This window comes from Kogia breviceps, chromosome 12, assembly GCF_026419965.1.
Source record: "Kogia breviceps isolate mKogBre1 chromosome 12, mKogBre1 haplotype 1, whole genome shotgun sequence".
Lineage (NCBI taxonomy): Eukaryota > Metazoa > Chordata > Mammalia > Artiodactyla > Physeteridae > Kogia > Kogia breviceps.
Genome location: NC_081321.1, coordinates 38,750,342 through 38,879,055, shown reverse-complemented (window position 1 = coordinate 38,879,055; position 128,714 = coordinate 38,750,342). Strand labels below are relative to the sequence as shown.

General features: G+C 52.0%; 7 protein-coding genes and 1 long non-coding RNA gene across 22 annotated transcripts; 6 read left to right on the top strand and 2 right to left on the bottom strand.

Annotated features, from left to right (window-relative positions):
* Positions 1-9,629: 9,629 nt before the first annotated feature.
* On the top strand, positions 9,630-12,689 carry RHEBL1 (RHEB like 1). Of its 2 annotated transcripts, XM_059080653.2 has the most exons (8): positions 9,630-9,853; positions 10,467-10,538; positions 10,870-10,937; positions 11,214-11,296; positions 11,386-11,442; positions 11,644-11,691; positions 11,953-12,034; positions 12,192-12,689. In XM_059080653.2, exons 1-8 carry the CDS (start codon positions 9,802-9,804, stop codon positions 12,279-12,281), a joined length of 552 nt encoding a protein of 183 aa, XP_058936636.1. In that variant the 5' UTR covers positions 9,630-9,801; the 3' UTR covers positions 12,282-12,689. The 2 variants fall into 2 exon arrangements, with proteins under 2 accessions (XP_058936636.1, XP_066866748.1); XM_067010647.1 differs by lacking the exon at positions 11,386-11,442.
* A 1,769-nt stretch (positions 12,690-14,458) lies between these two features.
* Positions 14,459-55,009, top strand: KMT2D (lysine methyltransferase 2D). 10 transcript variants are annotated; one of them, XM_067009215.1, is made up of 55 exons: positions 14,459-16,898; positions 21,142-21,227; positions 21,487-21,613; positions 21,795-22,018; positions 22,133-22,242; positions 22,418-22,580; positions 22,920-23,085; positions 23,185-23,299; positions 23,446-23,603; positions 23,811-23,956; positions 24,095-25,417; positions 25,512-26,620; positions 27,095-27,205; positions 27,559-27,669; positions 28,204-28,308; positions 29,053-29,234; positions 29,384-29,548; positions 29,644-29,753; positions 29,853-29,900; positions 30,568-30,789; positions 31,019-31,138; positions 31,227-31,340; positions 31,559-31,689; positions 31,774-31,921; positions 32,121-32,186; positions 32,313-32,423; positions 32,625-32,762; positions 32,867-32,951; positions 33,182-33,423; positions 33,521-33,594; positions 33,804-33,854; positions 33,981-35,792; positions 35,899-36,078; positions 36,156-36,292; positions 36,525-38,398; positions 39,931-40,054; positions 40,201-40,285; positions 40,380-40,461; positions 40,562-40,794; positions 40,895-43,678; positions 43,812-43,952; positions 44,076-44,243; positions 44,402-44,561; positions 45,183-45,258; positions 45,431-45,606; positions 45,715-45,845; positions 46,534-46,666; positions 46,744-46,871; positions 47,018-48,158; positions 49,042-49,178; positions 49,279-49,409; positions 51,086-51,371; positions 51,612-51,685; positions 51,813-51,921; positions 52,061-55,009. In XM_067009215.1, the coding sequence occupies exons 2-55, from the start codon at positions 21,179-21,181 to the stop codon at positions 52,151-52,153; spliced, it is 16,419 nt and encodes a 5,472-aa protein (XP_066865316.1). In that variant the 5' UTR covers positions 14,459-16,898; positions 21,142-21,178; the 3' UTR covers positions 52,154-55,009. The 10 variants fall into 10 exon arrangements, with proteins under 10 accessions (XP_066865316.1, XP_058936566.1, XP_066865317.1 ...); XM_059080583.2 differs by having other exon boundaries at positions 27,095-27,208; positions 31,227-31,331; positions 40,395-40,461; XM_067009216.1 differs by having other exon boundaries at positions 27,095-27,208; positions 31,227-31,331.
* A 145-nt stretch (positions 55,010-55,154) lies between these two features.
* PRKAG1 (protein kinase AMP-activated non-catalytic subunit gamma 1) lies at positions 55,155-68,791 on the top strand. 2 transcript variants are annotated; one of them, XM_067009227.1, is made up of 13 exons: positions 55,164-55,268; positions 59,224-59,272; positions 64,070-64,252; positions 65,781-65,890; positions 66,089-66,170; positions 66,269-66,327; positions 66,476-66,521; positions 66,624-66,678; positions 66,945-67,071; positions 67,180-67,345; positions 67,504-67,541; positions 67,810-67,956; positions 68,091-68,791. In XM_067009227.1, the coding sequence occupies exons 4-13, from the start codon at positions 65,819-65,821 to the stop codon at positions 68,193-68,195; spliced, it is 897 nt and encodes a 298-aa protein (XP_066865328.1). In that variant the 5' UTR covers positions 55,164-55,268; positions 59,224-59,272; positions 64,070-64,252; positions 65,781-65,818; the 3' UTR covers positions 68,196-68,791. The 2 variants fall into 2 exon arrangements, with proteins under 2 accessions (XP_058936625.1, XP_066865328.1); XM_059080642.2 differs by lacking the exon at positions 64,070-64,252 and having other exon boundaries at positions 55,155-55,268.
* On the bottom strand, positions 55,584-73,684 carry LOC136792267 (uncharacterized). The gene is made up of 3 exons (XR_010835804.1): positions 72,347-73,684; positions 66,935-67,144; positions 55,584-59,683 (listed from the first exon to the last, which is right to left on the bottom strand). It is a non-coding gene; the product is annotated as an uncharacterized lncRNA (long non-coding RNA).
* On the top strand, positions 71,738-75,789 carry DDN (dendrin). Its single transcript, XM_059080607.2, has 2 exons — positions 71,738-71,963; positions 72,371-75,789. The coding sequence occupies exons 1-2, from the start codon at positions 71,755-71,757 to the stop codon at positions 74,196-74,198; spliced, it is 2,037 nt and encodes a 678-aa protein (XP_058936590.1). The 5' UTR covers positions 71,738-71,754; the 3' UTR covers positions 74,199-75,789.
* A 9,559-nt stretch (positions 75,790-85,348) lies between these two features.
* WNT1 (Wnt family member 1) lies at positions 85,349-89,546 on the bottom strand. 2 transcript variants are annotated; one of them, XR_010835803.1, is made up of 5 exons: positions 89,237-89,546; positions 88,254-88,507; positions 87,302-87,567; positions 86,042-86,816; positions 85,403-85,921 (listed from the first exon to the last, which is right to left on the bottom strand). XR_010835803.1 is itself a non-coding variant. In XM_059080640.2 (4 exons), the coding sequence occupies exons 1-4, from the start codon at positions 89,338-89,340 to the stop codon at positions 86,328-86,330; spliced, it is 1,113 nt and encodes a 370-aa protein (XP_058936623.1). In that variant the 5' UTR covers positions 89,341-89,546; the 3' UTR covers positions 85,349-86,327. The 2 variants fall into 2 exon arrangements, 1 of the variants encoding a protein (XP_058936623.1); XM_059080640.2 differs by having other exon boundaries at positions 85,349-86,816.
* On the top strand, positions 86,078-101,773 carry WNT10B (Wnt family member 10B). 3 transcript variants are annotated; one of them, XM_067009207.1, is made up of 7 exons: positions 86,078-86,097; positions 96,534-96,663; positions 96,987-97,130; positions 98,047-98,167; positions 98,290-98,552; positions 100,320-100,693; positions 101,315-101,773. In XM_067009207.1, the coding sequence occupies exons 4-7, from the start codon at positions 98,094-98,096 to the stop codon at positions 101,771-101,773; spliced, it is 1,170 nt and encodes a 389-aa protein (XP_066865308.1). In that variant the 5' UTR covers positions 86,078-86,097; positions 96,534-96,663; positions 96,987-97,130; positions 98,047-98,093. The 3 variants fall into 3 exon arrangements, with proteins under 3 accessions (XP_066865308.1, XP_066865309.1, XP_066865307.1); XM_067009208.1 differs by having other exon boundaries at positions 86,084-86,097; positions 97,073-97,130; XM_067009206.1 differs by lacking the exon at positions 86,078-86,097 and having other exon boundaries at positions 94,565-96,663.
* A 6,774-nt stretch (positions 101,774-108,547) lies between these two features.
* On the top strand, positions 108,548-128,203 carry ARF3 (ADP ribosylation factor 3). The gene is made up of 5 exons (XM_059080655.2): positions 108,548-108,865; positions 122,862-123,101; positions 124,254-124,364; positions 124,601-124,725; positions 125,292-128,203. The coding sequence occupies exons 2-5, from the start codon at positions 122,954-122,956 to the stop codon at positions 125,451-125,453; spliced, it is 546 nt and encodes a 181-aa protein (XP_058936638.1). The 5' UTR covers positions 108,548-108,865; positions 122,862-122,953; the 3' UTR covers positions 125,454-128,203.
* Positions 128,204-128,714: the final 511 nt, after the last annotated feature.

Here is a 128,714-nt window from a genome sequence, read left to right as displayed (position 1 = left end):
ATGGGAAGACAGCCTATGGCTGGTTATGGGGGATTTTGTGGCCAATTATCACATTCAAACCTTCCTCTCCCTGTTATTGTCTCTACATGTGACTTGGTTAATGATGAACATCTCCCATGGGTATCTTTAATAAGGGTTTACTGAGTGCCTACTATGTGTCAAATATTGTGTTGTGCATTGGGCATAGGACAATAAAGTCAGGCATTGCTCTTACAGGTCATCTGGTGAGACAGGCATAAGTGGTTAGAAGGTTGTTGAGTGTGGTAAAGAGATGAGAAGTGGCATTTAAGCTGAGACCTGTAAGATAGGGAAGAGTTGCTCAAGCCGAGGGAACAGCATGTGCAAAGGCCTGGAGTTGGGGGGCAACAATAAGATGAATCTGGGGAGCATCGACCAGTTCAGTACAGTGAGAGGGAGATGGGGTCGACTTTAAGGGTTTTCAATCCTGTCTGGAAGTTGGAAAGCAATTGCAGGATTTGAAGCAGGTGAGGGGAAAAGTCAAACTTGCATTTTATTTTTAATTTTTATTTTTATTTTGTTTTTTTGTGGTACGCGGGCCTCTCACTGTTGTGGCCTCTCCCGTTGCGGAGCACAGGCTCCGGACGCGCAGGCTCAGCGGCCATGGCTCACGGGCCCAGCCGCTCCGCGGCACGTGGGATCTTCCTGGACCAGGGCACGAACCCGTGTCCCCTGCATCGGCAGGCGAACTCTCAACCACTGCGCCACCAGGGAAGCCCCAAACTTGCATTTTAAAAACAGGAAATCGCCAGGACTTCCCTGGTGGCCCAGTGGTTAGGACTCTGGGCTTCCACAGCACAGGGCAAGGGTTCCATCCCTGGTCGGGGAACTAAGATCCCACATGCCATAAATAAATACAAAAGGAAATTGCCAATTGGATGGTCTTTTTGGGTCATCTTTATCCCTAAGTAGGTTGGTTCTCATCTGAGCATATGAGTATCGCTAATTCTGACCACAAGTAGGAAATGCCCCCGTCCCTACACAGAGCGTGTTATGGGAACAGATGGAGGTGGGGGCAGCATAGGGAAACTGGAGCAGGACAGGATAAGATAGGAACAGAACTGAAGGTGGTACCTCCAGCCCTGGCTTTGCTTCTCTCTGAAACCTGAACCCCAACTGTCTCTCAACTTCCCTCCTTGACACCACATAACCTAAGAACACAGTAGTCTGCTTTCAAACCACATGGTGTCCAAACAGGATTTATTGGAACTAGGGACTCTTTTTCTGCTATTCTCTTTTGCTTTCCAGCGATTCTTTCCACGGAGCCTTGACTTTGCTTGGAGCTGATGGCCCTAAGCTGAGACAGAGCTGCCACCCTGAGAGCCAGGTCTGGGCTGAACATTGCAGCTGCCCAGGGAACAGCTGGTTAAGCCCTCAGCAGCTGCAGCAGCTGGGATTCCACCCAACATGTGAGCTGGGATTAATACCATTTCCTCCACACACATCCTTTCCTTGTTCTAGTCCCTGACTAGTCTATAGTAGCTCGTAGAATCTTTGAGGCTAGATATCATGAATCTCTCCCTGAACTAAGCAGGAGTCAAAGTCACCCACCTTCCTCTTCTCTTGGAGGCAGCTGGCCCAAAGCACCTTAGCACCACCACACGAGGGAGGATATGGGTCTCTCTCTCACACACAACCTCCTTTCCCCATTATCGCTATCCTTTGATAAACTGGCTAGGATGGATTATTCTTTGAAAAGTCTCATTTTCAATAACTTGTAGAATTGTCTAAAGATGAAGGGGCTTCTTTGGTGGGGTAAGAAGGTGGATTTCCTTTATCTTTGAAAGACTCTATACCGAGGCCTGGAAACTTGGTGGGAGTGTTGCAGGAGGATCAAGCATCCTACTGGCGGTTGTCACTTTTCAACTGTGATTGCTTCTCACATAATGGAGGCTCCACAGTGAAGAATAATAGGGCTGTATATTCTATTTGGTGCCTATGCACCAGCTGTGTGACCTTGAGGAAAATCACTTTGTAAGAGATGCCAGAGGCTACTACAATGAGGTGTTTCCAAGAGGTTGGTAACAAGGAGGTGCTCTGAGATTTAAACAAGTCAAATTAACACACAAAGGGACAAGGCAGTTCCTCTCAGGTCCAGAGACTTAACTCCCTCCCTTCAACAAATATTTATTAAAGCCCCTGTAAATACTATTAGGCATTGTACTATGCTGGGGATTTTTGACAGTTTTCTAGAGAAACAGGCAGTCATTTTAATGGATTAACTTAATTAGGTTTTAGTTTAGAGGAGTGGCCTGATCAAATTTGGGTTTTAAAAAGATCACTCTAGCTCCTAAGTGGAGAATGGAGTTAGAAGGGAGTTGGTCCAGGGAGGAGAGCAAGCAAAAAGGATAATGAGATAATGAGAGATGACGTTGCTTGAGATAAAGAGGTGGCAATGGAGATGGAAAGGACAGTTTCAGGAAATATTTGTATTTGTGGGATTGATAGGACTTGGTGGTTGATTGGACAACCTATGCGGTGAGAGGCCCGCGTACCACATACACACACAAAAAAAAACAAAAACAAAAAACAAAAATAAGTGCATTAATTCAATACTCTACCCATGACCCCACTAAGCAATTCCTGTTCTTGCCCTGTCCTCTAAATCTGTAAATGGAATTTTGTCCCTATTAATCATAGAGATCATCAACTTCAGCGGCCATGGCTCACGGGCCCAGCCGCTCCGCGGCATGTGGGATCTTCCCGGACCGGGGCACGAACCCGTGTCCCCTGCATTGGCAGGCGGACTCTCAACCACTGCGCCACCAGGGAAGCCCAGGTCATCAACTTTTTAACTTGAATCTGGAGTGCACTTTGTGTGAGTCCTCACCATCCTCTCTGTTGCTACTGTGGTCCAGGCCCTCATCTTTCTCCTCCTGGGTATCAGCTTCCTAACAGTGCTCCTGCCTGCAGCCTCAGTCTCTCTAGGTACATCCTCCTCCACAGGGGCGCCAGCATGATCCTTACAAAGCACAGCTGTCTTCATGGTACTGCCCTCCCCATAACACTCCCACCAAGGAAACATCAAAGGTCCCTTTGCTTATTGCAGTGCTTCCCAAACCTTGTACTATTTTCATGACTATGTCCATAGACCCATTCCACCCATATAATTGTTTAAGATTTTTCTCTAAATTCACTGGCTTCTCTTTCTACCAATTTCAACCTCTTCTAAGCAACAATATTTGTGAAGTCAGAGTTTTGGCATTATAGCTCTTGTTTTTCCTACCACACATTAAAAATTACATAGCAAAAAAAATTTCTTTTGTGTATTACCTAAGTCATCTTACATAGCACTAGTTGTATATTTTGAAAACCCTGGGGTACAGAATAAAGACCAAATTCTTTTTTTAAAATTATTTTTGGCTTTGTTGGGTCTTCATTGCTGCACGCGGGCTTTCCTCTAGTCGCGGCGAGTGGGGGCTAGTCTTCGTTGCAGTGCATGGGCTTCTCATTGTGGTGGCTTCTCTTGTTGCAGAGCACGGGCTCTAGGCACGTGGGTTTCAGTAGTTGTGGCACGCGGGCTCAGTAGTTGTGGTTTGTGGGCTCTAGAGCACACAGGCTCAGTAGTTGTGGTGCACGGGCTTAGCTGCTCCGCGGCATGTGGGATCTTCCTGGACCAGGGCTCGAACCTGTGTTCCCTGCACTGGCAGGCGGATTCTTAACCACTTCGCCACCAGGGAAGTCCCAAGACCAAATTCTTAAAGCTGGCATTCATAGCTCTCCCTGATCTGATTCCAGTCAAATTTCCAGCCTTAATTTCCACACATAGCCTGCCCCTCCAGAATGCTCCAGGTACAGGGTCCACTCTGTATTTCCAGACACACTGCTTTCACTCTTCTCTGAGCATTTTGCCTTAAAAATTTTTTTTAAATTGATGTATAGTTGATTTACAATGTTGTGTTAGTTTCAGGAAATCACAGCAAAGTGATTCAGTTGTGTGTGTATATACATACATACATACATATATATATATATATATATATATATATATATATATATATACTGATTCACTTTTTCAGATTCTTTTCCATTATAGGTTACTACAAGATATTGAGTATAGGGACTTCCCTGGTGGCGCAGTGGTCTTTGAAGATCCCACATGCTGCAGAGCAACTAAGCCCGTGCACCACAACTACTGAGCCTGCACCCTAAAGCCCACGAGCCACAACTACTGAAACCCACGCGCCTAGAGCCCGTGCTCTGCCACAAGAGAAGCCATCGCAATGAGAAGCCCGCACACCACAAGGAAGAGTAGCCCCCGCTTGCCGCAAATAGAGAAAGCTCACAGGCAGCAATGAAGACCCAATACAGCCAAAAAATAAACAAATAAATTTATAAAAATAAATACACAAGTTATTGAGTATAGTTCCCTGTGCTATACTGTAGGTCCTTGTTTGTTATCTATTTTATATATAGTAGTGTGTATAAGTTAATCCCAAACTCTTAATTTATTCCTCACCATCTCAGCATTTTGCTTTTTTGCTTAGGGCCTTCTTGAGCTTTAAGGCCCAGCTCAGTTATCATGTGGAATCTCTGATCCTTCCAGACAGAATCAATCAACTTTTCTTTTCTTTCTTCCTTCCTTCCTTTCTTCCTTCCTCTCTCTCTCTCTCTTCTTTTTTGAAGAAAAATTTCTTCCATGCTTCTAGCTACTTATACTGTAATGTGAGATGATATAATTTTGCCTTCTAACCTTTTGCCTGATAATTTTCCCTACTATAACATTCAGAGGTATATCATTAAGAATCCTTGGAGGAAACAGATTGCATACTCAAATGGGAAACTAAAGATAATATAATGAAAGGGATATTCATAAAGGTGTGGACAGAGTAATGAAGTATCTACAAGCGTGGTGAAGCATTCAGTCTCGCATCAGTGGAGAGTCATCAGAGGTGCTAACCCCTAGGCCTGAAGGGGCAAGGGAAGGAAGGATTACAAGAATTCAAGAGAGCTGCAACTGTATCTAGTTGAAAGAGAGGGCTACCCAACAGGGTCTGTAGCCTCTGGTAGCCCCATGAGTGAGTCCAGGAGAGATGAGAGAAGAACTGCCAATTTAATCCACAAAATCATGAGAAATAATACATTGTTATTGTTTTAAACCACCAAGTTTTGATATAGTTTGTTATGCAACAATCGATAACATACATCAGCAAGGAGGTGAAGCCTTTCTCTACCAAAAGTGTGGAAAACCAAGAATCTCTGAAGTCCTGTAAAATGGAACCCATCATTTCAATGGAAACATAGTAAAAATGTTTTCACTTTTCGTAGAGATACTTAAAACAGTTTTCTGGGAGCATTTCATCTTTATTTTATCTCAGTTGTTTGAGACAGAGCAATGTATGATGCTGTCACTAGACATTTTATTCTAAGCTTATTTACCTAACATTAGGATAGTTTGCTTCCTTTATTTTATCCTATATTGGTGATCTTTGCATATCTGTGATTTTTAAAAATTAATTTATTATTTATTTTTGGCTGCGTTGGGTCTTCGTTGCTGCATGCAGGCTTTCTCTAGTTGTGGCTAACGGGGGCTACTCTTCATTGTGGTGCGCGGGCTTCTCATTGTGGTGGCTTCTCTTGCTGTGGAGCATGGACTCTAGGCTCACAGGCTTCATTAGTTGTGGCACACGGGCTCAGTAGTTGTGGCTTGCAGGCTCTAGAACTCAGGCTCAGTAGTTGTGGTGCATGGGCTTAGTTGCTCTGTGGCATGTGGCATCTTCCCAGGCCAGGGTTCCAACCCGTGTCCCCTGCATTGGCAGGGGGATTCTTAACCACTGTGCCATCAGGGAAGTCCCTACCTCTGATCTTTACAAAGTAACCGTTTATGCCCTACCCTTTATGGTGACATATTTAACAAACAAATATCTTGGTCCCAAGATATGCAGGTCTTGTAGAATGGCTCACTAAACATTTGTTCCTATTCTCTTTTACCTTCCTATACTATAGAGGGTGGAAAAGAAAATGCTAAAATTTCCAGGCTCTTTTGCAGGTAGAGATGGCCATATGATACACTTCTGTTCAAGAAGACATAGGTGAAAATCTCTGTGAGATCATCTCATACAGAAAAAACTACAAGAGAAAGCCCTTTGCCTTTGTCCTTTTGCCTTCTTCTTGATTGAAAACAAGAGAGTTTGAGGATGATTTAATAAAGAGATTATTTACAAAGGTGTGGGCAAGGTGTAGGGAAGCAAAAGGGATAGAACAACACCTCTGGGTGAGTATCAGAGAGGCGGTTATTACTGTAGGCCTGAAGGGTAAGAGGAGGGAATTACTGGAAACAGAACACTGAGAGCTGTCTGTGTTAGGGTTGGGGGAGTGCTTTGAGAGATGCTGTGACCTTCAGTGTGGGAACAGACCTTCTCTTCCTTCCATATGATCTTCTGTGAGTACTGCTTTTTGGCTGAACCCCACTGGAATCCAAGGGGCAAGGTCTACCTCCTGGACACAGATCTGGGTGGAAAAGGGTAGAGAGTTAATGTGGAAAGACAAACAGCATAAAAGGCATCTATCAATATTATTTATCTTTATATCCCTAGTGTGCAAAACATGGTAAGACTGCCTGGTACAAAGTAGCAGATGAATAAACTTTTATTGAATTGAATCCAGTTCTTTGTTTTATCCTACAATGCTTAAAACTTAACCTGGAACTACCGCCAACCTCATTCAAGCCCAATAATCCAGCATAAAATTGCTGGTCTTCAAGGAACTTCCTTTACCCAGTAGAAAAGGTATTTGGGTTCCTTTCTAAGGCCAGATTAAGAAGTGGCTCTTTGGGGACTTCACTGGTGGCACAGTGGTTAAGAATCCACCTGCCAATGCAGGGGACATGGGTTTGAGCCCTGGTCTGGGAAGATCCCACATACCGGGGAACAAATAAGCCTTTGAGCCACAACTACTGAGCCTGTGCTCTAGAGCCCGCGTTCCACAACTACTGAGCCTGTGAGCCACAACTACCGAAGCCTGTGTGCCTAGAGCCTGGCTCCGCAGCAAGAGAAGCCTCCACAGTAAGAAGCCCACGCACCAAGGAAGAGTAGCTCCAGCTTGCCTCAGCTAGAGAAGGCCTGCGCGCAGCAACGAAGACCTAATGCAGCCAAAAATAAATAAATAAATAAAATTTTTTAAAAAGGTGCCTCTTTGAAACAACTTTTGTAGATCTGGACATTTTTAAAAAATTAATAATTAATTTTATTTTGGCTGCGTTGGGTCTTTGTTGCTGTGTGTGGGCTTTCTCTAGTTGCGACGAGCAGGGGCTACTCTTCGTTGTCGTGCGCAGGCTTCTCATTGCGGTGGCTTCTCTTGTTGCAGAGCATGGGCTCTAGGCGCGCGGGCTTCAGTAGTTGTGGCACGTGGGCTCAGTAGTTGTGGTTCATGGGCTCTAGAGCACAGGCTCAGTAATTGTGGTGCCCGGGCTTAGCTGCTCCACGGCATGTGGGATCTTCCTGGACCAGGGTTCCAACCTGTGTCCCCTGCATTGGCAGGCGGATTCTCAACCACTGCACCACCAGGGAAGCCCCAATCTGGACATTTTAAAGCATGAGATGGTTCTATAGTTTTATAAAGCCTGTCCTCTAATCCAGTCTAACTCCTACACACCCACCTCATCAGGGCCTTCCAAAAGAAACAACTTCTGTGTGCTGCCTGTATGACTCTCAGTTTCCACAACTGAAAGAGAACAGTGATAATAGCTACCCATTACTCAAGTCTAGGCACAAATGTTACCTCCTCAGCTTCCTAGGATATCATATAAAAAAAGAGTAACACCCCAGGTTACTCTCTAGCCCACTAATGTCTTATTTATTTTTTCTCATTGCAGTTATTACTTTTTTTCTTTCTTTCTCTCTCTCTTTCGCTGCGCCGGGTCTTAGTTGCAGCACGCAGGATCTTCATTGCGGCACACGGGGTCTTTTTTAGTTGTGGCATGCGGGATCTAGTTCCCTGACCAGGGATCAAACTGGGGCCCCCTGCATTGGGAGCATGGAGTCTTAACCACTGGACCACCAGGGAGGTCCCTGCAGTTATTACTTTTTAACTGTAACTCATTTATTGTTTGCTTGTAGATTGTTGGTCTTCTCCCCCAAAATACTTGCTCCTTGTAAGCGAAGACCTTGTCCCTGTTATTCATGGCTCTATTTTAAGCACCTGGAAGGGTGCCTGGGACATGGTGGTTGTGCAATAAATATTTGTTGATGAATGAATGAATAATGCCAATTAACAACCTCAGGCCGTGGAGAATATTAAATGACAATGAAATGCACCTGGCACAAAGTAGCACTCTAAATCTAGGTTTCTTTCCTCTTTATCCTCCCTCACCTCCTGTACCCAATCCTTCAGCAAGCGAGCCAGCTTTACCTCAGCCTCAAAACATACACTGAATTCTCAGCTTCATTCATCTCTACCCCTCTAGTCAAGCCACCCTCACCTCTCACCTGGACTACAAGTAACAGTCTCCTAGCTGATCTTCCTGCTTGCCACACTTGCTCCTGTTTCTCTCAAACCCCAATCCATTCTCTACAGCCAGGGAGATCTTTTAGGAACACAATTCAGATCATGTCATGACCCAACTTACTTAGTAACATAATCAACAGCTTTCTAGGTACTTAGAATTAGTCCAGGCTACTCTACATGGCCTGGCCCCTGCCATCCTCTTAGATTTCATCTGCTTTAGGCTAACTGGCTTTCTCTCTCTCTCTCTTTTCTGGATTTTAAAACATTTATTTCCACCCTAGCGCCATAGCACTGATGGATTCTTCTGTCTGAATCTTTTGCTAGCTGGCTCCTTACTGTCATTCAGACTTCAGCTTAAATGGGGCTTCTTTTGAAAGGAAGTGTCACTGATCTAAACTGGTTATTTCTTATCACACTGCTCTATATAGCACCTAATACCATGTAATACTTACTTGTTTAAGTTTGTTTCTTCCCAGCTAGGTTTTAAGCTTTGTGAGTTCAGAGACCTTATCTGTCATGTTCTTCGCTCTATCTTCAAAGATAGAGAAATGCCTAAAACATATAGTATACACTTAATAAGTATTTGTTGAATAAATAAAACACTGTGATAATGATGACAGCTAAACCTCAGAGGACTTGGCCACAAATTCTAACAATTATCCCAGGAATAAGATTTGCAGTTCCGAAGTTAAATCCTGGAAGACTGTGGAAACCCGACAATAAAGATCTGGGGCTGAAGTCTGGGGGAATCGGAGGGAATATATTGCAACTTTGGCCTTTTTTTCCCTACCCAAGGACGCCAGAGACCTTGCAAAAGGGACGCCTAGAATCTTTTGACCAGAAATTCCATCCCAGCCACAACGGATATTATCCATCCATGATTCTTTGCAGCCGCTTTTACTAGGTTGCAAAGACGCAAACACCTCTAGGACCCCGGGTTCCTTTCTGTTTCTTTATGAATGAACCGGGCCTAGTCTGCGCACGCGCAGCTCCTGGTTCTCCCGCTCCACGTGAGGCCCGCCCTTTGCTTCTGCCAACGGCCCCGCCCCTATCCTTTCTAGTGGACCAATGGCGAGCGGCCTGGGGGGCGGAGCCCTGAGCGGCGCGGCAGTGTAGTTCCCCGGTCGCCCGGCTCCCTCGCCTTAGTCTTGCTGTGTTGTGATCACGTGGCCAGCTCCGGGCGCGGCGCTTGTTTTGGTTTCCCTCTATCTTGCTCCTGGCAGCTTCAGGGTGAGCAGCTTTCCTGTGCGGGTTGCTACACTTGCCTGCACTCGACTTTCTCTTCTTGGGGCTCTCTCAGCCCCAAGTTCTGCAAGCCCCTCGGGGCCGGCTCCTGCCATGCCGTTAGTTCGCTACAGGAAGGTGGTCATCCTCGGATACCGCTCCGTAGGTGAGTATCGGTCTTGGGGAGAGCACGGATGCACCGCGGCTTTTTGGCCAGAGGAGGCGCACTGCCGCGGGTACGCGACCCAGGGAGGAATGGTGGCATCCTTAGAACCAGCTTGTAGAGCGAGGATTGAAAGGTTGGAGTTGGAAAGGCTGGGGTGGCGGTAGTGTGGAAGGCTGCAGGAAGCTGGAGCATGTAGGAGTTAACGTGGGCTTTACTGCTAGATCCCCGCGGTGGTCCTCAGTGTTACTTTGGGGGGTGGAGGTGGGGTCAGGATTTGATGGCGGGGGCGCGGTCTGGGTGGGGCAAGTCTCAGGTGTCCGGTGCAAGACTGACAGGGTCCTAAGGAATCCCGGATCTTCCCAGGGGTGGGGTGGGGTGGGGAAAGGCGGCGAGAAAGGCTTCCTGCGGCGCTACCGTATGCATCCGGTGGCCAAGGTGCAGAGACCCAGGGCGAAAAGAGGGTGAAGGTAGCCTCAGGGAAAGCATTGCCTGGGGCATTCCCAGGCTAGGATGCTAATTTGGGGTCCCCTTTAGTCCAGGCCCACAGCCCGAAAGAACAGAGGATGTGAATATGGATGGGTGATTTGGATAAAATTACCTCTGCTTCCCACAGGGAAGACATCTTTAGCACATCAGTTTGTGGAGGGCGAGTTCCTGGAAGGCTATGATCCTACTGTGGAGAATAGTGAGTAGACTTCTCCCCTAGGGATTGGGTAGGGAAGGCTTGGGTGCCCCATCCAAGTCCATAGTTTGGGATTATCCTGGTGCCAGAGGGATGATTTAATTAGATATTAAATCTAATCTCCTCTAGCAATCCTGTTCTGAATGGAGCTAGAGTGTGGATTTTCCAAGATACTGAGTCCAGGATGGTGTATATGTAGAAAATAAGAAGCCTAACGTTGTCTCTCCAGTTTCCTGGAGAGCTCTCTAGACCTGGCCCATCTATGTCAATATATAGGGGCACAGATTGCTAGTGCTACAAGGCACCTCACAGTCAAGTTTTCTTTTCTTTTCAGCTTACAGCAAGATAGTGACTCTTGGCAAAGATGAGTTTCACCTACACCTGGTGGACACAGCAGGGCAGGTACCAGTTTGGGGTAGGGTATCTAAATGTGGCAGTTCAGTCCTGGGAGATGAAGTCTGGTAGCCTCTGAGGCTCATCTGTAAAGTAGGATTAAAAGAAAAGCATTTTAGCAGCATTTCAGTGTGCAGCGCTGATTGGAGCTACTCTGTTAATACTTGTTGAACAGAAGTGACTGGAGTAGGGAGTGCCACAGGGAGGGTCCCCAGGATACAGCCCACCAACCTTGGCCATCTGATTGCTGTGGATCTAGGTATTGATGTTTCTATTTCTTGTCAGGATGAGTACAGCATTCTGCCCTATTCATTCATCATTGGGGTCCATGGTTATGTGCTTGTGTATTCTGTCACCTCTCTGCATAGGTAAGTGACCAAGGTTGTGAGTGGGGGACTTGGGAGGATCTGAGGGCTGTCCCAGAATAAAGTTATAGATTCATTTCTTGTGTTTAAAGTTTCCAAGTCATTGAGAGTCTGTACCAAAAGCTACATGAAGGCCACGGGAAAACCCGGTATGTGGCTCTGGGGGATAAAGACATAGTGTGGACCCGAGGGGAGAGGGAGGACAGAGGGGACTATTGATCCAAATTAAGGAGAAAGTCAGGACATAGATCCTGTCTGGTTTGATGGGGAGTTGTCCAGCTCTGATGTGAAGGAGGTTGGGGTCCATGGGGAACAGAGGGGATCCTGTAGTAACTGCTGTTTCCTCCCAGGCTGCCAGTGGTGCTGGTGGGGAACAAGGCAGATCTCTCTCCAGACAGGTATGGAAATCTCTGTAGCTTAAGGCGAAGGAAAGTGAGCTGGACTAGGAATGAGCCAGGCTCTTGTCGTGGCTCTGCCACTGATTTGAACCAGTCATTTTACCTCTTCATTTCTATTTTGAAGGGTAAGACAAAACAACCCTCTATTTCAAAAACTATCATTTCATATTTCAAGCCTCAGTCCTAGGCTCCTGTAAAGATTTTGCAGAGAACATGGGGCCATTGCTGTCCTTCATTTTCATGTCCCAAATTTGCTTCTAGGGAGGTCCAGGCTGTTGAGGGGAAGAAGCTGGCAGAGTCCTGGGGTGCAACATTTATGGAGTCTTCTGCTCGAGATAAGCAGGTGCTGGGCCTGAAGATTAGGAAGGTGGTGGCGGTAGCAGTGTTATGGCACTGCTTGGTGGTGGGGATGGTGGGGGAATGGGGTATTCACCTCAGAGTTGGGTGGTATTGGCAGTGAACTAAACAATTTTTTTGCCCTGAATCCTTATCCCTTGCAGCTGACTCAAGGCATCTTCACCAAAGTCATCCAGGAGATTGCTCGGGTGGAGAATTCATATGGGCAAGAGCGCCGCTGCCATCTCATGTGAGCCCTTGAGCACGGGGTAGCTGCCTTGATTCTGCCCCTGGCACTTGCCAGGCTCCAGTAGGGGCTTGGGGGGGGCAGGCCCTCAGGACTTCACGGGTTTGTTTGGTTGCCAGCTGTGTCCCTGGCCCTCTGGGCACACATTGTGGTACCCTCATGTTTGCACACTTACCTGGGCTCCAGTGGCCTGGTTGTCGATGTTTACAAAGAGGCAAGGATGTCTCATGGGCACTGTCCTCTAGCTCTGTTTTTGCTAAATAAATGAATTGTTATAACCTATGGAGTTGGGATATGAGTCCTGGGCATTGTTTATTCAGGACCTATGTAGGTTTTGGGTGTTGTCTGGGTGAGGGGAGCTGGCTCCCTGGAGTGACAATGTATATATGCAAATAAACTGATTAATCTTTTTGTAGTTGACTTCTCTGTATCTGGGGAGAGCTCAGGGCCAATATCTCCTTTTCTAAGGAGTGATGACTATGGCCTTCGGTAGAGAATCAGGGTTAACTCTTTCCTCCTACCTTGTTCCTGTTCCTTACTCCTCACTCATTCAGGACCATTACCCTAAGACTTACTACTTACCTTTCCCACCTTTCTTTTGGACTCTTCTACACAGGTAACCTATTGACTGCCACTCCCATCCAAATTTGTAGGCGCTCACAATCCCCTTAACTACAGAAACACCACCCTCTAGTGGCCAGCTGCCACATGCTGACATAGCTTCCCTTGCGGGGCCTTGGCATTTGCTGGAACCCAGAGAGGATAGGGTTTGGGTGGAGGAAGAAAGACCCTTGTTCTTAATGATGTAAGAATTGTGAAGTAGTGTGAAGGCAGGGACTAAAGTGTTACGACGATTTCAGCTTTTTAAGAGTTGAATAAAGTAAGAAATAATGCCCCTGATCAATCCCCACTCCCCGCTCTCCATCTCCCCAAGTGCCTTTCATTAAAATGGATGTTCTTTGCTCCTTTCATACCTTTCACACCTTTGGAGTTGTGCTACCTTTTTTAGGTGTCAAAGGCTATTGCTTCTGCTCTTTCTTATTGACCCGCCAGCTCGGTAGGAGGATGGGTTTGGCTAGGAAAATTTGGTCCTACCTGCCTCTACCCCCCACCCCTCCCCAGCAGCCCTAGGGTCTAACTGGCCTAATACCTCCTCCAAGGAGTTATAAGGGTTACCTGAATGGTACCTTTCACAGGAAGGGCATAAAGTTCTCCTGTCAGCTGGGGATGCACTCCTGCCAACTCTGTCAATGCACTTAGGTGGGGGAAAATGGACAAAATTTACGTGTGATTTTTAGCTGTGACCTTGTTATTGCCTGGCTCCAGGCTAGTTGGGCTTACAGTTGGGGATGACGGTTTGTCATGCTGGTTTTCAAAAGTCCTGCCAGTTGCTTTTGCATCTCTGATCTAGAATCTAAAAAGAAATAAGAGCTGCAGGAAGGAGTATATTCCAAAGAGCAATCTCTCGGCTTAGGAGTCTCTTTAGGGTTGTAAACACCCTCTCTCCCTACACTAAAATTAGGTCCTTTTGTACATCTGACTTGGAATTCTCATTAAGGGTACCTACACTCCTGCTGTTATTTCCATGAGGTCTGAGATAGAATAACAAATGTCTGAGGTTTTCTAGAAGTGTATCAAACAATCTCAAGGCCTGATAGTAGTAAAGAATAGTGGTTAATGGCTGGGTTAAAAGAGTTACTCTTCCACTTAGCTGTGTGACCTTGGGCAGACACTTAACCTCTCTGAGCCTCTGAACCTCTCTCAGTTTCTCCTTTATGAAGTGTAGTTAAACCTTCCTCATAGGACTGATGTGAGAATTAAACTGAAGTGATTTATGAAATACTTAGCATAGGTCCTCATACATAATAAACCCTTAAAAAATAGTGGCTATTGTGTTATTTGAGGTCTTTCTGGTGAGGGTATGCCTCTCTGCCTCTGGGTGCAGAGTAGGGAGAGGCCTTCCATTTTCCAACTTCTGACTCTTGGTGAACTTATTCCACTATAGCTGGGACAGGTGTGGGGTCACTGCTGGACTTTTTTGCTGAAATAGACCTGAATGGTCAGTGAAGAGCGTATGTCAGTGTGTGGCTAGCACAAGACATATCTGATCCCTCCTTCTATGACTCTGGCCAGTAGGGATTTAGGTCTCCTGCACTGTCCAATATGAAAGCCACAAGTCACATATTACTATTTAATTTAGTTTTAAAATTAACTAAAATTAAAAGTTCCTCAGTTGCACCACCTACATTTCAAAGTGCTCAATAGCTACATGTGGCTAAACCATATTAGATAGTGTATAGTGCATTTCTAACATTGCAGAAAGTTCTATTGGACAGCACTGTAAACCTTTTCCCACAAAACCAGCCCCGCACCTGATATGCCTGCCTCTTTCTCCACATCTTAAAAATAATAATAATAAAATAAATACATATATCTGAATACACACACATATCCCAGGAAAAACATGGCAATTGTTTTGCATCATGCATGGCTCAACTTCTCACTCATGTGGTTTGTTGAGCAATTTTACCTATTTCAGTCTCAATCTCTTCATCTGTAACATGGACATAATCACATGTAATTCATAAAAAGGGTGAGGAATAACTAAGAATATATAAAGTATCTAGCACATTTGTTAATTTGTCACCTCCTGTCCATCCCGTGGATAGAGTTAATGCAGAGAAGTCATTTCCAATCCCTTCTCATCCAGACTAATGGGGGGGGCGGTGCCTGTATGCTGGGATCTTGTCTAGAATAACAGTACTCCGGCCAGGTAGCAGCAAGGCTACAAGTTACATGCTCTCTAAAAAGGGGTTACATGTTTACTAAGAAGGGGGACACAGGCCCTGAAGATTAGGAAAGAAGGACTGGGGCTGGGGGTGGGAGCACCCGGCAAAGGAGGGGAAACTCTACATTTATGTTTTGACGGGGGGAGGTGATTGTGGGTGCACTAACAGTCCTCTTTCCTCTCGAGGGGATGTGAGAGTCAGAAGGAGCGACTAGGGACTCGTTCCGTTTTTCTTCAGGCCCCCGAACGTGGCAGGAACCCACCCTTTGCAGCGCCAGGCGCCGTGCCTCACTTTCTCCTTTTGCGGACTCCAGTTCCCAGGATGCAGAGCAGCGGCCAACCTCCTGGCTCTTCTTCCATCCCCCTCCCGGTAAAGATTGCTCCTGGTCAAGCAAGGGGCAGCTGGAGTTTCAGGGGCTGATAACTCCAGGGAAACGGAATTAGAAAGTGCCCGGAGTCCTAGTTTCACTAGCCGGGCGGTAAAGGAGGCAGTTCTAGGGCCGGGGCGAAGAGGAGGGGGGCTTCTTTCCCACGTGTCTGCACAGCGGCTGGCCCGGCGCAGTCGGGGTTAACCCGTGGCGGAGGGATCCCTCAGCGTGTGCGTAGAACTGCAAAGTCACAGCCTTTCCTCCGAGAGGGCCGGATCCCTCCGCCGCTCCGCTCCAACACAAAATAGGGCCGCGTCTTCTCCTTTCTCCCCCTTCTGGAGTGGGGTTCACCAGGCAAAAGGGCCACCCGGATCTCGCGCCGGAGGCTTCCTGAATCTCCACGACCATTGCCGAGACCTCGGGCCAGGAAATAGCCCCTTCGCAGGAACCACCCTACCGGCCGAACAGGAGGCGGAGGGGGGGGAGGCGGAGCGGCGCCGCGCTGCACTACTTTCCTCTCCGGTTGCAAATGGCTGCCTCGTTCCCCACTTTCCGCTCAGTTTCCTGACCCCCCGGCGCCGGGAGCCGGGGTTGGGCCATGCACCTCTAGGCCCCCCGCAATCGCAGCCAGCCGGGGGTCGAGGGGGTGCCGCCGATCAGAGCCGGCCAGGCCGGGGGCGGGGCAGCTCCTGAGGCCAGAGGGGAAGGGAGGCGAGCGCAGGGCCTGGAGCGGCCGGAGGGGAGCGGGCAGAGGGCTCGCACCGCCCGCCCCTTCCTCTTCCTCGCCCACCTACCCTCCTCCCTTCCCCGGGGGGAGCAGAAGGTGGGGGGCTCGAAGCCGCCGAGGGCGAGCGCTCGGGGTCGAGGAGCCCGGCGCTGGGGTGTGTGTCAGGTTCAGCTCCGCGGCCCCGCCGGCTCCGTGTCGCCGTAGCTCGCGCGGCCCCGGGGCGCCGGCCCGAGCGGGGAGAGGGGCTCGGCGCTCCTGCGAGGGTCTCACGTTCCATCCGGGCCCGGCGCGGGGCGGCGCGGCATTCCTTCCGGGCTGCTGGGGAGGCGCCTCGACGTTCCATCTGGAGAGCCTCGACGTTCCGCCCGAGCCCGGTGCGGGCGGCCGGGGCGCTGGCCCGGCCCTAGGACTGAGAGGCCGCCCGGCGACGCGGATGCGGATCCTGCTCGCCCAAGATCAAAGCCACCGGTGCTCTCTTTGTGTCCGCTCGGGATTCGCCGCCCAGGGGCTGTCCATGGAAACCTAAACTGCTGGAACCCGAGGCAGAGAACCCTTCTTTGGCTTCTTGCTTTTTTTGGGCGGGGGAGGGTGGCCACTCCGACCTGGATTTACCGTTCTTGGCCCCCCTAAGCCCCCCCGTGCGGGGGGCGGCTGTGATCGCTCTGGCGGTTGGAGGTCGGGGAGCGGCCCGGGCTCTGGCCATGTTCTCGGATGAGGATTTCTGGATCGCCCTGTGAAGAGGTGAGTGAAGTCCGCCCGGCCAGGGCCCAGAAAGGGTTGGACTGGGGGCATAGCCAGATGGACTATCTTGGCCAGAGCTGGCCTGTAGGTTGGAGAAGGGGGTGCCAGAGCTGAAGAGGGTTCCTTTGGCAGGGTCTGTCAAGGGAACCCGAGCCAGTCGCCAGAGCACAACCGAGGCCTGGTGTCCTGGGGTGTGCCTCTTTAAAGACTGGGGGGTTCAGGGAACCACGGGAGTTTGGGAACCTGGCCAGAAAGCCTCTCTGCCTGTTTATTTTTGTGTTGGGGGGAGCTCTACCAAACTAGGACCCAAGCCCTGATGCCAGCACCAATCCCAGTCAGCTGCTTCTCCTTCAGGGTTCCTTGTGGGCCTTGGGAATAGAACAACTTGGGAGCGGGGGTAGGGTGGCACTGCCAGGTCCGATTTACTGCCAGGTTGGACTTTAAGGTTGCTCTTGTCCATCCGGGCACCCAGAGCGGTCTTTGGGAGACTCAGGGAACCCTAGATCCTTCACTAGGCCTTATTTCACTGTGCAAAGGGGAGAGTGTGTGGAAACTGACCATTGTGATGAAGGGGTGGCCGGGGCAAGAAGGAGGCGGGGCTGGGGGCAGCTGTGGCCTTGCTGTTCAACTTTCAACTACCCCTGCCTGGCAGAGTGACCCCAGCGAGGCCTAGTGCTGTCTTAGCCTGCTTTGCCTCCCCTCCTCTCCGGATGGACATAATCTCTAGGGGATTATAGAGGAGGCCGTTGAGATTTGCTCCCTGCGAATGTGGGCTGCAAAAAAATGGCTTTTGTCTCCCGCTTTCTCTGGGCCTGGTGTGGAGAGCTGGTTGCCCATAAGTCCCTGGCCAATCTTGCAGGCCCCTCCCAGACCTCTTCAACCTTTTTCAATCAGGGAATGTTAACTGGTCCTCTGATCCTGTCCCAACTCTGCAGAATAGGGGGGCCTATATCTTTTTGGAGGAGAAGTGACCTGAGCAGAGCTGTGTTTGCTGAAGCCAGTGTTTTCAGCCCTGGCAGGATGTGTTGGGGAGAAGTGGTGTGTATGTGACTGCACGAAGGGTGCAGCATGAGCCTCAGGCCTCTGACCCTGGGCTGGGACAGCCCCTCTCACAGCTGTCATGCTGCCCAGCAGGGATTTGGCTGGTGTATTTTGCTCCCTCACTCTACTCCCTCCACCATACGTAGGCTAGACCTCTTTGAGCCTGGTCTTGGAAAGGAGAAAATAGGGGTTTGCCCTTGAAAGATTTCTGGGTGGTAATCCTGAGGTGAGAGGTGGCACAGGGGTGCCGGAATGAGGCTAGCTGTCGCCCATGCTGTCTGCCCTTGCCTCCTGTGGAGGGCCTCTCCTGTTCTCTGTCCTTGAAGAATTTCCTTAGGAGATAGCTCTCCTTGTTAGCTGTGGCTGACCCTAGGATGACCCAGGGGGTAGTCCGGAGGGTCTACAGGGCCACACTGTTGCCATTTGGATTCTTCCCTGGAGGGCCAACCCAAAATGGGGGTGGGGAGAGGTGTGGTTTGAGTCTCAGGCTGGGAACCAGGAAGTCCTGAGTCCTACAGAAGAGCTGTTCACTCAAGGGCCTGCTTCAGCCTTTCACCTCTCCAAGCCTCCATTTCCCCTTTGGCTGGGAAAATGGAGTTAAAGCTTTTGGTCTGGGATGGAGGCAGGGAGGAGGGTGGGTTGAGATGAAACTCTGCTTTTTTCCTTGCTGTTCTGGGCCTCTTCAGCCTAGGATTAAGGGGACCCACCACGGTTTTACTCCCTAGATCTGTATTTCTCTGGGATCCCTAGTTGCCCTGAGGAAGCCTGGCCAGGCATTACCCCAGTTTAGATCCAGGGAAAAAACCCTTGGTGTGTATGTGTGGTTTCTGGCTGTGAATGATGGGACAGGGGAACCTATGGTCTTTATTTGTTTAGATCAGTTTAAGGAGGGGGCCTGACAACTGGCACTCAGCATTGGGGTGCAGGTGCTAGACTGCAGGGTAGTGAAATGGGGCTTCTTGGAAGTGCCTCTAGATTCTTTTTCCTCAGCTTGGAGGACACTCAACCCTTTGCTTATCTCTCATCTTCCATGGTGCCATGAATGAGGCTGCAGCTTTGGAGGATGTTGGTACTGTTTCCCAAGGCTAGACGAAGGTGGTTTCTGTAGCTCCCCAAGCAGTGCCAGCATTACCAGCATGAGAGGGCTGCGCTTGGGGGAGGGCGGAGGAATTTGTCCCTCTGGCCTTGTGTGAGGCAGTCCTCCTCCCACCCACTGTACTATCACTGTTGCTTTTCATTTCTTGCTGTTTGTGACTCCTTTAGCCTTAACTTTGAGAGCACAACAGTTGGAAGATCTTAGCAGCATTTAGTGGTAAGGTACAGCAAAAGTTGCACGCATTTAGGAAACTTTGAAGCCTTCTGGGTGTGGTCAGGCCTTGAATGACTGAATAGGAAGAGGAGCCTGGCTGGTGCCCTGACCTCCAACCCCTAATTCACATAGGAGGCTTCTAGGCGGCCCCTTGAAGTTCCAGAGCAGCTTTTCTGTGGGCTGGCTAGATGACCACCCCGCTTTCCTTTCAGGTGTGATTGTGTGGGTGGCAGGTTTGGTAAAGAGGTGATCTGGGAATAGAGGTAACAGATATCAGGTGATATTTCACTTTCCCAATCTAGTAGAATCTAATAGTGTGAGGGGGAAAAAAGTAAAATAAAATTTCCCTTCCTGTGACATGTTACATGAGGCCCACTGCCAGTCTCTGGAAATGGAGTGTTAGCTCAGGGAAAGAGGACTGATAATTTGGTTCTTAGGTAATTGATTTATGGATCCTGGGCACCTTTGAGGGTTCCCCACTGTCTCATCTGCCCCAGTCACTCAACCCCAAGTGGCTGACTGGGGTATTTGGTTTGGGAAGAGAGGCTTGTCCTTACTAAGATTGGTATGGTCCCTCTGGTTAAACAAGAGGAGTGGAGAAGATGAGAGATACAGTTCTCAAACTTTTATTTAGAGTTTTGTTTTAGGGATTCCCCTCTACCTTCTGTAGGAAAACTATACTCTGTTTCTCTGCTTAAGCCCCTACCCTTCCCACTAAGAGCTGATTACACCTGTCCTTTTCTCCCTTCTTCTATAGGACCTCTTTCCTCTTCCTCAGCTCTGTAATTCTTATTCTTTACTTCTCTCTTTTTCGTACTGTGTTTAGTTTTATCTGAGGTTTAGGAGAATATACCCAAAGTTGTGGGTCTTGGCCTTCTTAGGTATAACTTTAATGTGTTTCATTTGGCTTTGGGATAGACAGGCATATCTTAGAAAAGGGGACCGTTACCCGCCACCCCCATAGTGTATGTGGAAACCCTGCTTGACGGAAGAGGAAGGAAGCTACTTTGCTCTGTCCTGCCCCGTTTAGAACAGCTCCAAGTGGTGGTGTGCTTCCTGAGACTACAACTCCCAGCATGCCTAGCCTCAGGCCTGGCTACACATGCTCAGTAACTCTTAAGGCCCACTTCTGTTAACTACTAGGGACATCTGAGGAGGAAGGGCTGTTGGTGTTGCTAAGGGCAACGACCTGAGGCCTTCAGGCTGGGTGAGGAGATCCTGAGCTCAGTCATGGCAAGGGCCAGGGGGTGGGTCTGAGCTGGATTTATTTGGGCAGTGGGTGGAAATTGGGGAGTTTCTTCTGTTGTGATTGGGATGTTCTGGTTGAAACCAGTGGAGATGGGGGAGATCCGTTCAGAGATGGGCTTTAGTTCCAGTAATGTGTTCTACATCCTGCAAGACCCCAAGGAGAGGGATATCAGCTGGATTCAGACTTCTTGTTATGACTGCCCCTGGGTTGGCACTGAAAGGCCTCTAGGATGGTAGCTGACTTAAGACCTGAGGAAAAAGTCCAAGGGATAGGGCCCACCAGAAGCCAAGAACTCAGTCATGAGGCAAAGAGTGATACTAGATGTAGATTGTATGTGCTTCTCATTGAATGCTATTGTCCTGGGAACTCTTCGACAGGAGGTGCGAGGTGGGAAAGGGGACTGGATCCTCTCAGAATTCAGAGTAGGAGAATATGGTCTGTGTTTATCTGGGGAGGAAGTAGGAAGTGGGACAACGGTTGGGGAGAAGGACTTTCCTTGTCATTAGTGCAGGAATTTGTAGGTATGGCTTTGCTCTGATTTCTGTAGGGTCTAGATAACATTAGATGCCTTCTTCCTAGGATTTGGGGGAAAGTGTTTAGTGGGAAGACTTACTAGACAAATAGATATCTCTTGGGTCTGACAGGTCTCCCCGAGAGGGCCCTGCCCAGTCGGAGAGAGGGATGGACAGCCCGAAGCCGCCTGGTGAGGATAAAGATTCAGAACCAGCAGGTGAGTAGGGCACATTCTGGGTTTGCTTGGCAGCTTTCTGTTCTACCAGACAATCTTAGATTTCTGGTCCTAGTACAAGGACAGGAGCTAAGTCCATCTAATAGACAGGTAATTGAAGGACTTTGTTCTTTGGGACAAAAGTTGAAATGCCATCACTGTTGTCCACCAAGGGTTTTGGATAATCTCATGGGTCTGATGAGTGGACTAGTATTAAATAGAGGATAATGGCTGATGCACACTTCTCTGTCTGTTCATTCAGCTGATGGACCTGCAGCCTCCGAGGAGTCAGGTGCCACTGAGCCAGACCTTCCCAAACCACATGTGGGGGAGGGCTCTGTGCCCAGTTCTGGGGGTCCCAGGCTTCAGGAGCCTCCCCAGGACTGCAGGTAACTAGTTTGGGGAAATGAGGATGTAAGGACATAACGAGGATTTGATTTGAGAGTCTGGGGCTTTCAAGGTGGAAAATTTAGGAAAATGAGTGGGAAGCATAGGTGTGCAAGTCATGGGGTTGTTTAGGGGTACCTGTGGGCAGGGGCCAGCGTGGTGCTGATGCTTGTGTGTTCACAGTGGGGGTCCAATGCGGCGTTGTGCTCTCTGTAACTGCGGGGAGCCCAGTCTACATGGGCAGCGGGAGCTACGGCGCTTTGAGTTGCCATTTGACTGGCCCCGGTGTCCAGTGGTGTCCCCTGGGGGGAACCCAGGGCCCAGTGAGGGAGCGCTGCCCAGTGAGGACCTATCACAGATTGGTTTCCCTGAGGGCCTGACTCCTGCCCACCTAGGAGAACCTGGAGGTAAGTGAAGGGAAGTGGGGTAGCTGACTTGGGCAGGAAACAGGGAAGGGGCTGAGTGGTCCTGAAGCAGTGATGACGTTCTTGTTAACACTTTCCCCCTTTCCCCCTGTGAAGGGTCCTGTTGGGCTCACCATTGGTGTGCTGCGTGGTCGGCAGGCGTGTGGGGGCAGGAGGGCCCAGAACTATGTGGTGTGGACAAGGCCATCTTCTCAGGGATCTCACAGGTGGGGCCGGGCCAGGGGATTGCATAGGCCCAGGGCAGGGTGGGCAGGGCTGGTGGGCTTCCGAGAGTCAGGGTGGAATGCGAAGGGCAGGGGGCATACTGGGACAGAGCCAGGGCCTGACGTGTTGCTCTGGAGAGAGCTGGCTAGCACTGAGGCTTTGTCTCCACCCTGGCAGCGCTGTTCCCACTGCACCAGACTCGGTGCCTCCATCCCTTGCCGCTCGCCTGGATGTCCACGTCTTTACCACTTCCCCTGTGCAACTGCCAGCGGTTCCTTTTTATCCATGAAAACACTGCAGCTGCTATGCCCGGAGCACAGTGAGGGGGCCACACATCTGGGTGAGAAGTCCTGCCCTTTGGACGTAGGGCAAATGAGGGTCCAAGGGTGCTGGGAGTTTTGCACTCTGTAGAGCACTCAGAAGTCTACCATTACATACTGTCAGTCTGCCCTACTAAAATACGTGTGGACTTTGTGAGTGCAGGGGCTTTGCCTGTCTTGTTTATAACGGTGTCGGCGGTGCCTAGAGCAGTGCCTGGCATATATTAGGCAGACGCTTAGTAACTATTTGTTATTCGTTCATTCTGTGTCTGTGGAATGCCTGTTACGTAGACAGCACTGTGCCAAGTCCTGTAAGGAATCCATAGCTGACCTGTGTCCTCTGTCCCTTCCCACTGCAGAGGAGGCTCGCTGTGCAGTATGTGAGGGGCCAGGGGAATTGTGTGACCTGTTCTTCTGTACCAGCTGTGGGCATCACTATCACGGGGCCTGCCTGGACACTGCTCTGACTGCCCGCAAGCGTGCTGGCTGGCAGTGCCCTGAATGCAAAGTGTGCCAAGCTTGCAGGTAAGAGTGGGAGGGCAGGAGAAAACCTTAGGCAAAGCACAGGTTAAGGTTGAAAATGAGGGCAAGGAGGACCCTGTTATGTGCCCTGTGCCCCTGCAGGAAACCTGGGAATGACTCTAAGATGTTGGTCTGTGAGACATGTGACAAAGGATACCATACCTTCTGCCTGAAACCACCTATGGAGGAACTGCCTGCTCACTCTTGGAAGTGCAAGGTGAGTGTCCCCTGATCCTCCTGCCTTACTCTCCCTAAGTCTGCCTCCTACAGCATCCCAAGTTCCTCTGTTGTGACGAGTCCTGTGTTCTCCTCCAGTCTCTGGCTGTCTGACAAGTGCCCGTTTTGCCCGTTCCCTTCCCCTAGGCATGCCGGGTATGCCGGGCCTGTGGGGCAGGCTCAGCAGAGCTGAACCCCAACTCTGAGTGGTTTGAGAACTACTCGCTCTGTCACCGCTGTCACAAAGCCCAGGGAGGACAGCCTGTCAGTTCTGTTGCTGAGCAGCACCCCCCGGTCTGTAGCAGGTAAGTGGTGTAGCCTGGCAGAGATCGGGCTGGGGGATCGGAAGTACTGAGATTGGCAGGGCTCGTGTTAAAGCAAGCTGACTTTGAGAGGAGGGCCCTCAGGTGGGCAGTACAATCCATAGCATTCGTGCCTCGCCCCAGTGTGCTCTCGTGAGGAGCTGATAGCTGATGAGAGCCATGGTGCCTGCTCCCCTGTACCCTCTGCAGATTCTCACCCCCAGAGCCTGGCGATACCCCCACTGATGAGCCCGATGCTCTGTACGTTGCATGCCAAGGGCAGCCAAAGGGTGGGCACGTGACCTCTATGCAACCCAAGGAACCGGGGCCCCTGCAATGTGAAGCCAAACCACTAGGTGAGTAGGGTTTGAGGGTCCCTGAAAGTAATCCCCTTCTATCGTGTGACAAGGGACAGTTTCTGCTTTGCCCCAGACCCTGTACTTTCTGTGGAGTGCAGCTGAACTAGGTAGGAGCATAGTGTGTTATGTCTGCAGGTAGAGAAGGGGCCCAACTTGAGCCCCAGTTGGAGGCCTCCCTAAATGAGGAGATGCCACTGCTGCCCCCACCTGAGGAGTCGCCCCTGTCCCCACCGCCTGAGGAATCACCCACATCCCCGCCGCCTGAGGCATCGCGCCTGTCCCCACCGCCTGAGGACTCACCCCTCTCTCCACCGCCTGAGGAGTCTCCTCTGTCTCCCCCACCTGAGGCATCACCTTTCTCTCCACTGGGGGAGTCACCCTTCTCTCCCCCAGAGGAGTCCCCCCCATCTCCCCCGCTTGAGACACCCTTATCCCCACCGCCTGAAGCGTCACCTCTGTCACCACCATTTGAGGAGTCTCCCCTGTCCCCGCCACCGGAGGAATTGCCTACCTCCCCACCGCCTGAAGCATCGCGCCTGTTCCCACCGCCTGAGGAGTCACCCATGTCCCCTCCGCCTGAGGAGTCACCCATGTCCCCTCCGCCTGAGGCATCTTGTCTGTTCCCACCATTTGAAGAATCTCCCCTGTCCCCTCCACCAGAGGAGTCTCCTCTCTCCCCGCCCCCTGAGGCCTCACGCCTGTCCCCACCACCTGAGGACTCACCCATGTCCCCGCCGCCTGAAGACTCGCCTATGTCCCCCCCGCCTGAGGTGTCACGCCTGTCCCCCCCGCCTGAGGAGTCTCCCCTGTCCCCGCCACCAGAGGAGTCTCCCACATCCCCGCCCCCTGAGGCTTCACGCCTGTCCCCACCGCCTGAGGACTCACCCACGTCCCCACCACCTCAAGACTCACCTGCTTCCCTGCCACCGGAGGACTTGCTAATGTCCCTACCCCTGGAGGAGTCACCCCTATCGCCACTGCCTGAGGAACAGCGACTCTGCCCCCGGCCCGAGGAGCCGCGCCTGTCCCCTGTGCTCCAGGAGCCGCACCTGCCCCCTGCGCCCGAGGAGCCTCGTTTGTCTCCTGCGCCCCAGGAGCCGCGCCCGTCCCCTGCGTCCGAGGAGCCGCACCCGTCCCCTGCACCTGAGGAGCTGCATCTGTCCTCCCAGCCTGAGGAAGCGCGCCTGTCCCACACGCCCGAGGAGCCGCAGTTGTCCCCGGTGCCCGAGGAGCCGCGCCTGTCCCCTCGCCCTGAAGGGCCCCCTGAGGAGCCAGGCCTGTGCCCTGCACCTGAGGAATCGCCCTCGTTCCTCCCACCTGGGGAGCCACCCTTATCCCCTTTGCTTGGAGAGCCGGCCCTGTCTGAGCCTGGGGAGCCACCTCTGTCCCCTCTGCCTGAGGAGCTGCCGTTGTCCCCATCTGGGGAGCCATCTTTGTCACCTCAGCTGATGCCACCAGGTACAGGGCTGTTAGTACCCTCTTACTCTGGGACAGTCTTAACTCTTTATGGCACATCTAATCTAAGAGCCTCTCTTTTTTTCTTTCTCTCCAGATCCTCTTCCTCCTCCGCTCTCACCCATTATCACAGCTGTGGCCCCGCCGGCCCTGTCTCCTTTGGGAGAGTTAGAGTACCCCTTTGGTGCCAAAGGGGACAGTGACCCTGAGTCGCCATTGGCTGCCCCCATCCTAGAGACACCTATCAGCCCTCCACCAGAAGCTATCTGCACTGACCCTGAGCCTGTACCCCCTATGATCCTTCCCCCATCTCCAGGCTCCCCGGTAGGACCGGCCTCTCCCATGCTGATGGAGCCCCTTCCCCCTCGTTGTTCCCCGCTCCTCCAGCATTCCCTGCCTCCCCCAAACTCCCCTCCTTCCCAGTGCTCTCCCCCTGCTCTGCCACTGTCTATTCCTTCCCCACTGAGTCCCATGCAGAAGGCAGTGCAGGTCTCAGATGAGGCTGAGCCACCTGAGATGGAGACTGAGAAAGCCCCAGAACCTGAGTGCCCAGCCTTGGAACCCAGCCCTACTAGTCCTCTCCCCTCTCCCATGGGGAACCTTTCCTGCCCTGCACCCAGCCCTGCCCCAGCCCTGGATGACTTCTCTGGCCTGGGGGAAGATACAGCCCCTCTGGATGGGACTGACACTCCTGGATCACAGCCAGAGGCCGGACAGACCCCTGGCAGTTTGGCTAGTGAACTTAAGGGTTCCCCTGTGCTCCTGGACCCCGAGGAGCTGGCCCCTGTGACCCCTATGGAGGTCTATGGCCCAGAATGCAAGCAGGCAGGGCAGGGCTCACCCTGTGAAGAGCAAGAGGAGCCACGTGCACCAGTGGCCCCTACCCCACCTACTCTCATCAAATCTGACATCGTTAATGAGATCTCCAATCTGAGCCAGGGCGATGCCAGTGCCAGTTTTCCTGGCTCAGAGCCCCTGCTGGGCTCTCCCGACCCCGAGGGGGGTGGCTCCTTGTCAATGGAGCTGGGGGTATCTACAGATGTTAGTCCAGCCCGAGATGAGGGCTCCCTGCGACTTTGTACGGATTCGCTGCCAGAGACTGATGACTCGCTGTTGTGTGATGCTGGGACAGCTGTTGGAGGAGGCAAAGCGGAGGGGGACAAGGGGAGGCGGCGCAGCTCTCCGGCTCGTTCCCGCATCAAACAGGTAAGGGGCTATCCAGCCGCTGGATGTGCTTGGTGTCATGCCACTGTCAGAGGTATAGTCCTGTGTCACTGATACCTTCCTACCTGGCTTACTGAATCCTGGACTGTCAGAGATCCTTGAGTGCATCTTCTTATTTTATCAAGGAGAATACTGATAAATAGGGGGACATGACTTGCCCAGGTTCATGGTAACTCAGCCATAGAATCGGGACTAGAAACTCAGGTCTCTCAAGCCAGTACTTTTTCTTGTTGTACCACGTTGACCACTCTTCTTGGAAGGTGGGGAGTGGTTTGGACCAGAGTTACCTACCTGTTGCTATCTGGGAGCTTGGCTTTTTCCCTGGCCCTGACTGAGACTTTTGGGCTTTGTTACCTGCCATAGTCTGTCCCTTCGTCTCTTCTCTTCCCTCCAAGCCTGTGGATCCAGCATATTAGCCCTGGACTTTTCCTGTAATTGTCCCCTTTCCCCACTTAGGGTCGCAGCAGTAGTTTCCCAGGAAGACGCCGGCCACGGGGAGGAGCACATGGAGGACGTGGGAGAGGACGGGCCCGGCTAAAATCAACTACTTCTTCCATTGAGACTCTGGTAGTAAGGAGAGGCCTCCCATCCCCCAAACATGCTTCAGCTGGCCCCTTCAAGATTAAACACCCTTTAAATCTTGCCAGTCCCCTGCACGCTCACCTGCCTGTCTGCTAGCCTAGGGCCTGTCCAGCTATGTCTGTGCTCCTTCTGTGCTCTTGGCCCCCAGGCTTCTCTGAAATCTGATGTTGGGCTGAGGCCCAGTGTGGGAGCTGGGGTGTTCTTCTGCTTCTTAGTCCTGGCTCCTGGCTTTCATCTTAGCCGGGGGTTTATGCCGCCTTCCCCCAACACCAAAGAGGAAAGCAGCTTAGTTGGGGCAGATTTAGCTGCCTCACTTTCCACAACTCTCTGCCTATAAGGTTGCTGATATCGATAGCTCTCCCAGCAAGGAGGAAGAAGATGATGATGATGACACCATGCAAAATACTGTGGTTCTCTTCTCCAACACAGACAAGTTTGTCCTAATGCAGGTACCATACTTGACTTTTGTAGTCCCATCTTCAGCAGTGAGACCTGGCAGACTGAACAGTTGGATATGTGTGTTCCGGTGGGAGGGTAAATGGGGAGAACCAGGGGCCTACTTCTGGCATTCCAGAGAATGAACTTGACACTGAGCTAACAGCTAGGGATGTAGCAGTGAAAAAGGCAGAAATGGTTTCTTCCCTATTGAAGCTTAGAGTCTAGGGAACACGAGTAATCTTGAAGCTGTAGAATTTTGTCGCATATATTACTGTCTCATCCTGACCAGTCTTTACCCATCTTATCTTTCACTTCTCATTACCATTACCCATGTCAGGCTGTATCATTTCAAATTATTTGATCAGCTGGGCAAGGCATGCTAGGAAGGAATGGGGTCCCGTGATGGCTCACCGTGTCCTAACGCTGGGGATAGGCTTCTGGTTCTTTGACTCCCTCCTCTTGGATTAGTGCTGTAGTCAGTTACTGGGACCGAGTGGTACTGAGGATGTGAGGTTGGACATTTGGGTTTCTGTGTGTTTCCCCAGGACATGTGTGTGGTATGTGGCAGCTTTGGCCGGGGGGCAGAGGGCCACCTCCTTGCCTGTTCCCAGTGCTCTCAGTGCTATCACCCTTACTGTGTCAACAGCAAGGTGAGTTCAGGGCCCAAGAGGTCTGGCCTGGGGGATGGGGTCGTTACTGCTTATCTTAGTTCCCTGTCCTGGCCACTCTACTTACAGTGGCCACTGGTCATGGAAGTTGTTCATCAGCTTCCAGTGGTTGTCAAACTCATCTTGGGAAAAAATACTTTGGAAACCATAGTGGTCTTTACGAGTTTCTTTGTGGTAGACCATGACTTGCTGGTATAATTCAGTCCATCATATAAACTGTGAGAACTTTACTAGTAGAAAACATGATATGGTCTGGATGTAAAATGTAAAATCAGAATCAAACACATGTCCACAAAGAGAAAGCAGTGTTTTTGACTCAAGTATGATCAGTCATTTGGGGGTTTTCATTGATGTTAATTTAGAACTTGTCCGCTGCTAACATGCACTAACTTGCAGCAGTAGCAGGTTCTACATGTTCAAGAAAAACTGGGGGAAATACAACCTATTCTATCCACAGTCTTTTTGGAGACTTCGCTAGTGAAAGATTGTAATGAGGCAGTGGCCGGGTGAGGCTGTTCTCTGTTCAGCAGAGACCCCTGGAAGCCTAAGTTTGAGATCCACTATTTTTGGGGTGAGGGTGCTCTGTGTAGCTTCCCTGTGTTCAAATGGAGGTCTGGCCTGGGTCCTGGGGTCCTCCAGCCTCACCTGTGTAAGTCCTCCCCTCCCCTGAGAGGTCTGCCCTGCCCTCCGCATCACCTCCTGAGGAACTGCCATCTTCTGCACCAGATCACCAAGGTGATGCTGCTGAAGGGCTGGCGTTGCGTGGAGTGCATCGTGTGTGAGGTATGCGGCCAGGCCTCAGACCCCTCCCGCCTGCTGCTCTGTGATGACTGTGACATTAGCTACCACACGTACTGCCTGGACCCCCCACTGCTCACTGTGCCCAAGGGTGGCTGGAAGTGCAAGTGGTAAGGAGACTGGGATCTTCAGAGGGTCCTGAAATGTTTGAGTGGGTGTGATGTTGAATACATGGCAGAGGCGGGGTTTAGAAGGCCGGGCGGCTTTGGGTGCTTTGGGTAGGTTCGGTGCTGAGGGTCTGTCTTCCTCCCGCCACCAGGTGTGTGTCCTGTATGCAGTGTGGGGCCGCCTCCCCTGGCTTCCACTGTGAATGGCAGAACAGTTACACGCACTGTGGGCCCTGCGCCAGCCTGGTGACCTGCCCGATCTGTCATGCCCCGTATGTGGAAGAGGACCTCCTGATCCAGTGCCGTCACTGTGAACGGTGAGGGTGCCCCTTTCCCCTCATATAAGTCCCCTCTTCCCTGTTCTCAGCCTTGCGTTGTCTCAGTTTATCCCCTCCTGTCTCCCTTCTCCCAGGTGGATGCATGCTGGTTGCGAGAGCCTCTTCACAGAGGATGACGTGGAGCAGGCGGCTGATGAGGGCTTTGACTGTGTCTCCTGCCAGCCTTACGTGGTAAAGCCTGCTGGTGAGTACCAGGAGCTGGGGAGAGGGGAGGAGGAGTCGGGGTAGGGGTGCCTTGCTTTGGGACAGGGCCTCTAGCTGCCTTGGTTTGTCCTTTCCACAGTGCCTGTTGCGCCTCCAGAGTTGGTGCCTATGAAGGTGAAAGAGCCGGGTGAGTCACAGAAATTCTGAATGCCGAAGCCAGAGGAGACCTTAGACGCTTAGTCCAGCTCCAACCCCCCAACTTTATCTCGTTATTTTCAGAGAAGGAGACTAAGACCCAGGGGGGTTGAGTGGCCTGCCCAAGGTCACCCCATAGGTCAGTGGTGAAGTTATGACGAGAACCAAGGCATCCAGTTTCCCAGGCAGAGTTCCTTCCACCAGGCAACGCGGCCTTTGTACGGCTAGAATCTCACCTCCAGAGAGCGCAGAACACAGCTCTTTCTTCTTAATGAAGGAGCTGGGGCTCTCCCACCTCCATTGTGGTGTGGGCACTGCTCCTGGCATCTGGGGCACTGTGAGCTGGCATTCAGCAAGGAGGGGCCCTCCTGGCCCCAGACAGCTAGAGAATATATTTGGTGAACTGAGGGTTAATCATGAGCAAAGTCCGGCTTCAGCAGGAGCGGTCTCTCTGATCCCCCTGGTTAACGGAGGGAGCACTCAGGCCTTAGCTGGCGCCCGTTGGTGGTCTCTCCTCTCCAGCCCTCAGACCCCAGTCTGGAGTTCAGTCTGTCTCTCTCTCACTGCTTTTGTCCCAGTTAGGGACTTAGGCCGAAACTTGGAGTTCTGTGCTCCTTGGGGCCTCCATCAGGGGTCACACGCCCTTCCCCCTTGTGCAGAGCCCCAGTACTTCCGCTTCGAGGGTGTGTGGCTGACAGAAACTGGCATGGCTGTGCTGCGTAACCTGACCATGTCGCCCTTGCACAAGCGGCGCCAGCGGCGAGGACGGCTTGGCCTCCCAGGCGAGGCAGGGCTGGAGGGTTCTGAGCCTTCAGATGCCCTTGGCCCTGATGACAAGAAGGATGGAGACCTGGACACTGATGAGCTGCTCAAGGGTGAAGGTCAGGCTGAGGAATCTCAGGGAGTGCCAAAGTAATGGGAGCATGCCTGTGAGAGTGGAATGTTGGGTAGGAGCTGCATTAGCACTCCCAGTCACCCTCAAGCCACTGTTGGTCTTGCCCAGATGGCTCTGTGGCAGGGCACTCAGCTCTGTTCTTAGGTGGCAGGATGACAGGGTTAAAAGGATCCATGCCTCTGACCTGCTTCCATCTCGTCTGTCCCCGTACACAGGTGGTGTGGAGCACATGGAATGCGAAATTAAACTAGAGGGCCCCGTCAGCCCCGATGGAGAGCCTGGCAAAGAGGAGACCGAGGAAAGCAAAAAACGCAAACGCAAACCCTATCGGCCTGGTGAGGCCCTGGGATGCAGAGGTGGGTGGTGAGGCGCAGCTCACCAGGTCCCCAGCGGCTTCTCAGCCTCAGTTCTGTCTCCTTACAGGCATCGGTGGTTTCATGGTGCGACAGCGGAAATCCCACACACGTGTGAAAAAGGGGCCTGCTGCACAGGCGGAGGTGTTGAGTGGGGATGGGCAGCCCGACGAGGGTGAGACGGGTGAGGGCTCCAGTGGGGCCTGGGAGAAGGTGGGGATCACAGGACCTGTGGGACACCGCCAGGGAGGCCTGGGGCAGGGGAGTTCACTCAGAGGGCCAAGAGAGTAGTGGGCCCAACTGGTGCTGGGGAGAGAGCAGGCAGAAAGCGTCCCCAGGCCAAGTTGGGAGCAGTATGCCTGCTGTCCCCAGAGAGGCAGACACCTCCTCTTCGGTCCCCAGTGTTGCCTGCCGACCTGCCTGCAGAGGGCTCTGTGGACCAGAGCTTAGCTGATGGGGATGAGAAGAAGAAGCAGCAGCGGCGAGGGCGCAAGAAGAGCAAACTAGAGGACATGTTCCCTGCTTATCTGCAGGTGGGTCTTAGGCTCCGAGGGGCAAGGGCAGTGTCGGTCCTGCAGGGCACGAAGAAGCCTGTTTCTCCCTGACTCCTCCCACAGGAAGCCTTCTTTGGGAAGGAGCTGCTGGACCTGAGCCGGAAGGCCCTTTTTGCAGTTGGGGTGGGCCGGCCAAGCTTTGGACTAGGAACCCCAAAAGCCAAGGGGGATGGAGGCTCAGATAGGAAGGAGCTCCCAACCTCACAGAAAGGTCAGTCGTGTGGGGGTAAGGTGATCTGAAGGGGTCCAACTTCACTCTGTGCTTAGAAGCTGGTAAGAGATTTTAGTGGGAAATGGGCTGGTCTCCAGGAGTTGAGGGTGGGCCAAGGGCCCCGGCCTTGGAGCTGGGGTCCTATTCAGGGCATCACATGTGGGGCATCTCTGATTGGAATGGCGACTGTTGCTTGTAGGAGATGATGGTCCGGATGTTGCAGATGAAGAATCCCGTGGTCCTGAGGGCAAGGCTGATACATCAGGTGAGGGTTGCTGGGGGGACTGTGTGCCATCTTGGTTTTGCTTCTGTCAACTGTTTTGCCCCTGAGCACTATCAGGGATTACCTCCGTACTGGCCTTGGCTGATGGGTTTCTCCTGGCAATTGCAGGACCTGAGGATGGCGGCGTAAAGGCATCCCCAGTGCCTAGTGACCCTGAGAAGCCAGGCACCCCGGGTGAAGGGATGCTTAGCTCTGACTTAGACAGGATTCCCACAGAAGGTGAGGCTGTGACCCACACTCCTTGTGTATAAGGGTCCTCTGTGGGAGAAGGAGAGCATCCTACCTGTGAGACTGTCATCTCTACAGCTTCTCTAGTGGGGAGTCGTGGGCACCTTCCCTGGCCGTGACCATTTGTAGCCCTGTGGTGTCCCTTCAACTCCTTAGTCTTCCTCAGCAGCATCCTTCATCGATCCCTCACAGAACTGCCCAAGATGGAATCCAAGGATCTGCAGCAGCTTTTCAAGGATGTTCTGGGTTCTGAACGAGAGCAACATCTGGGTTGTGGAACCCCTGGCCTCGACGGCAGCCGTACACCGCTACAGAGGCCCTTTCTTCAAGGTGATCCGGATAGGAGTGGTTTGAAAACTGGGTGGGCAGGTATGGCCAGGCCTGCCTCCAGGAAGGGCCACTTACTCCTTTCACTGATCCTGTGCCTCTTGTAGGTGGACTCCCTTTGGGCAATCTCCCCTCCAGCAGCCCAATGGACTCCTACCCGGGCCTTTGCCAGTCCCCATTCCTGGATTCTAGGTTGGTATTTATGCTTAACCCCCGTGGGCAGTCCCTTCCGTCCAACTGGGGCCATGCCAAGGGAGGGAACCTTGGACTTTTGGGTGCTGCTGTAGCAACACCTCCCTCTGCTCCTTTGTTAGTGACTGTCCTCTGTTGGGGCAGGGCAGTGGCCTGAGGGCTCTGGGCAGTTTGTCTGGGGTGGGGCTTGGCGTCCCTGCCCTCTGTGACTTTCCGCCCCTGCGCCCCAGGGAGCGCGGGGGCTTCTTTAGCCCGGAGCCCGGTGAGCCAGACAGCCCCTGGACAGGCTCGGGGGGCACCACGCCCTCCACCCCGACCACGCCCACCACAGAGGGTGAGGGCGACGGGCTCTCCTACAACCAGCGGAGTCTTCAGCGCTGGGAGAAGGACGAGGAGTTGGGTCAGCTCTCTACCATCTCACCTGTTCTCTATGCCAACATTAACTTTCCCAATCTCAAGCAAGATTACCCAGGTACCCGTGGGGTGAGGGCAAGGGAGACAGCCTGTAACATCGCATGTGCAGGGGTCACCTGCCAGGTCTCCTCTAACACATTCTCTCTGCCCTCCAGACTGGTCTAGCCGCTGCAAACAAATCATGAAGCTCTGGAGAAAAGTTCCAGCTGCTGATAAAGCCCCCTACCTGGTGAGACAGAGGGAGCCTGGGTCAGCGTGGGAACTGAGGGTGCGGGGTGACTTTGGGAAGCTCGCCTCAGTTCTTTCCATTCCCCACTCCCAAAGCAACTGGGCCAGTAGGGATCAGCTTCTGGGTAGGCAGTGTGAGTGACATTGAGAGGGCTGGGGGCTGAGGGAGAGATTGCATTCTAGCCTAAGTTTGTGTCCTCTATTCCTCAGCAAAAGGCCAAAGATAACCGGGCAGCTCACCGCATCAACAAGGTGCAAAAGGTGAGTCGGGGCCAGGCTGGGCTGTGCCATCCAAGGCCTGTAGTGGGGTGGGCTCTCTAAGGGTAGGGGGGACATAGGGCCTGCCCACAGCAGCCTGACTGCTCTGTGCCTGGTCTCCCCCTGTAGCAGGCTGAGAGCCAGATCAACAAGCAGACCAAGGTGGGCGACATGGCCCGTAAGACTGACCGACCGGCCCTACATCTCCGCATTCCCCCCCAGCCAGGGGCACTGGGCAGCCCGCCTCCTGCTGCTGCCCCCGCCATTTTCATTGGCAGCCCCACTCCCCCCGCCGGCTTGTCTACCTCTGCGGATGGGTTCCTGAAGCCGCCGGCGGGCACGGTGCCCGGCCCCGACTCGCCCGGTGAGCTCTTCCTCAAGCTCCCACCCCAGGTGCCCGCCCAAGTGCCTTCGCAGGACCCCTTTGGACTGGCCCCCGCCTACGCTCTGGAGCCCCGCTTCCCCACGGCACCACCCACCTATCCTCCCTATCCTAGTCCGACTGGGGCCCCCGCGCAGCCCGCGACGCTGGGCGCCTCATCTCGTCCTGGGACCGGCCAGCCAGGGGAGTTCCACACCACCCCACCTGGCACCCCCCGACACCAGCCCTCCACACCTGACCCCTTCCTCAAACCCCGCTGCCCCTCACTGGACAACCTGGCTGTGCCTGAGAGCCCAGGGGTAGGGGGAGGCAAGGCTTCTGAGCCTCTGCTGTCGCCCCTGCCTTTCGGGGAGTCTCGGAAGGCCCTAGAGGTGAAGAAGGAAGAGCTTGGGGCATCCTCTCCCAGCTATGGGCCCCCAAACCTGGGCTTTGTTGACTCACCCTCCTCAGGCCCCCATCTAGGTGGCCTGGAGTTAAAGGCACCCGATGTCTTCAAAGCCCCCCTGACCCCTCGGGCATCTCAGGTAGAGCCCCAGAGCCCAGGCTTGGGCCTAAGGCCCCAGGAGCCGCCCCCTGCCCAGGCTTTGGCCCCTTCTCCTCCCAGCCACCCGGACATCTTTCGCTCTGGCCCCTACCCTGACCCCTATGCCCAACCCCCATTGACCCCTCGGCCCCCACCCCCACCCCCTGAGAGCTGCTGTGCCCTGCCTCCTCGCTCACTGCCCTCTGACCCTTTCTCCCGAGTGCCCGCCAGTCCCCAGTCCCAGTCCAGCTCCCAGTCCCCGTTGACACCCCGTCCTCTGTCTGCTGAGGCTTTCTGCCCATCCCCTGTTACCCCTCGTTTCCAGTCCCCTGACCCTTATTCCCGCCCACCCTCACGCCCTCAGTCCCGGGACCCGTTTGCCCCACTGCATAAGCCACCCCGCCCCCAGCCCCCTGAAGTTGCCTTCAAGGCTGGGCCTCTAGCCCACACTCCGTTGGGGGCTGGGGGTTTCCCAGCAGCCCTGCCCTCAGGGCCGGCAGGTGAGCTCCATGCCAAGGTCCCAAGTGTGCAGCCCCCCAATTTTGCCCGCTCCCCTGGGACTGGTTCATTTGTAGGCACCCCTTCTCCCATGCGTTTCACTTTCCCTCAGGCAGTAGGGGAGCCTTCGCTAAAGCCCCCTGTCCCTCAGCCTGGTCTCCCTCCACCCCACGGGATCAACAGCCATTTTGGGCCCGGCCCTACCTTGGGCAAGCCTCAAAGCACAAACTACACAGTAGCCACAGGGAACTTCCACCCATCGGGCAGCCCTCTGGGACCCAGCAGTGGGTCCACAGGAGAGGGCTATGGGCTGTCCCCACTACGCCCCCCATCAGTCCTTCCACCACCTGCACCCGATGGATCCCTCCCCTACCTGTCCCATGGAGCCTCACAGCGGGCAGGCATCACCTCTCCAGTTGAGAAGCGAGAAGACCCAGGGGCTGGGATGGGCAGCTCTTTGGCGGCACCTGAACTTCCAGGTACCCAGGACCCAGGCATGTCCAGCCTCAGTCAGACAGAGCTGGAGAAGCAACGACAGGTGAGTCGACATCCTGGACCTGAGCCCCCCACGTCTCCTCTGTTTCTGTGCCAGCCCTTTGGTTTGAGTAGAATGGATTTACCCCTCTTCTCTGTTCTCTGCGCAGCGCCAGCGACTACGGGAGCTGCTGATTCGGCAGCAGATCCAGCGCAACACCCTTCGGCAGGAGAAGGAAACCGCGGCAGCCGCCGGAGCAGTGGGGCCCCCGGGCAGCTGGGGTGCTGAGCCTAGTAGCCCTGCCTTTGAGCAGCTGGGTCGAGGCCAGACCCCCTTTGTTGGCACCCAGGTAGGTAGAGTGGCAAGGGGTAGTGGATCCAAGGTATTGAAGGTGGCCCCACCTTCATCTACCCTCATCTCTCCTAGGACAAGAGCAGCCTTGTGGCGCTGCCCCCGAGCAAGCTGGGTGGCCCCATCCTGGGGCCAGGGGCTTTCCCCAGTGATGACCGACTCTCCCGGCCACCTCCACCAGCCACCCCTTCCTCTATGGATGTGAACAGCCGGTGAGGCTCCAGGGGGTGCCCTGGGGGAAAATCAAGGGAACATATTGTACCTCCATAGTGTGCTGCCTTTGATTTTCCTGTCTCTCTAATCCTTCTTCAGTATCACTTAACTTCTCTTCCCCATTCCTTCCCCCTCACCGCATTAACTCCATCCTTCCTTCCTTAGGGCAGCCCGTGTTCTAGCTCTTTTTCATCCTGCTTTCGTCTTACTGACTACTGCATATTCTTCCAGGCAATTGGTGGGAGGCTCCCAAGCCTTCTATCAGCGAGCACCGTATCCTGGGTCCCTGCCTTTGCAGCAGCAGCAGCAGCAGCAGCAGCAGCAGCTGTGGCAGCAGCAGCAACAACAGGCAACAGCAGCAACTTCCATGCGACTTGCCATGTCGACACGCTTTCCGTCAACTCCTGGGCCTGAACTTGGCCGCCAAGCCATAGGTTCCCCCTTGGTGGGAATTCCCACCCGCCTGCCTGGCCCTGGCGAGCCAGTGCCTGGTCCAGCTGGTCCTGCCCAGTTCATTGAGTTGCGGCACAATGTACAGAAAGGACTGGGACCGGGGGTGCCTCCGTTTCCTGGTCAGGGCCCCCCTCAGAGACCCCGTTTTTTCCCTGTAACTGAGGATTCTCACCGACTGGCCCCTGAAGGGCTTCGTGGCCTAGCAGTGTCAGGCCTTCCTCCTCAGAAACCCTCAGCCCCGCCGGCCCCTGAACTGAACAACGGCCTCCATCCAGCGCCCCATACCAAGGGTCCCAACGCGCCCGCTGGCTTGGAGCTAGTCAGCCGGCCCCCCTCAGGCACTGAGCTTGGCCGCCCTCCTCTGGCCCTGGAAGCTGGGAAGTTACCCTGTGAGGATCCTGAGTTGGACGATGACTTTGATGCCCACAAGGCCCTGGAGGATGACGAGGAGCTTGCTCACCTGGGCCTGGGTGTGGATGTGGCCAAGGGAGATGATGAGCTGGGCACCCTGGAAAACCTGGAGACCAATGATCCCCACCTGGACGACCTGCTCAACGGGGATGAGTTTGACCTGTTGGCTTATACTGACCCTGAGCTGGATACCGGGGACAAGAAGGACATCTTCAATGAGCATCTGAGGCTGGTGGAGTCGGCCAATGAAAAGGCTGAGCGGGAGGCTCTGCTGCGGGGGGTGGAGCCAGGACCCTTGGGCCCTGAGGAGCGCCCTCCCCCCGCTGCTGATGCCTCTGAGCCCCGTCTGACGTCAGTGCTCCCCGAGGTGAAGCCCAAGTTGGAGGAGGGTGGGCGCCACCCTTCCCCTTGCCAGTTTACCATTACCACCCCCAAGGTAGAGCCAGCTCCAGCCACTACTCCCCTAGGCCTGGGGCTGAAGCCAGGACAGAGTGTGGTGGGCAGCCGGGACACTCGAATGGGCACAGGACCTTTTTCCAGTAGTGGGCACCCAGCTGAGAAGGTCCCCTTTGGGACCACAGGAGGACCACCAGCTCACCTGCTGACCCCCAGCCCACTGAGTGGCCCAGGAGGGTCCTCCCTGCTGGAGAAGTTTGAGCTAGAGAGTGGGGCCCTGACCTTGCCCGGTGGACATGCATCTGGGGATGAGCTGGACAAGATGGAGAGCTCACTGGTAGCCAGTGAGTTGCCCCTGCTCATCGAGGACCTGTTGGAACATGAGAAGAAGGAGCTGCAGAAGAAGCAGCAGCTCTCAGCACAGCTGCAGCCTGCCCAGCAGCAGCAGCAGCAACAGCAGCATTCCCTACTGTCCACCCCAGGCCCTGCCCAGGCTGTGTCTTTGCCACATGAGGGCTCTTCTCCCAGTTTGGCTGGTGCCCAGCAGCAGCTTGCCCTGGGACTTGGAGGTTCCCGACAGCCAGGCTTGGCCCAGCCACTGATGCCCACCCAGCCACCAGCTCATGCCCTCCAGCAGCGCCTGGCCCCATCCATGACCATGGTGTCCAACCAGGGGCATATGCTAAGTGGGCAGCATGGGGGACAGGCAGGCTTGGTGCCCCAGCAGAGCCCACAGCCAGTGCTGGCACAGAAGCCCATGGGTACCATGCCACCTTCCATGTGCATGAAACCGCAGCAGCTGGCAATGCAGCAGCAGCTGGCTAACAGCTTCTTCCCGGATACAGGTAACCTCAGCTGGGGGCGCTGGCTTATCACTGTTACCACTGAATGCTCACTGAGGCTGCAGACCCAAGATCCTCCCTAGTTAAAGGGGATGGGACACAAAGAGCTTTGGCCAAATTCCATACGAGTGGTGTAAGCAGAAGCACTGTAGCTTTTAAGGGAGAATAGTGCCTGGCATACAGCAGGCATTCAGTTGTGGAATGAATGAGTGGAATAGACGCACGAAGTCTGATTAGCAAAGGCTTTGTAGCTGTGGTGAGACCCAAAGATTAGGACTTGGAGAGAAGTGGTGCAAGAAAAAGCAACCGGGTTGGTGAAAAGACGTAGTGAGACTTAGCAGCAGGAAAACCGATGGGGTATGTTTGGGCACAATGAGTGGAGACGATGGTTAGGCTGGAGCAGGCTTTGCGGAGGGAAGTGAGGGGGCGCTAACGTAGCTTTGGAGAGGTAAGAAGAGGGCCCAGACTGAAGAAGAGACCTCAAGTTATAGTAGCATCTATTGAATAATGGTGGTTTGCCATGCCAAACACTGTGCTGAGCGCTATACGTTCATTGTATGATTTAATCATCACAACAAACACATTAAATAGGTACTATTATTACCTTGGATTATAGAAAAGGAAACTGAGGCAGAGAGGTTAAGTTAACTTGCCCAAGATCACACAACTAACAGAGCTGGAATTTGAACCCTGGCCCTCATATCCTCTTAACTGTCTTACTGCCTCAAAATAACCAGGAGAGGGAGTTGGGTTAGTCCTCTTAAAAGTAGGGGGTCAGGGGACTTCCCTGGCAGTCCAATGGTTAAGACTGTGCTTCCAATGCAGGGCGCGAGGGTTCGATCCCTGACTGGGCAACTAAGATCCCACATGCCTCTTGGTGGGGCCAAAAAAAGGAAAAAAAGTAGGGAGTCAGTTAAGCTTTCTGAGCAGTGGAGAAATATACAATGTACAGGATTTTAGGAAGATTTAAGTTTTTGGTGGCTGCTGGTTTCTCTTTTCCTACCCAGCATGCTGGACAGGCAGAAGAGTGGTCTGTAGGTGATGCGTGTTGTGCCCAAAACAGCTGTGGCTTTGGGCTTTGGCACAGTGCTCACATCTTGGGTTCTTGGGCTGCGCTTAGTTGCCCTAAGAACACTACTTTTGAAGAATGCTTTCTAGGTCATAAAGTGTACTTGTATTCTGGTCACATTTGATCCTCTCAGTAGCTCCATGAGGTGAGCAGAATAAGGAATCATGATCTCTATCAAAGAGGAGAGTAAACTGAGGCCCATAGAGGTGAAATGACATTGATATATTGGCTCAACAGATCTTTACTGAGTACCTTTTCCTAGCACTGTGCAAGTAAAAACGGAGCCACGTGTCCTGTGAATAATAGAACTGAGTCACCGGTGCTGCCTGGCTCCTAGTCCAGTGGTCTTTCCACCATGCCATGCCATTGTTCTGCTTGGCTTAGTGGAGGTCAAGGTGTTGGAACAGCAGACATGGAATGGGGCATTGACCTCAATGCCCAGCTCACTTGGCTCCTCCCTCTCCAGACCTGGACAAATTTGCTGCAGAAGATATCATTGATCCTATTGCAAAGGCCAAGATGGTTGCTTTGAAAGGCATCAAGAAGGTGATGGCTCAGGGCAGCATTGGAGTGGCACCTGGTATGAACAGGTAAGACTTGCAGGGTGGGAGGGTTGGCCCTTTCTTTTTCCAGTCCTTCCCCTGTTCTTCCTGATCCTTCTTCCTTCTTGTCCCACCTCTTTGCCCTTCAACTTTCCCCATCACCGACACATCCTCTTTGCTTTGGCGGACTCCAGGCAGCAAGTGTCCCTGCTAGCCCAGAGACTCTCAGGGGGGCCCGGCAGTGATCTGCAGAACCACGTGGCAGCTGGGAGTGGCCAGGTAAATAAATGGTCAGGTGGGAGTGGGAGCTTGGGTCCTACGCCATCAGGCCACCCTTCTTAGGGCCTGGTATAGAACAGTGACCCTTTAGCAGTCTCTCTCGTCACAGGAGAGGAGTGCCGGTGACCCCACCCAGCCTCGTCCCAATCCACCCACTTTTGCCCAGGGAGTGATCAGTGAGTATGGGGATGGGGAGGAGTGTGCAAGGAGGTGGCTTGGGGTATGTGGGGAAAGAGGGATTTGGATCACCTGACACCTGCCCGCTTCCTTTCCCAGATGAGACTGACCAGCGGCAGTATGAGGAGTGGCTGTTCCATACCCAGCAGCTCCTACAGATGCAACTGAAGGTGCTAGAGGAGCAGATTGGGGTGCACCGCAAGTCCCGGAAAGCTCTGTGCGCCAAGCAGCGCACTGCCAAAAAGGCTGGCCGTGAGTTCCCAGAGGCTGATGCTGAGAAGCTCAAGCTGGTTACAGAACAACAGAGCAAGATCCAGAAACAGCTGGATCAGGTGGGGAAGGCAGACTTCAGCCTAGCAACCTGGAGCCTGGGAAGAGGGATGGCATGGGTGGGCAGGCTCCAGGCTGACCTTCCTGACCCTCCCATGTTAGGTCCGGAAGCAGCAGAAGGAGCACACTAATCTCATGGCAGAATATCGGAATAAGCAGCAGCAGCAGCAGCAGCAGCAGCAGCAGCAACAGCAGCAGCAGCAGCAGCAGCACTCAGCTGTATTGGCCCTTAGCCCTTCCCAGAGTCCCCGGCTACTCACCAAGCTTCCTGGCCAGCTGCTCCCTGGCCATGGGCTGCAGCCACCGCAGGGGCCCCCTGGTGGGCAAGCTGCAGGTCTCCGCCTGCCCCCCGGGGGCATGGCACTACCTGGACAGCCTGGTGGCCCCTTCCTCAACACCACCCTGGCCCAGCAGCAGCAACAGCAACATTCTGGTGGGGCTGGGGCCCTGGCTGGCCCCTCAGGGGGCTTTTTCCCTGGCAACCTTGCTCTTCGAGGCTTAGGACCTGACTCGAGGCTTTTACAGGAGAGGCAGCTGCAGCTACAGCAGCAACGCCTGCAGCTTGCCCAGAAACTGCAACAGCAGCAGCAGCACCTCCTAGGACAGGTGGCAATCCAGCAGCAACAGCAACAGGGCCCAGGGGTACCGGCAAACCAGGGTCTGGGTCCCAAGCCCCAAGGGCTTCTGCCTCCCAGCAGCCATCAGGGCCTCTTGGTCCAGCAACTGTCCCCCCAGCCACCCCAGGGGCCCCAGGGCATGCTGGGCCCTGCCCAGGTGGCAGTGTTGCAGCAGCAGCAGCAGCAACAGCACCCTGGAGCTCTGGGCCCCCAGGGCCCTCACAGACAGGTGATCCTGACCCAGCCCCGGGTGCTGAGTTCCCCCCAGCTGGCACAGCAGGGTCAGGGCCTTATGGGACACCGGCTGGTCACATCCCAGCAGCAGCAGCAGCAGCAACAGCACCAACAGCAGGGATCCATGGCAGGGCTTTCCCATCTTCAGCAGGGTCTGATGCCACACAGTGGGCAGCCCAAACTGAGTGCTCAGCCTATGGCCTCCTTGCAGCAGCAGCAGCTACAACAGCAGCAGCAGCAGCAGCTACAACAGCAGCAGCAGCAGCAGCTACAACAACAGCAGCAGCAGCAGCTACAACAACAGCAGCAGCAGCTACAACAGCAGCAGCAGCAGCTTCAACAACAGCAGCAGCAGATGGGCCTCTTGAGCCAGAGTCGAACTTTACTGTCTCCTCAACAGCAGCAGCAGCAGCAGCAGCAACAGCAGCAGCAGCAGCAACAGCAGCAGCAACAGCAGCAGCAGCAACAGCAGCAGCAGCAAGTGACACTCGGCCCTGGCATGCCGGCCAAGCCTCTGCAACACTTTTCTAGCCCCGGAGCCCTGGGCCCAACCCTCATCCTGACGGGCAAGGAACAAAACATTGTAGAGCCGGCTCTTCCTCCAGAGGCCACTGAGGGGCCCTCCACGCATCAGGGAGGGCCGTTAGCAGTAGGGACTGTACCAGAGTCAGTGGCCACTGAACCAGGGGAGGTAAAGCCCTCACTCTCTGGGGACTCACAACTCCTCCTTGTCCAACCCCAAGCCCAGCCTCAGCCCAACTCTGTGCAGCTGCAGCCACCTCTGAGGCTCCCAGGACAACAGCAACAGCAAGTTAACTTGCTCCACACAGCGGGTGTGGGAAGCCATGGGCAACCAGGCAGTGGATCATCTTCTGAGGCCTCATCTATGCCCCACGTGCTGGCCCAGTCCTCTGTTTCCTTAGGGGAACAGCCTGGACCCATGACCCAGAACCTTCTGAGCTCTCAACAGCCCCTTGGACTAGAGCGGCCCATGCAAAATAATGCAGGGCCACAGCCTGCCAAACCAGGATCTGTCCCCCAGTCTGGGCAGAGCCTGCCTGGGGCTGGGGTCATGCCTACAGTGGGTCAGCTTCGAGCACAGCTTCAAGGAGTCCTGGCCAAAAACCCACAGCTGCGGCACTTGAGTCCTCAGCAGCAGCAGCAGCTACAGGCACTCCTCATGCAGCGGCAGCTACAGCAGAGTCAGGCAGTACGCCAGGCCCAACCCTACCAGGAGCCTGGGACCCAGCCCTCTCCCCTCCAGGGCCTCCTGGGCCGCCAACCCCAACTTGGAGGCTTCCCTGGATCCCAGACAGGCCCTCTTCAGGAGCTGGGGGCAGGGCTTCGACCTCAGGGCCCACCCCGGCTCCCCGCCCCACAAGGAGCCTTATCCACAGGACCAATCCTTGGCCCTGTCCTTCCCACACCTCCACCATCCAGCCCCCAAGAGCCAAAGAGACCTTCCTCACAGTTACCTTCTCCCAGCTCCCAGCTTCCGTCTGAGGCCCAGCTCCCTACCACCCAACCAGGAACCCCAAAACCCCAGGGGCCACCCTTGGAGCTGCCTCCTGGGAGGGTCTCACCTGCTGCTGCCCAGCTTGCAGATACCTTCTTTGGCAAGGGGCTGGGACCTTGGGACCCCCCAGACAACCTAGCGGAAGCCCAGAAGCCGGACCAAAGCAGCCTGGTACCTGGGCATCTGGAGCAGGTGAATGGGCAGGTGGTACCCGAGCCACCCCATCTCAGCATCAAGCAGGAGCCTCGGGAAGAGCCGTGTGCCCTGGGAGCCCAGGCAGTGAAGAGGGAGGCCAACGGGGAGCCAATAGGGGCACCAGGTACCAGCAACCACCTCCTGCTGGCAGGCCCTCGCTCAGAGGCCGGGCATCTGCTCTTGCAGAAGCTTCTACGAGCAAAGAATGTGCAACTCAGCACTGGGCGGGGGCCCGAGGGGCTGCGAGCTGAGATCAACGGGCACATTGACAGCAAGCTGGCTGGGCTGGAGCAGAAACTACAGGGTACCCCCAGCAACAAGGAGGTGAGTACTCTAGCTGGAGTGGAGCAGACAGTGCGGGGCCTGGAGCCCAGGGGCAGAGTGAACAGGTCTGGGTGAAATGAGGTGAGGGCTCCGAGGGGGACAGCGGCCTTCACTATGGGTTTATCTGGCTTAGGATACAGCAGCAAGGAAGCCTTTGACACCGAAGCCCAAGAGGGTACAGAAGGCAAGCGACAGGTTGGTGAGCTCCCGAAAGAAGCTGCGGAAGGAGGACGGGGTCAGGGCCAGCGAGGCCTTGCTGAAACAGCTGAAACAGGTGACCCCCAGGAGCCAGTCCCCTGGTCCCATCCCAGGATAGGGGGCAGCCTGGCCCCCAACTGTGCAGTAGCAGAGATGTGCACGCTGCAGGTTTCCAACCTTGTCATCTTGCCCCTCCTAGGAGCTGTCCCTGCTGCCCCTCACGGAGCCTACCATCACCGCCAATTTTAGCCTCTTTGCTCCCTTTGGCAGCGGCTGCCCAGTCAATGGGCAGTGCCAGCTGAGGGGGGCCTTTGGAAGTGGGGTGCTGCCCACAGGCCCTGACTACTATTCCCAGCTGCTTACCAAGGTCAGAAAAATGGCAATACCTTTTGGGGACGATGAGGTTCCTGGGGAGGTAGAGATGGGGGTGGCAGACTTGTGGAAATCGCTGGTATAGTGTAGGGCCAGGAGATCATGTCAGTCTCCCTATGCCATCTTGCACACAACACCCCACCCCACCCCCAGAATAACCTGAGTAACCCGCCGACACCACCCTCGTCGCTGCCCCCCACCCCACCCCCATCGGTGCAGCAGAAGATGGTGAATGGCGTCACTCCATCTGAAGAGCTGGGGGAGCACCCCAAGGATGCCACCTCTGCCCGGGATACTGAAGGGACGCTGAGGGGTAAGTCAGGAACGGAGTGAGCTTCTCCTTCTCTGCTAGGTCTGGGTGGCTGGGGTCATGTGGTACAGTTTAAAATAGGAATGGATTGCGTGTTGCTCTGTGTGCATACAGTACAGGGTCCTTGAGATAAGAAGGGCCTCTTCAGGACTGATTTGTTGGAGGCAAGGGTTGGCTTCTGGAGTCTAGAGCAAAGGCAACAGGACAGGGAGAGTAGGAAGCTTTCACTTACAGGGCATAGCCCAGCTTCCTTACCCAGTGGGTACGAACTACAGTCAGATCTGGATTTGAATTCTGGCTCCTGCATTTATTTAGCTGTGTTACTGCAGCCAAATTGATTGACTTGTGTGAGCCTCAGTTTTCTCACTATGGAATAAAAATAGTGCTCGCCTAATGGAGTCGCTAAAAGACTATAAATAAAGAAGGTACTTACAGAGTACCTCTTTAGAAAGGCTCAATAAATATAGATTGTCTGCCCTAAACTGGTAGGTGGGTGGATGGGTAGACAGTGGTCATGATAGCTAAGCTAGGTCTTGTACCAGTTAGGCCTGAAACACGTGGGAGAAAGCACCATTGGCTCTGGCCACCCTCAGCCTGACTTTTCTTCTCCCACCTACCCCTCAGATGCTTCAGAGGTGAAGAGTCTAGACCTGCTGGCCGCCTTGCCTACGCCCCCTCACAATCAGACTGAGGATGTCAGGTGCGGGTGGGGCCAGAAATGGGGATGAGGAATTGGGGTGCGGGCAGGTCGCCTTATTTTTTCCCTTGGACAGTGGCAGATTTCAAGCAGGGCTGTGACATCTACTAATCTCTAGATTTGGGAGGTGGCATCTGTAGGGCCTTAGCAATGGATGTCTGCTTTTGGCCCACAGGATGGAGAGTGACGAGGACAGCGATTCTCCTGACAGCATTGTGCCAGCTTCGTCCCCCGAGAGCATCCTGGGGGAGGAAGCCCCTCGTTTCCCTCAGCTGGGCTCAGGCCGGTGGGAGCAGGACGACCGGGCTCTCTCCCCTGTCATCCCCATCATTCCTCGGGCTAGCATCCCAGGTAGAGTTTGCTCTGGGCATGGACCAGTCCTGGCCAGGCCGGGCTGCATTGTTGGGGGTTGGGGAGAGAGGCAGCTGGAGCTTACACGGGTCCCTCTTTCTCATTCAGTCTTCCCAGATAGCAAACCTTATGGAGCCCTGGATCTGGAGGCCCCTGGGAAGCTGCCTGCCACAACTTGGGAAAAGGGCAAAGGAAGCGAGGTGTCAGTCATGCTGACAGTTTCTGCCGCTGCTGCCAAGGTATGTTCCTGGGCGTGCCGCGGGGGCCAAGGGGATGCTGGTCAGTGGGCAGTCCCGGGAGCTTCTCTGGATAAATACAATCATTTAAAACTGTGTATTGAGGACCTACTGTGTATGAAAACCTGAGCTGGACTGTGGGATTAGGAAAGATGTAGCACCAAGGGGTCCCTGCCCTCAAGGGGCTCACAGTTCAGCGGTAGAGACACAAGTCAACAAATAAGAGAGTGTGTATAATGTGACGCGTCCTGCAAAACGGCATGTCCCCAGTCACACTGGGTGGAATTCTGATTTTTTGAAAATGTTATCAGGGTTTTGTGGTCAAAGGAAACTGGAAATCCCAGTTAAAATAGCAAAACAGGTTTCCTTATTACAAGCCTCTTCAGATCCTTCACTTTGCTAATGTGTATTGTGAATTTTCAAGTAGTGGATGTAGTGTGTGTCATTTCCCAGACCCAGCAGACACAGGTCTCTGTCTGTGGACCTCCCGTTAGCGCCCACAGTGGTTTGGGAGAGGCTGCCCATAAAGGAAATGCATGAGAAGAGCTGGATGGCACAGGGGCAAGACTGATGGCCATGGCCACCTGGGGAGCTGCCTTCTGAGTGTCCTTGTCCCTGCCAAGCTGCTGGTAGTTCTCACTCCACACACTCTGCTGACACAGCTGTCCCATCCCCTTTCCTGCCCTGGCAGAACCTGAATGGTGTGATGGTGGCAGTGGCAGAGCTACTAAGCATGAAGATCCCCAACTCCTATGAGGTGCTGTTCCCAGAGAGCCCTGCCCGGGCAGGCATTGAGCCTAAGAAGGGGGAAGCTGAGGGCCCTGGTGAGTTTGGCAGGAAAACTCCTTGGGACCTGCAGGGAATGATTCTGGTGGGAGGCTCTGACCCCTTCCTTCTGCAGGTGGGAAAGAAAAGGGTCTGGGAGGCAAGAGCCCAGAAGCTGGCCCTGATTGGCTGAAGCAGTTTGATGCTGTGTTGCCCGGCTATACCCTCAAGAGCCAGTTAGACATCTTGAGTCTCCTCAAACAGGTGGGTCTGTTGGCGGGAAAGGGGTGGGTATCTGGCTAGGGCTGAGAAGGCACAGGGCTTTTGGGTGAGTGGAATCTGGGTGGGAGGAGAGAGGTGACTGGTTCAGCGAGGAGCTGGCACTAATGGTACAGGGCGTCTTCCCATAGGAGAGCCCTGCCCCAGAGCCACCCACCCAGCACAGCTACACCTACAACGTCTCCAACCTGGACGTGCGGCAGCTCTCGGCCCCGCCTCCTGAAGCACCCTCCCCACCCCCTTCCCCTTTGGCACCCTCTCCTGCCAGCCCCCCTGCTGAACCCTTGGCTGAACTTCCAGCTGAACCCTCAGCTGAGCCACCAGTCCCCTCGCCTCTGCCACTTGCCTCGTCCCCTGAGTCAGCCCGGCCCAAGCCCCGAGCCCGGCCTTCTGAAGAAGGCGAAGATTCCCGGCCCCCTCGCCTCAAGAAGTGGAAGGGGGTGCGCTGGAAGCGTCTCCGGCTGCTGCTGACCATCCAGAAGGGTGGTGTGCGGCAGGAGGATGAGCGGGAAGTGGCAGAGTTCATGGAGCAGCTTGGCACAGCCCTGCGACCTGACAAGGTGCCTCGAGACATGCGGCGCTGCTGCTTCTGTCATGAGGAGGGGGATGGGGCCACGGATGGGCCCGCTCGCCTGCTGAACCTGGACCTGGACTTGTGGGTGCACCTCAACTGTGCCCTGTGGTCCACGGAGGTATATGAGACCCAGGGTGGGGCACTGATGAACGTGGAGGTTGCCCTGCACCGAGGACTGCTCACCAAGTGCTCCCTGTGCCAGCGCACTGGTGCCACCAGCAGCTGCAATCGCATGCGTTGCCCCAACGTCTACCATTTTGCCTGCGCCATCCGCGCCAAGTGCATGTTCTTCAAGGACAAGACCATGCTGTGTCCGATGCATAAGATCAAGGGGCCCTGTGAGCAGGAGCTGAGCTCTTTTGCTGTCTTCCGGCGGGTCTACATTGAGCGAGACGAGGTGAAGCAAATCGCCAGCATCATCCAGCGGGGGGAGCGGCTGCACATGTTCCGTGTGGGGGGCCTTGTGTTCCATGCCATCGGACAGCTGCTCCCCCACCAGATGGCCGACTTCCACAGTGCCACCGCCCTCTATCCCGTGGGCTATGAGGCCACGCGCATCTACTGGAGCCTCCGTACTAACAACCGCCGCTGCTGCTACCGCTGCTCCATTGGCGAGAACAACGGGCGGCCAGAGTTTGTGATCAAAGTCATGGAGCAGGGCCTGGAGGACCTGGTCTTCACTGACGCCTCTCCCCAGGGTGAGCACGGGGCCCTTGGAGCGGTAATACGGAATTGGGCAAGTGTCTCCCAGCGTCCCCTTTACGGTGTTGAGAAGAGACCTGCAGCAGGCTCCTCCTGAGTGATCTTTCTCCCCCTCTTAGGGCAGGCAGAGGTCTCTTGAAGATCTCCAGAGAAAGTGTTTTGACCGCCCAGTCACCTTGAATTCCTTGTGATTGAGGATATTTTGCTTGTCTGACTGCACATATGTCAGCTCCTTTTCCTAACTCAGTGGATCTAAAGGATACAGTTCTGAGACTCCGTCTTCCAGCTCACCCAATCTGATTCTAGCCTTGAGTTCCTTATGGTTGCTTTTCCCTGGATAAAATCTTGATCTTAGTTTCAGTGTTACTGATAAAATAACAGTAAGAGTTACATTGCAGTGAGCATGCGCTATGTGCCATGCTCATATAGGTTTTTTTTTATATAGGTTTTTTTGTTCACACAAAACCCTGCGAACTGAGTACTATTATTATGCCAAGTTTTACACATAGAGGAACTGAGTAGTGGAGAGATTTAAGTATTTGCCTTGAGGTCCTTATAATACTGGCCTGAAGGCCAGTATTAGAATTTGAACCCAAGTCTTCTCAACTCCAAAACATGCCTGTGCTGGGTATACTGGGCCCTGGGTTCATGTTTCTGTGTCACAAGGCTCTCTGATGCCCCTCCAGGGTGGGAAGCCTCCTGGCTTGTTGAGGGAGACTGAGATTGGGAGGCCAAGAGGGGCTCCTGAAGAACCACACACCCTCTTGACAGCAAGGTGGGCAGGCTACAGAAAACAAACGTAGCTTCAGGTGGAGGTTAGGGCTGAGGTCAGTGAGCAGAAGTTGCCTCTGAGGGCTGCTCTCTTTCCTTGCCTCTTAGCTGTGTGGAATCGCATCATTGAGCCTGTGGCTGCCATGAGAAAAGAGGCTGACATGCTGCGGCTCTTCCCTGAGTACCTGAAAGGCGAGGAGCTCTTTGGGCTGACAGTGCACGCCGTGCTACGCATAGCTGAATCAGTAAGGAAGGGACCAGGGGGGTGGGGCCAGGTGGGCACGGGGAAGGTTGGTTCTGCCCCAGAAGTGCTCAGGCTAAAGTGAGCATGACATGTGCCCACAGCTGCCTGGAGTGGAAAGCTGTCAAAATTATTTATTCCGCTATGGACGCCACCCACTGATGGAGCTGCCACTCATGATCAACCCCACTGGTTGTGCTCGATCAGAGCCTAAAATCCTCACACACTACAAACGGTGAGCTTGTGGGGGGTTGTTAGGGACCCTCTGGCCAATTACAAGTGTTTGGGATTACAGATCAGAGTTCCCTTGGAGAGACTGGGGGTTCACTCTAGGCCTCCTGATTAGAGGGTGTGCAGGTATCACTAGGGTATCCCTTTCCTCCCCTAGCCTGCTCAGGTATTCTGGGTTGACCTGCAGTCTAGAGATAGACTTATCTTGGGCACCCGGGGAATCGCCATTGGGGAGGTTCTGGGTAGACAGTGGTGAAATCATATGAAATGTATAAAGGACCCAGTCACCACCCACCTTTCCTGTTTTGCTTCAGGGGGCCTGTGATTCTCCCAAACCTCAGACAGACGCCCCTGAGTGCTAGGTTCTCCTTCCCTTCCCCAGGCTGAGTTGGTGTCAAAAATAAATAATTAGGAATATAATAGGAAAAATAATAAAACCTTACATTTGTATAGCACTTTATACTTTTTTTTTCAAAGCGTTTTCACATCCATTATCTCATTTGATCCTCACAACAACCTTATGAGGTAGGTAGGGCAGGTGGTATGATCCCCATTTTACAGCTGAGAAAACTGAGACCCAGAAAGATTAAGTGACTAGACAAAGGTCACAGTTGGGACCAAAGCCTTATCTCTTGACTTGTGGTCCACTGTTCTTGCTGTGTACCGCAGTAGGCTGACCTTGGTCCCTGGGTAGAGGGAGGCAAAATCCACGCTAGGAGGGCTTTCTTGAAGGCCTTCTTCGGTTGCTCCTCAGGCTGTCGTAGAGCGTCAAACTCTACCCCAGCCAGCCCTGGTCCTTGATGCTCTACAACAGTGGTTTTCAAACTGTGTGTGTTCCAGAAAGCCCTGGAACGCATAAACTGAGTAGGCAGAACTTGGCCCTCTCCATGCATAACTCCCCCTTCCCCAAATTGGATTCAACCAGAAGAGTTCTGTTTCCATCTAGTTTATGTATGGGAGTTCCGGTAATGTTTTGTTAAAGGAAAAAACAAAAAGATTTCTGCTGTATAAAAAAGAATCAGTTTGAAAACCACTGCTCTGGGATGGGCAAGAATTTGGCTGGTGCCCTAGGGTGGTGAAAAGGCATCCTCCTAGGCAGCAGTCATTCCCCTGCACTGAGCCATCTGCACAGAGCCCAATGTTACGTCAGAGAAGAGGACAGTCTAAAGAAAGGAAAGGATACTACCTTTTGGCTATGAATTCAGAGCCAATTTTAATTAAAATCCAGCCCAATGTGGTAGACATGGCCCCCATTTTCAGAGCTGCCAGTATGAGCAGGAAGTAGGACTCAGATTTGAACAAATCATGAGCTTAAATTCCAGGCCTGGGCTGCTTGAAGAACACCTCCCAGAGGTCTTGAGCATGGCCTTGAGTCTGGTTTGGCAGGAGGGTGGTAGAAGGTGGGGAGATGGGAGAGCGGGCTCAGTGTAGGGGAATCAGTGCCCCTTCCCTTCCTCCATGCCCCCCCCCCCATCCTGGGCTTTCTTTGCCACCCAGGCTGTTGGAAGGGTCCCCATAGCTAGTTGCTGCCTCACCAAAGCCAAGACTCAGATGCCTCTACTCCATTCCCAGGGCAGCACATGCCCCTAACTGGAGCGTTGCACATCCCAGGGAGGAAGCGGGTGGCGTGTGCCTGGTCTGGGGGAGAGCTGTCTTGTCACGGACTATATCACCTCCCAGGCCCCACACTCTGAACAGCACCAGCATGTCCAAGGCATATCAGAGCACCTTCACAGGCGAGACCAACACCCCGTACAGCAAGCAGTTTGTGCACTCGAAGTCATCTCAGTACCGGCGGCTCCGCACTGAGTGGAAGAACAATGTATATCTGGCTCGCTCCCGTATCCAGGGCCTGGGGCTCTATGCGGCCAAGGACCTAGAAAAGCACACAATGGTCATTGAGTACATTGGCACCATCATTCGCAATGAGGTGGCCAACCGGCGGGAGAAAATCTATGAGGAGCAGGTATGGGCTGGCAGAGGGGCCATCATGGTGCGTGGTCCACACTTAGCCAAGGGGCAAGGGGCAGGATTGGGGCCAGAGGAGCAGGTGGAAAGCTGTGGGAAGAGGAGGGGGAGAGGCAGGAGAACGGAAGAATAAGAAATGAAGATAAGCCCGCTGCCCAAGTCCACTCCTTGATCTCGCCACCACCGCTGCCATTCTCTGATATTCTTGCTCCTTCCTCTGCAACCTCTGCCTTTCTAGAATCGAGGCATATACATGTTTCGAATAAACAACGAACATGTCATTGATGCTACGTTGACCGGAGGCCCTGCCAGGTGAGAGAGGGATGAGTAAAAAGGGATTTAAGAGTCCCTGAGGGTGGCATTCTGGGGGTGGGCCAACAAGGAACCAGAATCCTCCAACCCAGTTGCTCGGCGTTTCTGACTTTGTCCCACTGCCTAGGTACATTAACCATTCCTGTGCCCCTAACTGTGTGGCGGAAGTTGTGACATTTGACAAGGAGGACAAAATCATCATCATCTCCAGCCGGCGAATCCCCAAAGGAGAGGAGGTAAGAGGAAGCATCCCTCAGTGAGTGACAAAGCAGCTCCCTCTTCTCTGCCATTTGCCAGAAGTCAAAATCCAAGGCCACTGCCCTCCCCCACTTCCTCTGGGGGACTGGCATTGATTCTGCCCTCTTCTCTTTCCAGCTGACATATGACTATCAGTTTGATTTTGAGGACGATCAGCACAAGATCCCCTGCCACTGTGGAGCCTGGAATTGTCGGAAATGGATGAACTAAGAAGCTTTGAGGCTACCAGGCAGGGGAGTCCCCCACCCCAACCTCTTCCCTGAAAGGGATGAGGGGGAAGAGAGGTAGCAGCCAGAGCCAGGACCCAGGGCTGGGGCTGCCGGCTGACCGGAGCCCCTGGAGCAGGAGGCTGGGGCAGAGGGCCCTAGGCCAAGCCCACCCTGGGCACCAGGGATGACCCTCTTCCCCGCCACTGGCCCCCAGGCTGGCATCTCTGCCCCCAGCTCCAGGAGGGGTCAGACAGAAGCAGCCATTGGGCATCTCAGGTTTGAGGGGGATATGGGCTGGGAACTACCCAGAAGCATCTGGGAGGCAGCAGGGAGGGGGGAGGAGGATGTGTGGCCGGGCCTCACAGCCCTGCTGCTCCCACCGACCTCTCTGGCCCAACTCGAGGCTGCAAAGAGACTTGACTAAGCTTGACAATCCCAAAGGCCGGGTCCCACACCTGGCCCTGCCTGCCGGGTCCTGCCCCCACCCTCACCCCCATTCCCTTCCCTCTCAATCTGTCTCTGTCTCCCTCTTCTCCTCTGTGTTTCTGTCTCTCTATGGGTTGTGTTTCCTTGTTTTCCACTCTGACAAATGCAACATGAACGGGAAAGAGGCGCCCCGCTGCCCAGGAGGGCAAGCCAGGCAAGCCGGGCAAGGAGACCCCGCACCCACACCTACCTCATTTAAGTGTTGGATTTTTTGCTGTTTTGAAATGTGAGACCCTCTCCAAGCCCCCTACTGCCCCAACCCTCTCCCCCACCTCACTGCCCTCTTCTGAGTGGGTGGAAGGGGGGTAGGAGGAAGAAGAAAAAACAACAACAAAAAATCCATCTTTGTTTTTAATTATGGGCATGGGATGGTGGTTGAGGCTAATGATGATGAAGATTGGGGATGACTGGCCCCTAGTTGCTCTAGGACTTCCTTCTCCATCTGGACATGGGGGCAGGAGGGGTGTGCTAAACTTAGGACCAGGATATCTCCCTCCGGTTTTCCCAACCCCATCATGAGCCCATTTGCCCTCCAGCCCCTGGATAGGGTGGGTGGGTGGTAGGGTGAGGGCTATCCCTGAGTGGCATGCCCATACCCAGTGAGGCAGGGTGTGGCCCGGAGCTCCCACTTTCCCTCCGTCACCAAACTGCTGCTGGTCTGGTGGGAAGGGGTGGTGATGTGGGGCTGGGGGAGCTTAGTGTCAGCGCGGGGAGGGTGGGGGGTATTTATCTATTTATACATGGGATTGTACATAGTCTTGTGGGGCATGGGGGAGCCGGCTGGAGGTGAGAACCCTCCCCTCTCCCCCCACCCCCGGGGAGAGCAAATGTAAAACTACTAATTTTTGTGCTTTATATATTCTATATAAATATATCTATTTTCTTTTTACAAAACCAGTTTATAAATGGTAGGGGGGCGTGGGGCGGACACATGGAGCTCCCCTTGTGGGGGAGCCCCCTCCATTACCCAACCTACCGCCCTTTTCCTCACCCCCTCCTCCCCACCCCCTGGCTGTGACTGCTGTAAGGGGGGGGTATAGAGGCTGGGCGATTCCCACCCCCTTTTGTATAGTTGGACTATGTTATAACGCACAAAAGTGAGCTGGCCCCAGGGGGAGCCAGAGGGTAATGGGTTCCCCTGCCTCCTCCCTTGTCCTTCCCCTTTCTGCCCAAGCTTGTGCTGCAGTTGAACCTCTTCCTGGGGGTAGGGTTAGGTCAGGGGGTGGGTGAGGCCCCAGACCCCTCTCTGGTAGGGAGCCATGGGGATGAAGATGAAGCTTATATGCAGTTCTTTCCTAGGGGCTGTGGGCAAAGGGCATTTTGTAATTAATATTTTCTTCAAGAATCAAATGTCTGGAGTGTAGGGGTGGGCTTGGTGGTGGTGTATGGGCGGGCCTGCTGGAGGGGGAGCACGGTTGCTGTTGTGATTTTAGGTTTGTTTTTGTTTGTTTTCGAATTTGGGGGGTTGCGGATTGATGGGGGTAGGGAGATTTTTTTTTTTTTAAGCTGCTTCCTCAACTGTTTCAAGCTGCAAATGTTTAACATCCCCTCACCCCCACAGAAACCACTGTAATTAAATCAGACAGTGGGGAGACTGGGCTGCTGCCCCCAAAGCCATTGGATGTTCCTTTTCCAAGAGCAAGAAAGGTCTAGGCTACAGGGAGGGGGAGATTGGCTCCTGTGAGTCAGGCTCTGGTTGGGGCTTGGGCCCTGGGATTGGGAAAAGGGGATGGGGCAGACTTTGTAAGCATATGCTAGGTATCTGATAGTCCTGTAGAATTTAGTGAAGAAACCTTATACAGTTTTTAATTTTTATATAAACTAACTCAGACCCAAGCTACAAGGTTGGAATTTTGGTTGTTGGTTTTTTTTTTTTCTTTTTTTTTTTTCCTTTTTTTTTTTTTTTTTTTTTTTTAAGTACCCCGCCTGTATAATTGCATCAGAATTCCCTCTCCCCCGCCCCGCCCTTCCCCGTGCCCCATGTTTGTATTTTGGGTTGGTTTACACTTGCACATATTCAATTTTCAGTTTTTCCCCTTTACGGTCTTCTCCCCTCACCTCCGGGACCCTCCCTCCCCCTTTTTAAAAAATAAATCTGACAAGTGTGAATCCCGTGAAGACTTTATTTTGTGTTGTGTGTATCCTGTACAGCAAGGTTGGTCCTTCGTAACAACGGATGAAATGATTCCCTTTTTTAAAGCGCCCTCTCTCCCTCCACCCCCAGCGCCCCTGTCCTTGGCATGTTTTGTATCAGCGATCATTCTGAACTGTACATAATTTATGTTGCAAGAGGCAAAGGGCAAGTTTTGGATTTTGCTTCTTCCAAGTTTGTTTTTAAACGACAAATAAAAAAAGAACATTTTAAATACAAGCGGCTCCGTCCCGTCACCCTCGCCGTCGGTGGGATCCGTTACGTGCGGGAGGACCGGAGGGGAGGGAGGGCGGTTTCGGAGGCCAGGCCATGCCGGAAGGGTCAGCTCCCCGCCTTCCGCCCTTGGCTTGCGTCAGTCCTGACGTAGGCGGAAGTGGCGTCGCGGTACCGGACGTGGGGCGGGACCTTCCCCGCCTCCCGCCCTGGGCAAGCTTCCTAAAGCGAGAGAACCTAGCCGGCGTCTGTCGCAATGGAGGCGGTGAGGAGCGCGGGAGGGCTGCGGGAGGGCGCTGTGGAGCTTGAGACCCCCGTCAGGGGAAGGGGAGGCCGGGGCCGGCGCTGGTGCCCAGTAAACCAGAAGCAGGGTGTCCTATCCCGTGACCGTGCCCCTCCGCTCCTTCGCTGAGTGCATCTCCTAGGACTGGGCCGCGCCCGTGCCTGCCTTCGGTCCGTGGTACTTTTAGCCCGAGCGGGCAGTGACTCCTAGCTCCCTCATTGGAACCTATGCACGCCTTGGCGATGTCGGGCCTCCTTTCCTTTTAGCGCCTCGAGCACTTCAGAGGTTTGCCTGAGAGAGAAGGGTTGTGAGCCAGCTTTCCTGGGTGAAGCAGGGGGTTCCGAGGGACCCCCGCTTGCAGGTAGCACCTGGTCCCCAGTTGTGTGAGTGTGATTCATGCAGTCCTTGGCAGGAGGGACGTCTGAAAGACTTTTATACTGCATTGAGGTGTCCAGCGAGGTAACATATCCTTAATGAGACTGAAAAGTGGGGTTTCCCCGAAGGAGGGACTCTTTCAGTGTTAGAGGCCACTGTGTCCCTGATCTAGTTTAGGTCACGCCCTGCTCTGCGATTCTAAGCAGGTGTGTTGGCATAGCTCCTTCTTGGCAGGCAGGCATTGACGGATTGTGGCAGGTTCCTGTCATCCAGAGTTGCTGCAGATTGCCTACTACCTGTTTGGACCCATCCTCTCTCTCAGGAGCCTTTGTCTAGTACTCTGGAACCCTTCCCATTCACTTCCCTCCATGTCTCCTTTGTCAGGCAGAGTAACTCTAACTACCTTGGTTTTTATCATCTGCTACTGTAGTTGTGTGAGGGCTGCAGGTTCACCTTTCTTTGGATCAGTTACATGCCCAGGGTCATTCCCTTACTGTACCCTTTGTTTGCCTGCAGAGAGGTTATGTCCCTAAGGTTATAAAGAAGAAACCAGACCAAAGTGGTAAAATGATTTGCAGCTGGTCACCCAGGCAAGGGAGTAAGTTCTTACAGATTAAGAGAATTTTGAGCAAGAATAAAAGGTCTGATTTCATTAAATTCAAAATAACATTTTTTTTACCTACTTATAAATGTATTATGGTTTACAAAGCATTTTAATATAGGTTTTCTAATTTAGCCCTCATACTTTATGTACTGGATTAGGTTTTTGGAATAGAAATAGTTTTGAAAAGAAAAAAAGGGGGAGTTCCCTGGCGGTCCAGTGGTTAGGACTCAGCCTTGTCACTGCCAGCCCTGGGTTTGATCCCTGGTGAGGGGACTAAGATACCGCAGGCCACGCGTCTTGGCCAATAAATAAATAAGTTAATTGAATAAAATAAAGAAAAAAGAAAACTCCTGCTTTGAAAATGCTTAGCCTAACTGGAGTGGGGGTGAGGGCAAGTCAGTGACAGCTGTTATTTAAGGTAGACTGTAATAAATGCTAGCATCAGGATGCAGATAAAGGACTGTGGCAGCATAGAGGAGGGAGAAATTGCTGTCAGCCCACGAGAGGGCATTGCAGGTTGAGAGAACAGTGTGAGCAAGGGCATAGAAACTGGGGCATGTAGAGATTAATTGGGGTGAGCCAGTGGCTTGATGTTGCTGGAGCTTTGGATTTTGGTCACAGTTGGAGAAATGACTGGAAAATGGAAAAGTAGGCTGGGGTCAGGTTGAAGATATTGCATACCACATTAAGTTTGAACTTTGTTTTGTAAGAAGAGGACCCAAGGAAGATTCATGAGCAAGGTAGTGAGTGTACTTTAGGAATATTCCTAACGGCTTTCTGTAAATGGATGAAGCTGCTTCAGAAAGTAGTGAGTTCTTGGTTGCTGGAGTTTAAAGTCCCTTCCAAACCTGAGATGCTTGGTGAGAGAACTTGGTGACAGCATGAAAGACAAATTGAAGAGGAAATAGACTTCCTCTTCTCTAAACTGGCAGGGAGACCAGCTTAGAGAATGCTATAGAAGTGGGATGTAAAAGGCTGAGTTAAAGCTGTGAAAGTGGAAAGGAGAGAGATGGCTTAGAGGCATTTCTAACATAGCAGCTTAGCTGATAGATGTTAAGGACAAGTTTAGGTCATGCCCTGCTCTGTCATTCTAAGCAGACATGTTGGCATAACTCGTTCTTGGAGGAATCAAGACCACAGTTCTAGGCATCAGGGAAGACAGCAATGCAAAAACAAAGGTGGGACCCACAGTAAGAATAATAGGATTGGCGGGACAGATGCTGTTCTGTTTTGTATTGAAGCATTTGAGGAGTCTCTGTGACATCTGTGGTGGTCCAGCAAACAACTGAAAATGTGGATCAGGAGTTTGGAAGAAATTGTGAGTCTATGTGTCAGATCTAGGGTGTGTCTCTGAAAATAGTATTTTGCACAAGTGCCCTATGTTATTAAATGTAGAGAGAGTGGACATAATTACCCCACTCCTGTGTGGAGAAACAGGCAGGAAGATAAAGTCATATTCAATTGTGTCTGACTCTCTTTATGTAGGCATCTGTGTCTCTGTTTAGCTGTATGTCTCTTTTCTCTCTCTGTAACTTAATCTTAGGTCTCTCTGTTCATATCAGTGTGTATCATTATCAGTTTGAGAGTTAAAAAACAAAACAGTTGAGAGTTATATGCAAACCCCCATGCTAGGTGGTATGAGGGAGTGATACAAAGAAGTATATGATAGTTCCAGGCTTCCAGGAATTTACAGTCTGTTTGGATAGATAACGAACAAAATAACTGTAGCACAGTGCAGTAAATAAGTATCATACGCTGGGTACAATAATTTCTACAGAAGTAGCTGTTTCTGTGTCTTTGTATAGATCTTTATAAGACTGCTTTACTGCTAAACAGACCTCTTTCCCACTTAGAAGTGATGAGGCTGTTGTTCCGATAGTTTTGCCAAAATGCCAGGCCATGCTGATAGCCTTATGCTGCCCAGACAGAAGAGAGGGAGATTATCCCCTGCCCACACCCTGGCCCATTAGAGGAGGGAAGTTTAGGGTTGTCCTGCCAACTTGACCCTGTTTACCAGCCAACCTCCCAGGTTCAAGCCAAGGCCTTTAACTCCATGTTACTACAGCAGCTGTGGAGGTGAAGTATGACTTTAAGTTAGTTTGGGGATATTACCCAGACAGAGCAAAATAGAGCCAAAACTGTTGATTCCAGCCGACAAAAATTATCATGATCTCTCCTGGGTTCCTAGATAACAATGAAATTTCCAAATGTTCCCACTTAAGGGAGCACAGAGGTGGTTCTGAAGGTTTCTCTATATTCAGAGCACTTTCTAATCTCAGACTGTCATGAACAAGGAGACTTGGAAAACCAGCACCCTCTGGGCTGTATCAGCCTTTGACTCACAAGGGTGCTGAGAGGACTCAGTTCCCTAGTTTCAGAACATTTATCCTTCTTATCTACCCCTCAGTCATTCAAACTTTGACTCTCCCTGGTAGTCAGCTGCTGGGATCCTCCCCAGATGTGGCCCCCTCTCATGGTAAGGGGTACGTCAGTGACTCAGGCACCCACAACTACGCTTAGTGACTGTTTTGGGGAAAGCAGTATTGTCTCTCTGGCTTCCATATTTTTATAAAATAGGTCTGTGAGAGCCTTGTGGGGCCAACCTTAAGCTCATATTTTCTAGTCTCAGCTTTTAAGACCTAATGTTTCATTAGGCAAGGTAGTATATAAGGGCATGAGCTTTGGAACAGCACAGATATGTATTCAAATCCCCATTCCACCCTTTGCCAGCCATGTGACATTGGGCAGGTTGCTTAATATTTTTTGAACCTAAGTTTCCTAATCTGTGAAAATGAGGCTAATAATAGTATTCACCTCAGGGTTATTATAAAGATTAAATGAGATAATATTTCTGAAGGACAAGGAAGTCATTAGTTAACCAGCCCTTTCCCTAATGTTGCTAGGTTCAAATGGATGGAGCCTAAGAGAGGCTGAATCTTTGTTCCTCTGTCTCTCCAGGTCACTTCTTCAGATAACTACTCAGCTCTGGAAAATGAACATCCTCAAGGTAAGTTTACTGAAGAAAGGAAACTGGTATGAAAACCAGTTTCATACCAGTAGCCCAATCCTAATTTGTCTTCAGCAGTGCTTTTGAATTTCTCCCAGAGTCCTCCCTGGGAAGATCAAAGCTGGGCCGGATAATGTGCCAAACCACATAAATCAGGCACAATGATTTGGCAAGATCACCTAGGAATAAATCTTGGGCGGGGTGAGGATGATTAATATCTTCAGTTGTCAAACCACTTGAGAGAAACTTTTGAGGTACAGGGAAAGCTTCCATAGGCAACTCTGGGCTGACTAACCATGGTTTAGATGTCTCTGGTAGGGACTTCCCTGGTGGTCCAGTGATTAAGACTCTGTGCTTCCAATGCAGAGGGTGCAGGTTCCATCCCTGGTTGGGGAACTAAGGTCCCACATGCTGTGCGGCCAAAAAAGAAAGAATAGTGAATGAATAAATGAGTTGATACTGCAAAAAAAAAAAAAAAAAAAAAAAAAAGTCCCTGGTATGTTCTGAGTAGCCCAGAAACAAAGCCACTAGGATTTTATCATACAGCAATCTCACTAAAACCACTGGGTATACACAAGAAATTATAGAAAGGACTTGAAACCCTTAGAACTAATCTAGAAATAGAGGCACTAAACACTAAAATTCAGGGCACTGGAGAAGGCAATTCCAGCCTGCCCAAATACTTGGTTAGAATGGAATGGTCCAACCCTAGGTCATCTAGAAAGAAGCAAAATTTATAGGCATCTCTGGTAAAGAATTTTGCCCAGGAACACTCCTAGTCTTCCTAGGCCATGTTTATGGCATTAGGAGTACACACTTTCTCAGAGGATTGAAATATGGGATGAGATCCTAGGACATATTATTAAAGGTCCGTGAGTTCTCCACAAGAATTTTTTTAAATGTTCTGTTTTCATGTTGTTGGTATCCAAAAAAGTTAATATAGTCATATTTTGAATTACCAAGATGATTCTTCATAATTGAGTACTGACCCATGATATCAGTGCTTGTTTTGTGTTTCTGAGTACATTCTCATTAGCACCAACTGAGGCAGGGGTAAGAAACTCAAATTGTCTCCACGGATCAAGCAGTGACGTGAGCTGCGTGTGACTACAATAACCTGTAGATCTCGTTGCATCTAAAAGGAGGCAGCAACTATCCAGGTCTGGTCAATTGTTACTATTCGGGAATTCACAACCTACTTTTGTCAGATCTTCTGATTATGAAAAGAAACTGAGAGTTTGGATTTTTATGTAAATCTCCAGATTTTTTTAATTGGGTAACTGATTTAAATTATTTTAAAAATCCTGGGAAAACCAAGTCAAATATGTTTGTAGGCCTGTAGCCTGGAATGATAGTATTTAACTATCACTGTAGCATGTCTTAAACTGGTGTCAAAAGACATGTTCTTGGGAGTCTGTGAGTTTTCAAATTTGAGGAACAATGGTGGCCTTCCAGATAAAGATGGTGGATTGAATACATGCATCTATTTTCACTCCTTCACAAAAAGCCACTAAAACCATGAAGGAATTTTTTTAAAAAGGTACATAACCACCAGAATAGGGAGAACAAGAGAGGAGATAATAACAATGAATTTTTGGAAGCTGGAAAGCAGACAGAAGTGTGGTAAGTGACTTAGCAGACCTGAGAAAACTGAATTATAAACTAGCAGTGAGGAAAGCCCAAAAGCATTGAAGGTCTAAGAAGCAGTCAGATCCCAAGACTCCCTACCCCACTGAGTGCAGCTGGGAAGCTCCCATCCCAACTTTGGCAAAGACTGGAGGTATGGAAAGGGGCACCGGCCCAGTTGAAGGCAGAGGTACTGTGCTGAAAACAGGAGCATGAAGTGAACTATACTGGATGCTGAGACCCCAGCCCTTTTCCCCCATTCGGTCTTCAGAGTGCTAATAGAAAAGACTTCATCTTCCAAGCACAAAATTGCATGAATAATCCTTCTCTTCAGAATCCCATTGAGGGGAAAGCCCTAAAAATGTAAGTATTGAGTGTTCCCCATCTAAATGGTTCACTGTCAACAAGGTTCATTTACAGACATAGAGCTTCTAATCAGCTTTAAATACTCCACTCTTAAAATATGGTTTGAATCCTCCTTTAAACCAAGGATTACCAGACATCTAAAGAAAGCCTGTAACATGAAAAAAGTGATCCAGACCTGCCCCCCACAAATGGAGAAAAACAAACAGGAAAAAAAGGAAACAGAAGGGGAAAGTCAATGCATAGAGAAGAGAACTTTAAAAATTAGCGTTAATGGGGCTTCCCTGGTGGCACAGTGATTGAGAGTCCGCCTGCCGGTGCCTGGGTGACACGGGTTCGATCCCTGGTCCGGTAAGATCCCACATGCCGCGGAGCAGATAAGCCCATGCGCCACAACTACTGAGCCTGCGCTCTAGAGCCTGTGAGCCACAACCACTGAGCCGGCGCGCCGCAACTACTGAAGCCCGCGTGCCTAGAGCCCATGCTTCACAACAAGAGAAGCCACTACAATGAGAAGCCCATGCACCGTAATGAAGAGTAGCCCTTGCTCACCACAACTAGAGAAAGCCCGCACACAGCAACAAAGACCCAATGCAGCCCAAAATAAATAAATTTATTTAAAATAAATTTTAAAAATTAACATTAATGCATACTCAGATAAAGAATATTTCCACCATGAAACAAGTATAGAAAGTAATTTTTTAAAGAAAAGCAGTTTTCAGAAAACAAAAAAGGAGCTCTTGGAAATTAAAAATATAATAGCAAAAATTTTAAACTTAAGCAGGAGGTGTGGAAAATCAAGTTGAAGAAATCTCTCATAAAGTAGAATTAAAAATCAAAGAAGTAGACTCACAGACATAGAAAACAAACTTATGGGTACCAAAGAAGAAAGGAGGGCGATAAATTAGGAGTATGGGATTAACAGATATAACTACTATATATAAAATAGATAAACAACAAAGTCCTACTGTATAGCACAAGGAACTGTATTCAATATCTTGTAATAAACTATAATGGAAAAGAAAAAATCAAAGAAGAGGAAAGTAGGAGAGAAAAGATACAGTAGTTAGTACCTCCTTATCCTCGGGGAATACATTCCAGGACTCCCAGTGGATTCCTGAAACCGCAGATACTATGAAACCCTGTATATATTATGTTTTTTCCTATACATACATATATAACCTATGAAAGTTTAATTTACAAATTAGGCACAGTAAGAGATTAACAAGAGTAACTAATAATAAAATAGAACAGTTATAACATATATTAAGAGTTACGTGAATGGGGTCAGTCGGTCTGTCTGCCTCTAAATACCTTATTGTACAAATTTAATGCCTTTTCCATCTTGACTAAGCCCTTATCACACACTGACCCCATAACTTTTGCAGTTGGAGGTGCAACAGCAAAACTAGCATGAATTCCTTTCTCATTCTTCACAGTTTCACAGATAGAAGATTCATTGTTTTCTTTTTTTAATCAGTGAATTGTGTTTATGCTGATTCTTTTTTTTTTTAATTTAACATTTTATCTTTATTTATTTATTTTTGGCTGCATTGGGTCTTCGTTGCTGCATGCAGGCTTTCTCTAGTTGCGGCGAGTGGGGGCTACTCTTTGTTGCAGTATGCGGGCTTCTCATTGCAGTGGTTTGTCTTGGTGCTGAGCACAGGCTCTAGGCGTGCAGGCTTCAGTAGTTGCGTGCATGGGCTCAGTAGTTGTGGCTCACAGGCTTAGTTGCTCCGTGGCATGCGGGATCTTCCCAGACCAGGGATTGAACCCATGTCCCTGCCTTGGCAGACGGATTCTTAACCACTGCGCCACCAGGGAAGTCCAGAAGGTTCATTCTTATCATAGTTCTCAGCATATGATTTTTTTTCTTTCCCTTATTAAGTCAAGAACTTTCACCTTTTCACTTCTAGGAAGCACTTTGGGGCTTCAGTTTTACATATCCGAATTGCCAGCATCACTATTCTTGTGCTCTGTGGCCATTGTTAAGTAAAATAAGGGTTACTTGAACACAAACACTGTGATACAGCGACAGTCAATCTGATAACTGAGAGGGCTACTAAGTGACTAACGGGCGGGATATGCTGGACAAAGGGACGATTGACGCCCAGGGCTGGAACTGAGCTTAATGGCAAGAGATTTCATCATGTTGCTCAGAATGCCGTGCAATTTAAAACTTATGAATTGTTTATTTCTGGAATTTTCCATTTAATATTCAGACTAGAGTTGACCACGGGTAACTGAGACCGTGGAAAGTGAAACCTTGGATAAGGGGGAGGCTACTGTATTTTAAAAACAACAACAACAACAAAAACAAACCTTAAAGGGTCAATTTTGGAAGTCCAATATCTAAATAATAGGAGTTACAGAAAGAGAAAAATGACAACACAGAGGGAAGGAAACAATCAAGGAAGTAATTCAAAAACATTTCCTGGAACTGAAGAACATTAGTTTTCATGTTGAAAGGACTCATTGAATATTCAGCACAATGGGTGAAATTGTCCCACCCAAAGCACAATCATCATGAGATTTCAGAACACTAGGAACAAAGAGAAGATCCTGAGTTTCCAAAGAGGAAAAAAACAAGTCACATACAAAGAATCAGAATTGCCTGGGACTCCGGACTCTCAACAACACCAGAAGCTGGAAGGCAATGAAGCAGTGCCTTCAATATTCTGCAGAAAAATAAATTCCAACCTAGAATTCTGTATCCAGCCAAATTATAATTCAAAGATGAGGGTAAAATAAAGATATCTGCAGGCTACAAGGTCTCAAAAAATTTACTTCCCATGCACCCTTTCTCAGGAAGCTACTGGAAGATGTGCTCCATCAAAACAAGGGAGTAATCAAAAAAGATGAAAACATGGGATACAGGACACAGGAGTGCCAGTACAGGAGATTCGTGAAAGGGCTCCCCTGGATGGTGATGAAGGAAGATCTAAGGATGACAGCAGTGCACACCAGGCACACCAGCCCAGATCTGAGCAGGTCAGAAGGCTCCAGAGAGACTTCTTTGGGTAGTTTAAATTGTTAGACTATCTCATGCTTCTGAACTTCTTGAAAGGAGATTTAAAAATTGGTAAAGAGCTTGGGGATTGAATTAGTTATAAGTACTGTGCATAGAGAACTAAGCAAACAAAAAGACAAGACAGTTATTAACTCCAAGGAAAACAAAAAGTTGTGAAAGAAAAAAAAAATCAGACTTTACTACTTGACTTAGCTCTGAATAATGAATATTTAGTCAAAATTATTTAAATACTGATGTAACCAACCTTACAGTTTAACTTCTGGGAGAATGGAGTGATGGGAGGTGCATGTTTATAATGGGGTCCTGGTAGGAAAGAGAATTGAAAATTCTCATCTTCCTTGCATGATAATAGATAATGCCTCTCATCTTCCTTGCATGATAATAGTTAATGCCTAAAAGTGAATTTTAAAAGTAGCAATATAAGCATGTTATTTATAGACAGAAATAAGTACCAAAATACTCAGCTAAAAGAGGTCTCATCTGTGGGTGGGGTAGTACAAGGAGGTGGGTGTTAGGGACTGCAGTTTTTCTTAACAAAATTTGTAGAACTATATGACTCTGTAAACTGTGTACCTGTATAACTTTGGTAAAAAATTAAAAACAAACAACTGGCATAGGATTTAAGAGTGTGAACTTTGGAATCAGGTAGATCCGTGTTTGAGTCTTTCTTGTTACTAGTGGTATGACCTTGAGCAGTTTTGTTTGTTTGTTTGTTTTTGCTGCTTTCCATCTGTTTTCTCAGCTGAAAAATGAGGGCAATATTTATTTGCCTTGCAGATTAAATGGTGTAATATTTTTAAGTACACATAGCATACTATGTAGCACATTTGGGCTGTTATTTTGGGGCTTGCTTCTCTAGTTGAGAGCAAGCAGTTAAAATCAGGAGAATGGAAAGGTAAACCCAGCCAGGGTCTCTCATTTGTCTAGAGTAGGTGGGATGATTTCTGATTCACAGGGTCATCCCAAGATGGACTCTCAGGTTGTTTTGGGCCAGGTTGATTGAGCACTGGGCTTTAACTTAGTGTTGTTCTGAAGTGGCCCAACTTGGACCATGACTTTCTCATCTGTGGGTCTTAGAAGAATTTTAAGAAGTTTACTTGGATTTTAAGAAGCTTAATTACATCTTAATTGAGAAAAGAGAACAAGTGAAAATGTGCTTTAATACATGAAAAGGAAAATGAGTTAAAGATGAGAAAAAAAGCTTTTAGACTAGAATAGGTTAGTGAAAGTATTACAGACTTTGTTTATGTCAGCCATCTTTTGGCTATGGAGCCAATAGATATAGTTCTGCCTGTGGGTGGGGTTGGATGAAATGGTTTCTAAGGGGTTTATCCAGGTTTTGTGGGAACAATAGGAACGAAACAGAATAGGGGGCCTTATAAAATCATGCTGTAAATATCTGAGCAACTACAATACTTTTATTTTCTGCCTCTTTTGATTGTGAGTTGTTGCATGGAAGGAAGCTACTAACTATCCCACCCTATGCAGAGACTCCAGAATCCAACAATAGCGTGTATACTTCCTTCATGAAGTCTCATCGCTGCTATGACCTGATTCCCACAAGCTCAAAATTGGTCGTATTTGATACTTCCCTTCAGGTAGGTGAAATCCTCTTTTCCCTCCCCCTTCCTTGGAGCCTCTGGTTCAGTACCTCTCATCCTACTTCATCCCAAGGGTAATACCCTTGTCCTTCTATGGGGTTAGGCTCATGTTTTCCCCAGCATACCCAATTCCTATTCTTTTAAAGTCCTGCCCCCTGGGAATTTTCCTTTGTGACTGTTACTCTTTCACCACAGGTGAAGAAAGCTTTCTTTGCTTTGGTGACTAATGGTGTCCGAGCTGCCCCTTTGTGGGATAGTAAGAAGCAAAGTTTTGTGGGTAAGCAGAAGTTGTTGGAACACAGTTTTACTGGCATCTTGTGCTGGGCAGGGAGAGAAGCTTTGAGCAGTGCTGAGGGCTCTTATCTTGGCCTCTAGGCATGCTGACCATCACTGATTTCATCAATATTCTGCACCGCTACTATAAATCAGCCCTGGTAAGGAGCCTTAGCTCAAAACCACTTAGACCAAAACCACTTTCCCTGCCCAGAGTCCCTCATTCTCATTTCCTTTCTTCCAAACAAACTACAAGGGGTTAATGAAGCAGGGAGATCAAGTCTCAAGTTCTGTTGCTTCTGCTTTCAGGTACAGATCTATGAGCTGGAAGAACACAAGATAGAAACTTGGAGAGGTATGTAGAGAACTGGGGGTTGTAAAAGGATAAAGGGATGGAAAGTTTCTTGGGAAACAGTTTTTCATGGTGGTATTTTGTGAACCTCCCTTTTCCCTTCAGAGGTGTACCTACAGGACTCCTTTAAACCACTTGTCTGCATTTCTCCTAATGCCAGGTGAGTTCCAGCTAACCATTTGTCCAGAGGGGAAAGAGCCTTGCCATCATCATAGCTAAGGCCCTAGATACCCAAATAAGGACGGATGGACACACACACACACACACACACACACACACACACACACACACACACACGTGTCTAGTCTGAACACTGCTCCTCTCCCCCAACCACCTGTTTATAAACAAACTCTAAGGAGTTATTTAACCACCCTCAGGCCCAGCCCAGCACTGTGGAACTTATCATTATCCCCTACCTTCCCACAGCTTGTTTGATGCTGTCTCTTCATTAATTCGAAACAAGATCCACAGGCTGCCAGTTATTGACCCGGAATCAGGCAACACCTTGTACATCCTCACCCACAAGCGCATCCTCAAATTCCTCAAGTTGTTTGTAAGTGCTCCTCACCCCAGTTTTTACTTCTTACATACTTGTCGGAGGGGTAGCCAAAGGTGGTTTGAGGGGCCTTGAAAAAAATCAAGATGATGGTTATTTCCTCAGATCACTGAGTTCCCCAAGCCAGAGTTCATGTCTAAGTCTCTGGAAGAGCTACAGATTGGCACCTATGCTAACATTGCTATGGTCCGCACTACTACCCCCGTCTATGTGGCTCTGGGCATCTTTGTACAGCACCGAGTCTCAGCCCTGCCAGTGGTGGATGAGAAAGGTGAGAGATTGGGCAAAAGGAGAGGGAGGGCTCCAGGGAAGCCAGGGAGGCTGTGGGAAAATCTGCTGTTCCCTCAGCTCAGCCCGGAGGGTGATTCTATAGGCAGGGGGAGCCTTGGATGCCAGATCCTCCTTGCTGAGCTGCCTCTGTCCCCCTAGGGCGTGTGGTGGACATCTACTCCAAGTTTGATGTTATCGTGAGTGATTGTGGAGGTGCTGGGAGGCAGGGAAAGGGGTGGGGTGTTGGATGTGGAGAGGGAGAAGAAGAGAGTCTCTTCTGGGACCTGAGGGTTTTAGAAGCTTCCAAGCTCTCAAATCCTATTTGAAAAGGAATTGAATGAGCTGGGTGTGGCTTGTGGGCATGGCTGACAGCTACCCTAAATCACTCTGGTGAGGTTGGGTGGGCTCTGAGTTTGCGGGCTGGCTCCCTTGCTTCCCTGCATGAATGTTTCTCTCTTTCCCCAGAATCTGGCAGCAGAAAAGACCTACAACAACCTAGATGTGTCAGTGACCAAAGCCCTGCAACATAGATCACATCACTTTGAGGGTGTCCTCAAGTGCTACCTGCATGAGACTCTGGAAACCATCATCAACAGGCTGGTAGAAGCAGAGGTAGGGGAGCCAGCAACCCAGAAGGTGCTGGGGTAGCAGCTTTGGTTTGGCATGGAGGGCAGGGGCTGAAGGGCTCACCTTAACTGAGGCTGGCACTAAACATCCCTTTCTCCCTTCCTTATTGCTCTGTGCAGGTTCACCGACTTGTAGTGGTGGATGAGAATGATGTGGTCAAGGGAATTGTATCACTGTCTGACATCTTGCAGGCCCTGGTGCTCACAGGCGGAGAGAAGCCCTGAGCCGGGGGAAGGGGTCATGCAGCACCAGGGGTTATGCCCCACTCACTGCCTGCCCAAAGCTCTGGGAACCAGAGACGAGAACTTTAGAGAATTGTGACTCTGACCCCTGCCCAGGAGCCCCCTACCCTTCCACATGGGAGTGAGGGAAGCTGTGGGGGAGGAAGGAGAATGGATTTTTAGCTGTCCTTATCCTCACCCTTGAGGAAAACTTTCAGCCTAGTTCCTGTCCACTTAGACATAGCCCCCTTTCTGTGCTCCTCAGGCAAATTCTGATCTCTGAGAGATCCCCAGACCTCACCCAGCCTTTGCCTCTATCTCTGTTCCTGACTCCACCCTAAGATAATGGACACAACAAAACTCTTCATAAAGATATTTTTATTCATCCTGTTTCATGGTGTATGGCGGAGGCTGAGTCCATTTAGTGGCATTTCTTCCCATAATGGGAATGGGGAGGATCATGGGGAGGAGGGCCTTTGGGTTCCTGTGCTGTATGCATATGAAGGGAGATGAGACTTAGGTGGAGGGGGAGGCAGAGTGGTTAGCTGAGGTTATTGCTTTTTGTGGCAAACCTAATTAAAATGACAGGAGCCTCTTCATGGTATTTCAGTGTTTGATTTTTGTAGTTGATAGACACTACTACTCCAACCTTCCTACTTCATATGGCTTCTTCAGCTCATCATTAATTAACAACGATAATAGCACACACACACATATATAAAGCTGTGTGCCAGGCACTATTCTTAGTGCTTTACATGTATTACTTCAACTAATCCTCAGAACAATAGTAGATACTATTTCAGTTTTACAGATTTTTTTTTCTTTTAACTGAGGCACAGAGAGGCCAAGTAACTAGCCTAGGGCCACACCATTAATAAAAAGTAGAGCTAGGATTTGAGCTGAAACAGTCTTGCTTTAGAGCTCATGCAGTTCACCACTACACTAGATTTACTGCCTTTCTAATTCTCTGTTCGTAAATATTCCCCACCCTACTCCCTGCAGTCTCCTTATCACCTCACTTTCTCCTCTGCCTGGACCATAGCTAGCACCCAAGGAAAATCTCATAACAGACTGAGGATCTCCTTTAGGTAGGCAGAGAGACCTGCCACTATCAACTTAGAGAAGGTGGGACTCTTTGGATTTTGCTGAGCTGGCACTGTCTTTGAACTCAACAAATCCCTTTCTTCCAAGGTAGACATGAGCTGGACAGTGGGGGGTGGGGAGCAGCAGGATTATGGTCACCCCATCAGACCCTTTCCCTGTGCTGAAACCATGTGGACCAAAACAGTAGTCAGCACCGAGCACTATAAGGACTGCTAGATTGTTGGCTATGAACCAAATTCTGGCTACCATCTCACCACTGCCTTACAGGTATGATAACCATTTCCTATCCAAGGTTTGAAAGAATTTCAGAGTAACTCCTGTGTGTATCCCTACCCACACTGTGCCTAAGAACTCGGATGAACCCAGCCATACCATGCTGGTTCCTCCAAACCAGGCTTCTTGATGGAACACAGAGAAGCATTAGGGCACTGGTCAGAGGTCAAGCTTTCAGTGCTGCATCATGGTTTTGAAGAAGCCACTGCTTCTGCATTCACCCCTTCACAGCTCTCATAGCACATTCCCAGACTTGAGGGAGGGAGACTTCCAAGTTATTAGAATTAGGGTATGTTTGTGTGGGCGTGGGTGAATGATGGAAAGGACAGATGTCTCCTTATGTCACATTCCATCATGTCTAGGGAGGAGGCAAGGACTTTTAAAGCCTTAGGGCTCTGTTGGGACCTGGGTGGAAGGAAGCACCTTCAAGCAAAGAGACATCGGTGCACCTGGTAGGTGTAAAGTGGGGTCGACTGGATGGGATAGGGGATGTTTGGGTTCTCTCTAAAGGTCCATGTTAGGGAGCAGGAGGCCTGGGTTTTGTTTCTCTGGTTCTCAGTAAGTCAGTCTCTGTCCTAAAACAACCCTCCTGGCTCATCACCTTAAAAGGAAGGGTCTGTGCCCAAGGGCTGCATATACTTTGGTGGAAAACAAATTGGGATCTGCGTCTCCCGTTGCCCCCTAAAACCCAACCAGTCAGTCTCAAGAGTCTGAGGATGGAGCAGAAAGAAAGACAAGGGACAAAATCTGGGAGCCTCATAGCCTTCTATTCTTACCTATTCCTCTCAGGAGAGGCGAATTATCCCTTTTTCAGGAACCATTGCCATACACACTCTTTTCTCCCACCTCCCCGCACCCCTCCTCTCCTCTGGAACTGCTGCCATGGTTGCCAGGCATGGTTGCTAAGTCTCTGCATGGAAGGGTTGGCGTGGGCTGTGCTGCCACTAACATTACCATGGTGAATCAGGGGACACCTGGTATAGGCTTGGGGGAGGGATCATGTAGATGTAAGCAACAACCCTCCTGGGACAGAATGAGCCTAAAAGGTGATGGTCTTGAGCATCACTTCAGGTCCGGGTTGAGTCAGCCAGGCATTGTGGTAGTGGTGATGGAGAGATCTACACTGGGAAATAGGGGCCACTTTTATCATTTCAGTTGCTAGGGGATTAGTTTTGCCAAGGGAGCACGCCATTCCTCCTCTATACCCTCTGAGAGGGTGCAAGTGGGTACGCACCCTAGTCCTCCACAAAGCTGAGCAGAGCTCAGGCTGAGAACACTATGACCCCCCAAATCCAGGCTTCTGGACTGGGGGAGAGAGCCTGCCTCAGGGAGAGGGCTCCACGGGTGCCCAAGGACAAACATCTTAGAATGAGAGTGTGGGCAGCTTCGATGGCTAAGACAGACTCCTGTCCTGCTGCACCAGCAGCCCTGAGCACAGCACTGAGAGGGTAAGGAGTTAAGGGTGTGTGTGTGTGGCGGGGGGGTGGTGGGGTGGTGACCCTTTTTGAGCTTGGAGGCAGCTCTCCCCCAGAGTCGCACAAAGGCTGCGTGAAAGCCACCGCCTCCTCCCTCCACCGCGTGGAAGCTGGTTACTCATCTCCTTTCTGCGCCCGAACGCCACTGTCGCTAAAAATAACCCCCCCAGCCGTGGGCCAGCCCCTCCTGCACCCCAGCCCCATGGAAACCAGCAGAGAGTGGCAGGCGGAGACCTTGCGTTCCATGCCCATCACCTCCCTGTCGGAGAAAACAAAGTCCGAGGCAGGAAGTCAGGGGCAGAACGCTGCTGGTCAGGCACCCTGACATGCAGGAGGATGAAGGGTTAAAACGGCGGGAAGGTTGAAGAAATGGGGGCGGGGGTGCAGGCGCTGTCAGCTTGGCAAGAATAAGAAATCCCCTGCCCACTCGTGCAGGTCCCATCAGGCTTGGGGGACAAGAGCAGTGGGAAGGGGCGCCCAATCCCAGGCCCCAGGAGGCGGTCGTGCACGTGGGGGAGGTAGCAGCGCGGAGCCGTCCGCGCCGTGTCACATGCGCGCGCACACACACAGACAGGCACACACGTGTGCCTGGGTATATATAGTCCCCAGTCGCTGGGCCCGCCGCTCTGCAGTGGGCGCCGGCTCCCCGGGCTGGGAGGGGGCTTTTGGGGCGGGTGGGAGGGTGGGGGGCCGGGGTGGGGTGGGGCAGGATGCTGGATGGCCAGCTATTCTCCGAGGGGCCCGATAGCCCCCGGGAACTCCAGGATGCGGAGTCTGGCAGCTGCCTCTGGGTGCAGAAATCAAAGCTGCTGGTGATCGAAGTGAAGACTATTTCCTGTCATTATAGTCGCCGCGCCCCTCCTCGACAGCTCATGGACTTCCAGGCCAGCCACTGGGCCCGCGGGCCCCAGAGCCGCACGTGAGTGAAGGAGGGGTAAGGGGAAGAGAGTGCTGGGGCAGGGATTGGGGTCCGGACCTTCCCGTGGGCACCAGCCAGGGCTGCGGTTCCCCCTTCTCTTTCCCACGCCTCCCCCCACCCCATCCCGAGGGCTGGGACTTGACTCATCCCGTTTGTTTGGGGGGACAGGAGTGGGCGTGAGAAAGGTTAGATGAGATGGGGCAGACGCTGTTAAAGTGTGTATGGAGAGATGGTGAGGAGTCCCGCTTCGACTTCAACCCTAACATATACGCACGTGCACACGCGCACACACTCACACACTCCCCTCCACAAGGCGGCCCCAAGTGGTCTGCAGCGCTCCCAGCTCCCCGGACCTCGGCTCCCTTCCCCCACAAACTGCTCACCTGGGTTCCTGCTCATTGTCCCAGGTGTGGGCCGCGCCCGGGATCCCCTGAGCCGCCGCCCCGCCGGCCCTGGGCCTCCAGGGTGCTGCAGGAGGCGACCAACTGGCGGGCGGGGCCCCCGGCCGAGGCCCGAGCCCGGGAGCAAGAGAAAAGGAAAGCGGCATCGCAGGAGCGGGAGGCCAAGGAGACTGAGCGAAAAAGGCGCAAGGCTGGTGGGGCCCGAAGGAGTCCTCCTGGTCGGCCCCGCCCGGAGCCTCGGAACGCCCCTCGGGTGGCCCAGCCTGCAGGGCTCCCAGCTCCCTCACGGCCGGAGCGCCTGGGGTCCGTGGGGCGACCGCCCCGTCCATCCGCGCAGCCGCAGAGCAATCCAGGGGCGGCGTGGGCGGGGCCCTGGGGAGGTCGGCGGCCAGGGCCCCCCAGCTACGAAGCTCACCTGCTGCTGAGAGGTGCTGCCGGAATGGCCCCGCGACGCCGCTGGGACCGGCCGCCACCCTACGTGGCTCCACCCTCTTACGAAGGCCCCCACAGGACCCTGGGGACTAAGCGAGGACCCGAGCCCTCGCAGGCGCCCGCCTCTTCAACCCCTGCTCCGACCAGGACAGAGGGAGGGTGCACAAAGAAGAGGCTAGATCCTCGGATCTACCGGGACGTCCTAGGGGCCTGGGGTCTCCGTCAGGGCCGGGGTCTCCTGGGGGGATCCCCAGGCTGTGGAACAGCCAGGCCAAGGCTGGAGTCCGGTAAGGCGGCCGCGGAGAGAAGCCTGAGGCTGGCTGCTGCTGGCCTGAAGAGTGGTAGCGACGGCCATCCCCAAGCCAAAACTGCTGGGAACCCAGGCACGGAGACAGTTCTTGCGGGGTCTGCACCTGCCACTCCCAGCCCCCCGCGTCCTGCTCCCAGGTCCAGGCCCCATCCCAAGGGCTCCGGGGAAGGGAGAGAACAGAGCTGGCTCCCCAAGTGTTGGATGCCCTCCGTTAAAAAGCAGCCGCCCCGACATAGCCAGACCCTCCCCAGACCCTGGGCTCCGGGAGGCACGGGATGGAGCGAGTCCCTGGGTCATAGAGAGGAGGCAGGACCCGAGACCTTGGAGGGTTGGAAGGCGACCCGCCGCCCCCACACCCTGCCCCGAGGTTCCCGTGGCCCGGCTCGTGGGGAAGGCGTCTTTGTCATTGACGCCACTTGCGTGGTGATACGGTCCCAGTATGTTCCGACCCCTCGAACCCAGCATGTGCAGCTTTTGCCCGCTGGGGTGCCGCGCCTTGTGGGGAATGCCCCCACCCAACTGAAGGCCGACAAGGAGGAGGGAGAGGGGGCCGCGGTCCTTCCTTCCCCTTGCCGAAAGCTGCTGTTGAGCAGTCGCCCTTCACAGCAGCCCGGTGGGGGACGTGGGCTCGAAGCTGACGGCGGGAAGTCCGCGGACTCCTCACTGGAGGAGCGCGCCTCCCGCATCTTGGGGCTCCCGGTTGGCGAAGTAAACCTGCAGGATGCCCCCACGCAGCCAGGTAGCCCAGAGCACTCAGCCTTAGGCCCAGCGGCTTCGGGAGGCGCGCGCAGTGCCGAGGGCTCGGAGGAAGTGGCGGCGGTCCCGCGGCGCGCAGGCCGGGGCTGGGCGCGGACCCCGGGGCCCTATGCCGGGGCCCTGCGGGAAGCCGTGTCCCGCATCCGCCGCCACACCGCCCCGGACTCCGACTCCGACGAAGCTGCGGAGCTCAGCGTCCATAGCAGCTCTTCTGATGGAAGCGACACAGAAGCTTCGGGCGCCTCCTGGCGGAACGAGCGGACCGGGCCCCCGGAAGGCGGGAAGGCCGCCGAGCTGAGCGACAATATCCAAGAGATTCTAGATGTCATCAGCTGAACCGAGGAGGTCCTCTTCAGGGGCGAGGGACACTAAGGGGTCCCCACAGGGAAATAGGGAGCGACAGTGAGAGGCCCTTTATTGTATTTGTGTCCCCTTTCTTCCTCACAGACTTCCTTGTACCTCTTACCCGTTCCCATACTCAAAATAGAAGGTGCACAGATGAAAGGAAAGGAAGCATATGTCAATTCATGATTTTTTTTTTCAGGAGAGATGAGGGTGCGCAGTAGACTTTAACATTTGCTCCATTCAGGGCACTCGGGTAAGGTCTTCAGCAGGGGCCGACGCACTAGGCATGGAGCTGAGCAGAGAGGCCTAGCCAGGATAAGACAGGAGGACAGGAATGGGATAGGGCAACTTCAGGGCAGGGCCTCTGGGCAGGAGGGGGAAAGTGATGGAGAGGCTTCGGACTGAGGTGACCAGGTGATGGAGAGGCCCTTGGCAGAAGAGGAGGGGCTCTTGGCAGAAGCCACCAGCAAAGCAGGAAGAGGACTCACTTTGGTGTCACAGGTTTTGGCTTCCAATCCCAACTCTGACACTGGTTTGCTGGGTGACCTTAGGCAAGTCGCCTCCCCTCTCCAGGCCCTGTAATATGTAAAACAAGGGAGTTCTAAGGTCCATCCCTGATGTTTTGGAGTCCTTGGGGAGGCGTTTATCTACTCCTCCCCTCCACAAGCCAAGACAGTTAGGAATAAGTGAACAGAGTCTGAGGGTCCCTGGGTGGCTTCTTTGACACCTGCATTCACTCTCAATTCAAGAGACTGTGCAGTGTTTGCAGAAGAGCCGAGTAAGTGGGCAAGGGCTCCTATTCCAGTCTCAGGTTTAGGCGTAGGATCCCCAAGGCAGTGCAGGGTGGTGACCTTGTCACTGTCCCTGGCTTGTGGTGGTCTGAGCTGAGCAGCTTGGGACTTTTTTAGGCCTTCCCCTTTTCCTCCTCCCCAGTGTTCCTTAGTGATGCTCTGAATAGTTACCACGATTTCCCACTCAGGTGGTATCGCGCATCTGAAAGAACCCTGAGAATGTCTTGCATGTCTGCCTCTTCCAGAAACCAGCCAGGGAAGGAAGAGGGAGGCTGGTCCCCAAAAGCCTGTAGGTGTGGGGTGTGATACTCGCTGTAGCCACTACGGGGCGCGCGCAGGTCGCGGATTTCCCTGGTAGCTAGTCCGCGAGTCCCTCCAACCCCGGCGCTGCCAGTAATCAACTGCTCCCTAGTTACTGCGCGCGTGTCCCCCGCCTTGCTGTCTCCAGTCTTGCGAGATCGGGAGCAGGCCTCTGGCCTTGCAGACCTCTGGAGCGCGCGGAGCCCCTCTTTGTACTATCCACACCAAACGGCTTGGGACCCAGACACTGAAGTATTTTTTTTTTCTTCGATCTCGGGCACCTCTTCTGTCTCCTATTTACTAGCCATGTGAACTTGGCCAAATCACTTCACCTCCCTGAGCCTCAGTTTCCTCATCCGTCAAATGGGGGTTTATAAACACCTACCTCGCAGGGTTGTTGTGAGGACTTAATGCGATAATGTATGTAAAGCGCCTTGCACAGTGCCTGGTAGACAGTAGGCGCTCAATAAATCTAAGCTTCCCTTTGTCCAGCCTTGGCATCTTCTTCCTTTCACCTACCCATTCCCCATAGTGTTCCTTCCCCACGGCTCCTGCGCTCCTTCCCGCCTGGTGGGCGGTGGAGGAGACTCCTTTATTGGATGGAAACTCCCTGCCCACCCCTGTCTCCCCCAGGCGGACTCTCTGTTCCTTGCCCCCCACCCCACCCCCGCTGGCTCTTCCCATTGCCCCGATGCCCTCCCCCCACCCCCCATTCCGGGCAAGGGCTGAGTCAGCCTGGGTAAATTTAGCCGCCGACTCTGGCAGGCGCGGGGGCTTCGCTCAGACTCAGTCTCGAGTCCTGGCCCGGCCCTCAGCCCCGCCTCTGCCCCCCACCCCCACGGAGTCCTGCCAACTCCGACTCAGGCTCAGCGTTCAGATCCCCAGCCCCGCTCTCAAACCGCGTATAGCTTTGGTCTCCAATTATCTGTGTCACTCCCCACCCGCACCAGGAGAGGCTGGGCAGGACGGGGAGGGGGCGGGGTAGGGAGGCCTCTGGACTGGACCCTAAGCCGGGCCTTGGTTCAGTGGAATGGGGCGGGGGGTGTTGGTGTCCTCTTTGGGCTTTGAACCTAAATGGAGAACCTTGGTCAGAGTCACCCAGGAAGGTCCTTCCATCCCAGAAGCTGTCTGAAACCCACACTGCCAGGTTTCAAGTTAGCTCTTGCTGGAGGAAGTAACGTAATTGGGGTTCACCTTGGGCAGAGATCAAAGGTTCCTGAGTTCTGTCTCCCTTCCACCTACAATTCTAACTTCTACCGATTATAACTACTGAGGATTTACTGGGCACCTGAGGGGAACCAGGTGGTTCCCTCAGCTGGGCTCCAGGAAAGAGATGAGTAAGACCTGTCTGACAGTGGGGTGAAGAGGAAAACACACGAATAATGATAGATTGAGCAGTGGGTGTTCAGTACTCTAAGGAATCAAACACGGCAGGTTGTATGGATTTTATGAGATCAGGAAAGGTTCCATGGAGGAGGTGGCATCTGAGATAGAATTCGGGGAAAGGGGTTCCAAGTAGAGGGGAGAGCAAAAATAGAGGCATGGATATAGGGAAACAGGGTAAGTTTAGGAAATCATCAAATGGTCTGGTTTGAGCGGAGTTGAGGATACATTCAGAGGAGTTGTGGAAGATAAAGGCAGGAGTGAAAACTGAGGCCAGGCTGGGGTGAGCCTGGTCCAGCTGAGGGGTGTGTGCCTTCGACCTCTGGGCCTGAGAAGAGGATGGACTTCAGGCTAGGAGGAAGACTGAGGAAGACCAGGGCAGTGGTGAAAGCATCTGCCTGGATTTTGCTGTAACCCAGGGGCTCCAGGGCTCCGGGTCTGGCAGGAGAGGTGAGCTTCATGGGAAAGTGGAGGGGCTGGGCTTGTGGAGGTGGGCTCCACTATGCTGCCTGGGCCTCTTTGAGGCTGAGCACACAGGAGGCCAGTTTCTAAGAGCTTACCCACACTGCTAACATTGTTAGAGAACTATGGTAGTGTTGTGTGCAGAACACGGACTCTGGGACCTGGCAGCCTGGGTTTAAATCTTGTACCTACCTCATACTAGCTGTGTGACCTTGGGCAATTACTCAACCTCTCTGTGCCTTGTATTCCTCAGTTATAAAATGAGTTTATTGGGCTTCCCTGGTGGCGCAGTAGTTGAGAGTCCGCCTGTCGATGCAGGGGACACGGGTTCGTGCCCCGGTCCGGGAAGATCCCACATGCCGCGGAGCGGTTTGGCCCGTGAGCCATGGCCGCTGAGCCTGTGCGTCCGGAGCCTGTGCTCTGCGACGGGAGAGGCCACAGCGGTGAGAGGCCCGTGTACCGCAAAACAACAAAGAAACAAAACAAAATAAATAAAATGAGGTTATTAATAGTGCTTTTTCATAGGCTTGTTGGGAGGATGAAATGATTCAATATGCAAAGCACTTAGAACAACGCTTGGTACGTAGTAAGTGCTATATAAGTGTTAAGCTCTGATTATTATTTCTCTCTAGGGCTATGTCATTACTGCTGGGGTATCGGACTAGGAGATGGAAAGAGAGAAGTAAAGGTAAGGGAAGAGGAGGAACAGGCAGCAGAGGCGGAGAAGAGAGGAGATCCCTGGGGTGGAGACAAACAGCCCCTTGAACCGGTGAATGGTGTACTGGGAGCACTTGGGTGGTTAAGATGCCAGTGCAGTAGCCCCCCCGCCAGGACTCCCTTTATCTTTGCCTAAGGGTGGAATCAGCACCAGCTGCTAAAGATCTGGGGAGAAAGAGAGAGAGAGGAGAAGAGGAGGAGCTGGTGCAGGTCTCAGGGCCAGCCCTTGGTGAGCCATATCTCAGACTGGCCCTGCAGGGCCCTGTGGGTGGAAGGCTGGAGACTCCCTGCTGTGAAAATGACTTCTAAATCTGGCTGTGTCTGCCAGCCAGCCAGCCTCAAGACAGAGGCCACAACTACCTCTCTCCTCCCACCCCCACCTTGGGACAGCCTCACAGGTCAGGAGTAGGGACGGCAAAGCTGGAGGGTGTGGTCAGGTAGGGGCAGCAGCCCTCAGGTTAACACAGGATGCTCCTACCCTCCCAATAGCCAGGTTCTTCTCAGGGAAGCCCTTTTCTGAACGGGTCCCAGTTAATATGGCCTTAGAGGAGCTAAGAGCCCCCTCCCCCTTCAGACTTTCAGGAGAGCCCTGGGACTTCCCTAGATCGGCCACAAATGGGTAATGAAACAAAGAACCAGGCCATAACTCTGGCGTGTGTGGAAGTGTGTGAGGAGGAGAGGACGAGCAAAGATGGCTGAACGTGAATAGTAGTGGTAGGGTGCAAAATGTGTCTGTGGGGAAGAGAGTCGGCATTCACTCAGTTATTCATTTGTTCACAGACCCATTAAACCTGTATGCCAGGCCCTAGGGACACACAAGAGACTCAGACATGTTACCTATCTTCAGGGAGCTCACAAATCTAGGGTGTGTGTGAGACAGGGTAAGGGATGTGGAAGAGGAAACTACAGAGTCATCACCGTGCAGGCGGTACAATATAATATATGTTGATGAAGACATTCCAGAGGGTCTACAGGAGCATGAAGGAAGGAACAGCTCCCAAACTATGACATCTGGGGAGTCAGAATATACCCAGGCCTCTGGGAGACCAGTCACTGAGGGTGCACCTGTTAGTGAAGGAAGGCTCGGCCTGGACTCTCTTCTCTCCTCTGGAGAGTGTGTGTCCTGGCATGGGGTAGCCTCCCTCCCTTGAAGCCCCTGGTACTACATAGCCTTTTGTGAATCTTTTTTAGAGAAGACTCGCTTCATCCATCCATCTATCTATGCATGCATGTATCCATCCTTTTGTTCATGCATCCATGCATCCATGCATGCATGTGTCCATCTATACATCCCACCCATCCATTTATCCATTCATCCACCAACTCATCTGTCATCCTTCCATCCATTTATCCATCTATCCATTCATTCATCTATCCATCCATCCATCCATCTATCGTAACGAGGGCATATGATGTGCCTAGCTCAGTGTTGCAAGAGATGCCAAGCTGAACAAAACACAGAGTCCACGTCCTCAGAAAGCTAGAAGCCAATAGGAACATGAATAACATACACAGATCACCACCCATGGAACAGCCAGTATGTGCTGTTAATCAAAGCCCTGCCAAGAAGGTGCTTCAGGAGGCTGGGCCATTCTGCCAAGGGAAATTAGAAGAGCTTCAAGAGGAAGGAAGCTTTGAGGTGGATTTCAGCAGGGGGAGATGGGGAAGAGGTTCATTCCAGGGTGTGGGTGAAGGTAGAGAGGTGGAAAAGCGTGCAGATTTCACTGGGAGCAAAGGCACTTTGCTGGGGAAGGCAGAGCTGCAGAGGGATGGGATCCTGGAATGATGTGTGGGAACCAAATCATGAAGTGTCCCTGGGAAGCAAGGATAAAACATTTGAGCTTCAGTGAGAGGAATTGACGGAGATGTGAGGGGCAGAGAGTTTTTGTAGAATTCCCCACTGGACCATGAGCTACTCAAGAGTAGCGCCTTTGATTTAGCTCCATATCACCTACAAGCTTGGCCTGGAGCAGGCTCCCAGCAAATGCTGGCAGAAGGAAGGAACAGATGATAAAACTGTGCCGCAGGAACACTGGCACAGCATTTCAGGGTCAACATAAAAGGGGAGGGGTGGCTGCTGCCTGATGTGACCACCCCCGCCCCCATCCCCCTTCTGGGAGGGGTGACCCTGTTTCCCTTGCTGGGGTCTCGCAGGAGCTCTCCCAAGAGGTACCACAAGGTGGCGCTGTTCCAACTGTAGCACTGAGTTTTGCCAAGGTCCTTGACACCGGCAGCTGGTGAAGTGCCCATTCAAGAACTGTCCGGGGATGGTCAGAACTTCTTTTCAGCAAGTCCTGAGGTAGAATGAAGAGTCTGCGTGCAGCTATGGAAGAGAAGAGTTGACGGATCTTAACCCCAGTGAAAGTACAGGCCTCACCCATCCATTCATCTGACAGGATCTACTATGTGCCAGGTACAGTGTTAGGCTCTTGGAAAACAACAGTGACAAAGACACAGTCTCTGCCCTCCAGGAGCTCACCATCCAGTCCTGTCCAAATCTTCCTTTGCTATCTTTCTCTATCTCTCTCTTTTATACACACACACAGGCACACACACACCTGTTCCCCAGGGCCAATCCCCTTGACCTGGGAGGCCATCTCCCAGGTGAAATCTACTCTCTGGCACTGCTCACCCCTTCAAATCCAAGTTTCTCCCCAAGGTTATTGCATGGCCACATTAGCGTGAGCCCTGGATGCTCCTTCCTGGGACGGCTCCTCTTGCTCTCCCCCTGAGCTCCCTCACGAGCCCTTTCCTATTCTTTCTCCCCACCTCCCCCATCATACCCACACTACTCTGCCAGCCCTGAAAGCTTTAGGGATCTCCCTAAAGTACACCTGGTAGCGGATGGGGCCTCCTAATACCCTAGAGCTCTGGAGGCTACAGGGACATGAAGGTGGATCCACAGAAGGGCCCCGGGAGACCCTGGGGCCACAAACCCAGAGATGGGGCGTTGGAGAGTCCAGAAAACCAAAGACCTCAAGACATGCCCCTCTGTGGCTTGAGGGCTCTGCCAGCGAAACCTGTCCCCAGACAGGCTGCCTTCTTTTCTCGCCTGCTTTGGAGGCACCAGGCCTCTCCCTGGCGGCAACTCCATACTGGTGGGGAGGTGAAGCACTGTGGGACATTGTCCACTTTCCCATCATGCTCCAGGGCTCCACTCAGCCCTTGGCGGGTTTGGGAGAGGAGAGGAGGGAGGGTTGGTGCTGAGAGTGGGAGCCAGGCCCATCGAGGTCCCGGGAGTGAATGCCGCATTGTTGGCCAGGCCAGAGTCACAGATAATTACCTCAATTAGTGACAATGGGAGAGTAATAAATACAGGCTTAGTGTCTCCTACCCCACCAGGGCTCCAAAGATTAATCCAGGCTGACGGGCGGGCCCTGAAAGGCGTGATGGACAATTCATTAAACTCCCCAAATGCCGCACAACCTGGGCGTGAAGGCTGAGTTAGCCCCCTGGGGGCTGCGCCTTTGTCCCGATTGTGTGTCTCCGCCACAGCAGAGCCGGGCAGCCCCCAGAGAGCGGGGAGGTGAGTGGGGCTTCCCGAGCCGGGCCAGGCGGCGGGGGGATTAGGCCTCGGTCCGGCCTTGGTTGCCCTGGCACACCAGCCCGGCCGGGCTGGAATGTCCGTGGGGGGGAGCCGGCCGAGCGGAGGGGCGGGGCCGACAAGGTGGGGTAAGGGGGGCGCACAAAACCGGGGGCAGGAGGAGTTAATTAGACGCCAGCCGAGGAGGGCGAGGGGCCACAATAGGGCTGAGGGTCCGCCAGGGCCGGCCCCTTCACTTCCGAGGATTAATAGGGAGGAGAGAAAAGGGAGGGGTTTGGCTCTGGGGGAGGAGAGCTGGGAGCTTTCCAGGATGGCACTGCCCCCTCTTGCCCAGCTTGCTACCTACCTGGCAAGTGGCTGGGAAGCAGGAGGCTCTGGCAGCCTGGGCAGGTGCCCCCCAGCATCCTACAGAGTGGCTTTTTCTTCCTTGTGTGGTACCTACATTGGTAGGATGATTGGACAGGGAGGAGAGAAATGAGCCTCTCATTTATCAGGGAGGTAGTAGAAGCAGGAATGTTTAGGGGCCCTCTTCTCAATGTCCCCCCTTCCCCCTGCCCAACCTACTCTGAGACAGGATCAGGAGGCTGAAGCTTTACCCTTCCTGATGAGGCTGCCGGGTTAAAGCCAAGAAGTCTGTAGGAGGGGCTGGAGCTGGTGTGAGTGCATGGGAGTAGGGGCTGCTGTGTGCGTGTACATACACGGGCATATGCTTGTATGTGCACACATGCTTGTGCACAGGGCATTCAGCAGGCGCTCTGTTAATATCTGTTGAGCGAATGAATGAATTTTGGCGTTGGGTGTGAGGAGGAGCCGTGGCGCGCTGGGCTCCACCGTGACACACAGTGAATGGACTTGGGCCCTTTCATTCTGAGCTTCCAGCCATGGCCCAAGGAGGATGGGGACCCCACCTCTGAGCAAATGTCCAGGAAAAATGAAGTGGCAGTGGCTCCTTCCCTTTGAAAAGGGCAAAAAAAAAAAAAAAAAAAAAAGCAGTAACCTCTTGGAAGCCCCACTTCCTCCTGGGCCCCAGGGAGCAGGGCAGCCCTGGCTCCTCCCTAGGAGCTACCCCACCCTATACCCTCCCAGGGGATGACAAGGGAGCGAGTTGGCGGCAGTTCCCTGGGCATATTTATAACCTGCTGCTCGCTCACCAGCGTCTGCTTTTAGCCCAGACGGGGGAGGGGGCAGGGGGGTGGTCTGTCTCATGCTGGGCGCCCTGGCTGGGTGTGGAAAGAGTGAGTAAGGGTGAGTGGTGGGCAGCTCTGCATGGATATTCCTGCTCACACCACAGCCAAACAGCTTATTTTCTCCTCATTTTGTTATTTTTCTCCCTCTGGCCTGGAGAGGAGGACTGAGCCAGCCTGAGGTTGGGGGGTGGGTGCTAGACCCTGGGGTATTTGCAGCCCCACTGACAGGATTTTTCCAGGGTGCGTGTGGCAGGGTGTGTGTGGTGCCAGCTTGCTGACCCTCCGGGGACTGTGCAGGCTCAGTCCTCTCAGCTTTTCCGCCCTCCCCCCGGCCCAGGATATTTCAGGACGCGTGCCTCCCTCACTCACTGAGGACGACCCCGTGTCCGGGGTCCCTGCCAGTCTCAGATCCACCGGAAGCTCAGAGGTGGGTGGGAGGATAGCCTGGGTAGGTAGGGCTAGCTGGGGCATCAGGCCCATTCCTGATAGCACTAGCCTATGGTGACCCCACCCCTGAGCCCGCTCTGGGCCCTAAGACCTTTGTGAGGCCTCTCTCTAGGCACAGCTGCTTTCCTCCCCAGGATTTACCTGCCCGGTGTGAGGATGGCACACCTGATCATAATAAATAATTAGCTCCTATGTAGTGCTTTGCAGATCCTACAGCCTTTTTGCTTGCTTTTTTCCTTTTTATCATTGCACGCCCCCTTGAGGGCCCAGCCCCATTCTGTACTTCCCTACCCCCTCCCTTGAAGTCCCAGTGCCTGGAAGTGAAGGGCCTCCATGCTGAGGACTCGAGTATGGGAGTCTGTCCTTAAACCTCATGCATGTGCAGAGGGCTTTACACTTCACTGAGCCCTCACTGCACTGCCTGCCCCCATTATCGTGACAACATCTGTTGATGTGTTTGATTCCCTGGCCAGACTGTAAACTTCTCCAGGCAGGCTCTATGGCTCATATATCACTGTATCTCCAGCATGTGGCATATATGCCTGGCACAGAAGAGGGGTCAGCAAGTGTTCGAATGACACGAGGTTTCACGTACATGATCTCATCTGAACTTTATCACCTTCCTGAAGAAGACTAAGTACCAATAACCATCCCTGTTGAATAGACAAAGCCACTGAGGCTGAGAAAGGAATGGAATTTTTGAAAGTCTAGTTAGGACCAGAACAGGATTCACTTTTTCCTTTGCTCTTCTTCCAGCTCCTATGTGTCACCTCAGCTCAGAGCCTCCCAGCTTCCAGGCCTGAAAGCAGATACTGATTCTAGTTTTTAGAGTTAGAAATTAGGCGAGAGTGGTTGGGTAAAGCCACGAACCCTTCGACCCAAGCCCCCCTCCTGCCTCTGGCAGCCCATTAACTTCGTGCTTTGGGATCTGGGGGATCTAATAACTCGTTGGATTATAGACTGGACATTCTTTGCAGGGGGTTCTTTACTGGAAACCAAGGCCTGTCAGGTGCCGTCTACCCAGGATCAATAAGATTTCTATTCCTCCCCCTCAACTGCCCATCAGGGCTGAGCTGATGCTAGCTTGCTGGATGGAGAGAAAGGAAAAGGGATGTCATTGCAGGGTTGAGCGGCTCCTGGCTCCACTTCCCTACCCCCACACATATCCCAAAGGCCAACAGGGGTCAGAGTTCACACAGCCAGGGAGAGGTGGGAGGCAGCAACAACAGCAAGAGTCCTGGGGAGAGGGGGAAATTCTCTAGTAGGCTGGGATCAGTTGTTGCCCTTGGGGGTGGGGTGCTTCATAGCTCCCCGCCCCTGCTCTTTGGGTCCTCCCCTAGGGGGAAGTGTTAGGATGAGGGACAGGCATTAGAGCTTAGGAAGCGGTTGGTGTTTGTCTGAAGTAAGGTTAAGCCTAAGGGTGGGCCTAGACCTAGGGAAAGGGAGTGGATTAGAGTTAGAGGTAGGTTTCGGGCTGTGGGCAGGATTAGTACTCCCCTCCAATCTGGTGAAATGCGCACAGAGGTATCAATCTGGTGTTGTTAGTAACAGAATCCTCATTTGGGCTCTTTATGGGAATGGCTAGCTTCACGGTTCGGTTATGGACCACACTTGGGTTTCCTTTTGGTTACACTGGTTTAAGTCTAGCCTCTATTTGAATTCTAACGCTCCTGCTCCTTTCTTCTCCCCCATCATCATCTCTGAGCTTTTGGGTCCGGGAATAGAGCCATCACCTGTTACCTGGATCCTACTTAGCCCAAGGTTTGGAAGCTGGCATCCTAATATGGTGTTTCCTTGTCTTGGGAAAGGGAGTGGCTTCCCCATTGCCCAACACTCTGACCACAGCTGGCCCAGATAGGCTTTGGGGACCAAAAGCTCTACACCAGGAGCACAGCACCCTTTCTGTTTGGGGTTTCTCTTTCTTCTTTGGTTTCTTTTCAGAACACCATCATAGCTATCACTCAGTTATAGCGATTTTCACAACAGCTCATCTACATAGGAAAGGCAGGCTCCAAGTTTGTTTGTTTCATCCCCTCTCAGCGAGGGAAGAAACTGAGGAAGTTATGGACTTGCCTAATATCACAGACCAGTTGGTGTTCAAAGAGGAAGAGGGACCCTGCAGCATCTTTTGACTCCTGACCGGGTTCTTCTGGAGATCTGGACCCCCAGTGGCCTCACTAGGGCCATCCAAGGGACAGAATCTCAGAGTCCTCTTCCAGGGTCAGGAAACCCGTTCCCCAACAGTGTATCCTATTTGTTTAAAGGAGGTAAGCAATAGTGTGTTCTGGATTCAAGGAAAAGCCACCAAGTCATTGATAAAAATAGATACTTTATTCTGCAGAGGAAGATACTACATGGGTGGGGGCGAGGAGCCACTAATAGCTACAGTGGAAGGAAATACTGATTCCGGTATGCAAAGGCATCTTTGAGAAATTGGGGAGAGGAAAAGAGGGGTCAGAAAAGGCTGGAGGGCAAAAGGAGAGAAAAATGGAGAGGATTGGGTTGGGTGGAGGTGGTCTCTGCAAACCAGGCTGGAACCCAGCACAATAAATAGTTTTATTTACAACAACCAAACTTGTGGCTTTTAATCCACGTTTCAGTGCAAATTATTTACACACTGATGAGGAGGCAGGACAGGAAGGGGGTAGGAGGTGGCTGAGGGAGGCATGGCTGGCAGCTGTTCAATGGCTCCACGACAGAGGCTGGAAGAATGGGGATATTTCTGCGGGGTCCCCCAACCTCATGCTCCACATCACCACAGCTGCCCTTTCACCCTGGAACCTCCCGCTTCAGCTGTAGGTGGGGAGGACAAAGGCCCCGATGCTCAGGTGTGTGTTCAGCGTCTGCACCCTCGGCAGGAGAATGGGAAGGGCATGTGGGCACCTGGAAAAAAACGGAGGATAAGGGAGAGGGAGGGAGGCAGGCAGGTTGCTGGCACGCTGGAGGAGACAGAGCTACATGTCAGGAGCTGACCCTGATGGAGGAGGGGACGAATCCTCTCACCTCCTGGCCAAGCAGGGGGCAGTGCAACAAGGGGTCTCCCGCGGAGATGGAGGGAGGTAGGTCCGGGGCAGGTCAGTCAGGAAGGCAAGAGGGTTCATGCCGCCCCAGGCAAGTGGTTTCAGGAGTCCCCAGGTAGGAGGAGGTGGGAGAAATGATCGGATACGTAGGAGTCTCGGAGTGTGGCTGAAGGGGCTGGGTGGGCGAGGATCGGGGTCTTAGGTGCCAGCGAATCTGTTTGTGGGTGGGCTTGACGAGAACGCTCCTAGGGCTGAGTCCGCGCAGCGCCTCACAGGCACTCATGCAGTACGCGAGTGTGCGTGCAGTTGCGGCAGCTGACGTGGCAGCACCAGTGGAAGGTGCAGTTGCAGCGCTCCGTGACGCGCTGCGTGCGCGTGCGGTGGCCCCGGCCACAGCAGAGCAGCTCGCAGCCATCCAGCGCGGGCGACGAGCTGTTGCAGGCGCGCCCTGCCGTGCCCGCTGTACCCAGGCGTCCGCTGTATGTGCAGAAGTTGGGCGATTTCTCGAAGTAGACGAGATCGTGGGGGGAGGGAGGCTTGTGAGCGGGGTCCTCGGGCTCGAGGCGCAGCAGTTCCGCCCTCGAGGCACGGTTGTTGCCGCGATTGCCGTACAGGACGCGCGAGGCGCCGTCGAAGCGGTCCCGCAGCACGTCGCCCACGGCGCGCAGCGTGGGCAGCCGCATCCAGCACGTGCGCACCGTGCACGAGCCGGACATCCCGTGGCACTTGCACTCCTGGCGCATCTCGGAGAACACGGTCTGGGGGAAACGGAGAAGAAAGGGTGTTCCAGGGCACTGTCAGAGTCAGGGCCACCTTCCCAGATACCGCCCCCTCCCGGACGTCGCCGGAACCTCAGCAAAGGCCCAGGCCTAGCCACGCACAGAGGAAGGGAGGCGCGAAATGTCCCGCAGAGATTTGGACACTAAGCCCAACTCTGCTCCACCCGGCGAATCTGTCTCTGCCTCTCAACCTGGATTTTTGAACCTGTACAGTGGAGGGGCTGTAGGCAATACAGTCTATGGGTTACATGACTTCTAACCTCTCCGTTGTCAGCCTCTATCTGTTTCATCCTCTGGCTTCCTTCCAAGTCTCCGCGCCCTCCGGACGCCCTCGCCTGGCTCCTTACCCTAACCCCTGACCTTATCACCGACCGTTACTTCCCAAGTTCGAGGTTAGCCTCTGCGAGGAACTCCGAGAACCCTGCCATTCCGTTTCGGGTGCGGTGACCCTCAAGCCCGCTCACCGTGCGGCCCGCCTCGTTGTTGTGAAGGTTCATGAGGAAGCGCAGGTCCCGCCCCTTCTCCCCGGAGTCCACAAACTCCCGGCCAAAGAGGCGGCCGAAGTCGATGTTGTCGCTGCAGCCCCCCCAGTGCCAGTCGGGGCCCCCAGGACCGCGCCGCCGGTAGTCGCACGTGCAGGACTCGATGGAGCCCTCCGAGCAGGAGCGCGCCACCGAATGGGTGACCCCGGCCGAGGTGATGGCGAAGATAAATGCTGTTTCCCGACAGCCTGTTGGGAAAGGGAGCGGGTATCAGCTAGGGGCAGGCGGGGGTGCAGCAGGCACCTTCAGTGGAGGGCTTGGGACCCTTGAGTCCCACGCCCCAAATCCTTCCTTAGATTCCTGAAAGCCCGGCGACCTGCTCTTTTGGGAAGCTGGTCTCACGGAGAAAGCAAGTGCGTGGGCACGCAACCACGTCCACGCTTGTAATCACACGTTACTGAGACTCAGGGAGCATTCTGGCTTCTCGGTGGAAGTGGGGCAGCCCCAGAGAGGAAAGCCGGAAAGAGGGGAGTGGAAGAATTCTGCACCGTCAAGACCTCTCCGCAGCCCAAACTTTCGGCCCGGCCCTCGTCAGCGATGCAAGACTTGCTGGGCTGGAGGTAAGAGACGCCCGCAGAGACCAGCTTTGAGAGGGGCTGAGGGACAGCAGTGGCCAGCCAGCGTCCACGACTCGGAACTCCCTTTCATTGAGGCAGTGGGTCAGAAAAGTTAGCTTCGTGCCCGAGGTGCACGGCTTGAAAGCCCCTGGTAGAACGAGTCTGGCCCAGAGCTAGTGCTGGCGTGAAGCTCTTGGCGGGTGGATCGCGTGACCCTGCAGGCGCCCCGGACATCTTCCCTGCACTTGCCCGCCCCTGCCCTGGGGGTGACCGTGCGTTCCCCTGGTCCAGGAAGCGTCACCTTCCTGGGTACCCACCTCGGTTGACGATCTTGCCGAAGAGGTGGGGCCCCGAAGCTGTGGGACAGTTCCAGCGGCGGTTCCGGAACTGCCACTTGCACTCTCGCACAGCGCTCTGCAGCCCCCCGCTCACACTGTGCAGGATCCCCGGGTTCTGGCGGATCAGCCGCCGCTGTTTGCGGCTCAGCAGCTGCAGACTGGGTTCGAGTACCAGTTGCAGACTCTTGGAGTCGGTCAGCAGGTTCGTGGAGGAGGCTACGTTCACGATGCCCCTGGTGAGACGCATGATAGGAACTCAAGCTCTGGAAGGGGACCTGCACCTTGACCAGAAAGGTCATGCCCACCCTGTCCTCTTCCTGGAGCTATCTGCTGGCGAGAGCGGCGGGAGGTCAATAGCAGGGTAACAGTTCCGCGCTCCGGGGCTCACTAGTTTGAAAGGACTTGGCGTCCAGAGTTTTGTGTTCCCAGGGATCTTAGGGCTGCTCGGGGCCCTGTGCCCGGAGCTGGACAGCAGAGGCACGGAGAACCGGAGACTAGATATTCACCTTGGCTCTCAGAGCCTGCTTCCGGGCAGCCTGGCGAGCAAACCCTGGCCTGCCATCCATGCCCACCCAAGGCGTGAAATGCTTGGGAGTTCCGCCCTCTACTTGGCTTCTTCCTGAGTGCATGCCTGCCCTTTCTCTCCCGAGGCTGGGAAACCTGTGGTGTGACTACCGCCGTGAGGCTCGGTTTGGGGCTCTTGGAAGAAGGGCGGTGCTAGATGGGAGTGGGCTCCCTGGCTGGAGTATCGTGGGCCACCGGGCGGACCATTCACCCCACTTAAGCAGAGCTGGATCCTCTGGAGCAGCTCCGCCCCAGAGCGCCCCTCGGTGTCTCAAAGGGAAGTCAGAGCGCTGGAGGGAGCCTGTCTGCGGACGGATCCCAGAGCGTGGGAGCTGGATGGGGCTGGCCCCTGGCTCTGTGCCCCGAGACAAGTGGCGACCCCGCACCAGCTCACTTACCACCATCGGCCACTGCTGTTGGCGGCCAGGGCTGCAGGCAGAGCGGCCAGCGCCAGCAACAGCGTAGCGGAAACCCAGCCAGGCAGCAGCGCCCAGTGCCCCATGGCCTGCCCGGCCTTGCCCTCTCTGTGCTGCAGTTGGGGCGGCTTTGGCTGCTGCCCGCGGCGGTGGGACGGGACGCGGCGGTGGCGGCTGTGGCGAGAGTCCGCAGTCTGGCTCTAACAGCCCCGGGGGCGGGCGACGGGCTGCATGGCTCGCGGTCCCAGCTGGTGGGCTGAGGCAGCCACGGCGGGCGGCACCGCCTCTTATAGTTGCAGCGCTGGCTGAAGTGACGATAGGAGGCTGCCCCGCCGGGCCGCAGTGTGGCACCAGGGCACACCGGTCAGGGGCGCAGACAATGGGCAGCGAGCGGGGCCGTGGCTCCCGCCCGTCTGAGCCGAGAGCTGACGGGCTGGCCGTCGGGGCTCACCCCCGCCCCCTACCCGGTGGCTCCCGCCTCCGGACCTGCACTGTCCGCCGACCCCTCCCCTTGGGACGCCCTCCCACGCGCGCCCGCCTCACTCCTCTCCGCGTCCGGAGCCCGTCGGGGACCAGCGTCCGCCAGGGGGCGCGGCGACCAGTGTGCTGCGGGGACAAACTGCCGGGAGCTCAGCCGCTTCGCTGCCCGCTGTGGGGCTGTCCCCTCGACGCCACCCCGGTCCCCGCCGGCGTCTCCTCTCTCCCCCATCCTGAGTGGAGGGAGGAAAGCTGTGGTTCTGGTCAGCGACTCTGGGGAGACACCTCCCCTCCCAGGAACCCCCGACGGCTGGACAGGGAAGGAAAAGGGGGAGACTAGGGTGGGGCTGTGGTCAGGGAAATCCCGGGGGGGGTGTTGGGGGATGCGCCGACCACACAGAGCCCCACCATGGAGAGGGGCCTGAGGCAGCGGCAGTCTGTGCTTGTGGGGTGGGCTGGAAGGACTGCACAAGTGGCTGCGTGTGTGCGTGCTAAGTGGGACAGTGCAAATGAGACTGCGGGTGAGAATATGCTGAGTGTGTTCTGAGAGCGCACACTCACGGGTGTCCTCGTGCACAGAAAATCCATGTTCTGAAGAGGGATGTTAGGGGCCTTTCCCAGGAATCTTGGAACTTAGCTCAGGTCAGAAAGGGTCATCTAGTCGTCTTGTCACCACCTGGGGCAGTGCATCATCTCCTAGGTGTCTGGAAGGATGTGGCAGCTACGTCAGGAGAGACCCAGAAGGTTGGCGGAGGAACAGAGAGTGTCTGGAACTGTGTGCGGAGGTGGGCGGATGAGTGGGAGATTAAATATGCATAGGTGTGTCACTCTCACCCGGTGTACCTTGTGTCATCCTATAGTGTGTCACCCTGTGGCGTGTGTCAGCCTGTGCATGTCACTGGGGGAGGGGCGACTCAGCCTGTAACCAAGGTGGTATCAAGATGGATGAGGCCTGGGGTGGCAGCGTCTCTGGGGACTAGGCTCAGAAAGGAAGGGCAGTGGAGCAGATGTCAGGGGTGTACATGGAGGGGCTGCGAAGAGAAGGGCTGCTGGCTAAACTGAACCCAGAAGACGGAACTTGTGTCTCCAAGTTTCTGCTTCTTTCTGAAATTTTCTGCCGGGTTTCTGTCTTCTCCCCCAAAACTCTGGCTCTCTTCACTCTCACCATGCCAGGATACCTAGAGCACCTGTCGGGGGAGTCCGTCCTCCTAGGACTCCATCTCAGCCTCAAGGCCACCTCTGCCTCCTATCGAAGGAGTGGCAGCTGTTCCCTATATGGGGCATAGGGGGCACTGCCAGCCTGGTTATCATGCCCCACCACCACACACAGAGGGCCCCTGCAACACGGAGGATCTCCTCCTTTACATCTCTCCTCTCTCTCCATTTTACAGAGGAAAAACTACATTGGGCAGTTATCCAAGGGCCACACAGCTAACGAGGGAATAAGCGGTAGAGCCAGGTTAAAACCCAGACTGTTTTGACTCAAAGCCCATGCTCTTTCCACCTTACTGGCTGCTTGTGACTGTGCAGCAATAGCAGGCTGGGAGCTCTTCCCGAAATTGGCAGATAAAGAAAAACGGTCTTTAGGATCTTCCTGCCTCTCCTTTTTTTAAAAAAAATTATTTATTTGTTTGGCTGCACCAGGTCTTACTTGTGGCATGCGGGATCTAGTTCCCTGACTAGGGATCAAACCCGGGGCGTGGAGTCTTAACCACTGGACCACCAGGGAGTCCCCTGCCTCCCTTTTTTTTTTTAAACATCTTTATTGGAGTATAATTGCTTTACAGTGTTGTGTTAGTTTCTGCTTTATAACAAAGTGAATCAGCTATACATATACCTATATCCCCATATCTCCTCCCTCTTGCATCTCTCTCCCATCCTCCCTATCCCACCCCTCTAGGTGGTCACAAAGCACCGAGTTGATTGCCTCCCTTTTTGATCCTCTCTTTTTCATCTCCTCTGCCTTTAGGATGCTTTTGTTTGTGTGTGTGTGTGTGTGTGTGTGTGTGTGTGTGTGTGTGTGTGTGTGCGCGGTACGTGGGCCTCTCCCTGTTGTGGCCTCTCCCGTTGCGGAGCACAGGCTCCGGACGCGCAGGCTCAGCGGCCATGGCTCACGGGCCCAGGCGCTCCGCTCCGAGGCATGTGGGATCTTCCCGGACCCGGGCACGAAGCCGCGTCCCCTGCATCGGCAGGCTGACTCTCAACCACTGCGCCACCAGGGAAGCCCTAGGATGCTTTTTGACTGAGCAATGTACCCAGGACTGATCCTGAAGGGTTCCAAGTCCCAGAAATGATCAGGCCTCCCCTCCAATGCAGGGAAATCACTCTAAGAAATAAATGCCTGATAAGTTTAATTAATCTTCCTGGGGCACTTGCATTTTAAAAGAGATGCATATTAACACAGATGAAGCCTGATGGAGGTTATTTTTGAGGGGAATGTATTTTCCAGGCCCTTTGCCCAGTCCAGCATGCTTGGCCCCTCCAAGGATTTCACCCTGAGGGACAAGGTGTACTGGCCCAGCATCTTCCACAGGTCTAAAAGCCAGTGGCCTCTGCAGAGGCCACCCAGCATAGATGGCTCGAGTAAATAGACAGTGTACCATGGGCAGCTTGTCCTTTGTCCCTTAGGAGTTTCTTCCCACTGGGGCCTGGGTCCCATCTTTTGGCTTGGTGGGTTGATAAAACCCCATGGAGGAGGGAGCTGGGCTCGAAGACAGGGCAGTCCTGTCTGTGGCCACTGGTGACAAGCAGAGGTGAGAAGAGAGAAAAGAAGGATTCAGTATCCTTTTGTTCCAGCATTCCACCCACCAGGAATAGTGGGGAAGAGTGGGAGGGCTCTAGGTCTGGTCATACTCTGTATGACCTGACCCAAATTTCTATTTAGATCAAATCATCTGCTCTATCAATTGTCCTCTCCTTCTTTCCTGCATCATCAATTTACCTCTCTACTGGATCACACCCATCAGCATACAAATATGCTGTAATGTCTCCCATCTAAAAAGCCCCCAAACTTTGTTTGACTTCACATTACCACCCAAGGTTGCCCCATTTCTATGCTGTCTTTTACTGCAGAACTCAAAAGCATTGCTTTAATCACCAGTGCTGGTCTCTTTTCTTTATTCTCTTTCCACCACCCTAATCACACCTTCTAACGCACTACATTTCCTTATCAAAATCATCCATGACCTCCATTTTGCTCTACAGTCAAATCTCAGTTCTCATCCTAACAAACTTTTTAGGAATAGCAGACAAAGTTGAACACTTCCTCCTTGAAACATTCTCTCTTGATTTCTGGAACACTGTTCCTACCTCCCTGGCTGCTCACCTTCTCAGTCTCTTTATCTGGTTCCACCTTTGTACCCAATTTCTACATAACTCATTGGACTGCACCCCAGTTCAATCTGGAGCTCCTTCTCAGGCTACACTCACTCCTTTGGTGAACTATCCAGTCTCATGCTCCCTACTTTTATCTCTGGCCCTGAACTCTGGACTTGCATATCTAATACTTGAATAAAAACCTCAAAATGTACAATGTCCCTAACTGAACTCCATTTCTTCCCTTGCACCTGCTCTTTTTTCAGTCATCTCCATGCCGGTAAATGGCAACTCCATCCTTTCAGTTGCTCAGGACAAGAATCTTAGAGCCATCCTTGACTCATCTGTTTTCTTATAATCTGTGTCAAATCAGTAAAAAAAGAAAAGAAAAAAGTCCTGCCCTTCTGTCTTCAAAATATATACAGAATCTGATCCATTCTTACCATTCCACTTCTACAACACTAGTCAGAGCCACCATCATATCTCTCTCCTGTACTATTGCAATAGCCTCCTAACAGCTCTCCCTGCCCCAGTCCTTGGGCCCCATAGACTATTTTCCACACATCAGCCAGAGCCATTCTTTCTAAAACAAAGGAAGATTGTTTCATTCTCTGCTCAGAATTTTCCAGTGATTCCCTATCTCACTCAAAGGAAAAGGCAAAATCTTTATTTTGCCTACAAGGCCCTATATAATCTGACCCTGCTCCTTCCTTGTCCTCTAACTTCATTGCCTACCACTCTCCCCTGTGGGTTCCTCCCTCCAGCCACACCGGCCTCCTTGCTAATTCCTTGAACGTACCAAGTAAGTGTCTGTCCCAAGATCTTTGCACCTGCTTTTCTGTCTTCTGGAATGCCCTTCCTCAACTATCTCCATGAATTTGTTCCTGCCCTTTTCCTCCCCCTGTATAAAATGTAATTCCACTACCTATCGTCTCCTTTACCCTGCTTTATTTTTCTTTGTATCACTTTTGACCACGGATAACTTCAGAGGCTTAAAGTAGAAAATTAGTAGCAAGCCACCGCCCCCCTTGAAATAGAAATGAGAGAGATATGTCAGAGGGAAGAGAGGCTTTACCTACATGGGGTCTGGGGAGGAAGCAGGGGACCAGGGCTGAGAGTTATGGGCAGAGGAACCTACCTTCCTTTGAAGCACCAGCAGGTGGCACTATCTCCTTGGGCTGGGAAGGCATCAGTCTCTGGTAGAGAAGGGGACAAAGTTCTGTCGAGGGTAATCTCACAGACATGTTGGGGCCAACTGCTCAGCGTGGGGGGGTTTCTCGAGAGTCCAGCGTAGTCGGGCTGCGGAACCTCTGGTGCCTCCGGGTGGTGGCCTACGGTGCTGCAGCAGAAGGCGTGAGAGGCGGAGGGTGGGCAGCGCAGCTGAGCTCACCGCCGCCGCGGGCGCATCCATCCCTCCAGGGCCTATAATTTGGGTTCCCCGGGCCTGGCCGCCCCTATCAGCGGCTCTGCAATAGATGAGTCACCCGGGACCCTGGGCCAAGGCAAACACGGGGTGGGGGGAGGAGGGGGAGGAAGAGGAGGAGGCTTTTGAGACTGTACTCAGCTTTAGCCGACGCCTCAGTTGCTCGATCCCCCAACCTCTCTTTTCTTTGACCCCCGCCCTATAGGGCCCCAGTGTTCTTCTCAGATTGCTCTCTGTGCGTCCATCCCCTTGATGGGAAGGCAGCCCCCTACCCTTCCCATTGAGGGGAACTGGGAACCGGCTTATTTGCTCCTATTTCCCTCCCTGAAGCAATGACAGTCCCTCACTTTCCCCCTGCTGTCAGGGCCCCAACCCTTGTCAAGGTCTCTCTGGTTCCCGCCCCTCTCCTTTCCTGGAGCTGGCCGCGTGCTTGGGGTATTAGGCAATGGGTGTGTACCCGCAGCCCTCTCCAGGCCCCGCCTGCCACACCACCCTCCAGCCGCCTGCGGGTCAGTGCTCAGGCCAGCCGGTCGGGCCAAGGGCACTGGGGGCCAGCTCAGGCCACCCAGTCTGCCTGCCTGTGGCCTCATGTCCCAGAGCTGGGCTTCTGCAGGGAGAGGAAACAGGAGTATGGGTCCTTGGACTTGGGATAGGCCAGCTCGGGGAGCCCTGGGGTCACTAAGAGGTTGGAATCTGTGGCAGTAGTTCTGACCCTGGCCCTTCCTTGGCACCTGGCTATACTGCAGACCAACAAGGGTAGAATAAGAAGGAACAGCCTGAAACCTGAGGGAGACCCGGAGACACATGGAGAAATGCGAGTGTCCAAGAGGTCCCCCCGTGGGAGAAGAGGGGCATAGGAAACCTCGTCCCCCGCCTCCAGGGACCTAGGTAAACGTCCAGGCTGACATCCAGGGAGAAGGACAAGGACACTGGTGAGGATCACTGAATCCAGGTGTAAGGACAAAAGCTATTGAGACGGTGCAGATTCTGGTGGCCTCAAAATCCACACACGGTTTGGTTCTTGGCCCCTAAACAGGAAGGAGGGGCAAGAGCTCTAGGGCTCCTTCTCCTATACTCCCCTCTCCCCCAGAGGTAGGAAAGCAGAGAAAAGCAAGCAACCCTCTGTGGTCCCAGCTGTCCAGTGTCGGGACCATGGCGCTTTCACCTCCCTAGCCTGCTTGAGGTCTGGCACTAAAGGTGATTAATACATATCCCAACAGATGAAAGTCATTAATCTCCCTCAGACAGCTTCGCCCCCTAGACAGCAATGCCCCCTGCAGCACGGGGCAGGACCTGCAGCCACACAGATTGGGGGCTGGCTGCCCAGCAGAGCTGCATGGCCACTACCAAGGAAGCCATGACTGGGGCTGTGGGTTTCAGCACCGTGGCTCTGCTTCCCCGGGGGGCCTGTCTCTGAGTCAACGTGCCAGCCTTGGGCGCGCGGGGCCAGCGGTGCCTTGGGCTGCGGTCTGGCAGGGGCGGGGGGTGGCTGGGAAGCCTGGGGCCCCTCTCTGGCAAAAATAGCCCACAGTGGTTAGAGCTGGGAGGGTGAGTCAGGCAGGAGCGCAGTGGCGCCTAACCCCTTCGCTGCCACTGGAGCTCCCAAAGGTGGTTTGCCTCCGTATGTGCAACCCAGGATCAGGCCCTTTCCCTGGCTGCCCTTGCGCTGGGCTCAGCTTGGGATCCCGAGGCCCTCCTCATTCCACGTGAAGCAAGTCTGAGAGTCTGGAGCAGGAATATGGGCCACGCGGAGTGCAGACCCGGGATCCTAGGAAGGGCAGGAGACCTCTGCTGGCAAGGTTGCCTGTAAGCCAAGGGAAGCCCCGGGGCAGGCTGAAGATCTCTGGAGCTACCCAAGCCGCTGCTAAAGCCAAACTCTGAGGCCAGAGCTGACCCCTCCCAAGGGGCAGGCATAGGGCTCGGAGGTGGGCGGAAGCCAAGCCACCCAGAAGGGAGCTGCTCCTGCCGGCTCCGATTGTCCTGCAGTGTGCTCTCTCTGAGGGCTCTACCCAAGACTGTCCAGCGACAAAAGTTCGCTCTCAGCTCCATCTTCATCTTCTCAAGGGCACCTTGCGGCCATCCAGCTATCAGTGGGGAAACTGAGGCAAAGAGAAATGACTACTTGGGACCAGGGTCCTGGCTCCCTAGACTGGTTCGCTGCACCCTCCTTGCAGCCTGGGCGGTCCCAGAGCAGGTGAGCGGAACTCTGGCCACCTCCCCCTTCAGCGGGGCCAAGCCTGAACCCAGGCGTCGGGGGAGAGGGTGTGTGTGCGCGCTGGGACGAGGGGGAGCGGCTGGGCTCCCCGGGTCCTGGCGGGGGGTGCGAGGGCTGGGGTGGGGATGCCCCGGGCTCGGGGAGGGGCCGCAGCTCTGTCAGCCGCGGCAGAGCCGCCGGTGAGCTCGACGCGAGTAGAGCCAGAGCCCCCAGTTCTTTGCTCGCCCGCCTGCTAGCTTTCTCGATCACTCCCTCCCTTCCTCCCTCCCTTCCTCCCGGCGGCCGCGGCGGCGCTGGGGAAGCGGCGAAGAGGAGTGGCCCTGCCCTGGAAGAATGCGGCTCTGCCGAGGGGGCAGAACCCGACGCAGTCTCCCCACGGTTTGAACAGCCCGAGCCCAGGCTACCCAACCGCGCCCGTGGCGGACTCCGCACCAGAGCAGCTGGAGGTAATCGGGACCGGGAGAGCAGGGAGGGCAGGGACTCGCACACGGGGACGAGACGGGCACAGTGGCAGTCAGAAAGACAGACAGACACGCATCCGCCCACGGGGGCACAGAGATGCGGAGAGAGCCAGGGATATCGCTTAAAGACACAGCAAATAAAGGAGTGGCCCCAAATTTGGAGGGCAATGAACGAGAGCAAAGGGATGGGGACTGAGACTGGGGACCTGGTGGGGACCAGAGGGGCCATGCTAGGAGGAGGGGAACCTGTAGTTAGGAAAGGTGGCAGATGAGGAAGAGGTCTCAGCTTGCGCCACGGTCCCTCTCAGGAGGGAACCAAGGTCCCCTCCCTGACTTTGCCGCACCTGGAGCCTCCCCTCGCTCCCTACTGGGGCTGAAGGGGCAGAGTGGGATGGGGAGCCCATTTCTCCACCGTTTTCAGAGAAGCTGCTGGCCTTAGACGGCACCTGGAGGCGACACTCCCCCAACCCCGCCCTGCCAGCTGGGGGTGGTGGGGAACCCCCTCCCAATCCTGCCCAGCAGCCCAGTGAGAGGGCGAAGCTGTGTTGGGCAGGGGAAGCCAGTCTTGGGGCCCGTGAAAAGGGAGCGGTGCACGGGCAAGGTAGTGGAGAGTTGTTTGAGAGTCTGTACATCTGTTTGCACGTGACTGCGTCTGTGTGCCAGGCATTGTGTCTGGCTAGATCGACTCCAGAGCACTATCCCAGCTTCTAGGCGGGGACTCTTCCTCCAGGGCCCAGGTACTCTGGGAATCAAGGCGTGATCTTTATTGTTTTGTTTGAGGGGGGTGAGAACGGTCGGTGGGGTGGCACTGGTGAGTTAGGAGCCCGAAGTTGGGCATTCTTTGGTTGCCTAGGCGAGCCACCCTATTCCGAAGCCATCCTTAAATCTCCCTGTCCCGCAGGCCCTGATCGATCTGCCCACCGGGGCCTTCGGGGCCCGGGATTCGACATGCGGGAGGAGCCGCGGCCGGGGCCTCCGCCCTCGGGCCTCGCGGGTCTCCTGTTCCTGGCTTTGTGCAGTCGGTGAGCAGTTCCCCCGTCACCCAGCCCACGAGAGAAAGCCCTGGGCTAGAGGCGGGGCGGGAGGAGCCAGAGGGGGCGCGAGGCCTGGACCACAGACCCTCAAATGCCTTCTCGGTTCCCAGGGCCCTAAGCAATGAGATTCTGGGTCTGAAGCTGCCCGGCGAGCCGCCGCTGACCGCCAACACCGTATGCTTGACGCTGTCGGGCCTGAGCAAGCGGCAGTTAGGCCTGTGCCTGCGCAGCCCCGACGTGACGGCGTCCGCGCTTCAGGGCCTGCACATCGCGGTCCACGAGTGTCAGCACCAGCTGCGTGACCAGCGCTGGAACTGCTCGGCGCTCGAGGGCGGCGGCCGCCTGCCGCACCACAGCGCCATCCTCAAGCGCGGTGAGCCTGACGGGGCGGGTCTGCGCCGCCGCCGGGGCTGGGGGGCGGGGGGGGCAGGCCGAGGCGGGAAGGGACGAGTTCACGACTCCGGGAGGGGCCTCTCCGGGAATTCCCCCCGGAGCCGCGCGCGGAGTAGGCTCTGGCCACCCGTCTGGGGCCCCGTGCTTCTGACTTCCACCTGCGCACTGCCGGCAAGGCAGCTGGGGCTCTGCTCCCCTACCCTAGGGCCCCCCCTTTCCTGCCTCCGCCCAGCTGATCTGGGCTGCACCTGTGAGCAAGAGATGCCCCCGGCCCTGGAAACTTCAAATGCCCCCCTTCTTCCCCTCCCTCAGTTTTCTGTCCCTCCCTCTCCATGGGACAAGCCCAGGCTGATGTCCCCAGAGCCTCAGCGGGGGTGGGGTGACGCCCCCAACCGTTTAAGGGTTAAACCTACTTCCCTAATTACTGGGGTTCCCAGGAGCAGAAGGTGGGAACAAAGACTCTGATGGCTTTGAAGCCGGGGAGCATCCCCCTCCTCTGTGCTGTGAGGGCCCCAGGTGGCTCTCACCTGAGCAGGTGAGGAGCGGCTGGAGGGGCGGAGAACAGGTCACCGCGGTGCCTGGTCTGGGGGCCCTGGTCTGAGAGGCAGCCCTGTCTCTTGCCAGGCCATGCCCGAGTTTACTCCCTAGAGGAGTAAACATCCATCTCAGGCTCAGCCCAAGGGTGGGGGCCATACTTTGGGGACCACAGGGTTAATAGGCAGCTGCCATCTTCAGGGGAATTCCCAAGACTTGTGCAAACAGCTTTCCCCCTGGAGGGTTGGGGTTGGAGGATCAGGAGGCTGGGCCAGGAGCCCTGCGTCCTGGGGTGGGAGAGGCCTGGCCCCTACAGAGGTGCTGTCTCTCATCCACTCAGGGTTCCAGAGAGCCCCTGCCTAGAAGGAAGTGAGGGACCCCCTCCATTTCCGCAGGGCCTGGTGTAGGCGAAGGCTTTGATGCCTAAATGAGAAGTATGTCTATCCAAGCCTGGGAAAGGCTTGTCATCCTGAGCCTCTGTGACCCCCAAAACATAACAAAGAAGCCAACATTGTAAGAGGGCCTTAGGGAGAATCACCCACACCTCTCTCCCTCTCCCAGTGTTTTATAGAGTAATAGCAGGTTAGCATAAACATAAAGGCTAGCCTTAATGGGCAAATATAAAACTAGAAGCTGGAAAGAGGAAGGACAGCTCCATAGCTCCCATACTTTGGGGGATGTTGGAGTGGTGGAGGGTAGGTTGGTTAAAAGACTGATTAAAATAACCTTGAATTACACACACACACACACACACACACACACACACACACACACACACACAAAACCAAAGGACTCTGCTTCCACCCTACCTGCAGGGCTGGGGAATTTCTAAGGCTTTCAGATGTAGAACTAAGTGAACACATCTTCAAAGACCTCAGGGACTCTCTCTTAGTCATCTCTCAACCCCAGGGGTCTTTCCCTTTAGGCTAGCTCTTTCATCCATACCTGAAAATCCCAGACTTACAGAGCAAGAATGGGCCTCAGGGATGATCTCAAACCATCCTCTCCCTTTAAAGATGAGGAAACTGAGGCTCTGTGCTTTGGGTTCCCTTACTTCCCGTGTGACTTGCTCCCAAATTACTCAGCTGGTAAATGGCAGGATCAGGAGTCAGGAGTTTCTGGAATTGGAGTGTGGCTGCTTATTTCCTTTGGCCTCCTTACTCTCAGCTGCCTGTCAGACTTACCCCTACCGTCATAACCTTTTCATCCCCAGGTTTCCGAGAGAGCGCTTTTTCCTTCTCCATGCTGGCTGCTGGGGTCATGCATGCGGTAGCCACGGCCTGCAGCCTGGGCAAGCTGGTGAGCTGCAGCTGCGGCTGGAAGGGCAGTGGCGAGCAGGATCGGCTGAGGGCCAAACTGCTGCAGCTGCAGGCACTGTCCCGGGGCAAGGGTTTTCCCCACTCCCTGCCCAGCCCGGGCCCTGGCTCAGGCCCCAGCCCTGGCCCCCAGGACACATGGGAATGGGGGGGCTGTAACCATGACATGGACTTTGGAGAGAAGTTCTCTCGGGATTTCTTGGATTCCAGGGAAGCTCCCCGGGACATCCAGGCACGAATGCGAATCCACAACAACAGGGTGGGGCGTCAGGTATGTGTGTGCAATTTGCCCTCCGTCTCCCTAGCTTCCGAGGCCTGGCTAGATCTTGGGAGGCACAGCATAGTAAGAGGATGTGGTGGATCATTGTCACTCACCAGCTGGGCGGCCTGGAGCAGAGCAGGTCACTTAACCTCAGCTTTGCATTTGTAAAAAGAGGCTAATGATACCTACCTTACAGTGTCTTTAAAAGTGAGCTAGCAAATAGAGCACCCAGAATCGTGCCTAGTCCTTGGCAGGTGCTCATTACATGGTAGCTATTATTATAGCTGTCTTCCCTACAGAATTTAGGGGTGCTAGACTCCCTGGTTTAGCAGTGCTCACTCTGGAAAGAGCGCTGGACTGGGAGTCAGGACAACTGGAGCTGAGTCCTGTTGCCAGCTAGTTATTGAAGATGGGCAAATTACACTCTGCTCCGGCTTCAGCTCTGCAACCATAAAATGAAGGAGTTGGGCTATTAGCCAGCCTCGAAGTGCCCTTTCTCTTCTGATATTTCCTTGTCATTCTTGCCTCGATTTGTCCCTCTGTGCCCTCTGTGCCCTCCCCTCTCCTGTCCCTCTGTGCTCTGTCCATTTGCTGCCCTCCCCTTTCACCTCTTCCCTGCTGATGCTCTAGGTGGTAACTGAAAACCTGAAGCGGAAATGCAAGTGCCACGGCACGTCAGGCAGCTGCCAGTTCAAGACGTGCTGGAAGTCAGCCCCAGAGTTCCGGGTGGTAGGGGCGGCCTTGAGGGAGCGGCTGGGCCGGGCCATCTTCATTGATACTCACAACCGCAACTCTGGAGCCTTCCAGCCCCGCCTTCGTCCCCGTCGCCTCTCAGGAGAACTGGTCTACTTTGAGAAGTCTCCTGACTTCTGTGAGCGAGACCCCACCATGGGCTCCCCAGGCACGCGGGGCCGGGCCTGCAACAAGACCAGCCGCCTGCTGGATGGCTGTGGCAGCCTGTGCTGCGGCCGCGGCCACAACGTGCTCCGGCAGACACGAGTTGAGCGCTGTCATTGCCGCTTCCACTGGTGCTGCTACGTGCTATGTGATGAGTGCAAGGTCACAGAGTGGGTCAACGTGTGTAAGTGAGGGTCAGCCTCACAGAGGGGCTGGGGAAGGGGAGGGGCACCTTTGCAGCCTTTTGCTCTGATTTCTGTCCAGGGTCAATCTTGGCCCCTGGAAGCTCAAAGTATCTACCTGGCAACAGCTTTGGGGGTGGTAGGGGTCAGGTGGAGTCTGTGATATGTGGCCTTCTCCCCCACAGTAGGAGGGCCATGAGGGGGAGCTGTCACCCTCTTCTGCTCCTTGAACATCAAATGGACTAAAATGAAATGAACTGTATTGCCCCCCTCTACCCAACCTGGGGTCCCTTTAACTCTCATTCACACTCCTTTTCGCTGAGGAGTCCCTATAGCTGGACCACTCTTTTCTTTTCAGGGATAGCCCCAGGCATTGTGGGGAGCCATAAGACCTGTATCCAGAAGGAGACCACTCACTCCTATTTGCTGTTCCCAAACTCCTTTACTGCAGCCTGGGCCCCCTCTTAGCGAGTAATGGGAGATGGTTGTAGAGAGGTTTTTCTTAGGGAAGGGACAGAGCACAGGGCACTCAGAAACCCTGAAAGTTGTCTGTTTTGGCCCTTAGGGAAGCTGTCCCCCCAATTCAGATGTTAAAGGGAACCCTCCAAAGGAAGAATTTTACCTAAGATTCTCTGAGCCTCTTTTTCTTTCTTCAGCAGGGGGGGTGGGAATGGATAATTTATTGTACCGAGACTTGTTCTTGGTTCTTGTTTGTAACAAAAATAAATTAAGTTACTGGACCAGTGAATACAGATGGTGATATTTCTACCCACACTTGGGATCCCAGTCCTGGATTCTTTGCCGGGTGAGTTTTCCTACCCTCCCACACTCAGTGACTTTTTGTATATCATGCCTGGTTCCACAAAGGATTTCAGATGGTCTTCAGGTGACCTGGCGACTTTTAGTGTGGAAAAACCTGGGCGGGGCGGAGGGACTTCTAGGTGTGAGGGACTAGAGATGTAAACATAGGCCCTATTTACGTTCTCTGTGCCTCAACTCCAAAATTTGCCTTGGTCACTTCCCTAAAACAGAGGTTGGCTTTTTTTTTCCCCCCCTGTAAAGGGCTTGATGGTAGATACATTAAGCTTTCGGACTTTGTCGAAACTACTCAACTCTGCCATAATTACTCAAAAGCAGCCATAGACCACACATATACAAATGGGCATGGCTATGTCCAATAAAAATTCACAGAAATGGACTGCAGGACCAGATTTGGTCCTCTGGCTGTGGTTTATTTTGACCCCTACCCTACACACCATGAGGTCACCTCCTTTCTGGGGTTTTCAAGTCCTGAAGATGTCCCAACATTGAACCTGGACCCAAAAGGGCAGGTTCTTTTCTCTCTGGCTCCAAATCAGAGAACTTGGAGATAGATGCAAGACTAATGGGAAACATATATAAGGGATTCCTACACTCAAAATTGGAGTTTTTTACTTTGGAAACCAGAAAAACCAGCATGCTCTCCCACTGAATTATTTGCCTGCATAGTTTGTCTTTCCTTATTCAGAGCTCTTCTGCATTTAATCTCAATAAAACAATGCCTTTATCTTTTAGGAGATAACCATAACTAGAGAAAACAGAATTTCTTTTTTTAAAAATACTTGGTTCTTTTATATTTTTTAAAAACAGATTTTATTTATTTTTTGGCTGCGTTAGGTCTTTCGTTGCCGTGCGTGGGCTTTCTAGTTGCGGCAAGCGGGAGCTTATCATTGCGGTGGCTTCTCTTGTTGCAGGGTACAGGCTCTAGAGCACAGGCTTCAGTAGTTGTGGCGCACGGGCCTAGCTGCTCCGTGGCATGTGGGACCTTCCCGGACCAGGACTCGAACCCGTGTCCCCTGCATTGGCAGGCAGATTCTTAATCACTGCGCCACCAGGGAAGCCCCCAGAATTTCTTTTATTTCAATTCTGATCTCTTTCTATTCCTAGCCCAGTATCATTGAAAATAAACAATTAGGGCTTCCCTGGTGGTGCAGTGGTCGAGAATCCGCCTGCCAATTCAGGTGACAGGGGTTCGATCCCTGGTCCGGGAAGATCCCACGTGCCGGGGAGCAACTAAGCCCATGCGCCACAGCTACTGAGCCTGCGCTATAGAGCCCGCGAGCCACAACTACTGAGCCTGTGTGCCACAACTACTGAAGCCTGCACGCCTGGAGCCTGTCCTCCGCTCCGCAACAAGAGAAGCCACCACAGTGAGAAGCCCGCACACCACAACGAAGAGTAACCCCCGCTCGCTGCAACTAGAGAAAGCGCATGCGCAGCAACGAAGACTCAACGCAGCCAAAAATTTAAAAAATAAATAAATACAATAAATAAATTTATTTAAAAATAGAAAAGAAAATAAACAATTATCTTTCAATTCAGAAAAGGAATCTGCATCACAAATTTAGAACTTTACAAATAACTGAATATTTATGGAGTTGCAAGTTGCTGACTCTATCAGGTTATCTCCTTGGCTAGGGGATGTAGAAATAGTCCTTTTCACTCCTCTAGGCAATAGCTATATCTGCTACCCAAATTACCCTAAAAATCAGGTGAAATGACGGTAGCATCAGGGTAGCAAGAACCGCAAGGGGTGTTGGTTTAGGGCAGTAGTTTATGGCAAAACTTTATGTCCTGAATTTCTGCTTGTGCACTGAGAATTCTTGATTTGGAAATTTGATGGAGGTAGGCTTTAGGCACTGACTGAGCCTAACATATATATGGTATAGTTGGGGAGAGAGGGATGCAGCTAGAATACACACAGGATATGAGAGAGAATAATGATAAGGAATATCCAGAATGGGAATTTCTCACACTCAGGAAGAGGGAGGGGAATGTCCAATGAAATCACAGCAGGAATCTTTCCGTTTTTCCCCTATTTCCTTCCTCTGTGCTCTCTTTGGCTCCCTTTCTCTTTCTAGTGTTCTCTCTTCTTTCGTCAGACACACTCTGTGGCAAACTTAAGCCCCAAACCACAACCTTGAGAAATTCCAAATGGATTTTGTCAGCAAGGCCAACACCCCCCTCTCCACCCCTGCTCCCGGCACACGCTCTGGGCTCAGGCCCAGGCCTGGGGTCAGTGACGGGAGTGGGAGTGTGCAACCCACAGAGCGGGTGGCTAAAATTTCAGCTTTAGTTAGCGTCAATGGCAGCCAGAGGGAGGGAGAAAGACTGATGAACTGTAAGTCAGGCCTCTCGGCCTCCTTCAGCTCTGGACAGAGCTCTTCTTCCCTTAGCTTTTCAAGTGGCTGGGGAGCTGGGGAGTGGCACTTACTGGCTTATTGCCAGCTGAGCAGCACCCCTCCTGTCTGTGCTCCTCTTTGCTCCATGGGAAGTGCCCAGTAATGCTGCAATAGACACTTTCCTCTCCAGACTCCAGATGGTGAAGGATAGAAGGGCTGGGAGATTCTCCAGTTCCATTCAACAGTTCTGACTCAAATATCATGGTACTTGCTGCTAACCATACTAGACTGTCACCATTTCCATCCTTCTGTCACACCTGGACCCAACCTTGAGAGGATCTGAAGACTTCAGCAGGAACATTGACAGGTGTCACCTCCTGTCAGAGTCCCACAAGCCATGTTGGTATGGTTGAGGCACTAGCAAGGGCAGTTGCAAAGCATAATTTTGGTGATCAGTGTGTGGGCATAACCTGGTGGGGTGTGCCTAGAAAATTCTAGGAAAAGAAATGAAAAGAGTAATCATGTGGAGGTATGACAGGGCTCACTCTAGGAGTCTGTAATGACACTGGAGGAGTCTTCTGCCATTTAAAACAGAGAGCTTAGGAGGGCAAAGGCCCTTAATGGCAATAGCCCAGGATGGATACAACTCTCTTTGTCATAAACATGATACTTTTCATCCACCTCACCCTTCACCATCTTTTCTTTTCTTTTATTGGAGTATAGTTGATTTACACAGTTGTGTTAGTTTCAAGTGTACAGCAAAGTGATTCAGTTATATGTATACATATATTCATTCTTTTTCAGATTCTTTTCTCATATATGTTATCACAGAATATTGAGTAGAGTTCCCTGTGCTATACATTAGGTTCTTGTTGGTTACCTATCTTACATACAGTAGTGTGGGGACTTCCCTGGTGGTGCAGTTGTTAAGAATCCGCCTGCCAAGGCAGGGGACACAGGTTCGATCCCTGGTCCAGGAAGATCCCACATGCCGCGCAGCAGCTAAGCCCGTGCACCGCAACTACTGAGCCTGTGCTCTAGAGCCTGCGAGCCACAACTACAGAGCCCGTGTGCCACAACTACTGAAGCCCGCGTGCCTAGAGCTTGTGCTCTGCAACAAGACAAGCCATCACAATGAGAAGCGCACGCACCGCAACGAAGAGTAGCCCCTGCTTGCCACAACTAGAGACAGCCCACTTGCAGCAACGAAGACCCAACGCAGCCAAAAATAAATAAATTTATTTTAAAAAATATATAGTAGTGTCTGTATGTTAATCCCAAGCTCCTGATTTATACCTCCTTCCACCTCCCCCCCACCCTGCCCCAGACATTTCCCCTTTGGTAACCACAAGTTTGTTTTCAATCATCCTTCACCATCCTTTTTCTGTTTTTAAATAATATCTTAATTTTATTGGAGTATAGTTGATTCACAATTTCTATTAGTTTCAGATGTTCAGCAAAGTGATTCAGTTATAGATATACATATAGGCATTCTTTTTTGGATTCTTTTCTCATGTAGGTTATCACTCATCCTTCACCATCTTAAATTAAGGGCCTCTTGACTTCACATTCTAGGGTTGTGTTATTCTTCCGGATAAAATAAGAGAGAAAACAAACTGGGGGGACTTCCCTGGTGGTCCAGTGGTTAAGACTTTGTCTTCCAATGCAGGGGCTGTGGGTTCCATCCCTGGTTGGGGAGTTAAAATCCCACATGCCTCCGGCCAAAAAACCAAAACATAAAACAATGTTGTAACAAAGCAATATTGTAACAGAGTCAATACAAGACAATATTGTAACAAAGTCAATAAAGCAATATTGTAACAAAGTCAATAAAGACTTTAAAACAAAAAAACCCCAAACTGGAATAAGAGGAAGGGACTGGTGAATTCATACACCAGGGATTGCTGGGGATAAGGGGTAGACAGAGTGCAGCTATCCACCAGTCTAGTTCTTCTTGGAAGGAGACAAGAAACAAGGTAAAAACAAAAAAAAATTTAAAAAGCAAGAATTTTGGCTCAAGCTTTAGGGAGGAGCCATATGTTCCCTTGTACAGATGGTCCCAACTTACAATGGTTTGACTTACGATTTTTTTACTTTATGATGGTGCAAAAGTGATATGCCTCGAGTAGAAACTGTAAATTAATTTTGAATTTTGATCTTTTCCCAGGCTATTTGGTATGATGTTCTGTTGTGATGCTGGGCAGTGGCAGTGAGTTGCAGCTCCCAGTCAGCCATGCCATCACAAGGGTAAACAACCGATACACTTACAACCATTCTGTGCCCATACAAGCATTCTGTATTCCACTTTCAGTATAGTATAGTATTCAATAGAGTACACGAGATATTCAACACTTTATTATAAAATAGGCTTTGTGTTAGATTATTTTGTCCAACTGTAGGCTAATGTAAGTGTTCTGAACATGTTTAAGGCAGGCTAGGCTAAGCTATTATGTTTGGTAGGTTAGGTGCGAATGCATTTTTGACTTAAGATGTTTTAACTTACGATGGGTTTATTGGGATGTAACCCCATTGTAAGCTGAGGAGGATCTGTACTGCTGTAAATGAGGAGAAAGAGCACTTCAAGAACCTTTTTCCATTCTTAGCATTACTAGCACCCTTCTTGTATCACAGCGGTGATTGTTCCAAGGCAGCTTTGCGTGTCTAGACCAGCTGCAGAAATGAGTGTGAGGAAAGTGGGTGTTGGCAGGAATAGAGAAACACGGGTGCAAAATCCCTCACTTTCTTTGTAATCCTAAAATTCATACTCATTTAGGTATACCTCCTCAAACCATACCTCTGAATACTGGCCTTCAACTGTTTGTCTTTCACGTTCCAACTTCCTAACTGGCCCAGTGTCCAGCTGTTTCCTTCAGTCTCTTAATCACTCTCCCTCTTCCCTATGGAAAAGATCTCTTGATTCTCACCCCGGAGCAACCTAGTCTTAGTAGTGAGTAGAAACACTGGTGCAGGGAGGGCTCTCAGGGGGGTGCACATAGCCCTGATTAAGAAATGAAGCTGAGGACTTCCCTGGTGGTGCAATGGTTAAGAATCCGCTTGCCAATGCAGGGAACACGGGTTCAAGCCCTGACCCGGGAAGATCCCACATGCCGCGGAGCAACTGAGCCCGTGCGCCACGACTACTGAGCCTGTGCTCCAGAGCCCGCGAGCCACAACTACTGAAGCCCGTGCGCCGAGAGCCCGTGCTCCGAAACAAGAGAAGGCACAGCAATGAGAAAACTGCACCGCAACGAACAGTAGCTCCTGTTTGCCTCAACTAGAGAAAGCCCGCTTGCAGCAACGAAGACCCAACGCAGCCAAAAATAAAATAAATAAATAAATACATGTATATATAAAAAAAGGTTAAAAAAATGAAGATGAGAGCTAAGGGGTAAGGTCCAAAGCAAGGGCTGTTCACTCATACTCCGCTCATTCCTGACTTTGCCCAAGGAGTCCCAGTCTCCAGTGTGCCCACTATGCGGCCCAGTCCTTAAATAACAGACATGGCTCTGAGGTTTGGGATTCTCACCTCTGTCCCCACTGCCTCACCCCCATTTCCTAGCTCCTGCCTTCGCCGCCCTCAGTTTCCAGCCCCCACATCGGCACCCGCCAGGTCTTCCACTCAGACGCCCGCTGCCTCTGCTGCAGCAGCTGCCATGGTGATGGATCTCGCGAGAACTGCCGCTCGCCACCGCGCAGTTCTCGCGCGATCGGGGAGGTGGGAAGTATCGTGGTCTGGGGGTGAGGTTGCGCCGCACAGCTCCTGTAGCTGTCGCGGTTTCCGGTGCTAGGTGGAGGGAAGGAAGGAGGGAGCCGGGAGCGGGGCCAGGGGAGCAGCCGCGCTGAAATCGGCGGAGGGAGCCGGAGAGAGTGGAGCGAGAGCCGAGCGGAACCTGTGGGGGCGGAGGCGGCGGCCGCAGCGGCGGATCTGGGAGCAGGAACAGGTGAGGGGCTGGGGAGGAGGGAAGGCGGGTCCCGGTAGAGGAGAGACTCGGGGTGGGATTTGAGAAGATAGACCCCCACCCCCACCCCCACTCGCTCACCCGCCCGTCCGCCCGGCACTGCTTGGCATGGGCCGGTGTGGTCCTTCCCACCAGAGAGCTCGGAGAGGGGGCGCCGGGCCAGCCACACGCCTGCCCCCGCATTTGAAGGACACGGAGCTGGGGTGGGGGTGGAGGGCGCACATGGATTTGTCCTCTGCCTCGCACAAGGGGGCGACCTGGGCTGCAGTTAGGTTCCCCTCGCCTGCAGGAGGTGGGCTTTTGAAGGGTTGGGGTTGAGGGGGAGGAAGGCAGTCCACGGTGAGGTGACGCGGGGGCGGTGATGGCTGTTTTGTATCCTTTTCCTATTAAAGGGCTAGGGAATGTCTCTTTTTCCTACCCCTTCTCCCCCTCCACCTCAGTAATAGACCAGAGAGAAGCCTTGCTATGGTGACACCCCCTCCCCACATCGTGGTACAGGGGTGCTTAGGGGGTTTAGGGATTAACCGGGAACACAGGCTAGTGGGGCACCCCAGGGGCACTATTCTGGTGGAGGCTGAGCTTTCGGGTCTTGGGGACCCCACGTCGGGAAGAGGGCAGCAGGTGGGGAGCAAGAGGAGAGGAGGCAGGAGGAGGGGGAGGGGGATCTGATTTTGCTTGGAGAAGAGAGGTGGTGCCTTCCTCCCCCAGGCGAAGCGGGGGCGGTCTCACAGGAGGAGGGAGCATCTTGTCACTGGCTCTTAGTTTCTGTCTTCCAATCCGCTTTCTTTCTTTAGGAAGTACCAGGATTCCCGGAACAGAAAATGGAGCCATTGCTTATACCAGTGTCTGCGGGAAGGGGGCGGGAGTGTGCGGAATTCCCTGTTGAAAACGGGCCACTTGATTAGCAAAGTGGTAGCTCCTCTTTTGGGGGAGTTGCCTTCTTTCTGGGTTGTATTACTGCTGGTCTCTTTCTGGCCAGGCCAGGAGGAGTGTGGTATGTGGTCAGGAGTGAGAAGAAATAGTGAGGTCATCGGGTGAGGGAGAAATGTAACTTAAAACCTGTCTCTGCCGCGGTTGGATTGGGTCACCCCTGGTCTATGGCATGAAAGTTTTATTTGGTAGGAGATCTGCTGCAGGAGTCTGATTGCTTGGGCCAGTGCAACAGGGTAGAATCTAGTCTCTGCATACTTCCTTCCGTGTCCCTAATCAGGTGTTGACAGTCTTTGCTGCCATTTTGTCTTGAGCTTGTTGTTGGGGGGGGGGTCCCCACTTGCTATGACTGGAATGGGTCAGTGAATTGGCCATTGTACCTTAGACCCGACTTTGAATAACACGTCTAGAAAAGCTCATTCTAAGAAAGAAGCTGATCCACCTTTTCACAGAATGGATCATTGACCGTGGATTCAGCTGGGAAGGGTCCTCCTGTATCCCATATACACATGCCTTCTGCCTCCCAGCATAGAGTTATTACCTTGCGTAGTCAAAATCTTTATGTGTATGTCTTGCTTTTCCAAAGAGAAGCAGCATTCTGAGTGCAGGAATTGGATCTCATCTTGTATCTCCCACACTATCTGTGCACACAGTAGGCACTTGTGATGAATACAGGATGTGAATGAACAGAACTCAGGTTTTCTGACCACATGTTAAGGAAAGAGGAGGAGAGGGCTTGGCTGTCAGGGAGAGTGCCTGAAGATAGCTGAGTGAGGGTGTAAAGGTCCTTAGCCTTTGTAATTAAGAAGTCTTGGTCTCTCCACCTTCCTAAGAGGCAAAAAACAGTTATGCATAATGAAAGTAAGACCCCAAAAGAAAAATATTAGAACACAGAGTCATTATTTATCAGAAATCCCAGATCTCCTGCTTCCCCATTGTGGGCAAAGGGGTCTCTCCATTAGACCTAAGTCCTTCAGAGTGTTGTCTGCAGATTGGGATCCTGGTAATTACGGGGAAGGGAGCCAGTGTATGTACGTGGTGCCTGGCATAGAATTGGTGCCAGTGAATGGTAGCTGCTATTATTAAACTGAATGCAAGTGTAAAGGAGAGCAGACAGCAGGCTAGAAGGAGTGGAAGTGAAGTCTTAAGTGCACAAAGGGTCATAAAGTGTGTTTACCTCTGCTGGTCTCTTCCACTGGAGTCATAATAGAGAAAATGGACTCAGAGGACAGTGGATGGGATTTGTTGGTCAGAAGGAGTAAGTTCCTTAAAACCAGGTTTCTTAAAGTTGAATCAATAACTGAGGGAAATTGTGGAATCTGCTTCCTCATATACCTTTAGAAATGGATGTCAAGCGGCTTGAGACTCAAAACATGTCACTGTATTTGGCTCTCCTCACCATTTTTTAAAAAAAATTGAGGTGTGGTTGATTTACAGTATTGTTTTAGTTTCAGGTGTATGCATAGTTCCCTTCACCATTTTTGTTGCAAGTGAATTTAGCGGCAAAATGGTATGGTAATTAAGAGTGTGGACCTTGGAATCAGACAAAATTGAGTTCAAATCCTGCCTCTGCTAATTACTAGTTGTGTGATTTTGGTGAAATTATTTGTCCTCTTTTAGCTTCATTTTCCTCATCTGTAAAGAGTATGATAATGATAGTACCTATTCATAGTGTTGGCATGAGAATTAAATGAGATAATACATGTAAAGCACTTAGTATTATACAAAGTACACATAGTAAGCCTCAAGTAAATGTTAGCTGCTATTAATAATCACCATCATCATAGAAATAATAACATGAGCACTCAGGGCTGCCTTAAAGAGGAGGTTTACAAAAGAACAACTTGCCGCCTGAAGCGCCTGTGTAGAGGGATGATTGTTACCATGACTTTCTGTGCTGGTCGTAGGCTTACGAGCAATGAAATCTTTTTTTCAGCGTCAGCCTCACAGAGGCAGCTCCTGTTGCCTGAGTGGGAGGTGAAGCTGGAGCAAGTCAGGGGTCCTGAACTATCAACTTGGATGTAGGGTGAGGATATGGGGGCTCAAAGATAGTGTTCATGTTAGAAAAGTCAGTGTGACTCTGAGGTAATGGTTGACTCTTCCATAAAAGAGCACCTTGATTGTCCTAGGTGGGGCGTTTAGTTTCCTGACTCCCATTATTTTAGATTTCAGTTAGTATTTCAGCATCCTGCATTTCCTGGGCCACTCTTTTCACTTAGTCATATCTCCTTTAGATGTCTGCCTTTGTTTCAGAATGTACTGTATTAAGATCCAGAGTTGTGATATCTGTAATTCTGTCTACTGTACCTTTTCCAACATCTGTTGCAAATATAGGTAGAATGCTAATACAGCTTTTTGATAATGAAAGGACATGGGGGGCATTTGGAGAAAGTTCTACAAATGTTTGAAGGCTTTGTATTGTAGTCTAGGAAAGAACTGACTGAGATAGGGAGTCTATGAAGGTGTTAGAGATTTGTCATGGACTTCTGCAAAGGATCTGCTGTACCATATGGACCAGAAGGGAAATGGCTCAAGATTTCAGAGATCCACCATTAGCACCATATTCCTGAAGAAAGGTGAAATGCCTGGGTGTGGCAGATCTTAGTTCCCTGACAACCAGGGATTGAACCCGGGCCCTCGGCAGTGAGAGCGCGGAGTCCTAATAACCACTGGACCTCCAGGGAATTCCCATAACCTGTCCTTTATGAGCTTAAACACAAGCATAAATGTTTAGATTTCAATATGATTTAGGAGGCAGAAGAACATTTGCTCTCTATTGGAGTGGTTTTGTCCCCTATCCTCCACTTTTTTTAAAAAAAGCAATTGAACTTTACCATATATAAAATCTTATTTGAAGTCTGATACGTAAAATGCATAAAAGTGCTGCTGTTGTGGTAGTGGTGGAGAGTGGCGGAACATAATTAGAGCCTCTCATATAGTTCTCCCTTTCCCCCAGGCAGGCTCTGAATCCCTCCAGGGAACCCTAGGGCTCTGAGAACGTGGAAGCCACTTCTCCAGTTTGTCAGATACAGGAAAAGGATTGGAGATCACCTGAAGAATACTGTCTTCCTCAACCTCACAGACGTTTGCCATCATCAGTAGAACCGTTTTCAGCAACAAGCGTATCAGTCACTAGCTACAGATCAGTCATGGAGCTGGGTGCTGGGAACATGAAAAATGAATAAGGCATGGTCCCTGCTGGCACGGGACTGAGAATCTAGTGAAGTACTTCCCAAACTTTTTCCCACCATGGCATACAGAGAAAATGGTAATAGTGAAACAGGCATAGCTGCTTGCAACCTGAGATGACTTGCCGATGGGCTCTAGCCACCCTAAGCCCTGCCTAGCTGTCCAGAATTGACGGGATCAGTATCTCCAGCTGACCTGTATTGCATTAAAGGCACGTTATTTGGGAAGTTCCAGCTCTAGGAAGCAAAACACACAAAGGTGAATAAAACATTCTGTGGTAAGTCCTAGAGTAGAAGTGTGTTTGAGGTGCTAAGGGATCACAGATGGCTCTTATCGCTCAAGGCAGGTGATTCTCTGTCTTCTGTATCCTTAGGCTGCTGTATGATGAGTGGCCTTGTCCAAATCATGGCCTCCTGTTTCATCTGTTAACTGGCAATTCCATCGTTTTTTTTTAAAAAATTAAATTTTATTTATTTTTTTATACAGCAGGTTCTTATTAGTCATCCATTTTATACCCATCAGTGTATACATGTAAATCCCAATCTCCCAATTCATCACACCACCACCACCCCTGCCCCCCCCCCCACCGCTTTCCCCCCTTGGTGTCCATACATTTATTCTCTACATCTGTGTCTCAGTTTCTGCCCTGCAAACCGGTTCATCTGTACCATTTTTCTAGGTTCCATATATATGCATTAATATATGATATTTGTTTTTCTCTTTCTGACTTACTACACTCTATGACAGTCTCTAGATCCATCCACGTCTCAACATATGATCCAATTTCAGTCCTTTTTATGGCTGAGTAATATTCCATTGTATATATGTACCATATCTTCTTTATCCATTTGTCTGTTGATGGGCATTTAGGTTGCTTCCATGACCTGGCTATTGTAAATAGTGCTGCAGTGAACATTGGGGTGCATGTGTCTTTTTGAATTATGGTTTTCTCTGGGTATATGCCCAGTAGTGGGATTGCTGGATCATATGGTTATTCTATTTTTAGTTTTTTAAGGAACCTCCATACTGTTCTGCATAGTGGCTGTATCAATTTACATTCCCAACAACAGTGCAAGAGGGTTCCCTTTTCTCCACACCCTCTCCAGCATTTGTTGTTTGTAGATTTTCTGATGATGCCCATTCTAACCTGTGTGAGGTGATACCTCATTGTAGTTTTGATTTGCATTTCTCTAATAATTAGTGATGTTGAGTAGCTTTTCATATGCTTCTTGGCCATCTGTATATCTTCTTTGGAGAAATGTCTATATAGGTCTTCTGCCCATTTTTGGATTGGGCTATTTGTTTTTTTAATGTTGAGCTGCATGAGCTGTTTATATATTTGGGAGATTAATCCTTTGTCCATTGATTTGTTTGCAAATATTTTCTCCCATTCTGAGGGTTGTCTTTTCATCTTGTTTATGATTTCCTTTGCTGTGCAAAAGCTTTGAAGTTTCATTAGGTCCCATTTGTTTATTTTTGTTTTTATTTCCATTACTCTAGGAGGTGGATCAAAAAAGATCTTGCTGTGATTTATGTCAAAGAATGTTCTTCCTATGTTTTTCTCCAAGAGTTTTATAGTGTCCGGTCTTACATTTAGGTCTCTAATCCATTTTAAGTTTATTTTTGTGTATGGTGTTACGGAGTGTTCTAATTTCATTCTTTTACATGTAGCTGTCCAGTTTTCCCAGCACCACTTATGGAAGAGACTGTCTTTTCTCCACTGTATATCTTTGCCTCCTTTGTCATAGATTAGTTGACCATAGGTGCGTGGGTTTATCGCTGGGCTTTCTGTCTTGTTCTATTGATCTATGTTTCTGTTTTTGTGCCAGTATCATATTGTCTTCATTACTGTAGCTTTGTAATATAGTTGGAAGTCTGGGAGTCTGATTCCTCCAGCTCCGTTTTTTTCCCCTCAAGACTGCTTTTGCTATTCGGGGTCTTTTGTGTCTCCATACAAATTTTAAGATTGGCAATTCCATCTTGACCTGCATAGTGGGACCAGATTGGGGCAAAGATTTACTAGGGCTTTAGGCTGATTACTCATGGAATTTAAGTGATTTTGTAATTAGGAAAGCACAGTGTTCTGGATATCCAAGGCCATTGATGTGGACATTGGAGCAGCCATCGAATATCAGGAGATGGTGCAGTTGTAAACTGGTCAGATTCTAAGAATAGGGTAAGCTGAAAGCTTTGGTGAGAGGGTAGTGCCACAGAATGTTCCAAGGAAACAAATGAGTCTAGTTTTTATTCGGTCACTCTTTTATCTAGCGAAGTCATGTATTCTGAAACAGACTTAATGCTCTGCTCTGACTCACTTGCTGAGGGTTGTCCGTAGGAAAAGCCATACCTTTTCTCGGTGTTTGGGTCTTTATCAGGGAGATTTAGACTCCTTCTTCACTTGATGTTGTGGCCTCCTTCAGGTCATCCTGTACTGGAGTCTTCCTCTCCCACTAGATGGGAAACTGGCGTAGGATTCTGGCTTGAGCCTAAATGCTGCTAGTTGAGTTAAATGGAGGCTAATTTTAGTTATATATGTTCTAATTTATAACAAGGTCATCACTCATTGCCTAGTAGCTAAGTTCAGTAGGTATTTTTCAGGCCTTATCTTAATTTGACCTTTCTACAGCCTTTGACCCTCCTTTTTTTTTAATGTTCTTTCCTCATTGGTGTCTCTGATGTCTCACTCTCTTGATTTCCTTTCTACCCTTTTGGTTGCTTCCTACTCTCTTTCCTGGCCTTCTTTTTTGCCCACTGCTTTAAATGTTGACGCGCCCTAGGTTTCTGCCTTTAGCCTTTCCTCCTGTCTCACTGTACACCCTCTTTCTAGATATATCAATTAAGATGTATCAGTTGCAAAAGATAGAAAACACACCTGTGGCTCAAACAATCAAAGTATTTATTAAACATATAGCAAGAAGTCTAGGTGACATAAGCCAGACACAAAAGGACAAATATTGTTTGATTCCACATTTATGAGATACCTAGAAGAGTCAAATTCAGAAACCGAAAGTAGAGTGGTTGTTTCCAGGGGCTGGGGAGAGGGGGATTATTGTCTAATAGGTACAGAGTTTCAGTTTGGGAAGATAAAGAAGTTCTGGAGATGCATGGTGGTGATGGTTGCACAGTAGTGTGAGTGTACTTAATGCCGCTGAACTGTACACTTAAAAATGGTTAAAATGGTAAATTTTATGTTATGTGTATTCTACCACACACAGAAGTAGTCCAGTGGTAGAACACTTTTTAAAAACTTTTTATTTTATATCAGAGTATAGCCGATTAACAATGTTAATCATTTCAGGTTAATCGTTAATTTCAGTGTTAATCGTTGCTGTGTTTCAGGTGCACAGCAAAGAGACTCAGCCATACATATACATGTATCCATTCTCCTCCAAACTCCCTTCCCTTCCAGGCTGCCACATAACTTTTAATTTATTTTTTTAATCCAGCAACTTGACAGTGTTATTAAGGACCCAAGTTTTCTCAGTATTCCTGCTCTGATATCCTAGTGTTCTTATGTCTGTCCCTTCATGTACCCAAGATACTCCAGCATCTCACTCTTCTACATTAACATCCAAAGGCTGGACAAGAGGGCATTGACGTATATTCTTTTTTAAGACTGAGGAAAACTTTCCCAGATACTCCCAGCAGACTTTCCTTACATCTTATTGCCCAGAATTGGTACCTAACCATTTGTGGCTCAGTCACTGGCAAGAGAAATGGAATGCCTACATCTCTTCAGCTGATCAATTTTCATACCCTAGGGCTGGCGAGGGGTAGTTCATACCCACTCCCTGCCAATATCTGAACAAAGTAGGGGTTCTGTTAGAAGAAAGAAGGGGAAGGTGGCTGTTGGTAGGCAGTTGGTAACTGCTGCCATACTGGATCATCTTTGTTCCTCTTGGGGCTTCAGTTACTATCTATGCAGATGATTCCATATACCCAGACGAGACTTTTCTCCTGAGCTTCATACCTTAGCACCTCAAAATTCACGTTAATCTAAAAACAAACATCTTCACTCTCAGATCTGTTCCTCTAATGTTTTCTGCCTAAAGAATTGCAACTGAATCACACAGGCCAGAAACCTGGGAATCATCTTTGACTCTTCTCCTCTTCCTTCCTACGTTTAATTAGTCATTAAATCCTGTGGATTTTACTATTTTGTTGTTTCAAATCTGTCCTGTCCTCTCTATTGCCACCTTTGTTTCAGAACTTTTCTTATCTGTATTACTGTACCTCCCAAGTGGTCTCTGTGCTTCCAGTCTTTCCCCCTTTTAACTTATTCCCTAAACTGCTGTCATAATGGTCTTTTAATTTATTTATTTATTTATTCATTCATTCATTTATTTATTTATTTATGGCTGAGTTGGGTCTTTGTTGCTGTACACGGGCTTTCTCTAGTTGCGGCGAGTGGGGGCTACTCTTCGTTGCAGTGCACCGGCTTCTCATTACAGTGGCTTCTCTTGTTGCAGAGCACGGGCTCGAGGCTTGCGGGTTTCAGTAGTTGTGGCTGGCGGGTTCAGTAGTTGTGGCTCGCAGGCTCTAGAACTCAGGCTCAGTAGTTGTGGCGCACGGGCTTAGTTGCTCCGTGGCATGTGGGATCTTCCCAGACCAGGGCTCGTGTCCCCTGCACTGGCAGGTGGATTCTTAACCACTGTGCCACAAGGGAAGCCCCAGAATGATCTTTATTTTTTTATTTATTTTTATTTTTAAATTTTGATTGCATTGGGTCTTTGTTGCTGTGCGCGGTCTTTCTCTGGTTGTGGCGAGCGGGGGCTACTGTTCGTTGCGGTGCGTGGGCTTCTCATTGCAGTGGCTTCTCTTGTTGCCGAGCACGGGTTCTAGGTGTGCGGGCTTCAGTAGTTGTGGCTCGCGGGCTCTAGAGCGCAGGCTCAGTAGTTGTGGCGCACAGGCTTAGTTGCTCCGCGGCATGTGGGCTCTTCCCAGGCCAGGGCTTGAACCCGTCCCTCGTGCATCGGCAGGCGGACTCTTAACCACTGCGCCACCAGGGAAGCCCAGAATGGTCTCTAAAGCACGTATCTGATCTTGTTACTCAGTATGACCTTTAAAGCCCTTTATGATCTAGCTCCTGCTTCTCTCTCCAGCCTCATCCCTTCCTTTTACTCGCCAAGCTGCATCCACATAAACGACCTCCCAGTTGCACCTGGCTTTGGCTAATAAATGCTCTAACTCAAGTCTTTGTGCCTGTGTACACTCTGTTCCCTCTCCCACCTTCCCTATTCCTTAGTGTCTGATTATTTCCTATTCTTCCTTTAAGAGTTAGCTCAGGTGTGACCTGAGAATCATGTCTGGGAATCGTCCTTTATCCTCCATTCTTGATTAACTGCTCCAGCTTTCTGTCCCTATAAAACTATGTGCTTATCCCACTCATCCTCACACAGTAATCCTCTGTTTCCTAGTCTTTCTCTCCCATTGAGTTTCATGAAGGCAGAAACTGTCTTCCTCTGTATCCCTGGTTCATTATACTCAATAAATGTTTAATGAATGGATGGAAGCTGACATCAGAAGCTGTTTCTTGGCTTTGGGAAATCTTTGAGTCTAATAGAATTCATTGAGATTCTAATCTAGGAGTTCTTGTGTGCTGATTACAGTGCTCTTGAGGCAAAAATTTGGAAAGTTTACAGAAGTCACAAGCCGACTGCACTAAGGAAACTAAATACAGGCAGACCCTGCTTTGGTTTTCTTAAATTTTTTGGTCTGCTCCATTGGCTGTGCTAAAAATAGCATCTCTATTAGTGATACCTCAATTTGAAGATTGTTTGGGAATAAAGCTGCACCCTGCAGTTTAGTGCACCCTGCCTGGGCAGCACAGGATTTGGGAGGCTCTGGTTGTGCTTTCCCTGGGCCCATGCAGCCTGAAGAGGAGGTGCTGGATCAGGAGTCCCCCCTGGGGTGTCTCAGGACACATGCCTGCATCAGGAGTGGGCAGTGTGTGTGGCAGACTGAGCTGTGACTCTCAGAATCCCCTGGAGGGAGAGGCAGGCAAGCCTCAAGTCCAGATAACTGAACAGTCAGTGACAGCAACGGCCTGCCCCTCCTGGAGGGTGGGAGAGAGGCATTGGGGGCCGTAAGTGATTGTCAGTGAGGACATCCTCAGGTGAGGCTTAAATCAGCCCATGTGCTTGGTTGAACTCCTGCAGTGTCGCACACAGAGGAGATAACAAAAGTTTGTAACTGTAAAATAGAATGTTGAGACATACTCTTTGTTAATAGAGATATTACTATATTCCATTTTTCATCTTGAGCCCCTCACCTTTAGTTTTAACTGCTTCCTGTTTCAACCAGCCCACAGAACCCTGGTATCTTGCCCTGTTGACACAGGAGTGCCATCTGTGGCAAAAGAGAATGACTATAGGCAGTACAGTACATAGGGATACAATCCAGGGCTAGTTTGTTTGTTTGCCATCTGCTTCCCAGAGCTTTCTCTAGGAATGCATTATGGTGAAAGTGAGAATTGGCTATATAGCCATAGATTTGTGTTCATGGCACAAAGCTGAAAGTTGCCAGCATCCTGATGGTAGGGGCGGTATGCTATCTGGAAACAAGCAGGGACAGGGAAAGCCAAGACAGGAAAGCCCACACCCCCTTTGGAATGTTCATCTGAGTCAAGCTCCTGATTATATTAAAGAAGAGTTGTAATGTCCATTAATTTCAAGGCTTTGGGCTGCCATGGGGGACACATGGTAACTACTTGAATGTTTCATTAGTTATCTATCAGCCCCACTGAGTATTAAATGGCAAGAGAAAATTTTACCAATTTTAGTTTTCTAATCCTTTCATGGCTTTGCCAAACCAGTCTTGGGGTCAGTATATGTGGAAAATGCCAAGAATTGACAGGAAAGCTAAGCAACCATCTGTGCATTACACGGAGATAACTGCTAGGACAGAAGAAATGATACAAGGACATCCTCAGATGAGGCTAAAATTAGCCAATGTGCTTGATTGAACTCCTACAGTGGGCTTGGCACTGGGAGCAAGGAAAGATCCAAAATAAATAAAAGGCATAGTCCTTGCCCATGGTGAGTACACAGTTAACTTGGGGAGACGGTAAATATACAGACTTATAAAAGAAGAAAAAACTCCATAACACAGTGCCCCTTGAGTGGTTCAGATAATTCAGGGTGCTTTATGTAGCATGCCAGAAAATAGAAATAAGTGTAACACTGGGATCAGATTTTGAACCAAGACTTTAGCATGATAGCTTACTTAGCAAAGGAGCAAACCAAAGGACAGTGTATGCATGTTCTGGGGCAAGGGATATCTTTCAGCCACTGCTCGACTCACAGTTGGTAATCATTTAGCCAGCAACAGTTCCAGTCATGAAGCAAAGCAAGATAAATGTATAAATTCCATTCAGAAGCTGGGCCAAAGCCTGTTACTTAAGCTTTAAAGCAAAGTATCATCTGGAGCTGAAGGAAATGACACCTGAGCTGGAGACAAAATAAAAACTAGGAAGACTTGGGGAAGGTCTAAATTTCTGGAAGTGATGGCAGCAGAACCAGAAGTCTGTCTACCACAAATTACCAAGGGTGGTGGGATCTGATCTTATTAGCTGGGCAGGTGTCCCCTCCTGCCTCAGGAATCCTTGGGAATCTGTCTGCCTGGGTGGTTGAGGCAGGATGAGCAGGGAGGATGGCTAGTGGGCAACTTGACTGAAGTTGAGGCCAAAGTTGAGCCAGGCCCTCCCCCTGGGGTGTGAGCGCTCTGGGTCAGGGGCAGGGCTCATCTGTGGAACCTACCCGGAGCTCCACGCCTGACTCATTAGTGGGTGTCTGGGGAGGTCTTTGAAGATGAAACACTCCATAAACACTCATTGTTTCTGTTTTTTGGACAAACTAGTACTTTGGTCTTCCAGGAGCTGTTGACCTGGCTCCTTTGTACTAGTCTGGAATTCGCTGCAAACTGAGGAGAGTAGGAAACAAACAAAAAAACCTGAAATCGTTTTTGAAAAATCAACTAAAAAACTCCCACCAAACCCCGCCATGGTTTAGCTTGTAAATAGGATTCCTCCCCATCCACCTTTCACATTCTTGGGTTTGGGTGCACTCTGTCTTGACCTGTTCTTTTGCCTGCTGGGTTTGGGGTGTGCATGTGCTAATCTATGGTTCCTGGACTCTGTAGAGAATGCCAGCAGCTGGCATATGGTGATTGCTGAATAAGCTGCCCGCTGATGCATGTCTCCCGCAGGCCCAGAGTACTGGCTGGCACAGGTGATTCTGAACCCCTGTTTCATTGTTGTTTCAAAGATTCATTTCTGTGGCTGTCCTGAGCCATAGAGAAGGGAGGGAAGAAGAGAGGGAATAAATGAATCTGATTCTGTCTGTCAGGGGCAGTGGATGGGGTGGGCAGATAGGCATTTTGTACTTTTGTAGTGTTCTAACTGCTCCCTTCATTTTTCCCTGTTATGTAGCAGGCAGAAATGTCTAACCTGAGCGAACTGCTAGTCAGGTCAGTAGAGACCTTGGAGTTAGTTCAGTTATTCAACTACTGTGTGCCAGGTACTAGTCAAGGTAGGGAACACAGCAGGGAACAAAATAGATAAGGAGCTGACATTACAGTAGGAGGAGAAAGACAGTACAGCAGGAAACAAATATGTAACGTGTTAGATGGTGATAAATGCTATGAGGAAAAATAAAGTGGGATAAATGGTGTAGAGAGTGGTGTGTGTGTGTTATAGGTGGTTATGGAAGGCCTCTTTGACAAAGTGACGGTCGAACAGATGCCTGAAGGAAGTGAGGGAGTGCTCCCTGAAGGTTGTCTGGGAGAGGAGCATTCCAGGCAGCGTGAATAGCAAGGACAAAAGCTTTGAGGCAGGAAAGTATTGGGGAACTGAAGCGGAGTATGCACAGGGGAGAGTCGGGGATCTGATGAGAGAAACGGGAATGCAGATTGTGCTGGACTTTATAGGCCATGGTATGGCTTTGGGTTTTACTGAAAAGGAGCTACGAAGCCCAGAGAGGGTTTTGAATAGAGGAGCAACATGACCTGGTTTTGGCTTTAAAATCAGTCTGGCTGCACTGTGGAGAATAGACTGAAGGGGGTTAGAGCAGAAGCAGAGGGCGAGCTGACTGACTCACTGCAGGTGGCCATGCGGAGCAGCTGTCCTGGGACGGGCCAGCAGCGAGCCTAGGACCTACGCGGCTGAGGAATGAGGGGCAGCCTCTCGCTACCCCGTCTCCCAGCTCTCACTGCACTGTTGTAGGAACAGGGCATGACGTTAGCAGCTGGCATTTCACAGAGTGGAAAAGATCAGCCTCTTTTAGTAGTGCTGCTTTCTTATTTCTTCCTCATTAGTTTTGGTGTGTAGAAGGAAGGTGTAGAAATATAGGAAGGGAAGAAGCAGAGTGTCTTGATTAGAGCTGAGAGCATAAACCTCGGGAAGCTGGCAAGCCTGAGCCTCGTTAGGAGTCACAAAGAGCCCCTCCTCATTCCACTCCCTCCTCTCCCACCCTTTCCAGAAGTCTCAGGGTAAGGTTGGGGGAGGGAGAGGCATTAATGGTCTCCCAGTGCCTTGGAGTGTAGAGTAGAATGTCAGGACTGAAGGGACTTTAGAAATCATCTAGTTCAACCCCTTCCATTTACAGGTGCAGATAAGGACAGGTGAAATAACTCATCCAAAGTCACATGGGTAGATTACTGGCAGAAACAGGGGTCCTGAATGTTCACTGCTTTATCTCTGCTCCCAAAGGCTCAGGATGTGTCTGAGTGGGCCTTGATCTGCTTAGTACCCTCAGGCTCTCAGTTTGTCATGAAAGAACTCCAGCCATGACTTTAGCCAGTGCCATTAATGTGAAATCCTGCCAAGCAGATGGTGGTAATAAGTTTGCATTTCTCTGCCTAGGATCAAGTCCTCCATACCAGGGACCAAGCCAAAACCAGACTGCCACTGCCCTCACTGCACCCTACTGTCCTCAGAAAGCGGCTGCTGTGATCATGGGTAATATCTTTGGAAACCTTCTCAAGAGCCTGATTGGGAAGAAGGAGATGCGCATCCTGATGGTGGGCCTGGATGCCGCAGGAAAGACCACCATCCTGTACAAGCTAAAACTGGGCGAGATCGTCACCACCATCCCCACCATTGGTAAGGGCACAGCTTGGATGTAGGCTTTCATGCCAACTGCTGAGCCAGACAGGGGGCCTATTCCTAGATCCCCCATCTGGCCACCAGGCAAGTCCTTGCAGTTTGTGGGGTTCAGGGAAGAATGGTTATTTAGCTTACTAGCAGGTGCTGAGGCTGCTGTTTGCCTATCTACCCTGACTCTCTCTAATGCGGGAGCTTCAGCCTGGCACCCGACAGTGGCCCTCAGGCACTGAGCTGGTTTGTTCTCTGTTGTTTGAAAAGTCGGTGAAGGGCTTTTTAAAAATAAATTAATTAACTAACTTATTTATTTATTTATTTATTTATTTACGGCCGAGTTGGGTCTTCGTGGCTGCATGTGGACTTTCTCTAGTTGCGGCGAGCGGGGGCTACTCTTCGTTGCAGTGCAGTGGCTTCTCTTGTTGCAGAGCACAGGCTCTAGGGCTCGTGGGCTTCAGGAGTTGCGGCGTGCGGGCTCAGTAGTTGTGGTGCATGGACTTAGTTGCTCCGTGGCATGTGGGATCTTTCCGGACCAGGGATCGAACCCGTGTCCCCTGCATTGGCAGGCGGATTCTTAACCACTGCACCATCAGAGAAGTCCAGGTGAAGGGCTTTGATGTTCCCGCCAGAGGCCTGGAATTGCTTCACTTTAGATCCTTGGTGGCCCTGATCCCGGTTAAGACCTGTCTGCTGGAGAGAGAACATTTGCCTTGTGAAGGCGGCTCCAGATCAGCAGCAGCAGCTGGTTCTGTATTGGGGGCTCCAGGACTGTAGCACACTTCTTGTTCTTCACTCTGCCTCACAGGCCCCACTTCTTAGCTGAGGCAGACTCTGGTGGCCAAGGTACAGGAGTGGGGCTGAGTCATTTCTGTTGCAGGAGGGAGAGTCAAAAACTGAGAGAATGAATGGGGAAGGTTGTCTCACCCACGTCATTGTGAACTTCCTGACTGGCCCTCTTCGTCCTCTTTCACTTCTCTTAGGTTTTCTTTTTGGCCTTTACACTACTAAGTCAAGGAACACCAGGTCTGAGGAAGCCTTAGCTTTCTTTCCCTTGCTAGGACATGGCCATGGCTGGGGGAAACAAACAACCCACCGGGGCGTCGTTTGCAGGCCTGGTGTTTCAGGCCAAGTGACCATTGTCTGTTTTTGCCAAAGGGTTCAACGTGGAGACAGTGGAGTACAAGAACATCAGCTTCACAGTTTGGGATGTGGGTGGCCAGGACAAGATTCGGCCTCTCTGGAGACACTACTTCCAGAACACCCAAGGTAGGGCATGTGAATTGCCCATGGACTGGCATGGGTTGGTTGGGTGTGAGCAGAGAGTATGGCTATTGTTCTTGGTTATCGGTAACCAACTGTTGCCCTGCTGCAGTTCCTAGGGGTGAGAGACAAGGAGGAAAGGGAGCAGATATTTGGAGGGTATAAGGAGGGTGTTTTCTTTTGGTGGTGGGGGAGGGGAGTTGATCTGTCGTCTCTGTGCAGCCCATGTTCTGCCTCCCTAGGGTTGATATTTGTGGTCGACAGCAATGATCGGGAGCGAGTAAATGAGGCCCGGGAGGAGCTGATGAGGATGCTGGCAGAGGATGAGCTCCGGGATGCTGTGCTCCTTGTCTTTGCAAACAAACAGGTGTGACATCTCCCTACCCCTGGGTTTGAGAGGGGGCAGCCTGGCCGTGGAAATCATGGGTTCTTGGGGCCCATTGTGTGGGAAGCCCCATGACTATGCTCTCAATTTTGAAAGTGTGGGAAATATGATTAGTTGGCTGCTTCATGCTCTTCTTCTTGTCCCCACCCCATCCCAGCCTTAATTAGCAACATTTCTGTCCAGAGGGACTAGTGTGGTAGATCCTTCACCTCCTGTCCCTCTTTTATCTTACCTATTGTCTACTTTAGTGGAACTGCCCTCACTCCTATGGTCAGACAGACCTGACTGTACACCCAGTCTGAATCACCTCTCCACTTCCCTGCCAACCCATATTTGGTTTCCAACTCCTCAGTGGAATGACCCTTAGTGTGTTGGATCCGGAGTTCTAGGATGATTAAATCCAAAGTAGTTCTTTAAGATCTTGCTCTGGGTTCCTACACTGAAGCAGGAGGAGAGGGTGCTAGTCTACAAGTCTTTGGTAGATGGTTGCTCTAGAAGCCTTTGAAAGATCCTGAAGCTCCTTTTCGTGTGTCTCCCTTGTGCTCCAGGATTTGCCTAATGCTATGAATGCTGCTGAGATCACAGACAAGTTGGGCCTGCATTCCCTGCGTCACCGCAACTGGTACATTCAGGCCACCTGTGCCACCAGTGGGGACGGGCTGTACGAAGGCCTGGACTGGCTGGCCAATCAGCTCAAAAACAAGAAGTGAGAGCCAGACAGCCCTATCCGACCACCCCACCTACCCCTACTGTCTCCCTGCCCCAGCCCTGCCTTTTCCTTCCTGTTGCCAGTGTGGCCAGGGCCCTGGGTATCATGTCCGCATGCCCAACAAGAGCCTTGCCTCCCCTTCCCTCCCCTCCCCCATCCATGACCAGTCCCCAGTTGCTGTCCTAATGATGAATCATTCCAATTTACCGGATTTAAAACAAAAACAAGGTTGTTATGGTTTCATGGGGGTGCCCCCCTCCACAAGCTCTGGAGTTGGGAGGTGGGATGGGATATTCTCTCCAGTTTGCTTCGTTTGGCTCCGGTTGGTGTGCTCTTGGCATCTGAGTCCCTTCTCTCTCCCCATAGGCCCCTCTCCTGCTCCCCGTCTTCCTTTCCTTTGCCGCTCTCCCGCTGTTCTACATGGAAATTGCACGGGCCTCTCTTTGTGTGCGTGCATGTGTGCGCGTGTATATACCTGTATAGAGAGATATATATGGGGGCCAAGGAGCGGGTGGAGGGTGGAGTGCAGCTCAGGGCTTGGAGCCAGGACACTGCCCACTCTCGCCTATCATCTTCCCCTCCCATGTTGGTGAGATAAAGGGAAGGAGGGGGAGGGAAGGCTGCCCCAGTCCTGCACTGGTTCCTCTCCTCTGCAGGTAGGTGTTTTCCTGGATGATAGGACAGATGATGGACTTTCTGCCACCATCTTCCTTTATCCCTCTCTCCACCCCACGTAGGGCAGGGGGGTGGCATTTTTCTCTAGATGACTGTTCCCAAGGAGATGCCATTCTGCCCTGCCTTTTAGTGGGAAGGAGAGAGGAACCCACTCACTCTTACCAGCTCAGAGTGTTCAACTGATCCTCCCCCTCATCCTTAAATCTGTTCCTCAGGAGCTTTAGGTGGGAGGTGGGGATAGGTAGCAAGACCATGGGGTGTATTTGGGACCCAGGGCACTGGGGAGAGGGGCTCAGGTTTTCCATCTTCATCCTCTTTTGTTATTAGGAGAAGGTGATACACAGATCAGTCCTATTCCTGCCTTCCTATCCCCCCATCTTCTGATCTTGGGGCTGGGTGGTTCATCTGTCCTTTGTCAGAAGTTCCCTCACCCTGGTAGTTCTGCTGGTCTGACCAGAGCTGGCTGGCTGGTTTAATGAGGAGCAGGGAGTGGGGGGTGACATAGCAGACCTCAGTATCAATCCCCCTGTTCTCCAGTTCTCTCTAGTCCAGGATGTGCTGAAGGGTGAAAATTTTGTTTCCAGACCCTCAGACCATCCTGCTGTCCCCCCCTCTCCATCCCGACAGCTTTTCCCTGCCCTCTTCACCCATTACCCATAAATGGATCTGGGCGTTGGAATGGAGGGAATAGGACTCTGAAGTGGTTGTTGGTGCTGGTGGGATGCGGTGGTCTTCAGAGTCCTCCCTTCATGATTATGTAGTTGTTCAGAAGCTGCTGCTACTATGTCTCTGTCTACAGGAGGCGCTTGTCCCTGAGATCCTGGCCTGGGTCCTGACTTCTGCGGGTTCTGTGAAGCCGTGGCTTTTCTGTGGGCTCCTGTGTGTGCTGGCTGCGCCCTGAGCTCCAAGACGGCCGCCTGTAACCTTTCTGCTAACGTCAGGGCCCAGGGCCTCCACAGTGTGGCTGGGGGACCCCTTCCCAGAAGGGCTGTCCCAAGCCCCACCCCATGGGACTAGGCTTCTTGTCACCTTTGTCTACAGCAGGAGGATCAATACCCCCCCACCCCACCCCAGACTGAACTGTGAAAGAGAGGTTCCAGGGGTGTCTCCCTCAGTGCCAGCTCCTTAGTGATGTGTCACTTACCCAAGGTGCAGTGGGTGTATGCAGGTGTCTTGCTCTCTAGGCCTTTGTGTGTATGTGTGTATGCGTGTGTATGTGTGTTTGGTGGGGGGAGGGGGGTGCTGGAGCTTCTGTCTCATCTTAACTTGCGTTCATTCCCCTGACCCCACAGATGCTTCCCTCCACACTTTTTCTTTGCCTCTGTCTCTATTTTGTCAGATTTTTTTTTTTGCTCCTGCTCCTGTTGCCTCTCCCTCCCTGAACCCTTTCCTTTGCCTTCTCAACTTAATCACTGCTGTTGCCTATTTGTCTCCCCTTTCCTTGGTTCTTTCCTACTTAGGATTCTTCACTCTGTACCTTTGTGGTTGGTGAGGGCTTTGCCTCTTCTCCTGCCTCATGCCCTCTCTGACCCTGCCTAGGTAGATGTCAGTCCCAAATGGGTTTTTCTCATTTTAGACCCACCCCCACCTTGGTTTGGGGGGCTTCAGGGACTAGTGGGGCTGAGGGTGTTAGGAAGCAGCCTTAGAGGTTACGTAAGTGCTGCTTGAGGATCTGTCCAGCAGGGGGCAGTAAGTGATCTTGGTAGTATCCCAGGCTGCTAGGCCTTTGGCAGGGGTGGCCCTTTCTACATTCCCATTCACCTAAAAGCTCTTTTGGGATTGGGTGTTTCATTCCATTTCTGCCCACTCCCTCCCCCACTCTTGTCCGGTAGGTTTAATTTTTTGCTTTCCTTTGTTCCAGCCTTTCTTCTCCCTGGGGATTTCCCCTGAATTTCCCCCCTAAAAGTTTGTGGTGTTACAGTGGTAACTGCAGTTCTGAACTGGTTTTTCTCTTCTTTTTTCCTCCTCTGGAATGTAGACTGTATATGTTTAATAACTCACCTTCTCTCTCCTTGCTCAAAATGTGGGATACGCGATGACTGTGACCCTGGTTGGAAATTAAACTTGTTTTATGCAGCTCTGGAGCAGACCTTCATCCTTGATGTGCAGGAGCCATGGGACAGTGTTTAATGGTGAGGGTAGTTCTGCTTCTGGTCCCGCTCTCCGGACTGCTCTTTCTCTCAGCAGCGGGGTAAAGGGTACCCTTGACTGGGGAGAGTGAGGTTATAGAGGGACTTAGGTTCATCTCCACACTGCTTACTGTTTCCCGTCATACCCCAGAAGGGAGCTTAAATGAATTGGGCCCCAGCGTGTGAGGGCTTCGTGACTTTGCCTTTCTAGTTGTAAAGGGTTTAACCCTGAACTTAGCCATATTTATCACCTTTTAGTAGACATTAGGGACATCATTAGCTAGAGGGCCCTGAACTTGGAGTGCTCCGCACTGCCTCCACTCTCAGATCTCCCCAGGCCTGCACATCCCACGCTTCTCGTTGGAACAGGGTCCCCTCATCCATAGATTGGAGTCTGCTCACCCATCTAGTTGTGGATTTTGGCAGTGAGTAAGCGTGAAGGGTAGAGGTCTGGGTAG

Coding starts and splice junctions, on each gene's coding strand:
- WNT10B (XM_067009207.1), top strand. CDS start 98,094: ATGCGGGAGGAGCCGCGGCCGGGGCCTCCGCCCTCGGGCCTCGCGGGT. Junction 98,553..100,319: donor CAGCGCCATCCTCAAGCGCG/GTGAGCCTGACG, acceptor TTTCATCCCCAG/GTTTCCGAGAGAGCGCTTTT. Junction 100,694..101,314: donor ACAACAGGGTGGGGCGTCAG/GTATGTGTGTGC, acceptor CTGATGCTCTAG/GTGGTAACTGAAAACCTGAA.
- DDN (XM_059080607.2), top strand. CDS start 71,755: ATGCTGGATGGCCAGCTATTCTCCGAGGGGCCCGATAGCCCCCGGGAA. Junction 71,964..72,370: donor CGCGGGCCCCAGAGCCGCAC/GTGAGTGAAGGA, acceptor TCATTGTCCCAG/GTGTGGGCCGCGCCCGGGAT.
- ARF3 (XM_059080655.2), top strand. CDS start 122,954: ATGGGTAATATCTTTGGAAACCTTCTCAAGAGCCTGATTGGGAAGAAG. Junction 124,365..124,600: donor CTACTTCCAGAACACCCAAG/GTAGGGCATGTG, acceptor CTGCCTCCCTAG/GGTTGATATTTGTGGTCGAC. Junction 124,726..125,291: donor TTGTCTTTGCAAACAAACAG/GTGTGACATCTC, acceptor CTTGTGCTCCAG/GATTTGCCTAATGCTATGAA.
- WNT1 (XM_059080640.2), bottom strand. CDS start 89,340: ATGGGGCACTGGGCGCTGCTGCCTGGCTGGGTTTCCGCTACGCTGTTG. Junction 88,508..89,236: donor AACAGCAGTGGCCGATGGTG/GTAAGTGAGCTG, acceptor GCGTCTCACCAG/GGGCATCGTGAACGTAGCCT. Junction 87,568..88,253: donor CGGCAAGATCGTCAACCGAG/GTGGGTACCCAG, acceptor CTTTCCCAACAG/GCTGTCGGGAAACAGCATTT.
- RHEBL1 (XM_059080653.2), top strand. CDS start 9,802: ATGCCGTTAGTTCGCTACAGGAAGGTGGTCATCCTCGGATACCGCTCC. Junction 11,443..11,643: donor GAAGGCCACGGGAAAACCCG/GTATGTGGCTCT, acceptor GTTTCCTCCCAG/GCTGCCAGTGGTGCTGGTGG. Junction 12,035..12,191: donor CTTCTGCTCGAGATAAGCAG/GTGCTGGGCCTG, acceptor TATCCCTTGCAG/CTGACTCAAGGCATCTTCAC.
- KMT2D (XM_059080582.2), top strand. CDS start 21,179: ATGGACAGCCCGAAGCCGCCTGGTGAGGATAAAGATTCAGAACCAGCA. Junction 23,300..23,445: donor CTCACTCTTGGAAGTGCAAG/GTGAGTGTCCCC, acceptor CCCTTCCCCTAG/GCATGCCGGGTATGCCGGGC. Junction 27,209..27,558: donor CTTCCATTGAGACTCTGGTA/GTAAGGAGAGGC, acceptor TCTGCCTATAAG/GTTGCTGATATCGATAGCTC.
- PRKAG1 (XM_059080642.2), top strand. Junction 66,679..66,944: donor TGCATTTCTCCTAATGCCAG/GTGAGTTCCAGC, acceptor ACCTTCCCACAG/CTTGTTTGATGCTGTCTCTT. Junction 67,542..67,809: donor ACTCCAAGTTTGATGTTATC/GTGAGTGATTGT, acceptor CTCTTTCCCCAG/AATCTGGCAGCAGAAAAGAC.